Source organism: Borostomias antarcticus (assembly GCF_949987555.1).
Source record: "Borostomias antarcticus genome assembly, chromosome: 4".
Classification (NCBI taxonomy): domain Eukaryota; kingdom Metazoa; phylum Chordata; class Actinopteri; order Stomiiformes; family Stomiidae; genus Borostomias; species Borostomias antarcticus.
Genome location: NC_140237.1, coordinates 5,369,077 through 5,513,255, shown reverse-complemented (window position 1 = coordinate 5,513,255; position 144,179 = coordinate 5,369,077). Strand labels below are relative to the sequence as shown.

General features: G+C 44.2%; 5 protein-coding genes across 6 annotated transcripts in view; 2 read left to right on the top strand and 3 right to left on the bottom strand.

The window, feature by feature from the left end:
* Positions 1-19,032, bottom strand: part of LOC311307928 (C-myc promoter-binding protein-like) — a 115,032-nt gene extending 96,000 nt beyond the window's left edge. The window contains 2 exon segments of the mRNA XM_084436824.1: positions 1,409-1,739; positions 18,892-19,032. Coding sequence (XP_084292950.1) covers positions 1,409-1,716 — 308 coding nt within the window. The 5' untranslated portion in view covers positions 1,717-1,739; positions 18,892-19,032.
* Positions 19,033-49,339: 30,307 nt separating this feature from the next.
* On the bottom strand, positions 49,340-63,578 carry LOC311307779 (calcium and integrin-binding family member 2-like; the record flags this gene model as incomplete). Of its 2 annotated transcripts, XM_084436647.1 has the most annotated exons (6): positions 49,340-49,361; positions 51,161-51,356; positions 51,511-51,658; positions 58,654-58,765; positions 62,707-62,741; positions 63,528-63,578. In XM_084436647.1, 6 exons carry the CDS (start codon positions 63,576-63,578, stop codon positions 49,340-49,342), a joined length of 564 nt encoding a protein of 187 aa, XP_084292773.1. The 2 variants fall into 2 exon arrangements, with proteins under 2 accessions (XP_084292773.1, XP_084292774.1); XM_084436648.1 differs by lacking the exons at positions 58,654-58,765; positions 62,707-62,741.
* A 793-nt stretch (positions 63,579-64,371) lies between these two features.
* LOC311308267 (isocitrate dehydrogenase [NAD] subunit alpha, mitochondrial-like) lies at positions 64,372-68,826 on the top strand. The gene is made up of 11 exons (XM_084437216.1): positions 64,372-64,407; positions 64,730-64,780; positions 64,996-65,079; positions 65,208-65,322; positions 65,559-65,746; positions 66,623-66,756; positions 66,918-67,020; positions 67,102-67,166; positions 67,650-67,734; positions 68,051-68,203; positions 68,382-68,826. Exons 1-11 carry the CDS (start codon positions 64,381-64,383, stop codon positions 68,463-68,465), a joined length of 1,089 nt encoding a protein of 362 aa, XP_084293342.1. The 5' UTR covers positions 64,372-64,380; the 3' UTR covers positions 68,466-68,826.
* A 1,003-nt stretch (positions 68,827-69,829) lies between these two features.
* On the top strand, positions 69,830-109,599 carry rab8b (RAB8B, member RAS oncogene family). The gene is made up of 8 exons (XM_084437150.1): positions 69,830-70,038; positions 98,696-98,756; positions 104,463-104,523; positions 105,455-105,532; positions 108,102-108,191; positions 108,494-108,559; positions 108,675-108,725; positions 108,906-109,599. The coding sequence occupies exons 1-8, from the start codon at positions 69,915-69,917 to the stop codon at positions 108,996-108,998; spliced, it is 624 nt and encodes a 207-aa protein (XP_084293276.1). The 5' UTR covers positions 69,830-69,914; the 3' UTR covers positions 108,999-109,599.
* Positions 109,600-112,334: 2,735 nt separating this feature from the next.
* trpm1a (transient receptor potential cation channel, subfamily M, member 1a) lies at positions 112,335-135,975 on the bottom strand (the record flags this gene model as incomplete). Its single annotated transcript, XM_084437035.1, has 27 exons — positions 112,335-113,592; positions 114,106-114,238; positions 116,068-116,270; positions 116,549-116,693; positions 117,006-117,026; positions 118,098-118,290; positions 118,791-119,042; positions 119,161-119,289; positions 119,423-119,551; positions 119,664-119,795; positions 120,081-120,309; positions 120,464-120,759; positions 120,895-120,924; positions 121,029-121,169; positions 121,481-121,531; positions 122,380-122,514; positions 122,711-122,881; positions 123,125-123,225; positions 123,457-123,529; positions 125,561-125,684; positions 126,878-127,052; positions 127,552-127,723; positions 127,984-128,108; positions 128,296-128,509; positions 128,762-128,960; positions 130,406-130,482; positions 135,880-135,975. 27 exons carry the CDS (start codon positions 135,973-135,975, stop codon positions 112,335-112,337), a joined length of 5,004 nt encoding a protein of 1,667 aa, XP_084293161.1.
* Positions 135,976-144,179: the final 8,204 nt, after the last annotated feature.

Sequence of the window (144,179 nt, the reverse complement as noted above, 5' to 3'; positions counted from 1 at the left end):
TTTCCATTCATAAATTGGATTATTGCAAAAGGCTTTAATCAGCTCACAGCTAATATGGTACAGTAGTCAAAGTCTGCTCCAAGTTGAGGGTTTTGTTCCAGAAAAACAGTCCTGCTTTGGTGCTTAGTAATCCATTCTGCTATTACATTAGTACAAGAGGGAGCATTTCAGTGCAAGAACAATGACCTTTGATACATTATGCAGCTATGTCTAATATTCAACAGCAGGACCTTTCAAAGCTCGGAAAATGAGACCATTTCCCTTCGCCCAGCGGCAACGATGTGAAGAGCCGTATCCATGGTAACCACCCCACGCTGTTGGCTTTAGTGCCACATTTGGGTGTGAGTGGCGCTAATGGTGTGACCAAACTCTCACAGGAGTTTACTCAACTTTGGCCACACATTAGTCAGGGCCCTGGGAAAAACGCCATGCAAATCTGATATAAAAGTGGCTTCAATTGGAAACATGTTCTTTCATTTTTTCCGCACCCACAATAGCAGAAAATAGTGGTGCTACAGTAACAGAATTCCCCCTAAACGCAGACACTAACTGGGAACTAAATAGCTATATCGATGGTATGGCCATGAACGTTGAGAGTATGCTTCTAGTTCTTTTGAGATAAGTCACTGTCACACTGAGGGAACTGGATCAACAAACCTCAGTCTAATGTGTTGATCGCCTGGGGTTGGTGGTGAGTCATCCCAAAAGAATAAGCACACTCCCAAACTTTCTCTTCCACTTCCATCTGACCTAGTTTTGGCACTGGGGAATGACACATGCAACACACATTCTCATTCACACAGGCAAGCGCCAGCTACCAAACATGCTCACACACACACACACACACACACACACACACACACACACACACACACACACACACACACACACACACACACACACACACACACACACACACACACACACACACACACACACACACACACACACACACACAGACACACACACACACACTTCCAATCTGTCTCTAACAAAACACACACACACACACCACTGATTACTACCCCCCATAGTGCTGTCGGAAGCACAGGCTCTCTGGGTAAGCAGCAGATAAAGGCTCTGTGTAAAAGCACCTGATAAGCACTTGACTCTGCGTTGTCAGAGGCCAGCAGCAGCACACTTAGCGCTGTCCACACCTAACTCTCTCAGCCTGAGGTCAGAGGACAGACCAGAGGATGTGCCAGGTCCCAACACTGTTACTAGTCTGCACTGAAAACACACTTGTTCACCCAGGCCTTTGGCAGCTAGATTGGTTGTTCTTGTTGTTGTTGTTGATGTTTGTTCTTGTTGTTGTCTCTTGTCTGTTTATTGCTCTGATGTAAAGCGACCTTGGGTTTCATTAAAAGGCGCTATATAAATTAAAGTTATTATTCTCTCTTTCACTCACCCCAGGTCTGTGAGCGGCGGCTTGTCGAGGCCGCGCCGGTAACACAGGAAGATCTGCGGCGCCATCAGGCTCCCGTTGTTCAGGTCGGCCGACAGGCCGGAGGGGGTGGTGTCCACGCAGGTGTAGCCGGGCGGCACCTCCTCCCCCAGCGAGCGCAGCACCACGGCCACGTCGGTGATGGGCGCCTTGGGCTTGGCCGTCTTGTGGCAGACATCATCGAAGTGGATCTCCTGGTCCAGCGGCGTGGACGCATCTGTCAGGCCCGCCACCACAAAGTAGTCTGCTACGCGAGGGCCTTTGTCCTCCATCCTCTCCCATCCCCACCTGCTCTCTGTGGGGAGAGAGAAAGAGGGGAGGTGGAGAGAAACAGATCCATTATTTCCTCGGTGATCCTTGTCCTGAAATATTCTTTAATGTATAATATTCTTAAATATTATTAAACTTGCTTTTGAGAGCTACAGTAAATAGTCTTCTAACACCAACAGCGTTTGTGGGAATGAACACAGACAAAGGGAGAGAGAGACAACCATGAAAAGAGAGGAACAAAAGTAGAAGGAGAATACTGCAGAGACGGTGAACAACGGCAGACAGGGTCTACATGTGGCTGGCAGACGCTCAGCGCACTGTTGATCACATGGAACAGAGAGTGAGTAGACTACGCTAGGTAGACTGTCAAAGGAAGACTGCGCTTTCCTTCCTCTTGAGCATTCCAGACCAATTATATGCTATGCAGACATAAAGCCTGAAGATTATAAGGCTTGTGACATCTTGCCGCCTCTTAAAAAGCACAGTACATTTCCTCAGTCAAAACACAGAATGAAAAAGGCATGTTCAGGAGCGACGCATCACTGCTGGAATAGTTACAGCAGAGTGTGCAGCAACTGGTACTCAGCCGACTGGGTGTGGTGGAATAGACTCTTATTTCAGTATACATGTCTTTATTTTGCCTGGGTAACCAGATTCACAGCTGAACTCCTTGACACCGGAGCCCAGGGAAAACAGGCCGCCTCAATGGGCCTGAGAGCAGCTCAGGAGTCCTGTCATTCTTTTCTCCTCTCCTGTGCTTTCTACCGGGGTGCACACGGCCAGGGTTCCCTTCACGCATACCTGCTAATCTGACATTTTGATTCAGATTTGGCATGTTTCAAATACATCCCATTACCCTGGAGCAGCTCTAACTTCTGGAGACAGGCATTTTGACAAAAAAGCCATGTTTCTAACCAGACGTGTCCAGAGAATACTGTATCGTTTCTAACCAGACGTGTCCAGAGCAGACTGTATTGTTTCTAACCAGACGTGTCCAGAGCAGACTGTATTTAAGACCTTGTATTTTCAATTCCACACCCTCAGGGAATCTTGTTTTATTGGAAGCAGATTTCTAATCTGGGAGTCTCCGTTTGTCATATCCAAATAATTCAACTGTAAGCAATACAAAGACTGCAATTCCAGGCCAATGAGTTCAGAGGGTGTGGAAATTGCAGCCTAATTATCAGGGCGTGCTACAGTGTAGCTTAATGCGTTGGCTGTGGACTAACTTCAAGGATGGGAAAATTACAAGTCTGCAAAGTGAACTGGAAGAGGCTGCGAGACGAGTGCTAACTTCCCCCGCTAAAGCTCTGCTAACTGTTGTAACCTTCACATTAACTATAGCTGTGTGCCAGCGGGGTCATGGCAGGTCAATGAGTTTGTTTCACCACCTTCAAAACGACCTCCCACACCCATTCATCTCTCTCACTGTCTCTTCCCTCACCCATTCACTTCTCACTCCACTGTTTCTTCCCTCACCCATTCATCTCTCTCATTGTCTCTTCCCTCACCCATTCACTTCTCACTCCAGTCTCTTCCCTCACCCATTCACTTCTCACTCCACTGTCTATTCCCTCACCCATTCATCTCTCTCACTGTCTCTTCCCTCACCCATTCACTTCTCACTCCACTGTCTCTTCCCTCACCCATTCACCTCTCACTCCAGTCTCTTCCCTCACCCATTCACCTCTCACTCCACTGTCTCTTTCCTCGCCCATTCACCTCACTCCACTGTCTCTTCCCTCACCCATTCACCTCTCACTCCACTGTCTCTTCCCTCACCCATTCACCTCTCACTCCACTGTCTCTTCCCTCACCCATTCACTTCTCACCGCACTGTCTCTTCCCTCACCCATTCACCTCTTACTCCACTGTCTCTTCCCTCACCCATTCATCTCTCTCACTGTCTCTTCCCTCACCCATTCACTTCTCACTCCACTGTCTCGTCCCTCACCCATTCACCTCACTCCACTGTCTCTTCCCTCACCCATTCACCTCTCACTCCACTGTCTCTTCCCTCGCCCATTCACCTCACTCCACTGTCTCTTCCCTCACCCATTCACCGCTCACTCCACTGTCTCTTCCCTCACCCATTCACCTCTCACTGCACTGTCTCTTCCCTCACCCATTCACCTCTCACTGCACTGTCTCTTCCAACGGGGGAGAAAATGCTTGTTTACAGTGTACTGGCACTTCTTCCACTCCTATTGCAGATAGATCCTTCATAGTCACCTTCTCACTGTGAGAGTGTTGGTTGAAAGAGTTCATCCTTGGCCTTTTGTTTGAGGGATGAAGACCTATGTTTACAAAATTCCTCAAAATACCTGAGGCAGCTGAAGAAATTCCTACTTCCTGAAGCAGCAGAAGAAATTCGGACTACCAAAGAAAATGATGGTACTCTTCAACACCTCCATCATCTAGCCTATCCTCACCTCCTCCATCACCATCTGGTACTCCTTCGCTACAGCCAAGGACAGGGCCAGACTGCAGCGCGTCATCCCATCTGCCAAAGAGGTGATCAGCTGCAATCTGTCCTCCCTCTTGGCCCTGCACAACTCCAGGACCCTGACGCGGGCCAGGAGGATTGTGGCCGACCCCTCCCAACCCATAATCTCTTGGTGCCCCTCCCCTCAGACTCCCCTCGGTCCATCAGGACCACGCCTGCACACCACGGAGACAGCTTCTTCCCCACGGCCAGCAGGGCATTTCTGCTTCATTAGGATAGGACAGTGTAAGGACAGACAGGAAAGGAGAGAGAGAGAGAGAGAGAGAGAGAGAGAGAGAGAGAGAGAGAGAGAGAGAGGGGAAGACATGCAGAAAAGGGTGTGGGCTGGATTTGAACCCACGCCGCTGCATTAAAGACTAGCCTTTATACGGTACGCGCCCCAACCCATTGAGCAACCGGAGCGCCCGACCATCAGTCTCATCAGCAAGGCTTGTGTCCCCCCCTCTGACTCCCCCCTATGTACTTGCTCTTTGTCCTGTCCTGTCTTTGTCTTGTCTCATCCCTGCACCTTGTCTAATGTCGTCTCATGTTATGCACCACGACCGAATGCAAATTCCTGGTGGAAAACCCACATGACAATAAAACAAATAGTGATTCTGATGTGATGTCCTGAGGTCAAGCTTAATGAGGTGAGGGAAATCACTGTGAGGTAAACGCCTTAAACGTTCCTCTATCCTGCTGAAACAGTCTGCAAGTCTCAGATACAGATTCACCCACTCTACTGCTACATTACCAAGACATTACAAATTATGCCAACATGCAATAGGGACGATAACTCATGACAAATGAGGGCCATAGTATTTTCTGAGCCAGTCATTACTCAGAGTCCTGTTCCTGAAGCCTTTGTTATTGAATCAGCTGTGGGAGCCGAGGCAAGGCGGGATATTTTCCTGTGAGCCATAACTCAAGAGGCTGACATGGTTAGCATGGAAATGAGCTCAGAGACATGAATATGAGCTCAGAGAGCCACACATCTGCAAAACACCAGAGTCCCTAACATCCTCAATCCAGCCCCAAGCCCCCAACAGTCAATTTGTTCAGCTTCCTGTTCAATACAAAAGCTGCTTAGTCCCTGGGACAGGAAACGTCTTTCAGTCGACATGAGGCACATGAATAGATCTACCATGAGAGAAGATGACAGGTGTTCTTTCAGCCGTTGCAGCAGAAGCCAGTATCTAGGTTTTGCTTGCTAAAAGGAAGACAAAAAATGTGCAAAGACACAGGGTAGCTAGCTACAATCGTTATACCCAAAATGAGACACACACTTGAGCGGTAATGTCAAACACCTCTGACCTCAGCGGCTCACTAGCCCTCACCCTGAACTGGCCAGTCCTCTGTATTTGTAAGAGAGACTGGAATGCTTCGTGTGCCGAGTCTGTAGTGGTTTAATCTGGCCCTTAATCTGTTGTCTTTCATGTGCATGAATAAAGGGATTCCAGCCCTGTTCTAGGTGTGTGGATTGATGCCATGGCTGAGATGCCAGGCGATCGTCTGCTTGTGAGGAAACTACAGCAGGCAGCGACGGGGGAGAGGTGTGCTGGTGTTGAACACACACACACACACACACACACACACACACACACACACACACACACACACACACACACACACACAGGGGTTCAGCATTATGTTGAATCATTATTTCAATACTTTCATTTCATGAAATTAATGGCAAACATTATCTGAACATGTATTGGCCCTCTCAGGCAAGTGACTCCCCGGGGTTACATTAGTGCTTCCCACTGCCATCGGACCACCGATGAACCCTGCACACGCACGCACGCACGCACGCACACACACACACACACACACACACACACACACACACACACACACACACACACACACACACACACACACACACACACACACACACACACACACACACACACACACACATACACACATACACACACACTCAAGCATGCCGGCACACACACACACACACACACACACACACACACACACACACACACACACACACACACACACACAAGCATGCACACACACACACACACACTCACTCACACACACAAGCACGCACGCACACACACACTCAAGCATACACACACACACACACTCACTCACACACACAAGCACGCACACGATGTCTTTCATGTATCCCTACACCCCCCCACCCCCACGTGAGTGTGTGTCCCGCTGGAACTAGTGACACACCTTCAGAAACCCGAGAGGGTCCATAGAACAGAATGTTGAAGCGAGAGTACGTGTGTGTGTGTGTGTGTGTGTGTGTGTGCGCGCACAGCTGAGGAAACAACAGCACTGGCCAGCCCCAGGACGCATCCCTGTAGTTCCCAGGCATTAAGATGGGCAGGAGCCACCAAGGGAATCTGCAGTCCAGAGTAGAAAGACATTCAGCACAGCAGTGCAAGGTTATAGCCTACAGTATACAGAGGCCAACTAATAGGTTGATGATAAACGGCTTGCTGCATTTCTCATAGGAATCCTCTGGTGAGAATAGCAGGTGAGCCACAGTATGGCCTATAGATTGGTACTATGGTAATTCCTAGATTTTAATACCTTGTCCCTTATTATGATAATGTTACCTTCCAAGGTGTGTTGTTATGGAAAAAATATGCACTTCGCTGATGTGAGAACATTGTAACGTTGGCTATGTATAAAAATAATGCACTTGATTATTTATCGATAACAGCATTCCTCGTCCTGTATTATCCCTACCTAGTATATTTATCAAACCCATGACTGTTTGCTCGCGTGCTGCAAAAGACAAGCCTACCTTTTTAATGACTGTGAATTATTTTGCATATAGTCAAAATACTTGTCTTAACTTTCATGCAACTCACTAGTCTAGTATGCAAGTCTCTCTACATCTCACTTGCCAGTATGAAGCTTTTCATGCTCAATATGAAGCATGTGAAAACATCTGCAACGCAGATAGATGCAAAGGGGTGGGCCTTGGGCTACTTTAGCTCTCTGCTGGGGCAGGAGAGTAGCCTTGTCTAGGGCCTGGTCCTGTGTGGGGGTAGGGGTCTAGGGCCTGGTCCTGTGTGGGGGTAGGGGTCTAGGGCCTGGTCCTGTGTGGGGGTAGGGGTCTAGGGCCTGGTCCTGTGTGGGGGTAGGGGTCTAGGGGCTGGTCCTGTGTGGGGGCAGGGGAGTAGCCTTGTCTAGGGCGCTGGTCCTGTGTGGGGGTAGGGGTCTAGGGCCTGGTCCTGTGTGGGGGTAGGGGTCTAGGGCCTGGTCCTGTGTGGGGGTAGGGGTCTAGGGCCTGGTCCTGTGTGGGGGTAGGGGTCTAGGGCCTGGTCTTGTGTGGGGGTAGGGGTCTAGGGCCTGGTCCTGTGTGGGGGTAGGGGTCTAGGGCCTGGTCCTGTGTGGGGGTAGGGGTCTAGGGCTGGTCCTGTGTGGGGGTAGGGGTCTAGGGCCTGGTCCTGTGTGGGGGTAGGGGTCTAGGGCCTGGTCCTGTGTGGGGGTAGGGGTCTAGGGGCTGGTCCTGTGGGGGGGCAGGGGAGTAGCCTTGTCTAGGGCGCTGGTCCTGTGTGGACCATACCTCCTCTTTTAGACCTCAGAGACCAGAGCTGGGCCAGAGAATGACACTCATCCTGCTCATGCTGTCAGCCTGCTAAAAATACAGCGCAAAAACCCCACCCGCACTGTGACACACATTACATAAGGATAGGGCACATCCCCCAATCAGTTCCCCCCCTCACGCCGCCGGAACGTAACCCAAGTGTCCCCTACATCTGTAGTGATGTCTCCTGTGGACGTCACCATGGCAACGCTGGAGACAAAAAGAAAAATGCATCGTCAGTTGCTTGGCGAGGAGAGATCAGAGCTTGTACCTCTGATCACACGCTCCAGTGGGCCTACCTGTCCAGGTGGGAGAGAGGCATTTCATGCATCACTAAGGTCTGGAGGAGTGGGGAAAATTCCAATCTTAACATTGTAGGAACTAGTATGATGGCAACCAAAAACATACAAGATATAGGCCTACACTTTGACAAAATATAATATAAGGGAATCGTGTAGCTTAAATTGCATTCTGTCAAAATGCATTATGCATATGGACCAATAACAAGCTACAACTGCATCTAAAGGCCATTATACTGTAATACTCAGAGCAATTTTATGGGCAATGTGGCCAGCAACATTTTAATTTCTTTTTCTGGATACATTTGATTGGCAGAGCAACCAGAGCAATCACAACGCAGATGATGCCCATTAAGTAACCAGGTTTACTCTGGGGGGTGTGGGGGTCCTCCACCTGTATTCTGGTGACTTTTATAGAGTGAAAATAACAAAATAGTGAAATGTACTGAAAAGTATACCGAAACAGCATTTTTATGTTAAATACCCCTTTAGATTTTGAGAATCATATAAAGAGAATGTTTTATTTCATAAAAAATAATGTTTGATGCTCACTGATGCCTAACTGCTCTAAATCATCAGACGGTCGCTCCGTCAGTCAGTCAGTCAGTCAGTCAGTCAGTCAGCCAGTCAGCCAGTCAGCCAGTCAGTCAGTCAGCCAGTCAGTCAGTCAGTCAGTCAGTCAGCCAGTCAGCCAGTCAGTCAGTCAGTCAGTCAGTCAGTCAGCCAGCCAGTCAGTCAGCCAGTCAGTCAGTCAGTCAGTCAGTCAGCCAGTCAGCCAGTCAGCCAGTCAGTCAGTCAGTCAGTCAGTCAGCCAGTCAGTCAGTCAGTCAGTCAGTCAGTCAGTCAGACAGCCAGTCAGCCAGTCAGTGAGTCAGTCAGTCAGTCAGTCAGTCAGTGAGTCAGTCAGTCAGTCAGTCAGTCAGTCAGTCAGTCACAGTCAGTCAGTCAGTCAGTCAGTCAGTCAGTCAGTCAGTCAGTCAGTCAGTCACAGTCTGTCAGCCAGTCACAGTCAGTCAGACAGTCAGCCAGTCAGTCAGTCAGTCAGCCAGTCAGTCAGCCAGTCAGTCAGCCAGTCAGTCAGTCAGTCAGTCAGTCAGTCAGTCAGTCAGTCAGTCAGTCAGTCACAGTCAGTCAGTCAGCCAGTCAGTCAGTCAGTCAGTCAGACAGACAGCCAGTCAGTCAGTCAGTCAGTCAGTCAGTCAGACAGCCAGTCAGTCAGTCAGCCAGTCAGCCAGTCAGCCAGTCAGCCAGTCAGTCAGTCAGTCAGTCAGCCAGTCAGCCAGCCAGTCAGTCAGTCAGTCAGTCAGTCAGGGCAGCGCCTCTGACTAACAGGTTGTACTCGCGCTTGTGTGGGCCATCTCCTTGACAACGCTTGCAGACAGGCAGACAGACAGACAGACAGACAGACAGGCAGACAGCAGCGCGTAGGCTATGTAGCTCAGATGGATGCTCCATTCTTGGCTGCCCTACTTCCTTTTGCCATACCTGGATAAAGTCTCTGTCTATCTTGGGGGATAAAAACACCCTGACTTGGGAGAGTTGTCCTCTCAAATTCCTTCGAAAACGGGCACCTGCAGACAGAGCTAACAATCTGTCTGCCACACACCTTTGATAAGAGCCCAGAAGTCCCACGCAGCAGTCCTGGGGCCTGGGGCACGACAGGGAATATTTATACTGGACTGAATTATTTACCACCTTGGTCTGACAGAGGAGGAGCAGCACTCTCCATGCCCTGAGACAGGGTTTTCCCAATGTATTTGAAGCCCATTGGTTTTAAAACAGCACAGTTACATGACCTGAATATGTATAGTACAGTATGGATAAGCTGGCATACCTCATGATTCATGACTGCTAAATAAAATTCCAGCACCAGAGTAATAATAGGCCAGCAGTGCATAGACTACATTAGATCAGAGCTTGACTATAGGCTTAGAGACTTGGCACAATTTGCTGTGACCAGCCACAATTAACCTACATTGCATGGCTCCAGTCACATACATAGACACTGCTAGCTCATATGGTGGCTATTTAAACCACATGCACACACACTCATGCACACACATGCCCACGCACACACTGTTCTTCTGTGTTGATATGCTGTTGGTGCTACTACTGTTTTTTGCCAGTCCGTCACTCGTTCTGTTCCGTACTGCATTGCATGTCTCTCCAGGTGATTGTTCATTATAGTGGTCCCGATCTGCATTAGTCATGCTAGTGTATGCACCCCCTCAGGCAGGAGGAAGCCCACCCACTTGAGCAGAGCCACCAACACCAAGGCTAAATGATGTTGTTTTAGTAAATGAATACGACATTAATTTGAGTGTTCCTGGCTGAACTAGTTATGACAGAGCAACTGAAAAGGTAGGGGTAACGCACGCACGCACGCACACACGCACACACACACACACACACACAAACACACAAACACTTCTAACTCTTGGCTGCTTTCAGGAACATAGTCTCCAGTTCAAAGGGGTGAAAGGATACTCCCACACATAAAATATATATCGTTTCATTTAATATATATTTCAGTCAGAACCCCTTTTCAAGATGAGCCACTGAACAGTTGGCTGCACTACACTCAACATCCCCCAAACTCCTCCTGCGTGAGGAGCCTGGGTCAGAGTGAGGAGGAGTTCATAATGGGGGCCAGACCCAACAACAGCCCTGCAGTCTATGGCCGGGAGGGGGGGGGTGTTAAGAAAACATGATAAAGCAACATCCTCCAGCTGTCCAACGCCAAGGGCTGCCAAGACTAAGGGAAGCCAACAGAAAGAGCTCTGGCTCCAGCCTCTGAGCACCCCTGATGATAGTCAACAGTGTGGGTGTCCAGCGCCGAGGTGGACACAGCGGGTTCGACGCTGAGGTGTCCAGCGCAGAGAGGGACACAGCGGGGTGGACGCTGAGGTGTGTGTGTCCAGCACAGAGAGGGACACAGGGGGGGACGCTGAGGTGTGGGTGTCCAGCACAGAGAGGGACACAGGGGTGGACGCTGAGGTGTGGGTGTCCAGCACAGAGAGGGACACAGGGGTGGACGCTGAGGTGTGGGTGTCCAGCACAGAGAGGGACACAGGGGTGGACGCTGAGGTGTGGGTGTCCAGCACAGAGAGGGACACAGGGGTGGACACTGAGGCAAGAGCAGAGGGGCTGCAGGAGGAATGAAGAACTGAGGAACATAAACATGAGCTTCCAACACCAAACATCTGCCTTTTGTCCAGCAGGTTGGGCGCCAGGAACAGGCCAGGAACATGCCAGGAACAGGCCAGGCACGTAGCATGCTCTCTGGAGGGAAAGAGGAACCTGGGGGAGAACATTCTCAATTGATAATGTCAGAATTCCATCCCCATTCCTGACTTGGGATAGACGCTGGTCTTCTGACAGGAACTCCACTAGAGTTGCTCCACTTGTTGCAGCAAGCAGCTGTGTAAGCATTCCTGATCTGACTGAGATGGAGGCTAACAACGCTGCCATTGGTCAGAAGACTTAAAAGCCCTAGTTCCTCAACAACATGCAAATTAATCAGAAACGGCGCCTAAAATAGTACATCTCCACCATGGAAGGAATGAAATAAGCCTTAATGATGCTGGGAGTTTTTGCAACTCTTGGAGGGTAAATTGGCACCATCTGGACACATCATCTCCGGTATTGAGGGATCGCTTCTTGTTGTTGTTTCTTAGAGATGTAAGTTCATCCTTCACTGGCTCCATAATAAACAAAACACCGTCCCGGTTGTGACCGTAGTACCTCCTTACCAACTTGTCGTTGCATGTTTGCCAAACATCTCGCGATTGTGACGCAGATTACATGAAGCAGCCGTTCCCCTGAGCATGTACATGTCTGAAGATTTTGAAATGTGTGTAGAACAATTGATTTAACTTACCCCACTCTATCACCACCCACAGTCCATGCCCTGACAATGAACTGCTAGTTGACTTACATCACAAGTCCAAAATGTTGCAAGGGCCCAGCATTTGAACATTTCTGCTGGCTTTTTCACTTCACCCTTTCTTCACTTCGTTAATATTTTTCGGGTTTTTACTATTGTTATTGTCCTTGGTTAAATTAATGTCAATACATAAGGAACAACAAGATAGCTTAGTTTCTGGGGCTCTGAGACAAACACAGCCCCTGAAAATAGCATCTTCCAGAACCTTACGTTGCTCTTTCTTCTAGGCTTTTGTAATTTGGGATTTTTGACTCTGACTATGCTGCTAAGAGACATTGTAAAAGCACACTCGCAACAAAAATATCTCCATAACACAGGCATTTTACAGTATTGCAGAGCTAGAATCAGTCCTGCATGGTAAAAGGATACTTGCTAGCTCCATTCTGAAGCATTCCCTCCCTGTCCACAGCCAGTCAAACTAAGGGAGGGCCCTGCCCTTCCCAGAGGCTGCCCACAGGTTAGGAAGAGCCGCCAGGAAGAAATACATTGGCCAGGCGGTAAATGAAAAGCAGGTTTGCCAGATGTGGCAGTTGGGCAATTCCAGCGTTATGGATGTGACATCCGCACTCAAAATGACAACCAAAATGTCTCAGTAAAACTAAAGTTTTTAGAACATTTACATTTGTAATGCATATTCTCAGACCACACAATGGGGAGAACAGATGGTAAAAAAATAAAAATTCAAAAATATTTTTAAGTCTAAAAAAAATGACAAAAAGGCATGCGTTATGGATGTGACAAAAAAAGACGGTCGTTTTCTGGACACTATACTTTTTTTAAAAACTCTGAACTTTTAAGTCTAATGCAGAAATGTTGATATCCACATGATGAAGGAGTCTTGGCTGAACATGAAAATAGCAGGATTTAAAATATTTAATAATTTATTTAGAATTTTATGAGGAATAAACAGCGTTATGGATGTGACGTTATGCCGTTATGGATGTGCCGCATCTGAAATGCACATAGAAACACTTTGGGAAATCAACCATCAAACTATCACAGCACTTTTATTGACACCTAAAGTGACTCTAAATGTCAGTTTTGACATGAAGAAAACCATTTTAAATGGCTCTGAAGATTTTCAAGATGGCCGCCAAAATAGTAGGCTATTGAGGGGATTGTGTCTAAATGCATTGTTGTGCGTGGCGACGCACCAAAGATAGCAAATGTCCGGTTGTCACTCCCTCCGTCGGGTTCTTGACCTGCAGTTCTGTGTTGCTACCACAAGAGGCAGTGTGTTTTTGTGCATGGCTGTAAGCCAGCACACCTAGAATAGCGTTTGTCTGGTTATCCCTCCCTCCCTCCGGTCAATGTTGACCTGCATTTCTCTGTTGGCACCACAAGAGGCAGTAGTCCCTGCACACCAAAATAAAGAAGGACACCAAAATCAACCTGCCGATCTCCACTGCACAAGTAGAGTAGCGGTGAAAGCATAGGACTCCCACCCGGGAGACGGGGGTTCAAGGCCCTGGTGGGGATGACTTTATGGGACTATACCCCAAACCTCCACACGTTCATCTTTTCACTCCAATCTTTTTATCTCTTACCTTTGTCCAGAAACATAAGTTCAACCAATTGCAGCAAAATAGCTAACGTTACAGGAATCATCAGTGTAACTGCTTTAGCCACTGGCCGCTAGGGCTGTCGCGTTACCACAATATTGCACGACCACGGTACTGTGAAACAAAACGCGCTACTCCTCAGACGACCGCATCAACCGCGGTAACTAACGTTTTTTTCATTTTGTTCTTATGTTTCATGAGGCTTTTCCCATTAGAGCTGTCAAATAAATATCAGGTATGGACTTACTTTTTTCTCACTAAGCCTACCCTAAACAAACACACCATTCCGACAGGCCGTGTCTTCAGCATTACACGGAGTTGAGTCAGATATTCGAAATTTGTTAATCAATTTCCAAAGCATTTATTTCCATTTGTAAATCAATTTCCGAATCATGTATTTACAATCAGGCCTAACACTTGTCAGTAGGCTGTGTAGATAAGTGACAAAATAAATGGGACACGCATATTGTTTTTTTGCCCAATAGACGCAATTTCGCTTCCAATCCATGTTGAGGTATTTATGATTCCGTGCGTAATAATTCTGAACAGATTTAGGTTCATAACGTATTTCAGAAGTCTGATTGTTAATTCCTTTTGTCAATTATGATTTTTATCACCAGTGAATCAAAGGTTAGCCTACTATTTGAAATGTAGTGGTTTTCGCATGCCTTCTATGGCACCTGCAGGTAGGCCTACTACACTTTGGAGTCCATTGCGAGAAGAAGGCTATATGGAAGAAGATCTAGCACGTAGCATAGCTCTGTCATCCAAACAACTCGGAATGAATGAGTTACTTATAAACAGCCAATTTAGAAAGAAATGTCAGGTTTTAATTGGGCTCAGGCCCATAAATGTAAATAATAGTAATAAAAGCGCTTGGAGAGGAAGAGGCACAAGAGGAGCCACCTGCAGCAAAGAGGAGGAGGACACTTGGAGACATGCTGAAGTCACGTGCAACCACCCCTGTGCGCATTCCCAAGAGAGCTTGAGCAGACAAAGAACTCACACATTACCTGCAGGAGGAGCCCATCAACCCCAACGGGGATCCCCCTCGCCTGGTGGCACGAAAACAAAGCTAGATTTCCCCTGCTCTCTAAAGTCGCACGCAAGTATATGTGCATTTGTGCAACAAGCACATCTTCAGAGAGAGTTTTTAGTGCTGCCGGTAACATTGTTACCCCACTCCGATCCTCGCTGAAACCACACAAAGTAAATATGTTGGTGATCCTTCAGTGTAACAAGGACATGAAAACCCCTGTCAGTATAGCCAGTGCCTTCTCATGTAGGCCTACACTCTACCAAACAAGTTAAGTTGTGCTTTAGAGAAGTCTTTCATTGTATTATTGTTAGGCTATTGTTTAATTATAGGCTAAATGGTTAGGATTCTCCTATTTTTTAGAGCCTACTTTAATTTACAGTTTATCTTGTCTTTCTTTGGTAACCATTTCATAAAAGAAGCATATTTGTTTTATAGCCTATATATTTTGCTTTATTATTAAATTTGTATTCTGTGTATTGCCTGTTTGTGTTATAGGGCACCATTGCATTCCTGTAATGAAATTCCGATTGACTGCTACAGTATTTATTTAATGTAGCCGATGTTTTCGTTTGGTAAAAATGTATTGAAACAAATAAGAGGTAGGCTACAGTACACACACTATAAAAATCTCATTTATAAAGCACAGGGGGGAAGAAAAAAAAAAAGCGCAATAATACCGCATAAAAAGCCACCCTTTGAAAGCCACCCTTTTGTATCGCTGGGGAAATTTCTTCACCGTGACAGCCCTACTGACCGCTACCATTAATGTTATGGAAGCTGCTGCTAGTTGTTGCGATTTCATGAGCTTATTGGCTATCCTGCCCTTATTGTGCTGGATTAGCATTGGAAGCATGTGAACTGATGTGTCCAGGCGACAAGACCTATCTTAATTTATCAGACATTATTTCATGTCATTTCAATTCACAGCTATTTCAGTGGCATGACTAGCTTCAGTTCCGTTCGACCAGTCCTGAACAGAAACAAGCCAGCCACGCACATAAGCCAGGCTGGATCTGGCCTGGTTTTAACAATGCAATGGACCTTATAATCGTAGCCATTTCAGGCTCGATTCATTCATTGAATCGTAGCCTTCATTTTGGTAAACGGGAGCTTCTCTAAATGCTTCATGGACATCGCGGTGGGAATTCTTAAATGTAACATTTCTTCTAACAAATGCTATAGACAATGATCTCAAATTTGACATTCACTTGAAATAAATCATAATAATTTACTTAACTGATGTCGAGACTGCATGCCAGCCAGAATGTGTAATAAGCTATAACAGGACTCGACTGCGATTCTAACGGGAAAGCTGCGCTCAGCAATGTTGGGGTTTATGTTCTATTAATACATCCATGGGTTTATGTCACGTCCATAACGGTCACATCCGTAACGCGGAAAATACACATTTAGAAAGAGATTAGAACAACTATATGATGCATATATGACATCAGTGAAAGTTAGCTTTGCACAGAAAGTTTGGGCACTATTGCATGTAAAATGTATTTTTTATAAAGACTTTTGCTGAAAAACGTTACGGACGTGACATTGGCTGTCCTGTAAAAGCGCGTCATCTTGACATGGCTCAAACGTTAAAGGGATGAACTCAAATGACCCAATATTATACATATTGCATTGCAAGCCCCTTATCTCCACATGAGAGGCTGTGGAACCCGTGTGAGTGGAAAAAATAGGCCCTTATGCCCTTTCAACAACTCATACAATTAGGTTAACTGAAAATGTTATTTTTTAATTACTCTGATACCTGTTGTAATGGGTGGAAATATGCAATTTCTTAAATGATCTGGACAGATGAATTCAGTACACCAAAATATAGACCTTGATGATATATTTTAAAGTGATTTTGTTATGTATAGTATAACTTTATTTTTTCATGATGAGGTTGACATTTACATGGAATTGCCCAGTTTCATCCGAGTATCAAGGCAGTGGAGTATGGCAACATAGCATGGCCACTGGCCCTGAGGGAATCACTGCATATCGCCAGGAAACAGCATCCTCAATTCCCTTAAGACCTTTCTTCAGAGAGCTTATGTGTCATCAAGGCAGCCAAATGTCAGCATTCCGTTCCCTGTTTAACCTTTTCATTCCCAGCTCTCTTGCTTGAGAGTGTGTGAGCTTTGATTCTGACATTCAACTGGTCAGCCAATTGTTTTCTCCTAAGCTTCCTTTCAGAGAAACAGAGGTGAACAGAGGGGGGATGATCAGCCGTTTATTAGTAACATGTAGGCTACCTTTTGGGTGTCTGTGACACCATAACTGAATCCACAATTATCTAGACGAATATCTAGTTGTAATACATTTTTAATTACGGGGAATCAAATCAAGGCGCACATAATGATGATGACATAATGATCATGGCCAGTTTCCAGAAATTGGCATGGCTATTTATGCTTCTCTTTTCAGTCTAAACACAGACCAATCACTATGAAGGCAAATCTAGTGACCTTCATTATTTGAATGTTCTGTATCAGGGAGAATTGGATAACCTACACAAAGAAAATAACCACAGAAAGCTAGGCCTGGGCGATAAGATCATGCATTGTGCTTAATACAAAGAACATCTCTGTTTCAGATCTGCTCCTTGCCTAATGGCATCACACCCTCAATTCAGTGGCTAAGTGCTACTACCTCGATCCTGAGACCACAGCCCACCCAAACACAGCTTCCTACACAGAGTGTCTAAATCCAGCCACCCATCCACTAGCAGAAGAGACATCCTGCCCTTTTGTATTCTGTAAATAAACATTCTCAAAACTACAGGTAGCCTAATTGATGTTTTAGGAGATTCAATTCCCCTAAACTATGCAAGCTGTGCCTGCTTAACTCCAACTGATCCACTTTCATCAAGTCTGGTTCAACATTTCCCATCCCACTCCTAAGGTGAGGCCTTTATTATTTGGGTGTGTGCCTTTGAAGACTAGCATTGCTGCCTCTGTGGTGCAATAAGAACTGGATTGGTCTTGGTATTTGGTTGGATGTCATGTCAACCTGCTGGGCCGGGGTGAAGCAGGGCGTATTGGAAGTACCTGGTGTGCTCAATCAGAGCTCAGCAGACACTGTCTGCTTTTTTATCTTTCCTTCACTGCTATAGTAACGCTGCTTCTGACCGGAACACCTGACATGCTGTCCAAAGGCAGGACTAGAGCAGGTTCTTTGTGTTCTGCTCATGTTTGTGTTTTTTTTTCTGTGATCTCTTTAGTCTTTAACATCCCATTGTGGGGAGCACTGGAGGTTCTAGGGGGTGGCAGATGCCAGCTCACCCCAGTTGCCATCTCTTAAGTTCAAAAGTGTATGAACTTGTAAAGTAGCATAGGCCTACTACAGTGTGTAAATAAGTAACAGCCGCATGTGAAGCTTGAGATCATGGAAATAATGTTTGCGTTTCATACAGGCCAGGCTAGATAAAGTAACTACAGTATTGCAGTTTGAAGTGCAAGGAAGGCTTCTTCAGTTTGTTGGTGAAGTCACAGAGAAGATTTTAAAATCACAGGGCTGTCAGTGAATGATATATGATTTGACCAGACTTGCCTGTCCTGCTGTGTCACTCACCACTAAAACACTCCAAAGCTCAGTTCATTCTGTGTCTGTGCTTCACATGTTTCATAGTAGCCTAGTTACTTTAGAATCAAAGTTAGGCTACATATTCGGATGAACAATATAATCTATTCTAGTATATGCTACTGATAACTGTACAAAATGTTAATGCGTTCTGAAAATTGGAGACTGAAATGTGGAGAACTTCAATCAGGCGATTCTTCACTTCGAGGCAATTTCGGCCACCGAGCTGCAGCGTGTTGCGCGAGGACTTCTGACCGGTTTCTATCCACATCTCTGGCGTCACAGCTGCTAGCCTATGTGCTGATTGGTTGTTTGATTGATTAAATGGGTGCTGATTAGTTTAAGTTGCTGATTAATTAGTCAGGTAAACAAAAGTGAGCGATATTCCCTCCGCAAAGAAACTAGACAGAGCAGCGCAGAACATATAGGTCAAACCATATGCCACTATGATCAGCTAGCTAGCCAAGGATAGCACTAAACAACAGTCATTCGTTGATAAATATATTTAGTGCTAATGACAACTTAGTTAACATATAGTATGATATTATAATAACAAAAACTATCTTCCTTTATAAGAATGAACAACGATAACCCTTGCTGTCATCTATGGCTTTTCGAGACAAACGCGAGCACTAAAACTCAGTCCCAGTCAATCTGCAAATCCCAGCGAAATAACGGTTTATCATTCATACTTACACCTCTTGGAAACGTGCTGAGTCGTCGCACAACTTTGGCTGGGGTTCATCAAAAAACACTTTCATTACAATATTGTAAATATTATATCAAGCCGCAGCTGCTTAAAATACAATATTTCTGTCAAGCTCTCCTCATACTGCCGACCCGACACTGTCTTCCGCCATTTTGGCTGTGATGGGGAGTCCGTCCGCGGTACTACATCTCTGATCTCGCGTGGCTGTTTCCAACAGCATCATCATCACCAGCACGACCACCAGCACAGGGTTTTCACCAGCACTACCACCACCACAGGGTTTTCACCAGCACAGGGTTTTCACCAGCACGACCACCACCACAGGGTTTTCACCAGCACAGGGTTTTCACCAGCACGACCACCACCACAGGGTTTTCACCAGCACAGGGTTTTCACCAGCACGACCACCACCACAGGGTTTTCACCAGGCGCGCAGATTGGCTGGGGCAAGGGGGGGCACTGCCCCCCCTGGTGGCCAGATGCGCAAACTGTCTGCAACGCGTCCAAAACATGTATTATAGAGACCGGATCAGAGAAATGCACTGAACGGCTTCTGCTTGCGTGAGAATTGATTGTGCTGATTCCTCATCCAGTTATGGGTGGATGGAAAACTTTCAACTGAATGTTCATATTGTTCTGATAATTTCGGCTATAGCAACATAAGAGTGGCAGCTTTGACAGCAACCCAAACATGAGCTAATCCCATAACTGTAGGCCTACCATTGCTAGCCATGAACGAACTGTTGGATACTGCACATCTGTGCAACGTATCCATTGTCCAGTTGTCAAATTGATTATGCACGCACTATTATTCTTTTGGTGATTATTCTTTGATATAAATGCAGATAGGCTACATGTGAAGAGGCAATTGCTGGATTCTACGCTGTTTATAATGACACATCCCGACATTGAAGCATGAAAGGCGTAGCATACATTCCGTTTTAGTTTTTGGAAGAATTTATTGGAAAATATTGTTTGAAGTAGGCCTAGGCTATATTGAAACGAATTCCAAATGTCTGTGCTAATGGACGGCGCAGCGGAGGCGCAGTTGAACGAAACGTGGATATTGGAAATAATAAGCACTATGTTTTTAAATGTTGTGGGTCAATCATGCAGCTGTAACAGAATATGCGCATTCCAATGTCCGTGCAGGGCTCGTATTTATACCACTATAATCCCTATTTGATGGGGGGGGGGCTGGGACTGACTGCCCCCCCTGATCAAAAAGTCAAACTGCGCGTATGGTTTTCACCAGCACTACCACCACCACAGGGTTTTCACCAGCACGACCACCACCACAGGGTTTTCACCAGCACTACCACCACCACAGGGTTTTCACCAGCACTACCACCACCACAGGGTTTTCACCAGCACGACCACCACCACAGGGTTTTCACCAGCACGACCACCACCACAGGGTTTTCACCAGCACGACCACCACCACAGGGTTTTCACCAGCACTACCACCACCACAGGGTTTTCACCAGCACGACCACCACCACAGGGTTTTCACCAGCACTACCACCACCACAGGGTTTTCACCAGCACTACCACCACCACAGGGTTTTCACCAGCACAGGGTTTTCACCAGCACGACCACCACCACAGGGTTTTCACCAGCACGACCACCACCACAGGGTTTTCACCAGCACTACCACCACCACAGGGTTTTCACCAGCACGACCACCACCACAGGGTTTTCACCAGCACAGGGTTTTCACCAGCACTACCACCACCACAGGGTTTTCACCAGCACTACCACCACCACAGGGTTTTCACCAGCACTACCACCACCACAGGGTTTTCACCAGCACAGGGTTTTCACCAGCACTACCACCACCACAGGGTTTTCACCAGCACTACCACCACCACAGGGTTTTCACCAGCACTACCACCACCACAGGGTTTTCACCAGCACAGGGTTTTCACCAGCACTACCACCACCACAGGGTTTTCACCAGCACTACCACCACCACAGGGTTTTCACCAGCACTACCACCACCACAGGATTTTCACCAGCACTACCACCACCACAGGGTTTTTACCAGCACTACCACCACCACAGGGTTTTCACCAGCACTACCACCACCACAGGGTTTTTACCAGCACTACCACCACCACAGGGTTTTTACCAGCACTACCACCACCACAGGGTTTTCACCTAAGAAGGGTGCGGGTCCATAGCCTAGGCTACTATCCCACTATGACAAGTGCATCACCTTTCACATTTTGTCAGGAATGCCTAAATTCCTAATGTGGTTCAATAGTGTAGCCTATTGAATCCGATGGAATTTATGAATAATGTAGCCTAAAATTTAACTCATACAGAGAATACACACATTATTCTTATTTGCCGTTATCTTTCCTCAAGGCTTTTTCATTTTTATTTTGACTGAAAGTCGGAATAGTTAGAAATGGCTAGGCCTATGACGTTATGTGAAACAGCATTTTTGTGAAATTTGAATATTTTAATGGCATGTAGCCTATATTATAAAAAGCCCACACATATTATGCCAGAAAAGCTCAAATAATTTCATTTCAACTGACTGTGACTCAGTAACTTTTTAGTCTGTGAAAGTGAATAGTCTACATGGACTATTCTGTCATCTAGTGGTTAACAGTTGTATATGCAAGGGTTCACTTACGGAATTTGTAAATTCGCTCCAGATTATTTCAAACCTTGTTTGCATGCAGGTTACTTAACTTACTTTACTTAATTTATCAAAATACTCCTCAGTTCATGAGATAAATTAGACAGTGATCGTATAAAGGGCCATCATATTGCTCCACCCTCACGTGCCCCTAATCCAAGGGACAATAATAATTGGCTATTGTATTTTATTGCATTAATAATAATGGATTTCATTTAAAAAAGAAACTTTTCACAAAACTGAAATGCATAAACTATGGCATGGGTTGCAGCATGCTGGATGATATTTATTTGTATAAGTAGCCTAGGTATAATAGTCCATTAATGTATTGAGATCACTGGAAGACACAATTTCAGATGGAACTAATTTCAAATTTTATAAACCAAATAAACGTATTTGGCGAAAACAGGTTCTACCGAGATTTTATCAAAAACAGGTTCTACCGACATTTTATTGAAAACACAGGTTCTACCGAGATTTGAACTCGGATCGCTGGATTCAGAGTCCAGAGTGCTAACCATTACACCATAGAACCACATGGTATCCCAATGGATGCATTTAGATTATATGAAGATAACATTCTAGGTATTATAGGTTATCTCTATACTGTAATTGTTTTCAGATTCTCGAAACGGACTGGATTTATTTGGCTCAGGCGTGAACGAAAATATAGGTTCTACCGAGATTTGAACTCGGATCGCTGGATTCAGAGTCCAGAGTGCTAACCATTACACCATAGAACCACATGGTGACGTGGGCTACTTCCGTGTATTACAGCAGCCTATTGCATTCAGCAGTTACAGTTAAGATTTTTCCTAAGCAGGAGGTGAACGTGCTCAGAGAAGAAGAGGACCACATCAAATGAAATTCGCGCAGCACTAGTTGACCATGTCTTGAACCACGGATTGACGCAGCCCTTCTCAGTCCTGTTGTCGCATTCCGCTCGCTCATGCCAGGCAACAGTCCTTTCCAGCTCCATTCACTTCGCCGTCAAAATAAATCGGTGTCGGCCTATTTAGGAGAGGCGCTCATATTTACAAGTGTCAGATAAACATGAAACTTCACTAACCTAAGCAAACGGGTCTATTCAAACAAATGCTGGGTTTTGAAGCCTCGGAGCTACTATTACATAACTTATTTAGACGCGTTCTGTCCGAGTGAAATTATTTTTCAGAGGTAGTCTTCTGTGGTTGTGGCGGTCTCTTTGAAGCTTCAAAGGACAAGAGTTCAGCCAAATTTTAGCAGATATAGGTTACAGTGGCATCTGTCATTGGGACATTTCGATGAGAAAACAGGTTTAAAAAAAAATGAATATTTCGACAGTTACAGTAATCAGCAGCTGATCAGCTTATCACCATATCAGCACTTTTGATACCCCTTCCAGTGACATTTTACACTAAGCTAGGTAACATGTATTTTTTTCTAGGCCTACATGATTGAGGGTCGAGAACGACAAGGAAGAAGCGGGGCCCATATTCACGCAAGAACGAAATCATAAACATGGTTTTGGCCAATGAGGCTCAGAGAAATTCAAGCCATTATTGGTGACCATGCCATTTTCAATAATGTTCATCAGGTCCCTCTGTCAACACTGGCACGCATTCTGAAAACACATCAGGTTCGCATGAAACAATGACCCCGTTTACACCTTGCATTAAAATGCGTCTTGTATCGAGAGTGTATCTAGATAATGATTTAGGGTCAGGGTATGATCGGATAATCTGTAATTCATTTGGAAACCACAATCAAAAAACTGAATTTCCGATTTTGTATTTGAAAACAAAAACGGAAAACGGGATTGTTGTCAAAATCAAAATATGAAGAGCAAGATAACCAAATTCAAATAAACAGTCCAATTTCGTTTTTTGCCAATACCTTTTTCATGTTTTCTTTATTAATTGGAAAATGATCGAAGGCATCGTTTTTCGTTTGAAACCACCAAACAAAACGCGGAATACTTGGTCTTTACGATTTTTCATTTGAACTCAAAAGCTGGAAAACTGAACCCTTTTTTCATTTTTGTCGTCAAACTCAAAATACGAAAAACAAGAAAACCAAATTCAAATACACCGTCCAATTTTGTTTTTTTCCAAATACCTTTTTTATGTTTTCTTTTTTAAATGAAAAATTTATGAAGGCAGCTAGATAGGCTACACGGAAGTAAAAGTAGGAATATTTCTAAATAAAAGCCACCCAGAATCTATCTAGAGATCCGTAACGTTAGCTGGATAGTGTGATGGACGGAGTGTACTGGCCCTGCCCTGTGTCAACAGGTTACCTGCCACATCTGCTGAGAGGTGTAGGCTACACCGTGTCTTCAGCCTAGAGACTGATTGAGAGCATATAGCCTACTTTATACATATGTATATACGTGTATGTCTATGACTGATTATAGTTGAACTGATTTAATATCAGTGATAGGGATAGGATATAGGGACTGCACAGTAGGCACATATAGCTCGGGGAAGATTTTAGTTAGGGTGCAGTTTTAGCCCTCGGCCAGGAGTAACAGATCAGTCCCGGGTAGGCCTACCCCCAGTGTTCATTGAGTAGGCCCATAGAGAAGATTAGATAGGCTATAAGAAGTCACACATGTAATGCCCCATCTTTAATACATATTTCATACTTTTTGATTACGTTCGCCTGGACCATGTGTTTGTGCCTACACACTAATACCCCATTTGTAACATTTCGGTAGGCTACAATGTGGAGCTGTGTTGCATCATATCACTGTATCGCACCTTATAGTGGCAAAAAATAATTTATCATAATTATCCAGTCTCTCGCCTAGGCTATAGCCTATTTCATCCACTCAATGGCCGCGGATGTCAACTCAAAAACAATTTGCACCGTACGTCACTCCAACTCCGTCGATTCCATTGTTCTATTAACATGAATTCAGTTATATGAACTGTAGGCACCCGGCAGGGCAGACAGTGGGGAGCACAGTAACTGGAGGTCTGAGCAAGTTGCTAGTCCGCGCTAAAGCGCATTTATTAAGCCAACAACAAAAGTAAAAAATGGCAACAGAAAAACTGGTTGGCTTCTGGCCGCTCGGTCCTCTGGGTCCCTCAGCAGGGCTTCGTGGGGACCGTGACACAGAGCTCGCGCTCCGTTCTGCGGGAGACAGACGAGAACCAGGGTAAGCAAAAGATAGGCTAATTGCTGTGTTAATTTGGCTCACAGGTTGTAGTTTCACCCTGCTTTCTGTCAAGGTGGCTGCTGTGAAAAGGGTCTATTGGAGGTGCCTTTGATTACCCCTAGAGTTGGCACCTCTGGGGCTGTCCAGTCTGTTCCACTGACTGTACTGTGCTTGGTAAAACCACAGCAGGTACCTCAACAATATTTGATCCAAGTGTGCAGTATGTATGTCCAGTATATATAGGACCCAGGTGTGCAGTGTGTGTGTGTGTGCATGCATAAAGTGTACAAACTATATGACATAGGTGTGCTGTCGCTGTGTATGTGTATCACTGTGTGTGTAGTGGATATATTTGGCCCAGGTATACAATCACTGTGTGTGTGTGTGTGTGTGTGTGTGTGTGTGTGTGTGTGTGTGTGTGTGTGTGTGGCCCAAGTGTACAGTCACTGTGTGTGTAGTGTGTATATTTGGCCCAGGTGTGCAGTATGTGTGTGTACAGAATAGTGTGTTTGTATTTGGAGCCATGTACAGAGTTGGATCTGGGGAAGTCGTAGCCACCATTGACCTTCGATCATAGGCCTTCTCTGAGGGAGTGACACCCAAAGCTCCTTCCTGTTGCTAGAGTAAGAACACAGGAGCTCGCCATTACGATTCACAGGCATGAAGTCATCCATGGTCACCTGGGAGGGAACAGACAAGACAGACAGATAAGAGACAGACACAGCAGACATCAGAGATAGAATATTACATATAGACAGAGAGAGACACAGCAGACACCAGAGATAGACTATTAGATATAGACAGAGAGAGACACCAGAGAATAGAGATAGACAGAGAGAGACACAGGAGACACCAGAGATAGATAGGCAGCGAAATACTTCAGAGACAGATCAGACATCAGAGTTACACATTTGGCATAGAGATATCCTACTTCAGTGATCTTACCTATCACTAGTCACTTCCTACAGGCTCCCTGTTACCAGACCAACAAATTAACACAATGACATTGCCCCACTACACAACTCTCCCTAGACAAGGATCGATGGCCTATCTCTCCTGGCTGAAATGCACAATTTGGCAGGTGGGACCTGAATGGTGCTGCTGAATGGACCTTTTTACCAGCAGACATTTTGAAGTGTCATAGCATAGCTAAACACAGGTGTAATTAATAACATTCTGGTCTGTATGGTGGTAAGATGACCCGGTCGTTGCTGAACACATCAGCAATCAATATGTCCTACATTAGTATATAACTAACTAGCTATCCCCCCTCCCCCCATCCATCACGCTACAATTAGGCTAGTCCAACCATAACCAGGTGCGCTTGGTAAAGTCTGCATCACAATCTAGCCCGAACCCTGCATGCCTCAAACCCCAGCCTCTCATCACGGGCAAGGCATATTCAGTACCTCAACAACAAACAGACACATTGTACACTGAAATATAGGCTAAAGCCTAAATTATCTAACCAGATAATTATAGTAAATATGAGTATTCTTTCCACTAATAAGATGTGATACAGTGATAAATATGATGCAACACAGCTCGATAGTATCTATAGCTATGGATCTCTAGCCGACTTCCACCCTCGAGTGGCTTTTATTTAGATATATTTACTTTTACTTCCGTGTATCTGGCTGCCTTTGTTAATTTTTCTTTCTAAAAAGAAAACATGAAAAAGGTATTGGCAAAAAAACAAAATTGGACGGTTTATTTGAATTTGGTTTTCTTGTTTTTCGTATTTTGAGTTTGAAAACAAAAACGAAAAAAGGGTTATTAATTCAGTTTTCCAGCTTTTGGGTTCAAATGACAAATCAGAAAAAGACCAAGTATTTCCGCGTTGTTTGGTGGTTTCAAGCGAAAAACGAATATCTGGCTGCCTTCGATCATTTTCCAATTAATAAAGAAAACATGAAAAAGCTATTGGCAAAAAATGAAATTTGACTGTTTATTTGAATTTGGTTATCTTGCTCTTCATATTTTGATTTAGACAACAACAGCGAAATACAGGTTAGTAATTCAGTTTTTCCACTTCTGGTTTCAAATACAAAATCAGAAATTCTGTTTTTTGATTGTAGTTTCCAAATGAATTACGGATTATCCGATTACACCCTGACCATTTAGCCTGATTACATTTACACCTGGCATTAATATGCGTTTCGAGTATCTTCAACCTGATCCGTTCGAGATCCGATCGACACTGTCCAGCTGACAATCATATCCTGATTGTGCTTGAATATTTTCGTCCGACCAAATTGATAGTAGACTCGTCTGGACTCCAACCTTGACCAGGATCCATTTTAATGCTTTCTTGCTATCACAACATCAGCTTACATAATATTAACTTGGCTAAAAAGCATAACTGCATCATGATGGTCAGCGATGAGACGGCTGATAACCTTCCGTCGCGGGAAGGGTAAGTACATCAGTCGGCTGTGATCCTTAACAGTTGCCTACTGTATGTTATGTCTGAATACAATCAAACGGCTAATTCCCAATAAAGAATCCATCCAGTGCACAAGCATCCATCCATCCTTCTTCATCCGCTTATCCGGGGTCGGGTCGCGGAGGCAGCAGCTCCAGCAGGGGGCCCCAGACATCCCTTTCCCTAGCAGCATCAACCAGCTCTGCCTGGGGAATCTTTAGCCGCTCACAGGCCAGTGTGGAGATGTAGTCCCGCCACCTAGTCCTGGGTCTACCCCGCAGCCTCCTCCCAGCCGGACACGCCTGGAACACCTCCCTAGGGAGGCGCCCAGGAGGCATCCTCACTAGATGCCCGAACCACCTCAACTGGCTCCTTTCGATGCAAAGGAGCAGCGGCTCTACTCCAAGTCTCTCCCGGGTGACTGAACTTCTCACCCGATCTCTCAGGGAGACCGCAGCCACCCTACGGAGAAAACTCATTTTGGCCGCTTGTATCCGTGATCTCATTCTTTCGGTCATGACAGTGCACAAGCAACTTACCCAAATATAATAATGAGAAGCATAAACTGGCAAGTGGAAAAGTTCATGCATAGTTGTGTTTGGCTGAGATATTAATGGGACATCGGACGCAAAACTAGCAATAGCCGATCGGCTACAGCTGTGTCAAACTCAGCTGCTTAAACAGGTGATGCACAATTACTTCGTGAAATTCTCCGATGACCCCGCCGTTTTGGGCTTATAATAGCCTGAGATCAGGACACATCACTTTCCCACGTCAAAAGCTTAGCTTCAGTTAAGATAGTATTCATTCATAAACAATGGTTAGTTGCTGCTTCTTGCTGGTCTGGAACCGGCGCGTGCCAACGGCTACGTATTTCAACCCACGTTGTTGATATGTGGATTAAAAACGCATTCCCGTTTACACTTTTATTAAATGTGGTCGACATGCGTCCCTGACCACGTTCGGAGGTGGTTTGGCCGATCGGATCGCAATCCATCCTCAAAACGTTTTGGGTGCATTTACATCTGTACTTTCATGTGGTTTAGCACGATCAGATTGCAATCTGATCACCAAAAACGCATTTTAATGCAAGGTGTAAACGGGGTAATATGATCTTTAGAAACGAAATAGCTTCCCCACTTGCTCCAGCACGCATGTCTACTCTACGATCGGCTTGTTGGTGCCTGGAATATTGTGTGTAATATGCCTGAATATTTATCAGATTTTGAGGATATAGAAGATGACTTAGAATATGATGGACGCCGATCGTAGCATAGAGAATGTGAGCCGCGAGTGTAGCCTACAGACGTAACGGAGAATAGCCAGTCTGCGCGCTGTGCGCATGCGTGCTGGAGCAAGTGGGGAAGCTATTTCGTTTCTAAAGACGTTTCTAAAGATCATATTACAGAGGCATGTGAAAAACCACAACAAGCCCTCGCTCTATTTAGCACAACTAGCGATTCATAAAGACAGATTGATGAAAACAACCGTTTCGCGGCAGAAAATAGATTTTTTAGAAGCTGCATTCTCAGTGCCCCGTCCGCCGCCATTACATGGATATACTTGGCTCGCACTGGATTTTAAATTTATTCTACAGGCCTCCGAATTACACCAAAGTTATCTCGGTGAGTCAAACGCTTATAATATGCCGCAAATAATGTCCAGGTTGTCAAAAACGAACATTATCCTTTAAGGCGCGCCCTCAAGGCTGAGCTGCATTTAGGCATATATGCTCCAACGATCCAGATCACCCTTAAGGCAAATAGGCTGAGCTGCATTTAAATCCTGATGCAGTGTACCTGAGCTCGCAAGAGCGATGGTACAGATCCTGATCCTGAGTTCCTAGTTCAAGAGAGCTGCATTTAGGCACGCTCCAACGACCTAGAGTGCCCTTAAGGGGAGACGGGGCAGGTGAAAACATCGTTTTTCAACGCCCTGGTCAAATTTGAGATTTTGTGCTATTTTACTTCCATAACATGTCTTCTTTCAGACTACTGGAAATAAAACATCAAAAATACGCATTTAGATGTTTATTTTACTTCATTTAGTCTGTTTGTGTCTGTAGATTCTTCCTAAATTCACCAAAAGTTAGCATTCCTACGCAACATGCCATAGTCCGTTGTCTGGACCATAGCATCCCAGGTATAGTTGAAAAGGTCTCTGGCTGCGTTCCGAATCGCATACTACCCTACTATATAGTCAATCAATCAATCAATCAAAGCTTTATTTGTATAGCGCATTTCATACCCAGAGGCAACACAATGCGCTTTACAGAGAACAAGGGAGGTGGGCATACGACCCACTCTCTACATATTCCAGAGGGAAGCAAAAAAAACAGTAATCACCCGGGGGCCAGATAAGTGAGCTGTAAAAATTCTTCCCTGACCCCTCTCAACAAGGCGATCGAGCAAGCTCCAGGAGTATGTTTGTCTACCGGCTAAGAAAATTTATGAAGCAATACATTGCATTGAATTACATTTCAGAGTGAGAGAGGCTAAAAGCATCATAGGAGAAAGAATATTCTACGGACATGCTACATCATCCACAGTAGACACAGGGGTATCTATCGGACTTCGGGAGGTCTGCTGGTGACAGTGGGGCATCCACTGGACCTGGTTAGAAGATAGGAGGGAGAGAGAGAGGCACTAGGGAGAGGGAAGGCAGAGGGAAGGCAGAGCAGGGTTAGTAGCACATAGAGCCATTCAGACCACACAGATATTGAAACAGGCAACCTGGGGCAGGCTCCTGGAATATATTTGTCTAATGGCTAAGAACATTTAAAGAACAATAAATAATATTAAATTAAGTTTAAATTAAGTTTTCGGAGCAGGAAAGGCTAAGAGCATCAGGTCCAGGCCTAAGCCGGATGTGGACTGATGTGTGTCTTGTGTGTACATGTGTGTGTGTACTAAATACTACGATATCCACAGTCCGCAGCTGACACTGGACCTGGTTAGAGGATAGGAAGGAGAGAGAGAGACACTAGGGGAGACAGAAAACGGTTAGTAGCACACTGAGTCATTGAAGCAACACAACAGTCAGAACAAGCCTGTTTCAGGAAAACCAGCTTCTGTACACTACTTGATATACATACATTGCATAGCAGGACAAATATCAATGTATACACAGGATTCACAGGTAGGTTTGAGGCTGCCTTTCTGTATCTCAAGGTCCTAGCTAGTGATTGAAGGCTAGGTCGAAAAGGTACGTCTTGAGGTCTCGCTTGAAGACCTCCGTTGTTTCAGCCCTTCTTAGGCACTCCGGTAGGGTGTTCCAGAGGTTGGGGGCATAGAAACTAAAAGCTGCCTCTCCATGTTTCTTGGTCCTGGCTTTTGGAACTGTTAAAAGTTCAGTGCCTGATGATCTAAGTGGTCTGTTTGGCATGTACTTAACAAGCATGTCTGAAATATATTCTGGTGAGTGACTGTGGAGAGATTTATAGACTAGTAATAGTATTTTAAAGTCTATTCTAGAGTTGACTGGTAACCAGTGTAGAGATGAAGCTGGTGTGATGTGTGCCCTTCGTCTAGTCTTAGTGAGGACTCTTGCTGCAGCATTCTGTATTATTTGTAGCTTAGATATTGCTTTCTTTGGTAGGCCTGATAGTAGAGCATTGCAGTAGTCCAGCCTGCTTGTGATGAAAGCATGCATTAATCTTTCGGTGTCAGTCTGAGAGAGAAAGGGTTGCACCTTGGCAATGTTCCTTAGGTGGTAAAAGGATGTCTTTGTAATATTCTTGATGTGGTTTTCAAAATTAAGATCTGAGTCAAGTATGACACCTAGGTTTTTAGCCTGGCAATTGGTGTCAATTTCCTGAGTTTTTAGGTGTGCAGCTAGTTTCTCTCTTTCAGCTTTTTCTCCAATGATCAGTACTTCTGTTTTGTCCTGGTTTAGTTGGAGGAAATTATGTGACATCCATACATTTATATCTGTAATACACTTGACAAGGCAGTCAACCAAGCTGTAGTTACTGGGTGTTACGGAAATATAAAGTTGAGTATCATCTGCGTAGCTATGGTAGCTAATATTGTGCCTCCTGATGACACTGCCAAGGGGCAGCATGTACAGGCTGAAGAGTAGAGGTCCTAGGATCGATCCTTGGGGCACCCCACAGGTCATAGGGATCTTTCTTGAGCTATATTCACCGAGGGCAACGAAGAAATCACGACCGGTTAGATAGGTCTTAAGCCAATTTAGGACTGGACCAGAGAGGCCAACCCACTTTTCCAGTCTTTCGATGAGGATTGCATGATCTATAGTATCAAAGGCTGCACTCAGGTCCAGGAGGACAAGAACAGAAAGCTCTTTGGAGTCAGCATTAATTCTGAGGTCATTTACAACTTTGACTAATGCCGTCTCTGTGCTATGGTGGGTATATAGTATACCAAAACAGGATGTAGTATATCCTAGTACTTCAGTGGAGGCTCATCCATTGAGGCAGGAGAGGACAGTCCTCCTCAGTTTTTGGAGAGAAGAGAGGGATTTTAAATATAAATATATGAATTTATTTATTCATAATTAATATTATCTCAGTTTTGTTCATAAAGCAGGTTTTCCCTATGGATAAAAACCCATTATTGAAATTCTAAAACTCCAACAGTGACATATATGACATGCAGCTGGAGGACCCATAGATATCTATGGAAGGGAGGCTAGCCTCCCTTAGGGCGGGTTCTTTTCTCTTAAATCAATGTAATGCCTTTTTTTCTTGCTAATTTGTGATTGCTTACCGCAAGGGAGGACAGTACTCCGGCCCTGTCTGAACAGGATTCAGATATTGACATTTTGTTAGTCCAATCACATTCCAAGCGGCAGTGGCTAGTTGCAAAACTAGAATGGAGAAGTAAGACGCCTCCTTCCCTCCACTAGTCTGGGGGTCCACCTTGGGCAAGTGGTAGTACCCCCTAGCCCCCCTACCTGGGGTTACAGGAAAAAAAACCCTGATGACATTACACCAAAAAGGAAGAGAGACCCGGCCCGGAGGAAGCCCGGGGCCCTCGTCTGGAGCCAGGCCCAGACGGAGGGCCCGCATGCGAGCGCCTGGTGGCCGGGCTTACCACGGAGCCCGGCCGGGCCCAGCCCGAATAAGCAACGTGGAAGCACCATCTCCTCCTCCATCGTCCTGTGGACCCACCACCCGCGGGAGGAATTGTCGGGGTCGGGTGCGCTGCCAACTAGGTGGCGGTGAAGGCGGGGGGGCACCGATGGACCGGACCCGGGCGGCAAAGGCTGGCTCTGGGGACATGGAACGTGACCTCGCTGGGGGGGAAGGAGCCGGAGCTTGTGAGGGAGGTGGAGCGATACCAATTACACCTGGTGGGGCTAACCTCCACGCACAGCACCGGCGCCGGAACCAAACTCCTGGATAGGGGTTGGACCCTGTTCTTCTCCGGAATTGCTCACGGTATGAGGCGTAAGGCAGGTGTGGCTATACTAGCTAGCCCCCAGCTGAGCGCCTCTGTGCTGGAGTTCACCCCAGTGGACGAGAGGGTCGCCTCCCTGCGCCTTAGGACTGTGGGGGGGGGGACTCTGACTGTGGTTTGTGCTTATGCACCGAACAGCAGTTCAGAGTACTCAGCCTTCCTGCAGACCCTGAGTGGAGTCCTTTTGGGGGCTCCTGCAGGGGACTCCAGTGTCCTACTGGGGGACTTCAATGCACACGTAGGCAATGATGGAGAAACTTGGAGGGGCGTGATTGGGAGGCATGGCCACCACGATCTGAACCCGAGTGGTGTTTTGTTGTTGGACTTCTGTGCTAGTCACGGTTTGTCCATAACAAACACCATGTTCGAACACAAGGATGCCCACAAGTACACCTGGCATCAGAACACCTTAGGCCGAAGGTCGATGATCGATTTCGTTATCGTATCATCTGATCTGAGGCCATGCGTTTTGGACACTCGGGTAAAGAGAGGGGCAGAGCTGTCCACTGATCACCATCTGGTGGTGAGCTGGTTTCGATGGCGGGGGAAACTTCTGGACAGACCTGGAAAACCCAAGCGTGTAGTGAGGGTGAACTGGGAACGTCTGGAGGAAGAGCCTGTCCGGAGAGATTTCAATTGCCACCTCCCTGTGGAGGTTGGGGACATCGAGCATTAGTGGTCGGTGTTCAAAGCCTCCATTGCTGAAGCTGCGGCTGGGAGCTGTGGCCTGAGGGCCATAGGTACCTCAAGGGGCGGTAACCCTCGGACACCGTGGTGGACAGCGGTGGTCAGGGAAGCCGTCCGACTGAAGAAGGAGGCCTTCCGGGATATGTTAGCCCGGGAGACCCCAGAAACAGTTGCAGGGTATCGACTGGCCCGGAGGGCTGCGGCTTCGGCCGTGACCAAGGCAAAGCAGCGGGTGTGGGAGGAGTTCGGAGAAACCATGGAGAAGGACTTTCGGTCGGCACCAAAGTGTTTCTGGAAGACCATCAGACACCTCAGGAAGGGAAAGCGGGGGACCATCCAAGCTGTATACAGCAAGGAGGGGACACTGCTGACCTCAACTGAGGAGGTTGTTGAGCGTTGGAAGGAGCACTTTGAGGAACTCCTGAACTCGACTAATCCACCCTCTACGAACGAGGCAGAGCCGGAAGATGATGGGGGGTCGTCAATGTCCTTGGAGGAGGTCACTGAGGTAGTCAAACAACTCCACAGTGGCAGAGCCCCAGGGACTGATGAGATCCGTCCAGAAATGCTGAAGGCGCTGGGTGTAGAGGGGCTGTCTTGGTTGACACGCCTCTGTAACATTGCGTGGAAGTCTGGGTCGGTGCCGAAGGAGTGGCAGACTGGGGTGGTGGTCCCCATATTCAAAAAAGGGGACCAGAGGGTGTGTGCGAATTATAGAGGCATCACATTACTCAGCCTCCCAGGGAAAGTTTACTCCAAGGTGCTGGAAAGGAGGGTCCGGCCGATAGTCGAACCTCAGATCGAAGAGGAACAATGCGGATTTCGTCCTGGTCGTGGAACTACCGACCAGCTCTTCACTCTCGCAAGGATCTTGGAGGGGGCTTGGGAGTTTGCCCAACCTGTCTACATGTGTTTTGTGGACTTGGAGAAGGCTTACGACCGGGTCCCTCGAGAGGTCTTGTGGAGGGTTATGCGGGAGTATGGGGTGAGGGGGTCCCTACTTAGGGCCATCCAATCCCTGTACACCCAGAGCGAGAGCTGTGTCCGGGTCCTCGGCAGTAAGTCGTCTTCCTTTCCGGTGGGTGTTGGCCTCCGCCAGGGCTGCGCTTTGTCACCAATCCTGTTTGTGATTTTCATGGACAGGATATCGAGGCGTAGCCGGGGGGAGGTGGGTTTGCAGTTCGGTGAGCTGGGGATCACGTCACTGCTTTTTGCAGATGATGTGGTCCTGATGGCATCAGCTGCCTGCGACCTCCAGCACTCTCTGGAAAGGTTCGCAACTGAGTGTGAAGCGGCTGGGATGAGAATAAGCACTTCTAAATCTGAGGCCATGGTTCTCAGCAGGAAACCGGTGGCCTGTCCGCTCCGAGTAGGAAATGAGTCCTTACCCCAAGTGAAGGAGTTCAAGTATCTGGGGGTCTTGTTCACGAGTGAGGGAACCATGGAGAGGGAGTTTGGCCGGAGAATTGGAGCAGCTGGTGCGGTTCTGCAGTCGCTTTACCGCACTGTTGTGACGAAAAGAGAGCTGAGCCAAAAGGCAAAGCTCTCGATCTACCGGTCTATCTTCGTCCCCACCCTCACCTATGGTCATGAAGGATGGGTCATGACCGAAAGAACGAGATCACGGATACAAGCGGCCGAAATGAGTTTTCTCCGGAGGGTGGCTGGGGTCTCCCTGAGAGATCGGGTGAGAAGTTCAGTCATCCGGGAGAGACTCGGAGTAGAGCCGCTGCTCCTTTGCGTCGAAAGGAGCCAGTTGAGGTGGTTCGGGCATCTAGTGAGGATGCCTCCTGGGCGCCTCCCTAGGGAGGTGTTCCAGGCGTGTCCGGCTGGGAGGAGGCCGCGGGGTAGACCCAGGACTAGGTGGCGGGACTACATCTCCGCACTGGCCTGTGAGCGGCTAAAGATTCCCCAGGCAGAGCTGGTTGATGCTGCTAGGGAAAGGGATGTCTGGGGCCCCCTGCTGGAGCTGCTGCCTCCGCGACCCGACCCTGGATAAGCGGATGAAGATGATGATGATGATGATCACATTCCAGATTCCAGATTTACCACAGTGAAGGTCGACTGGGTCGGCGTTAATGTCTGTGTTTCTCTTCCCTGTGCCATTGGATATTTTTTGTGTGTTCGTAGCTCCATAATATAATACATCCGAAAGTATTATGGGACATATTATACATCAAACTGTTCGTCTATTTGTCTTGATTCTAGCCACCTAAATATCTAAACTGACATAAATACTTTTTGAGCTAGAGCTGTCTGAACACAACAGTTTCACTGGCTGGCTATAGCCGGTAACGTTAGCTACGAGGTGCACGTCAGGCTACGGCATAGGCAGGCGCGCTGATTGGCTGGAGGCGCAAACTGTCGTCAACTCGTCCAAAACATTTCTAGAGACTGGGTCGCAACACCGGATCGGAGAAATCCACAGCCTGGCTCCTGCTTGCGTGAGAATTGATCGCTTTGCGGTGCTTATTCCTCATCCAGTGGATGGAAAACTTTCAACTGAATGTTCATATTGTTCTGATAATTGTAGGCTATAGCAACATAAGAGTGGTAGCTTTGACAGCAACCCAAATGAGCTAATCCCATAGCTGTACCATTGCTAGCTAGCCATGAGCGAACTGTTGGATACTGCATTTGCTGTGCAACGTAGGCTATTCCATTGTCCAGTTGTCAAATCTATTTGCTAACAAACTGTTTGAGAGCCAGCACACCTCAGTGTCCCCTAATCAAAAACATTTTTCATATATCACCTAACCTTTCCAGCACCTCACCAATATAAATGATTATCTCTCTTTAGAGAAGAGTACAATCCATTACAACAACTATTGCTTACAATGTTTTATAATATTTTATCATGAATATGATAAATAAATGCTGCATGTAGTTAAAGAACGTGTTATTCAGTTTTTCATATGCTAAAATTGACTGTAAATCCACTTTTCAAATAATAACTGACTAAGGGAAAGTGCCCCCCTGCGCCCATGGGTGGTTCGCCTCTCTTCCTCCTCCTCCTCAGTTTTTTGAGTCACCAGCCGCCACTGCAATACATAGTATGCCCCATGCAGTATGGCAAAAACACGAGGACTGCGTTCCGAATTGCATACTTTGCATCCAATTGGGACATACTACCTTGTCAAAACATTGCGCCTTGAAATTTGCCCACATCCGTCGCTGTCCATAACGCGACATTCGTCTACAGCTGTCACGACTCGCACATGTGACGCACATTTCCGCTGCGCACAGGATTGTGGGTCAGAATAGCCAGAAAAGCCTAAAAGCCTGCTGGCTTGCATACTGCAAAATACGACCGGATGTAGTAGGACATCCTGGTATTTTTGCCATACTGCATGTGGCATACTATGTATTGGGACATACTACATCCTGTTTTGGCATACTATATAGTAGGGTAGAATGCGATTCGGAAAGCAGCCCAGGATGTCCTACTACATCCGGTCGTATTTCCCAGTATGCAAGCCGCTTTACAAAGGTGGGTTTGATGCTAAGCGTGAAATCTCATTGGCTGTTGTTGATTTCTGAGAACATGATTGGTTCAGATTTGTCATGTGACACGTTTCCACTTCCTAATCTCAAACCCAGGCTGCGTTCCGAATCGCATACTTCTACTTCTTACTACCAGTACCTACTACAGCTGCCCTTAGAAAGTACGTACTTTGCAAGCAGTAGACATCCAATTGGGACATACTACTCTGTCATAACATTGCGCCCTGAAATCTGACCACATCCGTCGCAGTCCATAAAGCGACATTCGCCCACAGCTGTCCGCAGAGACGCACAAGATTCGAAATGGTTGGCGCAGTAAATCCCTTGCAGATGCACGAGAACGCCATTCGTCAAGCTCGCCAGAGACGCCAATACCGTCGGAGGACAAGTGCTCTCCTGTTGTTCCTTTGCAATGTATGTAGTTTGAACTGAATTGTACATTCTAACCTGATCAAGGTATTTATCCGTGTCAGTAAAATTACATAATGCATTTCAGTCATTGTCATTCTATGTCCTGTCCATGTGAAGCAGCCTCACATTTAACTTTGTAACGTTAGTGTAAACATTCTTGCCAATTCTGTTGTGTAACTTAGTTGACTGAACCTACATTTTACAAACTTTGATATGTGACAGTATATAATCAGATCATTGCAGTCGTAATGTAGTGTCCTTGTATCTCAAACTGGAAATAAACCATTCATGCAATTAAGTTAACTTTTTATTTCTCATTCATTTCACATTCAATCACCATACTCATATTCATAGGATGTCCACCCTACAACATATTGCCAGTTGAACCACAATGCACCCATCCTGCAGCTCTACTTTGATGGCGTGTCCAACCTCCGCCCTGAAATCCGCCTGACAAGAGCATCCATAGCAGCACTCACAGGTGCTCTTACCCTGGAGGCTGAACATGGCTGGGAAAAAGAGCTGAAAGTCCTCATGTTCCTGTACTGGCTTGCCCATGCAGCCTCCTACAGGGTAGTCTCCAGGGCTTTCGGCATCCTCAAGACTACGGTCCACAGGACCATACACAAGGTCAGCTGGGCAGTGGTTGGGCTCCTGAAGAGGATCGTCCGCTTCCCTCAACCAGACCACATTGAGGAAGTGGGTGCTGGCTTTGCCCGGCTAGCGGGCTCTCCAGCATTTTGCGTGGCAGTCGGTGCCATCGACGGCTGCCACATACGAATCAAGCCCCCTGCAGAGGATGCCAACTGCTATTTCAACAGGAAGCTGTTCGCCTCCATCCAGCTCCAGGCCATCTGTGACCATCGTGGCAGGTTCATAGTTGTGTTCTGTGGTTTCCCTGGGTCTGTCCACAATGCCTGTGTGCTGAAGAACAGTCCTGTCTATTCCCAGCAGCTCTACCCACCAGAGGGAAGATGCATCCTGGGTGATGGTGGCTACCCCTGCCTGACTGCCCCCATCCGTCTGATGACGCCCTACCGTGAGCCTGTCCAGAACGCTGTGCAGGCCAGGTACAACAAGAAGCTGTCCAGAGCCAGGGGCATCATAGAGCGCTCTTTTGGAATGATGAAGACCCGTTGGCGTTCCATCTTCTTCTAGTCCCTAGAAGTGAGCTACACTTTTGCACCTGTTGTCGTCACCTGCTGCACCATCCTTCACAACCTCTGCCTAGACAACGGCGACATTATGGAGCCTGAGGAAGATGATGATGAGGCAGGAGAGAACGGCGATGGCCCAGAACCTGGAAACAGGGATGTGGAAGCAGGTAAAGGTGTCAGAGATCTCCTGGCTGCAGCAGTGTCTGCACCACTTGACTGTGTTCCAGCTCTCCAAGAACACGATTACACGATCCAACATTAGGATACACAGCATCACACCTCATTGTTTCTTCACCAAAATCAAGCTTGATGCCTGTTAATTTGTTCTTCATTTTGTATTGTCACCCTCATTTTCCCAAGCTACCACTATGCATTATGTTTTGTTTAACACGTGTGATGTATAAATCCAATGATCAATCATGATAACTACATCTAATGATCAATCATGACTTGTGTACTGTGTAATCCACACATCACTTTGTCCCAGTTTCACCTGTAACTTTGAAGTCATGTCAACAGTTTCAGGGCCACTGTTAGCCCACAGTTGCCCCGTTGTGCAGGACTTCTCAAGGAGAGAAGACTAGAATCCTGGCATTAGAGGGGAATGTTCAAACAGACAAAGAGGAGACAGATATACATGCAGTTAAAATGATGGCCAGACAAGGAAAACGTGTGGATGCTTTGAAAGACCATTTCAAGTCCAGTGGAGGCCAAGCTACCCCTGTCAGTCATCAATTATTCAACACTCAGGATACAGTATATTTGACTGATTGAGCTCTAAGAAAGCACAGGTTAGTTGAATAGACGAATAGACATGTTAGTTGGTAGAAACATTTAATGAGGCATTTTAAGCAAACAAATGAAGCAAATTAAATTTGGCATATAGACATGCTGCAACACAAGACAAACAAAACAAACAAAGATAAATTATTATTTTTCGGTGAGTGCCTCCAGCAGTGCCAAAAAGCGGTCCTCCCGCCTCTCCTCTCTTGACCGAGATTCATCCTCTCTCCTCCTGGCCTCCTCGTCTCTTCTCTCCTCCCTTGTAAGTTTTATTAGTCAGGTGCACATCATACAGGTATACTATGCACTGGAATGCAATTGCTAGCTCCCAAATGTGCATAGTACAGTAAAAAATAGAAGTAATTAAGTAAAAGACACTAAAAATTTTAAATAGAGTAAAAATCCAGCACAATCTTGTTACACTGAGGGAGACTGGAGTAGTCCACACCATCTTGTATTTGTCATACCTTGTTCTGGCTGCCTCCTCTCTCCTCCTGGCCTCCTCTTCTCTCCTCTTGCTCTCCTGGTACCTCTCCTCCTCCCTAGCCCTGGCCACCTCCTCTCTCCTCCTGGCCTCCTCTTCTCTTCTCTCCTCTCTCCTCCTGCTCTCCTGGCACCTCTCTTCCTCCCTAGCCCTGGCTGCCTCCTCTCTCCCCCTGGCCTCCTCATACCTTTGCTCCTCGAGCGCCTGCTGTCTTGCCTCTCTCTTCTCCGTCTCTCTAAGGTAGTCCAGTACCTGGCTACTGGACTGACCTCCCTCCCTCCTTCTCTTTCGCACTCGTACAGCAGGACACTCGTCCTCCACAGGGATGGGATCAGACACAGAGGGAGTTGAGACTTCAACAGCCTCCTGGCTTGCTGATGAAATTAGCAATGGTGGGGTGATGGATGGCTTACTGCCCAATGCAGCATCCATCACCCCATACCATTTCCAGGAGGCTGCTGTTGCCTCCCCTCCCTCTGTGCTGACCCCTGTTTTAGGACAATTCAAATCCTGCAAATTAGATGACAGGAGAAGTTAATGACACTAAAGCATAGTAAATGGCTAATCGAAGGCATACACACAACACTGGTGACTGACTTTGTATTTTTGTTTGAGGTTCTCACATTTCTTTTTAATGGTGGCTGGTGTCACCTTCCCCTCCAAGCCATGCTCGACCACAAACATCCTAAGGGGACAAGGAACATGCCCAGCAATGACAAATGCTCCTTTCATCACATTTCGGAAAATATGGTCAAGTGTTACTCACTCAAACCCCTTTATCGCTGCATTCCTCTTCCCAGTGAACAGCTCCTCCTCCTCCATCCTCCACTGAATGAGTCGCTCAGTATGTTCATCTGTTCCTAACAAATTAATAATGTTTTCCAGTGAGACAAAGCAGTTGACCGACTAATACTTCAACTACCTAGTTAAAGTTAGCTAACTGACGTCCTGGATAGGCTCGTGCATTATCAGCAAACTATTTTCTGGTGAGCTGAATTGGTATGTCGTACGTTCTATTAATACATCCATGGTCGTACCTTACATAGCTAGCTATACTGACTTGGCTTGCATTCTGCTTTTTGGCAAATTTGACAGAAGATTGAGAGGTAATGTTGTTAACTTCAGTGCACCACATAGCTAGCTTGCTAACTAGCTGGCTAGTTGATGTTACAGAAGTAATGTTACGCTAGTAGCTACCACTAGCTAAGCCACTGGCTGAGATTATAGGTTTACGTTTACGCTCATTATATATATATCCACTTAGCTTTGTGCAGCAATTGTATATTTTAATGTTTCAATTATACACACGACACGATTCGCTACAAATATGTAGTGACGTTACTGTACTTACACTTGAATGCGCTGCCGCTGGCGTCCGCCATCATTGCACATCTGTCTGCGCGCCGCAGGATTCATAATAAAGCCTCCAGCGCGACTCGCACGTGACGTCATTTCCACTGCGCACAGGATTGTGGGTCAGAATAGCCAGAAAAGCCTGCTGGCTTGCATACTGCAAAATACGACCGGATGTAGTAGGACATCCTGGTATTTTTGCCATACTGCATGTGGCATACTATGTATTGGGACATACTACATCCTGTTTTGGCATACTATATAGTAGGGTAGAATGCGATTCGGAAAGCAGCCCAGGATGTCCTACTACATCTGGTCTTATTTCGCAGTATGCAAGCTGCTTTACAAAGGCGGGTTTGATGCTAAGCGTGAAATCTCATTGGCTGTTGTTGATTTCTGAGAACGTGATTGGTTCAGATTTGTCATGTGACACGTTTCCACTTCCTGATCTCAAACCCAAACAATGCCATCTGTGAAGCGTTCTAAGCAACAAAGACAACAGTGTTTGCTCGCAAGGTTGAACAGGAAACAAGAGAAACCCAATGGAAAGGATTACATTTATGATACAAAAAGTGCCTCTTTGCGCAAGTTGTCATTAGCCGGTGCTAGCATGTCCAGCGAGCAGCAGGGAGATGAGGCTAACGCTACTCAGCAATGGTTAATCAATCATGTGGCGCGTTTGAATGAGCTGATAACTGGGTTGATTTGTCCTAATTGTGCAGGGACTGGTCTTAAAATTAACATAGATCCTCAGAATAGTGGGTTCTGTAGTACTTTGCTCTTAGAGTGCAGTCTTTGTGAGAGAAATGGCTATCGCAAAAGTGTCTACACATCGACTCGGCTTCATGACACAACTAGGCAAGACAGTGTCAGCAGCTTACCACCTCAACAACAGCGAGGCAAGAAGGGAACTGGAAGTTTTCGTAAACAACAAGCACCTGGAGTGCCAGCAAGCCCCGCGGTACCTCGGTGTACGCCTGGATAGGACACTGTCCTTCAAACAACACCTTGAAGAGGTGACGGCCAAAGTGTCATCAAGGGTCTCACTAATCCGACGTCTCGCTGGAACTAGCTGGGGTGCAACCGCCAAGGTGCTTCGAATCTCCACCCAAGCCCTGGTCTTCTCTGCAGCTGAATACTGTGCCCCAGCCTGGTGCAGAAGCCCTCATGCCAGGAAGGTCGACATTGCGATAAATAACGCTCTGCGGACCATAACTGGCTGCCTGAAGCCCACTCCTGTGTGCCACCTGCCAGTACTAGCAGGAATTGCCCCGGCCGGCCTCCGACGAGAGGCTGCTACCCTCGCCCTAGCAAGGAAAGCCCAAAGACACGACTGGCATATCTTGCACAACACCACCACAACGCCACTGCCCCCCCATAGACTCAAGTCCCGCCACCTGTACAACAAGGCGGCACAAGATCTGCTCAGGTCCATCCCTGAGGACCAGTCTACAGAGGCATGGCTGGCGGCAGCCTGGAAGCAGGAGTGGGAGTCGGCCGGGCCTACACGCATCCACCGTTACATCCAGGACCCGGGAGGCGGTATTCAAGGAGAGGAACTGCCGCGCCGGAAATGGACCCTGCTGAACCGCCTGCGAACTGGGGTCGGACGCTACAGATCAACAATGAGGAAGTGGGGCCTGGCAGACGGAGCAACGTGTGAGTGTGGGGAGCCGGAGCAGACAGCTGAGCACATAATCACCGCCTGTCCCCTGTATAAACCACCCTCGGAGGCTGGCCTCTTTGATGTGGGACCTGAGACAAGGGCGTGGCTATACGCTACTGAGCTGGACATCTGATGATGACACACGAAAGAAGAAGACACAACTAGGAATGATGTTGCATTTGATGTCAATGTGAGGATGGTCCTCTTAGCACACGAGTTAGGGTTGGGGTATGCAGCTCTCCAAAAGATTAGTAAAGTGTTAGGGATCCCAGGGCTTCATCTGAAAACATATCAGAAACATGACAAGAGGGTGACAGGTAGGCTATTGAACCGTGTTTCCTCTTTCTCTCTCTCTCTCTATCTCTCTCTCTCTCTCTCTAGCCAATATCAGAAGCCTATACATATGCACAGTAGTCTCCCTCTCTCTACCTGTGGCATTTCTACATGCATCCATTAAATGTAAAAATAAAATAAAAAAAAAGGTTAATAAATGAATACTAGCCTATAGGCTACATTATAATATGTACAGTAGTCTCCCTCTCTCTCTACCTCAGGCATTTATTTCTACATGTATCCATAAACTGACCAAATAAACTGTTTTAATTTCAGTTGCTGAAATAGAGAGAGGTCTGGAGTCCTTGCACAGAAGCAGAGAGCAGATTAGGCAGGCATATGCAGATGTGGACCAAGAGATAGGTAAGCTGACTGCCAGTGCCAATAATGCAAAATGTTACAAAATTATTACAGTTATTGAGAATTATTACAATAATTCTCAATAACCAGCATTCAGTGGACATCATGAAGGCAGCAATATGGGGTAGTCTGCTTCACTGTATGTCCACTGATGACAACCCCATGCACACCAGGTGCAGCCCCTCCTGGTGTTGGTATAGGAAAGCCGAGGAAAATGGGCAACCACCTGAGAGCCATGAACACCATGCTCGCAGCTTTTTTTTAAAAGAGGTGGGGCAGAAGCTCATCCCAGTGTACCACCGCATGTCGAGCGATAGTCTGCTGCAGCGCATGCAGCACGGAGGCACTCAAAATACAAATGAGTGCCTCAACTCAGTTATATGGGCACGGTGTCCAAAAACAGTCTTTGTAGGGAGAAACAGGGTTGAAGGAGCAGCTAGCATGGCAATTTCGACTTTCAATGAGGGTGCCTCTGGTGGTGATGACCCCCGGCGAAGGTCAGGTGATGGTCTGTTACAGCCCCTTGACCCTGCCCTGGGCTCACGAGGCCAAGGTCGGACTCCGACACCCCCCTCATGAGCACCAGGGGAAGACCCAGGCATGCGGTGGAGGGTGGGATAGGGGTCTGGGGATTGCAATGCTTCATCCCATTCTTTGGTCACCCGTGTTGACAATCTTTAAAGAGGCAAACTGAAACCAGTAGGATTGGAGAGATGCTGCTGGATCCAGGTTCCCTCTTATTTTATTCATCAACATTTTGATCCGTTTCACCAGCTGGACACAAAGGTCAGCTGTGCATATATGCTTTTCATGCCCTCATCAATCAATCCCTCACTGTAGAGCTCTTATCGAAAATCATATTTCTGTGTGTGTGTGTGTGTGTGTGTGTGTATGTGTGTGTGTGTGTCCACAGCACTACCCTTTCTGTCATGTCAGAATTAAATGGAAGCTCATCCATGTAGACACTGCTGAGGTGCACCAGACAAGCCTGAAGGTAAATGTCATGCAGAAATGACTTGACTTTATCATTGCACAGGAAATGTTTAATGACTTTCTCGTCCAAGCACTTTGACCAGGGTGACTAGAATAGTTTCATGGAGAATGTGATCCAGTCTGCCTGACTGAAATGACAATAAAATAAGTCTGACAACGAATTAAACATGACACTGTTCAGGAGAAATGGGTTTGTGTCTGTTGACCTGACATATTTTTTATTTATTTCCAGCAAATACTGTAAACTTGCATTTGAATAACAACATTGTATTGACGTCACTCCTGCCTTCATTGGAAGTGGCAGAGCCGTGTTAGAGCACTATCATGCCTCCACTCGTCCACCAGAATGGAAGTCTAGCATCTACACACCATCATGAATATAACACTGTCCAGATCTCAAGAAGACACAGAGTGCACACACACACACATACACAAGCAAAATACTCTCAATTAAAATCTCAATTACATGATAGAAGCGACAAAAACAGGTTGGTTTAAATGGTCTCCTGTGTGAAGTCTCATTTCCTCCCCCAGCCGTTCAGACCAGGCTCAGTGATATTACCAGAGCCTTCAGACCGAACCCCCGTAAGTCAATTTAGCCATAACTGGCCCTCTGCGCTGGGCTTGGCGTGTGTCCAGCTGTGGCTAGCTCCATAACTCAGGCCTGGCAGCCCCTGGACAGCATGTCCCCCCTGAACACAGCCCGCATGCACAGGTACAAAGAGGCCCAGGAACACTGGAATGAAAACATTAAATTAAAGGTGAAATTTGAAATCAGTCATCCGAGTTACAGCAGCAGTGTCCATCCTGGGTGGTTGGACAGACGCAGGGCCGTACCTCAGGGAGAGCATGGTGTCGGCTGAATGAGGTCAACACAAAAACGTCAACAGTACAAGGGAGAATAACAGAGAAAAGAAAAGTCTTTTTAAAAATGGGCATGCACATAAAGTTGCACCTAAAATGATTTTACGGACTTCTTTTTTACTTTAATTAGTCTTGCATGACTCTAAACTCAGATGCAGCATGTGTGAAAAGAGAAGACACTATCATGGCAGTTTTGAGTTGAGTGACCTTGAAATTAAGGTGAAAAAACTGACCAAACATGATAGGCCTAAATTATTTTGTAATTATGCGTGTAAATATCACCAAGATAGATATACAGTAACAGGCTCTGTTGTTCGGTCGGTCGGTCAGTAGGTCCACAAAAATATAAAGTGTAAAAGTGCAATGCTGCTGTTGTCCACAGGGCGGAGTAGGGAAGGGTGCAACATACAAAAGTCTCATTAAGTTGTGTTGAGCATTATACAATAGGCTACTGTCAGTGATTGCTGTATTCAATTGGCTGGGGAAGGAGGCAATTAGCACAACATACAAAAGTCTCACTAAATTGTTTTGACAATTACATCATATTATATTATATAATAACATGTGGTGCCTAAGAGTGTAGCATTGTTTTTGAGTTTATGTGTGAATGCATGTACATGTGGTCATAGCTGTTGCGAATCCGCGCTTGTTTCAGACAGAGCCAACCAAAATGTAAGCTCCATCGTCCAGTAACCTCCCTGTTCTGGTGAGGAGTGTCAATAAATCACCATGCCAAAGCCATCCACAGATAAATCACCATGCCAAAGCCATCCACAGATAAATCACCATGCCAAAGCCATCCACAGATAAATCACCATGCCAAAGCCATCCGCAGATAAATTGCTGCCGGGTAGATATCCCTGAGATACCCCAGGATTCATGATGTGCACAAAGTTCAGTTGAGCCCTGACACAGATAATAGGGAGGAACAACATGTTCATCATCTGAGGGAGATTATCAAGATGTCAGCCACAACAGGGTCAGTATTTCATGCTTGGGTTTAGAGTATTTATTTCAGGGCCCTGGTCATAAATAAGACTGGGAGGTGGTCGGAGTTGTTAACGGGTGTGTGGCTCAGAGGGTCCATACAGACAGACAGGTAAGACAGTTGTTAACGGGTGTGTGGCTCAGAGGGTCCATACAGACAGACAGGTAAGACAGTTGTTAACGGGTGTGTGGCTCAGAGGGTCCATACAGACAGACGGGTAAGAGTTGTTAACGGGTGTGTGGCACAGAGGGTCCATACAGACAGACGGGTAAGAGTTGTTAACGGGTGTGTGGCACAGAGGGTCCATACAGACAGACGGGTAAGAGTTGTTAACGGGTGTGTGGCACTGAGGGTCCATACAGACAGACGGGTAAGAGTTGTTAACGGGTGTGTGGCACAGAGGGTCCATACAGACAGACAGGTAAGACAGTCATTGCAAGATTGAGGCTGAGAGTATTCTTCTGAGGGGGCTGGCTCTAGGGTGGTGCAGTTTGGGGCTTTGCTCACCCACCCAGTTATTTGAAAATGATCAAGCTTCATTTCAACGTCCACTCAGACAACTCAGACATACTGTACCAACCTCAAACTGGCCCTAAACTCGGCTAGGCTTTTTAACGAGAGGTTGTTGCAGAACATACATATAATTGTAGTTTCTGAGAGCACAGATTATCATGTTTTCTCCTGATAAAGTGGCTTCAATTAGATTATAGTACAAAATGTAACCTCACCACAAGACCGCAGACACACTTTTAGAACAAGGCGCCAGCAGATGGAATATAGATGACATTAATGCAATTGATCTGCATGGAGGTGACACTGGGCAAAGTTGAAACGTGGAGGACAGCACTTCTGGAGGTGTCATTTGACAGTGGTGACCTATTCATGCTGTCTAGGCCTTATGTAACTTAGCGCCACAGTCACCCAAGACAATGAGCCGGACTGCAGCAGAGCGAGGGGGCTGTTGGCTGCAGCTCCGAGGACACAACGTCACCAGACTTGGCCAAGCAGCGTAATGAGAATCAATGTCCTTATGGGCGCTTTAGTGCTTCAGAGATATCACATTCGCTATGGAACTCTGTAACACAGACTGCGTGGTGTTGGAAACTGTAACCAGCAGATGCTGGGTGAGGGAGGGAATTGCCAATTAATAGACCAGCACAATCAGGGTGATCTCCTGCCCTGCCTGCAGGAGCGATAGCCGCTCTCATAAAGGGAGCTGGAGGGGCTGTGATGAGGACTTCAGGGCATATTAAGCAGGGGAGGGGGCTTAACGAGTGCGCCACACCGGAAGAACACTTTCAAATGTGCTCTGCTCTCCAATTTCCTCCTCTTCCTCAAAAACAATTCTCATTGGCTGTTATGTAACTCCCACGGATGATTTGATTAAATTACGTTCAGGAGCTCCAATTTAAAATCGCTTACTGTCTATATTCAAATTACAATCCATTTCCATTGGTTGGCTACAGGGCAATGTATGGGTTTTATGGCTACATGATGTCCCTCTTTGGTTTTTATGGACGGTATAGGTTTCAGCTCAGGGAGATTTACAGGTACATTGCTTGGCAATATCTTATTTCTTAGCCATAATGTTAATGCATACAAAACAGTGAGAGCATGGACAACTCACAGATTTACAATGTACCATTAGCATTATGGCTTCTAATAGCATTGATAGCATCTTATGGGCCTTGCAGAAAATAATGCATTAATGTGCATGCAACAACTGCAGAGTGTATAAAAACAGATACAATAAACACTACTATTCAACTATCATTCTCTGTGCAAAATAAAGTGTCAGGACATTCAAGAATCTAACATTGACAGACATTTTCAGACCACAAAAGGAGTCAATAACAGTAGAGACTGTCCCGACTGTCACAATCAGTTAATATCCAACTGTATACAATATCTCAATCTTAAATCAGAGAAGTTCAATTTCTCATATTGTATCAATTATTGCTGTTGCTTTGAGATTGACATGTCATTTGACAACCAATGAGCTCTGAAAATGTTGGATAAACTAAGTTTATCCAACATTTAATTTTGGAGTGAACTATCCCTTCAGTCTAAAAACCACCCAATTCCAATATCATGTTCAGTCATCTGTTGGAATTAACACTTCAGCCAAGGTAATGTTGCAAGGTTGACAGATACCAGGAAAAGATGAAAGCTTTAACCCCTAAGGGTTAATTGTGCCATTAGCAACAGAAAATTCATTTATTCAAGTCTAGCCAAATGTTCTATTATATTAAATACTCAAAACTGTATTCTTAAATGAGTTTATGCAATAATATCAAGTTTAGAGGCAGGAAAAGGTATCAAAGCAAACATTATGGTGGAATGAAGGAGCCCTTCATCAACTGGAGAACAGTTAGGTATGATTGTCAATATGCTCCAGTTATTTAGACAATACTGGATAAGAAATAAAAAAGCTATTAGCAATTTACATTGCACTCATGCACTTCATGAAGACAGATTGCATAGCTATTTACTGTTCTGTCCTAGGTACTAAAACTGTGCTTTTAATACTGTGTATTGTGTGTATCCTCCCTTCCCTCTCTGTCTTATGCTTCAGAAGAAAAAGCCCTTGTCTGATCCTCTTGCCCATCTTTGTCATTGACCATGGGTACACGAGAAATATCTCCAAGAACAAAACATCTGCAAGAAAGTCGTAGGTCTGCGAGAAAACTCCTCGTACATTGTGTAAGATAAGCACTACTGGTATAAAAGATAATCTTTGTCCACCATCTCCGTTTGTTGTGTTGGATTCAAAGTGTCCACATAACTGTCCATCTTTAAGGAATATGAATTGATTATAGAGAAAACAATCATGCATTATTGATATTCTCTTTCAGAATGTCTACAACGATACTTCCTGTAGAGCATGAATTGGCAAAAGGCCTGTGCTTCCATGAAAAAGACCCCCACGGTACACCATCCTGTATCCAAAACCACTTTGCATCACTAACACCGCATTGGAAATAGACTCCAATGTTCAGAAAGTTCTCCACTCATGTTTGCTAGGACAGGCACTGTGCTGTGAGGAGACTGAGGTCAGGGACTCTTCTGCTGGACATTGACCGCCATCCAAAGAGTCCAAACCAGAGGGGAGTTCTTCAGTGATGACATCATACCTAGGCATGACAGCGTCCTCGTCCACATTGCCACCACGGCATGTCCTGCTCCACCTCGCCCAATCACGACTGACTCCTCAGATTCGTATATGGAAGGTGCTAGAAATGGAGCACAAGGATGATACTGTAGTTAGCAACACAATGCAGTATAATGCATTTCACAAATATGGCATGTGTCTTTTCTAGTCTAGCTCTGCCCAGTGGGAAACAACTGGGACGGGACCTGACCTGACCTGGCTGTACTGAGGAACCCACGCAGCAGATATAGTCAGGGAACACTATTCATGAAAAAGAACCATAAATGGACTGTTACGTATCGTCACATATTAAATGGTTTCTGTAGTGTGTCCTTCTGTCAACTTGTTTAAGTAAGTCCTTAGATATTTCAGCCCACTGAACAGGCCACAAATAGACTTTGATGGAAGTATCACAAGTCATTCTAAAAATCATCCGTTATATCTAACTGTTTCACGGTGTTTCCTCGCCTTTCTGGTTCTAAAGCATCTCCATGTCCCACTCTGGTACACTTTGAGTTAAGATTTACAAAAGCAATTTCTAGAGGGAAAATGAGGCCAAGGAATGGAAGGGATCACAGAACAGGCCTCTAATCCTCCCATTAACCCACAAGTACACCGCTAATAGTGTTCAACTGAAATAGAGGTACTGAACTGCCATTTTACAAGAGTCGGCCAGTGAACTATCATCATTGTCACATTGGACTGCACTGCCTTGGCAGTATCTATCTAACATTTTTGTGCTTGCCAAATGGAGAAATGGTCATCTTTAGCATGGAGCACTTGTACAGGAGATAGAGGACGCTGCGTCATTTAGGGCAGGATAAAAAAGACGGCTGAGCAGAATGACTGTTTTACTGAGGAGTCAGAGGGACTGAGGGGAGACTTCAAATTCATCAACGGCTTTGGGGAGAAACAGCAGTCTCTCAAATGCACCTGTTCGAAGCAGATCATAATGCAGATAAGAGGATTAAATGTTAACTAGAACTTCTGTAATCTCTGCTCTGGTCAATATTGCCATGTCATCTATAAATATTTCATGATGGTGTCCATTTCATCCTTTCACTTGGCTTTGAGATTTGTACCTGTCTATTCATTTTAAAATCAGCGGAATTATTCTCTATTCCCTTTTTAAATGTCAACATAGCAATTGTTGGTTTGATAATAAACGCTAAACATGCATAACCAGGACCTGGCTAGCTGCCCCTGTCCACGAGAGCTAACATGCAGCTATGGCAAGAGTCCAGTAGTCCATCCATGTCTGACCTGGTTGCTGAGGCAACCCAATCCTCTAATAACAACTAAGGAAGACAAGCTCAAGCCAATCTAAATCTGGTCCTGTGTGAGTGACAGATTTACAGGTAATATCATTGCCTAGCTAAATCAACCCTTCAGAAATAGGGCGCTGTTTGTTTACTGGCCAGGACTTTCCGCATGGATTGGAAACCCGAATGAAAACTATTTACAATACCATGATGGATTGGTTAGCAATAAAAAGTCTTTGATCAAGCACTATTGGCTCTCTGTGTTTTATCTCTTTCTGAGAACAACATTATGCAGAGCTGCAGAATACTGGGGTCTACTCCCTCAACCCAGCTCCTCACACACACACACACACACACACACACACACACACACACACACACACACACACACACACACACACAAGACTCCGTTTCTAACTCCTTAAGCAAAAATCGTTCATGCATATATCAACAATTTGAGTAAAAGAAATAACTCATGCAAAGCTTCAAAAGAACAATTTGTGGCCCACAGTGGTCTACTTGACATTCGTCAATAGGGGGTCTTTGTGACAAGTTCACCATCATATTCTTTCTGTCATCATTAATCCCTTCATGGTCTGTGTTGTAAATATCGCCCTACCTTAAGAAATCTGGGGCTTTGGAGATCATGTTCTCAAAGTCAGCGAAGGAGAGCTTGCTGTCTCCGTCCAGGTCTGCCTCCTCGATGGTCTTGTCACACACCAGGCTGACCTCCTCCGGAGGGAGCTCACCTTTCGTCAGCTTGTTCAAAGTCTTCTCCAAGTCCTCCTTACAAATGAAATTATCCACATTGAAATCTGTCAGAGAGGAATGAGAAAAACATTACAAAAAAATTAAAAATGTAGTAATAGTTCAAAAATCACGAATGGGAGTACAGTGCTGATGCTGTGCATTTAGATAGCATACTGTCCAGATCACCTTCGGTCAGATACAGGAAGACACGACGCTCACCATAGATCTTGAAGGCATATATGATCTTGAGCTCTCTGGGTGCCGTTTCACACAGGGCAGAGAACATGTCCACAAAGTCGTTGAACGTGAGGTTGCCTTGGCCATCCTCCGAGAAGGTCTCCACTATACGGTTTCTGAAAGGATTTTCCTTTAAAGGCAAAGAGGAGAAAAAGTGTCATGTAAAAAGTCAAATAGTCAAAAGCTGTTGCGCAAACATGACCAACCTAACCAGGATGCTATAGAGTCATATGAGCAGCTGCATCACCCTGTATGTAGATGCAGCCTCCGATATGTTCACAAAGGATATACAGAGCTCCTTCATCTTGGGCATTGTAAAAAACAAGACTAACAGTCACATATCCAATCATGCTAAGAGCCTGTTTAATCCTATGGACAGCCCATGATCTCACACTCACCACACTGCCTGCCAGGTTCCATTCATTAGCTGGTCATGTCTGGTAGTATAGCGCCTCTCTGGTTACCATCATGTCAGCAGCGCTAGGCTAGGCTAAGCTTAACAAATTAATACCCACAGCTGTGCAGGTGAAAAGCTGATTTATTGTCAATGTCAATGTCATTGTCTACCATTCATACAAATCAATGTAGCACTTAGTGCTTTCCATAAAAAGAGATGGATAAAAAACATAAATAATATAAACACAGTGAGAGCAGATTTAAAAGAAACAATCAAAGTAAAATAATTATTTCTTTTTTTAAATACTGTAAAATATAATAAAAACTATAGTTGAATAAAAACTATGATTTATGACCTGGTGGCCTGATGGAGCATCATTCATGGCTTCAAGGGACTCCAGGTCTATGGGAGCCAGACTGGGAGATTTACAACCAGGGGAACAAGATGATACTCATGAAGTATCTAAGCATGAATAAGCTGCAGATACTCCCTCTTCATTCATAATCTCCTAGGAGAAACTGGCTATAGGCGTCATTAGATCAGGCAACATGACACTTTATATGACATGAAAATTGATGCACTTCACTAACCCTTGAATGGAGTTAAGTCCAATGTATGTGACTGATAGCTTCAATGTAAATGATCTACAAATTCCCCAAATAATATTTTAGGATTTGCATGAAGCCTGTTCTAACCCTACAGTATCTGTGATCCATATATCTGTGATCCATATACTGTATCTGTGATCCATATATCTGTGATCCATATAGGCATCGTATATATAGTGAAGATTGACAGGAGATTTGGGAGAGCGAGAGGGAATGACATGTAGCACCTGTCCCGGGCCAGAACCCAACCCGGGCTACTGCGTGTTAAGGGCTAGCCCTATTGTTCTGTGTGTTAAGGGCTAGCCCTATGGTTCTGTGTGTTAAGGGCTAACCCTATGGTACTGTGTTTTAAGGGCTAGCCCTATTGTTCTGTGTGTTAAGGGCTAGCCCTATGGTTCTGTGTGTTAAGGGCTAACCCTATGGTACTGTGTGTTAAGGGCTAGCCCTATTGTTCTGTGTGTTAAGGGCTGGCCCTATGGTTCTGTGTGTTAAGGGCTAACCCTATGGTACTGTGTGTTAAGGGCTAGCCCTATGGTTCTGTGTGTTAAGGGCTAGCCCTATTGTTCTGTGTGTTAAGGGCTATCCCTATTGTTCTGTGTGTTAAGGGCTAGCCCTATGGTTCTGTGTGTTAAGGGCTAACCCTATGGTTCTGTGTGTTAAGGGCTAGCCCTATTGTTCTGTGTGTTAAGGGCTAGCCCTATGGTTCTGTGTGTTAAGGGCTAACCCTATGGTACTGTGTGTTAAGGGCTAGCCCTATGGTTCTGTGTGTTAAGGGCTAGCCCTATGGTTCTGTGTGTTAAGGGCTAGCCCTATGGTTCTGTGTGTTAAGGGCTAGCCCTATGGTTCTGTGTGTTAAGGGCTAGCCCTATGGTACTGTGTGTTAAGGGCTAGCCCTATGGTTCTATGTGTTAAGGGCTAGCCCTATGGTTCTGTGTGTTAAGGGCTAGCCCTATGGTTCTGTGTGTTAAGGGCTAACCCTATGGTTCTGTGTGTTAAGGGCTAGCCCTATGGTTCTGTGTGTTAAGGGCTAGCCCTATGGTTCTATGTGTTAAGGGCTAGCCCTATGGTTCTGTGTGTTAAGGGCTAGCCCTATGGTTCTGTGTGTTAAGGGCTAGCCCTATGGTATGCGCCTTCATAACCCGATGAGCCCAATATTCCATATGCAGTGGAAGCAATACCACCACACATTCTCTGTAGATGCCGTCTTCTGGTCTATGACTAAGATTCATCTCTGTCTCTGTGCTTCAGTGATCCCGTGTATGGGCTACTCTTGCAGGCTAGGCTAGGTTAGGCTGTGCTGGGCTGGAGGGGGGGCTAGGTTAGGCTGTGCTGGGCCAGGGCTGGAGGGGGGGGGGGGGGGTGGGGGCTAAGTTAGGCTGAGCTGGGCTGGGGGGGGGGTGCTAGGTTAGGCTGAGCTGGGTTGGGCTGGAGGGAGGGTGACATATCGAGGCTGACTAAGCACAGCGAGCGCTGACTAAGCAGAGAGTGAATGGGATGTTTCTCACGGGCAGGTTATCAGAGCAGTAATGACTATAGGCTCCAACACATGAATCCTCCCTGATACCCTGTCGCTACGCTACTAGCCCACATCACCACAGAACCACCTCCTACTTTAGTCCAGTAGTAGGCTGTGTTTACGCAACTTGTGTTTCAAGATCCACTATTACTTGTGTTTTCTGTTTTCTAGTCAAAACAGGTGAGCTTTAGGTAACCTTACTTAGGGGATCAATGTTAATAATAATAATAATAATAATAATAATAATAACTAGAAAGTACATTTCCTGGAGAAAATGTGAGGTGGGCTAGCTGCTGCAGCTGTATGTAACAGCTACTGCTAGAACTACTATGGACCAGGCAATCTCCATGCACCCACCGGCGAAGACCGTGCATCTCTAGCCCACTCAGGGGCTGAGTTGTGGGGTCTGTGGCGTGGACAGTGGCATGGTGGTGAGACTCCGCCCCCTCAGGTCAGAGCTGGTCGAGGACAGTGTACCCCTCTCCGGGCCACCTACCCGCCCGCACCGGTGAAGACCATGTGTCTCTAGCCCAATCAGGGGCTGAGTTGTGGGGCCCGTGGCGTAGATAGTGGCGTGGTGGTGAGACTCCGCCCCCTCAGGTCAGAGCTGGTCGAGGACAGTGTACCCCTCTCCGGGCCACCTACCCGCCCGCACCGGTGAAGACCATGTGTCTCTAGCCCACTCAGGGGCTGAGTTGTGCGGCCGTGGCGTGGATAGTGGCGTGGGGGTGAGACTCTGCCCCCTCAGGTCAGAGCCAGTCAGGGACAGTGTACCCCTCTCCGGGCCACCTACCTGTCAACCGGTGAAGACCGTGTGTCTCTAGCCCACTCAGGGGCTGAGTTGTGGGGCCCGTGGCGAGGATAGTGGCGTGCTGGTTAGGCCCCGCCCCCTTGGGTCACAGCTAGTCGGGACAGTAATGTGACCTCTGGGCAATTTCCATGCATCCACCAATGAAGACTGTGTCTCTAGCCCACTCAGGGGTTGAGTTGTGGGGCCCGTGGTGTGGATAGTGGCGTGGTGGTGAGACTCCACCCCCTCAGGTCAGAGCCAGTCGGGGACAGTGTACCCCTCTCCGGGCCACCTACCTGACTCCACCATGAAGACCTCCGGGCAGTCTCCTTGCACCCACTGGTGAAGACTGTGTGTCTCTAGCTCATTCAGGGGCTGAGTTGTGGGGTCTGTGGCGTGGCGGCGAGACTCCACCCGCTTGGTTCAGAGCCAGGTGTGAACAGTGTAGGCCGCACTGGGCTATCCACCTGCCTTCACCAGTGAAGACCGTGTGTCTCCAGCCCACTCAAGGGCTGAGTTGTGGTGTCCGTAGCATGTTCAGTGGCGTGGTGGCGAGACTCCGCCCCCTTGGGTCAGAGCCGGTGCACACATGCACCCAACCGTGAAAACTGCGTCTTTAGCCAACTCAGGGTCTGAGATGTGGGGACGGTGGCGTGGATAGTGGCGTGGTGGCGAGACTCCGCCCCCTCAGGTCAGAGGTTGTGGGGGGCAGGTCAGTGATTGCCAGGCCATCCCCATGAATCCCCTCATTGGAGACCATGTGTCTATAGCCCACCCCGGGCGGAGCAGTAGCTGTGGAGGTGTTGTATGGAAGTTGAGGTTAGAAGCAGTAGCAGTGAAAAGCAGTAGGTGTTTGTTATAAGTACTGCTAGTACTACACTCAAAAATAGATTAGACCACTCATCATAACTCATAGTTTTATTGAGTTCAATAGCTGAAAGAGGAGAAAAGATATTGATATGAGTTTGCAGCCTGAAAAAGAGTGTCATTCTGAATATTTCTTTGAATATAAGGCAAGAAAGAAAGAAAGAAGTGAGAAAGAAAGATGGATGGATGGATGGATGGATGGATGGATGGATGAAAGAAAGATGGATGGATGGATGAAAGAAAGAAAGAAAGGATGGATAAAAGGATGGATGGAAGAAAAGAAAGAAAGGATGGAAGGATGGAAAGATGGATGGAACAAAGAAAGGATGGATAAAAGAAAGAAAGAAAGATGGATGGATGGATGGATGGATGGATGGATGAAAGAAAGAAAGAAAGAAAGAAAGAAAGAAAGAAAGAAAGAAAGAAAGAAAGAAAGAAAGAAGGAAGGAAGGATGGAAAGAAGGAAGGAAGGAAGGAAGGATGGAAGGAAGGAAGAAAGGAAGGATGGATGGAAGGAAGGAAGGAAGGAAGGAAGGAAGGATGGAAGGAAAGGAAAGGAAAGGAAAGGAAAGGAAAGGAAAGGAAAGGAAGGAAGGATGGATGGAAGGAAGGAAGGAAGGAAGGAAGGAAGGAAGGAAGGAAGGAAGGAAGGAAGGAAGGAAGGAAGGAAAGAAAGAAAGAAGGAAGGAAGGAAGGAAGGAAGGAAGGATGGATGGAAGGAAGGAAGGAAGGAAGGAAGAAAGAAAGAAAGGAAGGAAGGATGGATGGAAGGAAAGAAGGAAGGAAGGATGGATGGAAGAAATGAAGGAAGGAAAGAAGGATGGAAGGATGGATGGAAGGAAGGAAGGAAGGAAAGAAGGAAAGAAGGAAAGAAGGAAGGATGTAAGGAAGGAAGGATGGATGGAAGGAAGGAAGGAAGGAAAGAAGGATGGAAGGATGGATGGATGGAAAGAAGGAAGGAAGGAAAGGAAAGGAAAGGAAAGGAAAGGAAAGGAAAGGAAAGGAAGGAAGGATGGATGGATGGATGGATGGATGGATGGAAGGAAGGAAGGAAAGAAGGAAGGATGGAAGGAAGGAGGATGGAAGGATGGATGGAAGGAAGGAAGGAAGGAAGGAAGGAAGGAAGGAAAGAAAGGAAGGAAAGATGGATGTAAGGAAGGAAGGAAGGAAGGAAAGAAGGATGGAAGGAAGGAAGGATGAAGGAAGGAACGAAGGAATGAAGGATCGATGGAAGGAAGGAAGGAAAGAAGGATGGAAGGATGGATGGAAGGAAGGAAAGGAAAGGAAAGGAAAGGAAAGGAAAGGAAAGGAAAGGAAAGAAGGATGGAAGGAAGGAAGGAAAGAAGGAAGGGAGGATGGAAGGATGGAAGGAAGGAAGGAAGGAAGGAAGGATGGAAGAAAGGAAGGAAGGAAGAAAGAAAGAAAGAAAGAAAGAAAGAAAGAAAGAAAGAAAGAAAGAAAGAAAGAAAGAAAGAAAGAAAGAAAGGAAGGAAGCAAGGAAGGAAAGAAGGAAAGATGGATGGAAGGAAGGAAGGAAGGAATGAATGAATGAATGAATGAATATGAATGCTACCACAGTAGTCAACTGACACTGTGAGCATCCTCTCATTCACTTCAATGGAAAGGCATGTTGGCTTCAGACAGCTCTCTCTCAAAAAGTATAAAGGTCACAGCCTAGATCTTGACACCGTAGGAATCCTGAGAAAATGCTGAACATTTTAGGGCTATGATATGTCTGTGTAGTTTAAAAACTGTAGGCATGGTGACGAGTTAGAAAAAGGGTAAAAATGCAAAATTAGCAGCTCAAAAGGTAGTGTGGGCCCATACGTTTCAATGGAGAACGCAGTTGCCGAACAAATCGTCATACAGCGAAAACTATAAGTCACACGGCTTAGATACTTACATTGTACGAATCAGCTCAGTTATGGGAATGTTTAGATATATAATATCTCTATGAGCTGTTAAAACTGTAGGCATAGTGACAAGTTAGAAAAAGAGTAAAAATGCAAAATTAGCAGCTCAAAAGCTAGAGTGCATTGCCATACGTTTCAATGAGGAGCGCAGTTGCCGAACAAATCGTCATACAGCGAAAACTATAAGTCACACTGCTTAGATACTTACATTGTACGAATCAGCACAGTTGTGTGAACATTTTGATGTATAATATGTGTGTGAGCTTTCAAAACTGTAGGAGTGCCAGCAGTTTACAAAATGTGTGAATATTTTCAAAGCAACTGCTGCCACCACTCTAAAAACATAAAGTTTCTGAACATTCCAAAAGCAGTTTCAAGCAGTTTCAATGGGACAAAAAATAGTTTTAAAATTTAAATTTCTAAAAAACTATAAAAAATATCAAAAATCTGAATGGATCCGTTCAAGAGCTGAACGTCATGAACATTTTAAAGTTTGAATGAAGTTTCTAGCACAAAGTATGAAGAACTAGTTAAGGTTAAAAAAAGTGGGGAGAATAATAATAAGAAAGAAAGAAAGAAAGAAAGAAAGAAAGAAAGAAAGAAAGAAAGAAAGAAAGAAAGAAAGAAAGAAAGAAAGAAAGAAAGAAAGAAAGAAAAATAGTGGGAATATCACAAGTTGGGCTAGCTTCTGCAAGCTAGCCCACCTAATAAAGAAAGAAAGAAAGAAAGAAAGAAAGAAAGAAAGAAAGAAAGAAAGAAAGAAAGAAAGAAAGAAAGAAAGAAATAGTGGGAATATCACAAGTTGGGCTAGCTTCTGCAAGCTAGCCCACCTAATAATAATGTATAATAATACTGTTTCAGTAGCAGTATACTCTTGGAAACTTTAATGACCAACAACCATAGACATCAGACTTGATATGGCCAAAACATCTATTAATCAATACATTAGAGAACAGTACATGACTGTTTTACATGAAAAAAGCCCTAAAGGGAAATACAATACTATCAAAACATAAAGGAAACAAAAAATGTACCTTTAATTCTGGCATGCTGATGATCAGTGCCATGGGGAGTTTGACGTCTGGTTCGTTGGTGTAATCCATTGGAACTAGGTGTGGGGCTAGCTCACGGTATCTGCCATGTAGCCTACAACAAAAGCATGACACAAACAATCAATTATCTTTCTATAACCTCTGCAAATTACGGCACAGCTTTTGTTATATTCACACCTGCTCTGTTGAACACAGCACAATGAATTTGTCACTTTCCCCCCATATTATAGATACAATTGATTGGACGTGGAAGGAGCCTTGAGAACCAATGGCTCTCGAGTCTAGTGGCCCATAGGCCAGGAGCCTATCTCCTGATTTCCTAGCGTGAGGCAGTTTTATGTACAAGCTATATGTCGCAGGGACTTACCCCCAATCCAACCCTTGATACTGAGTGCTAAGAGTCCAACCTCCCAAAGTCAGGGAAGACACTCTAACCACGAGGCCAGTGAGCCGGTGATTGGGCATGGAAGGAACACTAATTAGATTACACCAATTAAGCAATTACCTACTATGTAATCTTAGCCGTGCAGGAAGCTGCTTTTCTATACCGGCATGTCACTGTCAACTTCGGAAGCATCTCTGGATCAGTATTTTAATTTTCCATAAATATAAGTCGGCCTTTACCATGGGTTTAGTGTCGCATGGGTTTTGTACTGCAATATATCGTTTGTATCGATATATCTTGCAGCACTAATCTGGACACACTGGTCAGAGTCTCAGAGTGCTGAACATGTGTACGGGGAGCCTTCCCTTAGTCACTGAGGAGCGCAGCCTAACTTGCAATGGGGCGAGGAAAGTAATGAGATGTTTAACAGACACATATAACAGACAGAATGGCCACGCAAGCCCCTGTTTATTCTTTTTTGTTTGTTTGTTTATTGGTTTATTTGGTAGGGACAATGTACATTAACAAATGTACCAGAATTAGCCAAGAAGGCTAGTTTTCATCTGCAGTCCCAATTTAAATATCCCTGGTCCATGAAGCCTTCCAGTGTTTATCTTGTGTCTTCAGGGCGGCGTGTCCCCACTGGGGATGAGTCTGTATGAAGCCCAGCTTTTGAGCCTTATCAAGTCAGAGGTGTGGTGATTGCTCCTTCATTTCACACAGTGCTGAACCTCCACACAATCTCCACTCAATGATACAGTAAATGGCAATTAAGAAAGGATAATGGCTCACAAACCAGAGTGAAGCCATTAAATACCCACCACGACCATATGAAAAACATATACATTGTGTTTTACGACAAAGATACACTTGACAATTTAGTAAGCGACTGGCAAAGCAATCGTAGCAAAAATAAGCCAATTTACCACTCCCCAAAATAATTTACCGTCTCCACCTCAACAGTGCATAAATTCGTTCCTTGGTCGGAGGATAACTTAAATTTGTTAATTGCATGGCAGCCTCATTCAAAAAGCCCCTTCCCACACAGACCATAAAGTATATCCATTAAAGCCATCATAGCATACAATATCTGCATCCTGCATGGCTGTTAACCAGGACTAATATTACACTATACAGTATACTGCACTGTATTAGGGGTTGTAAATGATGGGGTTGTCCAGGGTAAACACATTTTCTGATTCTAAAACTGAAAGACATGGTCTCCTATAGCGCAGAGCGCTCCTGTCTGTAGGAGATGAAGAGGCATGGGAAGGACCCAGGGGATTCTGGGCGTTGGCAGGATGGTTTTCTGATTCTGATCCATACGATTCATCTTGATAGCAGATGGAACAAAACAATCCGAGCACAAGGATAATTTAGTCCTGAAACTCCTTCCTTCTGGGTATGACATTAATTACAACTAATCCATCTGAACATGGATGGAGATGTCCATCATTTACTGGGTCATGTGGTCATTACTATAAGACTGATTACTTGCCAGATACTGTACCTCTGAAGGAAATTGTGTAATTAACAAAACATGAGTGAAACCTAGAAACCCTAATAGTCTAACCATTGTTTCAGCTCAAGCACACATTGCAATCGATAAAAACAAAGGACAAACCATCAAGCGTATTGCCTTGATGACCTTTCACTGAACTGTGTCCAATTCAGCCATCCAATCCAACCAAGGACAGCAAGAAAAGCACCATTCAGTTGAGTCAGGAAGGGAAACTCACTGTATCCGTACGTTCCTCATGACTTACCTTGATAACCAGCGTTAGCCTAATGAAACGCCTCAATATAAAACATCCATCACAAATAACACCTGAGCTTTATAGCAGGAACAGCTCCACAGCCGGCCCGGCCGGCCTGCAGGACAGCACTACTGACCACTGTTACTGGCTTCCCCCATGACTCACACTATGTCTGGAGGTTTATTGGCTCATTTGTGGCATATCCACCTTAGCACCCGTACGTGTTGTGGGACAGTGTGTACACCGGGCAGCAGGGCCCAGCCTTATCTCTCTTGGAATCCATTACACTCAGGTCTCCTTGCAGAATGTAGCCATGTTTATACAGCAACATACATGTGTGTACAGTATGGAGGGGTGTGAAACGAAACCAAAACCCAGATGTTGTGGACTGTGAAGAGAACGAGTGACGTTTGAAAGGAGAGTAATAGCCACGCATGGAATTTGAAATCCTCTCAAATACATTCATGAGTACTTGAGCCTGTCTGGAGTCATCTGTGTGAGGGATGCGCTACAGGGACGACCGTCCAGGTCCACTGCGCCAGTCAGGCTCAGTCCAGAACGTCCAGGTCCACTGCGCCAGTCAGGCTCAGTCCAGAACGTCCAGGTCCACTGCGCCAGTCAGGCTCAGTCCAGGTCCACTGTGCCAGTTGGGCTCAGTCCAGAATGTCCAGGTCCACTGTGCCAGTCGGGCTCAGTCCAGGTCCACTGCGCCAGTCGGGCTCAGTCCAGGTCCACTGCGCCAGTCGGGCTCAGTCCAGGTGCACTGCGCCAGTCGGGCTCAGTCCAGAACGTCTTAGGTATTTGAAAGGAATTCAAATCATATTTGACCAAGATCTGTTATGAGGTGCATACTGTATAAAAAGTCATGACACTACTAAATTATTTTGTTAGTTGGTGAACTCAGGACTCATGAGGGTCTGAATTCATAACTGTAAACACAAACCCATTAAAGCAATGGGAGGTGAATTGAGGGCGCATTCATTGGACAGAACACACAATGAGTCAACAGCTATCTGCACTGTAATCTACACAACACTGATCCTCTAGAATGCATCATTAAGCAATAAGTGTTAATAGCAATATAAATCTTGAAAGTCCTAATGATATTGACTATGTAGCATTGCGTCTTGAGGGAAGTATTGACATGGCCATGACCTACATTTGAAGAAAACAAATGGTCGCCCTAGGAAAAGAAAACATGTACCCTACAGGGTTTTAATTGCAGCTGGGGTGATTTCATGCCATAAGTCTGTCTGAAAGCGCACTGGCAACATTACAGGAATTTAATTGCTTTAGAATACTGAGGCCAGCGAAAAGGACCGGGAGACAGAGATTCACTGGCTCTGGATGAGCTCCAGCACCGGAGGCAGTGTGGAGTTCAGAGTGAAGGTGGAGGTATCTCTGGATGAGTTCCAGCACCGGAGGCAGTGTGGAGTTCAGAGTGAAGGTGGAGGTATCTCTGGATGAGTTCCAGCACCGGAGGCAGTGTGGAGTTCAGAGTGAAGGTGGAGGCTAGAGGAAGCACTGGTCAGATATCCTCAAGAAATGAACAGTAGCTACAAGATGAATGTGGGTCTCATGATCTATGGTGTGAGTGGAGAATAAGACCATTGGGCTGAGAGGATCCCTGATTTACAATTTCACTGAAAGCTTCTTTGCCCGCAACATCCTGTTATCGGCATAGCAGTTTAATTAGATACCCATAATAAATAGATAAAGACGCAATAACGATGGGACCAATGCCTCAAGTCTGGCTTGATTTACTGGAAAAATAGTTCGACTACAGTATTCTGACTTTGCTAGTACAAACTTGTAGTTGCACTCTGGTGTTACACATGTGTTAGTAAAGCTTCAAACCCATGGCCAAACAGGGGTGGATGAGCCTGGACCTACCGTAGGATCTCTTTCCGTGTGAAGAAAGTGCAGTCCTGCAGGAAGAACAAAATACAATCATGTTAGATTAAATTAGCAGTGGAAACCAGATATGGCCGAGCCCTGGGCCATCAGGCCAGGTCTATTGATAGACACTATTGTGTTGTATGTCCATGAGATGTTGGGCCTGACCACTCTTGGACACAGATTAAACCTAGTCCAAGATTAAACCTAGTCCAAGACAAAGACAAGTTGTTGATAACAATACATATTATATCTACTATCTGGGATAGGAGGAACATAATCACTATTAGAGGACATGGTACTGTATATACCTGCACGGAAAGGGTTTCAATGCAAAATGGGGTGTCAACCATTTCTAAACCACATGTTTCATATCCGTATGACTGTTCTACCACATTCAGTTATTATTTTACACAACTAACCTAGTCATGCTTGGGCATGATTTGAGAATCGTGCTCACATTGAGATTCACCCATATGGCTACTGTACAATAAGCTATACACTACTGTCTAGCACTTGAAAGTGCTGCAAGCTTGGATCCACCAATTCAGCAACACAATGCCTGTGCACAATTAACATTATTTGAGCAATTAGTACCTAGCAGAAACACATTAGGTTTCATAAAGGTGTGTCTCTCTAATGACCCCCTGAAATACATCATGCAGAATGTGTGATGTTGATGAAAACCAGTGTGCCTAATGCACAATATTCTTACACAGAAGTGTTATGCGTTCACATTTAGTGCTATGACTACACAAGCTACAGTAGGCTACATTATACATCTTAAATTACTGTAAAATAAATATTACCCATCTTACCTGATATGCCTCGAACTGTTCATCAGTAAATATCGTTTGTTTATTACCCATCCTAGTCGAGTAATTTTCCCATTACACAGATACATTACATTTGAAGTTCGTGATGCTTTTTCTGTTTTAGTCATTTAGGACGAGGTCATATTCTCTTGCCGAAAATATTGATGCATTCCCAGTGAATATATAATTATTTGTCGGCTTTCGTAGATTATTATTCGGTTTACATACACGATAGACCTCGATAAAGAGATTGTTGTGTCAGGTGCAATCAAAAAGAGAATATTCCTTTTTACGCATTCTTGAAGTAGAGCGTCTCGCGCACTGAGTCCTTGTTGAATGTTTTCATCACTGGATTGTTTCTGGATGTTGCAAATAAAAGCAGATGCAAACTATGAGCCACTAGGTGGCGGCATTTAAGCAGAAGTTGAAACGGCTCTCTGGATGAATGTAGAAAAAAAGAAAAAAGGATGAAAGTGCAACAAGTATTGGATGCAACCATGCAACAATAGCTGGTAAAACTATGAGTTTGTTTTATTTATTTATTTACTTTTTGTCATTGTGACGCTTTTAAAACTGCTGTGCTTAAAACAGTAACGTTAACCTAGACAATGCTTTGAGACAGGATTTGAATTTCAATTGCATAGCTTTGTTGGCACACATGAGTCAAAAAGGCACATTTGAACACTTCTCCCCCCGCATCTTTACAAATAAAGCGTAACTTTAATTCATTAGACCAAACAGGTGCACTTGACGTGGATTATGAAACGTTCTGGCAACCCCGGAGAGAGTGGCTTCACGCATGTGACGACATCCGCGTCTATTCCGGCAGAGCGGTGTTGGACCACATTACACGAGTATGGCTGGGAACGCATGGAGGTCAATGGTAAGAACATTCCGTTAGACAAAATGAATTACGAAAAATGATTCACCAATTTCCCATTGGAACTTGTTGGTGGCTTCTGTTCTGTAATGTAACTTACTGATGTCCATGTGAGGCATTGAGAGTGCGTGCCCTTCAGTGTGTCACGCTATGCGGAGTGTCTTCCAAAAGGATTAAGCTAGCTAACAAATACATATTATTTTATTCCCACATCTTCTCATTTTACTAGGCTTGATACGTGTACTGGGTTTATTGTAACGCAACTGGCCATTTTTCTGCGGTTGTCATTCGGTTCCAATAACCATCCTTCTTGTTCTTGCCCCAGCTATCCCATGTAAAGAGACCGATGCTGTGTTCAAGACCTTTTTCGAGAGGGGTAAGTTAAGTCAGGTGCTTCAAGGCCCCACCTGTCCATTCTTCCACGTGACATGTTGAGCAATGTATTTCCTACCTACTGTATGCGTTTGTTCTACAGATAGAGGGACCACGAATGGTCTGTGTTTTGCATGTGAAAAAGTCGAGCATAATGCATAGTAAAGTAATCCTATACACAGTTTAAACTGGGGAACACGGTGCACCCTCCCTTCACAGATACAAACAGTAACATTAATTCCTGGAGATGGGATAGGTCCAGAAATCTCTACAGCTGTCATGAAGATCTTCGAGGCTGCTAAAGTATGTTTGAATCGTCAGTCGTTTTTTATCTTAACCTGACAGAAAACACACAGGACCAACAAATCCTAGGCTTTCTAGTGGAACATGTCTCTGTGGAGGATACTTCTACAGTCATGTTGTATGTGTAGGCTCCCATTGGATGGGAGGAGAGGAATGTTACTGCCATCAAAGGACCCGGGGGAAAGTGGATGATACCCCCTGATGCCAAGGAATCTATGGACAAGAGCAAGATTGGTTTGAAAGGTACCTGAATGCACATCACAATCCACCCAATGTCATGTCAGACCACTACAAGTTCTAATGAATGGGAGCCATGATACTGTTCCCTTCCTATACTTCCCATAAGAGTGCCTCTCACCATGTCGCCACCTAGCCAGTGCTTATTATGTGCGTCATCCTTTTGTATTTCTTATCAATAAGTGCAATAGCCTAGGGACCAAAATGTGACTTGGCTTTAACGCCTCTTTTTGACTCTGTAGGACCCCTGAAGACCCCCATCGCTGCAGGCCACCCCTCCATGAACCTCCTGCTCAGAAAGACCTTCGACCTGTACGCCAACGTGCGCCCCTGTGTGTCCATCGAGGGGTACAAGACCCCCTACACCAACGTCAACCTGGTCACTATCCGTGAGAACACCGAGGGAGAGTACAGTGGGATTGAGCATGTGGTGAGGACCTGTCATCGGCTTGAGGGAAAAGGAGAAAACGCACACCGTAGTCTTGGAGAGGTGCCGGTAACGGGTGAAATATACTAGAAAAAGAAATGAAACCGCACACTCAAGCTCTCGATGCTGGCTGATTTAATCAAACATACAATGTTTCGGCCTAGCGGCCTTTGTCAAAGTCTGACATCACCTGTGTTTAAAGACTGTAGGTGAAATACAACATGGTTAAGTCCAGTCAATTGAGGGCCTAGTTTGTTACAAAAGGCATTGATATCATGACTGCTATAATCTTAGAATGTGTGGCAGCACCCTTTAGTGACTTCATGTCCATTTATTTGTCACATACACATCATACAGTTATAATATGCAGCTGTTCCTAGGCTGAGGACTATTCATACATGCTTAGTTGTTTTGAATCGTGTTTTTCACACATTTCCAGCTGGTTTTAACAGGGTACACTCCAGTTGTGTCCTAGGTAAGATGGAGGAACACAGCAAAAAAAGAAACCTCTTTTCTTGTTAAAAGTACAGTAGTATTTAAGGTTCCAAGCTGTATGTTCATCAAATTCTCCCTCCAGCTTTCCTTGCTTATTTTGCATACTGTATAAGTGATGGTGCTGTATGTTATTTCTCACTTTATTTTTTAAATCACTCCCCGCATAATCCTATTGTCATCATCAGACTGAGAATACTATTTAAATGTTAAGTGAATCACCCTTATTATATATACGTAGCCATTGTCTTCTCTGTTGCTTCCTATTAGTTGAGATTGATTGGAATTTATTGATGTACCTTTAACATTTCTATAACCTAAGCTAATCTTGTTGCAACAAATTGCCCAGTATCACTTGTTTTGATGCAAATCTCCTCTCTGTTGTAGATTGTGGATGGAGTGGTGCAGAGCATTAAACTCATCACTGAAGATGCTAGCCGGCGTATCGCAGAGTATGCCTTTGAATACGCCAGGAACAACCAGAGAAGCAGCGTCACTGCAGTCCACAAGGCCAACATCATGTGAGTAGGATCTGGGCTGAGGGGGGGAAAAGAGCACCTATTTTACAAAGTGAACATTGAAGAAAAAGTCATGTCCATGATCGATTTGCAGTCAAACAGAGATTAGGGTCCCACACTACTACTGAGGTCATTAAGTAAATTGGTTTCAATCTTTTGACCAGGCGCATGTCCGATGGGCTTTTCCTGCGAAAATGTCGGGAGGTGGCTGAAAACTTCAAAGATATCAAATTCACGGAGATGTACCTGGACACAGTGTGTCTTAATGTAAGACAACCCCAACATTCACATAAAACATTTTGATTTAAATACAATTCTATCTTATGTCTGACGGTCCTACACTTTCAGATGGTGCAAGATCCCACTCAGTTTGATGTGCTTGTGATGCCCAACCTGTATGGGGACATCTTGAGGTCAGTTTGTATTTGCAATTTTGCATGAACGACTATTTTCATTCATGTAAGCTATTAAACACAATCGTTTAGAGCTTTGATCTTTTTAGCATATCCTACTCCTGGGTCCTAAAAGGTGTCACATGCAATTTCATTTTTGGGGGGTGGGGTTCATATCTACATTAACAAACAAAGTTCAAAGTGAAGTGAATATTTTCTTTCTGTATATGTTGGCGATGCATGTTGAGTTTTTCTGGACGATCCACACCGTTTACAAATTGGGCACATCTCCCTGTAATGAGCATGTGCAGCACTCATTTTGTAAAGAGTGTTAGGAAAACCCATCATGCAATATCATCACCGATCACAACATATGCAGTAAGGAAACACTTTGACACGGATTCACTTCACCAACCCTGTAATGTGGTGCCTTTAATTGTTGTGTTTACTGTAAATGTGACTAGGTGTGTGTGTGTGTCATATTTCTGTGTGTGTGTGTTGCAGTGATCTGTGTGCTGGGCTGATTGGAGGTCTAGGTGTCACTCCCAGTGGGAACATTGGAGCCAACGGGGTCGCCATTTTTGAATCGGTTTGTCTCACTGTTTTTGGGCCATTTTAATCTGTTTCTTCTAGATTGACTGCATGGCTTCTTGTCCCATTGTAACTTTCCAAATACTGTCAGTTCCTTTTTCTCCAGTACTGTATAAAGAGCATAGTTCATCTTATATTTACATTGAGCAAGTGAAAGTAATTAATACTCATTGCATTCATGATTCACATTACAGCATCAATCTCCAACAATAAAAAACATGTCATATTTGCTATTAATTAATTAGTGAATTGAAGTTAAAGTCAATGAGGTACTGTTGTGGTTATTGACACTGTGTATTTGTTGTGGCGCCCAGGTTCACGGAACAGCCCCGGACATCGCAGGCCTGGACATGGCCAACCCCACGGCTCTGCTCCTGAGCGCCGTGATGATGCTGCGCCACATGGGGCTCCATGGATATGGAAACAAGATCGAGGCAGCTTGTTTTGACACCATTCGTGACAAGAAGGTGAGTATTTAATGCCTCCCTGTAGTCATATTTGACCTGAGGAAATTGTCAGCAATTATATTCTTCATAGCTAGTGAGATTTTACCATGCCATTCATCAAGAGAGTACCCTTGTATGCAGGTAATGTAATATATTTGACAAAAACTAGTGGTTGATATTTTTCCCCATCCTCTTCTAGGTGCTGACTAAGGACCTTGGTGGGAACTCAAAGTGCTCAGAGTTTACAGCTGAGATCTGCCGGAGGATGCAGGATATGGACTGAGACTGCTGCTGGTTCACTCTGTAGTCCATGGCAGTACGTGGGTGCACCATGGATACAGTTCATTAGTGGATACTAACTCCACAAGATTTTTACAGATGTGAATGACGCAAAGTATATTCACGCACAACTTTACTCGCAAAGTATATTCACGCACAACTTTACTTACATTTCCAAAATGGAGTGCAATCATTTCAGGGGGATAACAATGTACTTAATACCTCCTAAAATACAATAGCACTCCTCTGCATGTGTTGTCTGATATTCTCCTCTGATATTAGCGGTTTTCTTCATGGTACTGTAAGTGTAACAGCTTAAAGCTCCTCTATTTATTCTGTCTGTTGCCATTCCCTGGACCTGACTGTACCACATCTCATACAGCCTTCTTCAGTCTTTCAGTCCCATACATAAACATGTAGATGACTCAAGATATTGCTTCATGTCATTTTTGAAGATCTGAAGAAAAGTTGGATATGTAATTCCAGTGCCTAGGTAAATTAATGTATTTTTGCGAGGAGTGTATTATTTAGTGAATCACTCAATGTTGGAGACTGGTGGTAAAGAATAGAGACAGTAGATAGATAATAACTTTAATAATCCCTGTAGGAGGACATGTGGGCGTTTCAGCAAAGGCGGGAAATGCAGAATAATTAATGAATAAACAAAATAGAACAAGAAATGTATACATTCATACATACAACATGTGTAAAGTATAGAATATATACATACAAACTGTATAGATATGTATTGTCATACATACCCATCTACCCATCCACAACACTCAGGAACGCTCAGACACTTACACGATACCTGTAGTCTGATTTGCACCTGGGTGGGATGAGCCTGTGGCTGAAGGTGCTCCCCATCTGCCACAGCTCGTCATACAGTAGAGAGCTTATTGGATGGTTATTACATCATAAACTAAATCAATAGAGATGTGAGGTAAGAAAAGTGGAATATATCGCGAATGTTGCTGATTGGAATCTCAATAAAAGTAAATTGCCAGGTTTTGATGGGCAGCTAGGCTGATCAACCAAATACGTCAAATAAAATGGACTGCTGCTCTGGTCCGTCCCGGCCTCTCATGAGAGCCAGAGGACTCCGTGTTCGTGATCCATACTAGTGGCTGTATTAATGGAGCTATCTGGCTCGCTATGCGGTTCTATTATGATAGTGTTTAATACTATTTGACTCATGTTGAAGCGTCACACTTCGACATAGGCTAACATACGCGGCAAACGGGTTTTTATGAAACTGCCTCTGGATGTGTATTTATCTCCAATCTGGCAACCCCGATGAAAGGATGCGCCCCGTCGACGTCACTAGACTCATATCTCCGTTTCCTCTTACTGTCTGGTTACAGCAGAGAGGTGCTGCAACTAGATACAAAGTGTCTTGGTTAGCTGCTAGACAGTCTTAGCAAATATTAGAGCAAAAGAAACGAAGGTGGATATGGCGAAGACCTATGATTATCTTTTTAAGCTGTTACTAATTGGAGACAGTGGAGTTGGAAAGACATGTCTGCTGTTTCGATTCAGCGAAGATGCGTTCAACACTACCTTCATATCAACAATAGGTCAGTTTCAATTTCCTGTGTCATATTTTCCCTAGCTTTCGCTAACATTGAGTAGGCTATGTTACTGCAACTTACATGAGGGTTATGAACCATGACATGCTGATAGATGTATCACTAAACATGTGTTTGCCAGCAGAAAAAAACATTGGGTATATAAAGGGCCTTATATATAACATCTCAAATGCGTCTCTAGGTAGAATAAGATCATGATGTCATTCATGTTGTTGCATTTTCTGAAGCGAGGGGTGATGTTTCGTTCCGTCAGTAGTGCCTAACGTTACACCTTCCAGGTTAACCAGGTCGCTCATCCTAACCTTTTGGGTGCACTGATGTAGCTACGCATGGGCTGGCTGACAGAAGCCATCGGATTTAAGATGAGGTATGCAATTTAGATGCTAACTGTCTTATGTAGCCTAGGTCTTTAAAGGGGAACAGAAATAGCCAACTAAGAACTGATCACGTGTTGTTCCTCATATTTAAAGAGAACTAGTAAATTCATTACTCCCCAAAAAACAGATAAAAACCCAAAATAAATCACATTTCCAACATTGATATTTACGTTTCTAGCTGTCTAGTGCCGCCATCTTTAAATTCCACGTCACACTACGTCACTGGTATGGTGAAACCGGCGGCGCGTTTAAAGCAAACAAGAATATAACTAGCTAGCTAGTTGTAAAGTAGCCTAAAAATGAGCGATTCAGACGACCAGGAGAGAGAAATCGTGGTGCCTTTAAACCCCATAACGTATGCGTATGAGCCTGTGCGAGAAACACCAATCGTGCAGTTTGCAGAGGAAGAAGCTGAGGAACAAGTGGTGGTTGTTCGGGGTCAGGAGCGGGTCGGCTAAGACTGGTGCAGCTGTGGGTGTTGCATCCCAATGCCGACCGCGGTGGAGTGTATTTGCTGCCAGGAGGCAAACTTGGGACGATTTTGTGGTTGAAGGCCAGTGCATTACCTTGAAGAGGACTTTCCAGATGTTATGTGGGGAGAGAGATGTACTGGAGGTGGCTATGCTGTCCCTGAAGGACATCAGGGCTGAGACGCTGGAGCGTCCCATAAATAGCAGGTAAGGTTAATGGATTATGGAAGGTAGCTAACGTTAGCCAGCCCAGGTAGCCACGTTGTGTCAGAAACGCACGCTAATCATCATTATAATCGAGACACCCTAGGTGTGCAGGAGCCCCCCTGTTTTATCACGAATATAGTGGATGATTCGTGCTCTTTCAGACTGTAGAAGTTATGTTAGCTAACTTGCAGTAAGTAGGCTAATTCTTCTGAATGTTTCTGACGTTCACAACTCTACTGTAGGCTGCCGTAACGTTAGATTACACGAGTTAATTTAGCGGTGTCAAAGATGGGCTATAACTCAAGGAAAGTTAACAGACCGACCGTCTTTCATCTGTTTGTAGTCTGTTGTATTTGGTTATTTGCATAGTTTTTGGCCATTCATTTAGGCTATTATTACCTAGACCTGGTCCAGGTCTAATTATTACCTAGGCGACTAAACCTTGTTGTAGCCTATCATTACTGTAGGCTAGTTTTTTTTATTTTTAATTCTGGACATCAATGCAAATGCATGAGGCAATTCTCAATGTTCATTCGAGTTTAAATAAAGGTAGCCCAAATAACATTTTGCATACTTTTTTCAGACTCTTCAGGTTGACAGCCTACAGACAGTTCACTCTTTGGACGAGAGGGCATTTGGGGAAAAGATACCGGATTCCAATCCCATCCTGCGCTGCGGCTTTCATCAGGAATTTGTTCCCCTCTCCTGAATACCATGGATTTGAATATGCTTGTGATGAATTTGAAATATAATATGCCATTGCCAACAGTGTCATTGTCTGTTTCAATTCATTTTTTGTCTTTATCTGCTCGTATCCCTGGCTCTCGTCTGCCATGTCGATTGCTGTAGTATATGCTTAGGCTATGCTTTGTTTAGAATATGCTAATAATAATAATAATACGCCTTACACATACATATGATTATGGAAGTATGAATGAGTATGAGTGAATTTTGTACTAGAGTCGTCATGTAGCCTGCTTATATTATCACACTATTTATGATACCTTGCAAATTGAAAACCGGTATGAAAGTAATTTTAAGTAATGCAATTATGTTCCAATACTCAAATAGCCTACCCCGACGTTTTCAGAAAACTGAGTTTGTGTTCCACCTCTAAAAATTATCTCAATTAGCCTACACATAAGCGCCTGCGCAGTCACCCACCCCATCTGCGTGCGTGAGTGTGATACAGTTGGAAAGCGACAGTTGAAAGTGAAGTTTCCTGTTGTGTCCGATGAAACAAATCATTCGACTTGATCGGCGAGATACCATCCAACGTGGTCCGGTGTCGACACGATACAGGATAGCCTATATCAAGTACTATGTAGCCTAGCCTACATCCTCATCTCCTGGTGGTCCCCCCACTCTTAATCCTACCTCCTGTATGAGTTACAGTACCTAAGTATCCTTGATTATGTGTAAATATGTGTAAATTCATAATGTATATCGTTTGTATAATTATGCCTTTACTGTGAGATGTCTGTCTTTGTTGATTGTGTTGTTCATAATGTGCAGGGCCAATGCATTGCAATTACATTCAGTAAATCTCCAGACTTACATTTGGTCCTCTCTGGTGAGAAAAGGTAGGATTGATATTTATGGAATTAAATAGAATATTTTAAAGAAATTTCGAATTATTCATAATGTTGTTTTATGATTACTGTATTGTAAGTGTAACCCACATTTTATCTTGGAACAGCCCAATGCATTAGACTAGGTAAACTGGTTTGATGTTTGAGATTACACCTGGATAAATTAACGATGCCAGTGGTGTATTGGGAGAGGGGTTGCTTGGAAATATGAGTGACTCATACTTGACACCTGAAACCTTTACGTCACAGGGGTCAAGACGGTCGTCTGAAAGAAAAATCTTGGAAAAAACATGTCAATGTTGTAGTTTTTAAAAACGTACATTTTGACGTAGTTTGGGGGGGGGGGCGGGGGTTATTACTATGTAAGTAGGCTATTCATGATTCAACATATTTATTTTTTCGCTGGAAAAAGCCAGGCCAGCCCTAAACGCACGCGCCCTGTCTACGTGTAGACTACGTTGTAGTTTCTGCAAACCGTGCGGGATTAACCATTGTTTGTTTGTTTTTACTATGGGAATAACTCGGACTCGGTAATCTCGGATAAAAGTATAGAAGCAAATCCCCCAAAATATTACTCTCACACTTTGGATTAATTTATTCGAAATTAAGGTAAGACCATATGTTTGCTATCTAGAGCTCTACCTTGTTCCAGAAAATGTGTGATAAACTGTTGTGCCTCGTGTGGCATGGCGTTGTTGTGAAGTAGCCTAATTGTGGTTGTTATTAACGATTAGCCTTGGTGTCCAAGTTATAGCCTAACGTTATGGGTAGCCTAGTTGATCGATTCGGCTTCCATCCATGAAATGTAGGCCATATAAGACCATTATTGAAACTTGTAAAGTGGGGGCCACTAGATAACCCTAATTAACAAGCCAGTCAGTGATTAGGCTATCTAGAGACTGGACCAAAATACCAAGAGAAAGAACGTATTTCGAGTTTAATTGCTATGCAGGCTGGAAACGGTGTGCGTGTCTGGCTGTGTGTGCATTTGCGATGTTGAAACTGGACTGGTAGCCTAACGTTAGATCTCGGCAGCCTGGCTACTTGAAAAGTAGATCTTGGTTCAAAAAAGTTTGAGGCTTGATTAGCTTGTGACTCGTAGGCCCTATTCAGTTTATTTCAGCAAGCTGCAACTGCTAAACCTACCAGTCTGTCCTCTGCCTGACTTGCGCGTTTGAGCGCTCTTTCTCTGCGACTCACGCACGACTGGCCCTGGCTCTGGGTTGGTCTGTCTGTTGTCCCTACGCTGTAGCCCGAAAAATCAAAAATAGTTGGCGTTGCCTCTGGCTTCAGTCGTCTGGTTCTTATTTTCTCAATTTTCCCTGTCTTGTCGAATTGGTAGCTCTACACATAGTCCGTTGGCAAGAAATGATCGCTGCAGACCCTGAATTCCGGCGCAGTTGGCGGGCTAGCTCGTTTCAGAGCTGCTAGCCAGCATTGCAGGACAGCTTTCCTTTTCAAAGGCAATCGGTGTGTCTCCAGACCGGCTGATGTAGTTCTGTAGAACTCGTTACTACAGCCTGGAGCAATACAATAAACTCCCCCCGTAGATCTTTTAGCAGAAGTCGAAGCCATGTCAGTGTGTACAGTAGCTAGCATTACAGTAGGCTAGTGTACAGGAGCTAGCTATAACCATACCAGTGACGTCACGTTCAAAAGGGCTGCGCCCTAGTAACAAAACAACAAACTCGTATCACAGTTTTCTCATTTATAGCTAATTTGGCAGTTTTGAGTATTGGACCATGTATATGACTAATAAAACATCTGTTATGTCGCCTTCACTTCCTATATCATTTCCACTCCTCTTTAAATGTGCGTGTCTCAACATCCTCCGGTGTAATCTGTCTTCGAGGTAAGGTTTTCCCCCGATCAAGTGTTCAAAAGAGTGACTTAAATGTTATAGGGAGACCAAGAAGAGAGAGACCGTGGGAACATATAGTCTAGTACACTATACACTTTACTTTTACAGTCCCTCTTGAAAATACAGCATGTCACTTGCTTTAAAGGAAATAAGACAAAATAACATTACATAATCTCACAATTCAGTTGAAACGTATACTCAATTCATTTCTTATAACTTTTTTTAGTCCTAGCAGACTAAGTTTGTTCAATGGCATTGTTAAACCAAACCTATTCAGTCCCACAGTATAATCCAGGAAAAAGAGTAGGCTACACTGAGATCATTGTTTTGAATAGAATGACAGGAAGGAGTTGGTTACCTTAGACTGTTCTCTGGGTCTCTATTGAACTGAACACCACAAGAACAAAATGTAGCTTCTTAACTGTGGTCAAAACTGCACAGTAAGGTTTCTAGCATGCACCCAAAAGGTTAGGATCGATGAGCATTTTGACTGTATGGATTTAGCTCCTATTCTTGAGCAAAGCTTGTTTTTATTTTTGAGAAAGAATTATTCAGGATACTCATGTCCTTTTCAAACGATTCTCATGATCAAAAGCATTCTCTAACAACCGAGAATCTATCATCAAAGTAGGCAAATTAATTTGTCAATGCTTGTCAGAAATGTCATCCCTGAAGAAGACAAAGTTCACATTGTCCTACCTCCACTGGTTGACTCATACTTTTGTTGAACTGACATCTTAAAAGATACAGCTGGAATCTATCACTTATTTACTACAGTCACGGTAGGGCAGGCCTATTCAACCGGCAGCCTCTGATACATTTGAAACATAGGATCAGCATTCTACCTCAAAAGAAGTTAAGTAACATCCACTTTAGTCCACATTTTCCCTTTCTTTCTTCTTTTTTTTATTTTTAGAATGTGCATTGTTTGTTACCACATGTTTATGAATGATAACAGGTTGTAGGTTGCGGCTGGAGAAGACTCCTAATCTACAAGACCCACTTTAAAAATCAGTTCACGTTTGACCCCCCACCCCTCACCCGCCACCACCATCTAGAATAGCCTCACAATAGAGCCTTTCACACTGACACTGTTCAACTCTCAGGCCTTCTGTCTTTCCTGTGCGTCAGAGTGGACAAGGTTGTTGATTTTTTTGTCGCTAGGTTGCTGCGTTGCTCTTCAGTCTTCCTGACCGAAACAGGAAGTGACTTTTTCTCTCCACAGGATGACGATGTTTAGTGAGGTTAGAGGAGTGCTCTCAACTCTATACTTGTTCCAGCCACAGTAATAGGTCTTAGGTCATGTAGACGCAAACGTGATGTAGTCCACCCCTCTAGATTTCACCTGTATTTGAAGTAACCTAGATAATGATGTAACCTAAGTTTGCACAAAAAAGTCAACTCTTTAAGCTTTGTTTTAGTGGTGATTTGTGCGCTGTGTTATCACCAAATTTTGTGATGCCTAAATTCATTTTCAAACACTTGCACACTCACACAAGTCTCTTGAGTCTAGAGGCTGATGGATTTCTTTATTTTCCCCACTGATAGGATCCTAAAACATGGTTGGCAGAATGTCGTTTGAGTCTTGCTTCTCTGACTAACTTCAGAAGGAGTAAACAGACTGTAAAGGCTTGCCTAGCCTGACACTGCCTGAGGAGATGGGCCGTCTCTCACACTCACATGCACTTTGTCAAGTAGATCCCATTTCCTTTTTAGCAGACCACAGATTGTGCTCAAGGACATTAAACGTCACACAATGTTCCACATTTAAAAGCCAGACTGATAAAGGCCTTTGTGAGGGCCGCCACATCATGATGCTTTTAAATTGAAATAACAAATCAACGTTTTTATTGGTGAGAGAGTGTCTCACCTTTTCTTCTGGGCCGCAATAAAAGTCCCTCATTGAAAGTTGAAGACAAACTATTAGGCTACTGGATAACTGGTAGAAACCCCGCCCCCCTTCTCAAGACCACCTGACCCCCACTGCTCACCCCCACATGGATCCCCACTCCTTCTCTAGTTGGACAAGTCTTGAACAGGACAGCTGCTGTTCAGATCTGTACTGTACAGTATGCGTGTTGGGAACTGCATGACTAAGATGGTGAATTTCTAATGAGCTCCCACTATTCAAGTCTGTCCCACAATGGTCTCTGGTAACAGAAGCTGTACTGTCAGAACTCTCCTTTGAGTCTCGTGAGTATCAGCTGACCAGCTGTTGTATTCAGGGTGGGGCTTGTGTGTGTGTGTGTGTGTGTGTGTGTGTGTGTGTGTGTGTGTGTGTGTGTGTTTGTGTGTGTGTGTGTATTTGTATAGGCTAGGCTACCAGTGTGTGAGAGAGTGTTTAAGAGTGAGAGAGTGTATTTGTGCAGCATCTGTGTGTGTCACTGTGTGCTTATTCCCATTCCGCCTGTTGGGGAGCTAGCAGCTAGTCTGAGTGGAACAGTCAGAGAGGAGAGGTCAGCGACCTCGGGGGCGGCTCTCCAGCAGGCTTCCCTAATGACCACCACCAACCAGGTTCCTCTTCCTGGACAGTGGATGAGGGGGAAGGAAAAGGACAGCTCTGACTGCTAGTAACCCCCCCCCCCCTCTCACACACACACACACACACACACACACACACACACACACACACACACACACACACACACACACACACACACACACACACACCACAGTCAGAAACCACCCACTGATGCTGCAGACTCTGCCTTTCTCCTCAGCGGAATGCACCAGCTGAGCCCCTTCCAAACCAACGGAAATTGAATCACCGCCATTGGAATTCACCCACTGTGGAGTGGTTTGTAAATAGTGAATTAATCCACTGTGGAGTGGTTTGTAAATGGTGAATTCTCCCCATTGTTACGGAGTTGTTGTATTTTTTCCATTCTTGTGGGATTTTTTTTTTGTGGGATCAGGGTTACTGTCCTAAACCTGGTTGAGGAAGACTTCCTGATGATGAAGATATGAGTGGGCATTGTATTGAGGCAAGGGAACTGAAAGGAAACACAGTTAGCTAGGGCCGTATCCTCTTTAGTTCCTGGAATATCGTTTTTTTCTGTGGAGACAGGAAAGGGAGTTTGTGACGTTTTTGGCAAATTAGCTGTGTAGGACATTGAAACAAAGAATGTCTCATTTGCCATATCTGCCGGGCTAAATTATTTAGTAATACAATTACAGTATATTAGTTAGCCTGTGAATATTGTGGATACATGTTTGGGCCTATAATGTAGGCCTACTGTATGTCTTAGCCTATGCCATCACGTATACAATTTCAATACAGCAATACATCACAATCGTTTTTTCTGCAAAATACTGTATACATTTTCCGGGGTACAGTATCGATACGTTAAAAGAAAAATATGTTTTTTGGCACAAGGAAAATATACAGAACAAGACAGGGAATAGATATAGATATGGGTATAGAAAATGAAGTATAGAATTCAATCATACACATTAATCATGTTTTAAATTAGTTTTAAATGTCCTTAATTTACCCCTGCCCATCACCTCCAGGGAGCGGGGGATGGAATTGTATTTTTAAATTTTCAGTAAATGATGTAGAGTATTGCAATTTATAGCAATATGTATTGTATGGTATCACAATGTATGGTAGGGTTGGGCGGTTGCCTGGTATTACAGTGCACCACAGTGCTATTCAATCTGGATGTGTAGTCAGCAAAACCGTCCAAAAAATTATGCTACAGTTTCATAAAATCTATTATTATTATTATTGTTGTTGTCATTGTTGCAATTATTATTATTATTACTATTATTATTATTAATAATAATAATAATAATAATACTGCACTGCTAGATGAGGTGAGGACATCAGCAAAAACAGTTGTGACCGCATGATTTTAGCCTTCTTCTTCATGATTTTAGCCTTCTTCTTCATGATTTTAGCCTTCTTCTTCATGATTTTAGCCTTCTTCTTCATGATTTTTTTCTTTTTCTCAGGCCTTGCCTACATTTCTAAATTAAGCTGATTATTCTATAGCATTCATTAGTAACTAACTAGTAATTCGTTATTCAGCATAAGTTATTCTTTATGGTATTTTATTAGGATATAATTTAGTCTTTTTCATTTTTTTGTGCCAGACTAGACCTATATGATCACATTTTTTCAGGCTGCCTATGTTCATGCAAATGGTTTAAATACATGAAATTGCATGCACTGCCATTATATAATTTAATTTGATCATAAGCATCTTGATTGTGTGACTATAGTAAGCCTAAGTAATAATACAAAAATAATAATAATGAAATGATAGCCTAGCGGGCGATGGGAAATGGGCTGCACATTCAGTTCTATCTGAAGTGAAGAATGTAGCCTAAAGCCTTCACAGTGCATCCGGAAAGCATTCCCAGCACTACACTTTTTACACATTTTGTTATGTTACGGCCTTATTACAAAATTGATTAAAAAATGTTTTTTTCTCATCAATCTACACACAACACCCCATAATGACAAAGTGAAAAAACTATTTTAGGAATCTTTGCAAATGTATTAATAAATAGATAAATGTATTAAAAAAAGAAATAAATAATAATAAATCACATGTACATAAATATTCACTCACTTTCCTATGACACTCAAAATTGAGCTCAAGTGCATCCTGTTTCCAATGATCATCCTTGAGATGTTTTTACAACTTGATTGGAGCCCACCTGTGGTCAATTCAATTGATTTGACATGATTTGGAAAGGCACACACCTGTCTATATAAGGTTCCACAGTTGACAGTGCATGTCAGAGCACAAACCAAGCCATGAAGGAAATTGCCTGTAGACCTCCGAGACAGGATTGTATATAGGCACAGATCTGTGGAAGGGTACAAAATATCTGCAGCAATGAAGGTCCCGAAGAGCACAGTGGTCTCCATCATTCATAAATGGAAGAAGTTTGGAGGTGAGCAAGAACCCGCGGGTCACTCTGACAGGGCTCCAGCTTTCCTCCTGTGGAGATGGGAGAACCTTCCAGAAGGACAACCATCTCTGCTGCACTCCACCAATCAGGCCTTCATGGTAGAGTGGCCAGACCGAAGCCACTCCTCAGTAAAAGACATGACTGATCAAACCAAGATTGAACTCTTTGGCCTGAATGCCAAGCGTCATGTCTGGAGGAAACCAGGCACTGCTCATCACCTGGCTAATACCATCCCTACAGTGAAGCATGGTGGTGGCAGCGTCATACTGTAGGGATGTTTTTCAGCAGCAGGATTTGGGTGACTAGTCCAGATAAAGGGAAAGATGAATGCATCAATGTACAGAGAGATCCTTGATTAAAACCTGCTCCAAAGCACTCTGGATCTGTAAGGTTTTGATCTTAAATGAACAGCAATGAAAACAACATAGGATTAAAACAGATTATTCGTATGTAAGGATCCTCCTACAATCACACCCAGGGCTGTAAAATTATGTTCAGTGTCTAGGTAATTCAAAATTCTCCCATTTCGCCCGTCTATTTTATTAGTGTTATGTATTTTTGTCTAACAAAGTATAAGCTTTGATTGCTCGACCAATATAATCTTCGTCGGATGAGAGAATTTCAATCAAACAATCGACCATCAAGCAATCAAAGTCAGCCCTAGATGCCAGAGTAACAGGCTTGTTCTAGATGAGGATGTTTATGTATTTGACCCCTCGGGGCTGGTCATATGGCAGGGTCATGTATTTGACCCCTCGGGGTCACATGGCACGGTCATGTATTTGACCCCTCGGGGCTGGTCATATGGCAGGGTCATGTATGTAGGCGGTAACGTGACAGTCTGCACATTCTATTCTGTCTTCCCGCTTGAAATCAACTGTCCCCAGTCACTGGATTATCGTCTGTCTCTTTCTCTATTTTAATAATCATTTATGGCTAGACTTCAGTTATGCCAGCGAGTTTTGCGCAAGCATGGGCATTTGGAGTTTCACTGTAGGCTACTTGAACTGGCTGGTAACATTTCGAGAGGGTCCTACTAATCACCATAAAGTACCACAGAGAACCACAAAGTACCACAAACCACCCTAAAGTACCCCAAAGTATACCCCGAAATACCCCAAAGTACCCTAAAAAATAAATACCCCAAATTACCCCAAAATACCCAAAAGTGCCCCCAAATTACCCCAAAGAACCCCAATGTATACCACAAAGTACCATAAAATACCACAAAGTGCCCCATAATACCCCAGATTACCCCAAAGTATACCACAAAATACCACAAAGTACCACAAAATACCACAAAGTGCCTGGAAATATACCCCAAAGTACCACAAAATACCCCAAAGTGCCCCCAAGTATAATCAAGAAATACCACAAAATACCACAAAGTATCTCAAAGTATACCACAAAATACCACATAATACCCCAAAGTGCTTGGAAATATATCCCAAAGTACCCCAAAGTACCCCAAAATGCCCCAAAGTATACCCTAAAATACCACAAAATACCTAAAATGAAAAACATTTCCCGGGAATATTTCTTCTGTTAATCATACCAGCATGGATGCTCAGCAACATTTACCCGAAAGCACACCATTCTATTTTATATATATATATATATATATATATATATATATATATATATTTTTTTTAAAGATGACACAATGTAATGTAATGACAGGGTTAGAATGTCCTGTTATGTTGTCATGTATAGCCTACAGTTTTTTTTCTTTTCTTCCATCATTACTGGAATTTGTTAAAAAATGTTATACTGTTTGTTCATTGTTCATGTTATGTTATGCCATTTGGAGAATATATATTAAAATAAACATTTGTTTTGAAAATATGTTGTACTTTGGGAATGTGAAATGGACTGCACATGTATAGCGCTTTCCTACCTGCACAAAGAGCTTTATAATTGCCTCTCCTTCACAAATTCACACATGCACTCACAGTGCAATGGCAGCCAGATGCCATGCAAGGTGCTAGCCTGCTCATTGGGAGCAATTTGGGCTTCAGTGTCTTGCCCAAGGACACTTCGACATGTGAACAGAAGGAGCTGGGATTCAAACCATTGACCAAACCATTGACCATATGATCATTAGTTAACCTGCTCTACCTCTGAGCCAGTATTTTGTGGTACATTGAGGTATACTTTGGGGAACTTTGAGGTTCTTTTGTGTATTTTGTGATACTTTGTGGCATTTTAGGGTATACTTTGGGGTACTTAGTGGTATTTTCCAGGCACTTTGGGGTATGTTATGGTACTTTGTGGTATTTTGGGGTATACTTTCGGACAATTTGGGGGTATTTTGGGGTACTTTGTGGTATATTTCCAGGCACTTTGTGGTATTTTATGGTACATTGTGGTATTTTGGGGTATACCTTGGGGCATTTTGAGGCACTTTGGGGTATTTTGTGGTACTTTGGGGTCATTTGGGGTATACTTTGGGGTACTTGGTGGTACTTTATGGTTCTTTGTGGTACTTTGGTGTATTTTAGGGTATACTCGAGGGCACTTTGGGTCATTTTGGGGCACTTTGAGGTATTTTGGGGTACTTTGTGGTATATTTCCAGGCACTTTGGGGTATTTTAAGGTACTTTGGGGTATACTTTGGGGCACTTTGGGGTATTTCGGGGTAATTTGGTGTATTATGTGGTACTTTGTGGTATTTTGGAGTACTTTGGTGTATTGTGGGGTATACTTTGAGGTACTTTGTGTTTTTTGTGGTACTTTGTGGTATTTGAGGGTATACTATATATAACCTTTATTTAACCAGGAAGTCATGTTGAGGTATGGACCTCTTTTACAAATGAGACCTGGCCAAGACAGGGGTGGATAGCAGCATAAAAACAAGGTTACACACAGGACTAAACATTGAACACACTACAGTTTGTCAAAACAGTAACAAAATAAAGAAAATGTACAAGACAAGCAGCAAACAGTGGAAACAAGATTCCACACAGGACATACATTAAGCACAGAGCATACCATAAAACAATTTTCAACAAAGCAAGCACAAGGCATCAACAAATTAAACAAAACACAAAACAAGCAGCGAAGGAGAAAAATAATTACGATTCAGTCATTAAAACAAGTGCAAATATTCTGAAACATATCCTTTACTCTATTTTTTTAAAATATGTAAAGAGGTAAGACTCTCAAGTTTAAGAGTGGCCTGTAAATCGTTCCATGACCATGGACCAAAGAAAAAAAGACTAGCCTTGCCGATCTCTTTTTTGACTGGAGGCACTTTGAATTGTATCCATTTAAGGGACCTCAGATTGTGAGTCGTAGACTCAAAAGAAAACTTCAGGCTTAAATAAGTGGGTAATTTACCAATTATGACCTTATAAATAAATAAAAAATACCAAAGAAGTAGCCTTCGTGTAGAAAGTGACGGCCATCCAACTAGATTGTATAGGCTGCAGTGATGGGTCCTGAAGCTCATATTTGTGATGTACTTCAGAGCTGAATGATACAAAGGATCCAGTTTGGACAGGGCGGTTGGAAAAGCAAACTGGTATATAGTGTCCCCATAGTCCAGCTGTGATAGGAAAATGGCATGGACTCAGTGGTGCCCCCAGATATGTTTTATAGGGGTGGTGTAATAGAAATTTAACTGATCTAGTCAAAAAAGGATTTACCAAGATTCGCTCAAAAGGTTAAGTCTGGTTTATTGTGAAAACATACGAGCGCAAGGACTTCCTGAACAACGCAACAGAGTGGTTTATTCAGCGAAGTCCCGATTATGGGTTTTGCTGTGCCTTATATGCAATCAAAACAAAGGTACGGTGCTTCCAGGATGTGATTGGCTACTCCATTGTACGTCATATGAAATGGAAGGGGTGGCCAAGAGTACAGACATGTGACATGAGAAAAAGGCGGCAATTGGGGACAAAGGATGACAAAGGATGGTTATTCTGTTGTAGACAGATGGCCTCCTGGAAGCCATTTTGTGTGTTAGCACAGCTATGTGAATATTTGGGGGAGGTGATGGAATTACAAAAGGAGAGAGAGAGAACAAAGGTTTAAGGTGTTTGGATGTAAATTCCACAACATTCCCCCATTTGTGCCTGAACAGGTACACAAAAATAAAATATAAAATCCAAACACAAAGTGTAAACATTCAGCTATGCTATACATGTGGAAAGGAAATAATCTCTCCACTAGGTGGAGCAAAAAAAAATTTTTTTTATTTTTATTTTATTGTGAAATATTTAACAAAAAAATAGATTATTTTCTTTCCACGTGCAAAATCACGCACCAAAACCCCTTGTTTCAGAAATATGACAGGAAACAAGGTAAAAAAGATGACATGATTATATACTATTTATAGTCTAAAAGTGGACAACCATTCACCAAAAAACCTTGATTTTAAAGTTTGAACAAGGCAAAAAGATGAATGGTTATTAGTGTAAGAAAGGCAAAAAACCTCTTGGTCAAATTAGAGGAAAAACCCAAACTTATTTATCAACTCATGTTCCAACCATTGTAACTCTTGTAAACAAATATGATATTTTTTCAAGATAATTTCAAAGTTCATTCACTCTTGTTGTGAATAATCGCATGTAATTTCCTCTGGATCATAGCTTCCATGTTTGCGTCTCTGAATGTTTAATGTAGGTTCCAGTGTGTGCGGTTAGAGGTGCAGTCATTGCTGTTGAGATTGTCCACGTTGTCATACCACAACCACGAGAAGGAGGTGACCGGCAAGGTCAGTCTCCGATTGCTCATCAGAGGAGAGGACAGTGTGGCGGTGACCGTCAAGGTCACTCTCCGATTGCTCATCAGAGGAGAGGACAGTGTGGCGGTGACCGCTTTGCCCTTGAGATCTCTGGTTCGGCTGCATGGACCGTCCTCTCAGCTACTTTTGAAAGCTATCCCACACAGGCCAGAATGCCCTGGTCCTGATTGTTCCATCTTTGACGGTTAGGTTCACCCCGCAACATCTACTTCTCCTCCATGTTTTCTGGCCTGTTCTCAGGCTGCTCATCTGCTCCTTGGTTTGGGACACAACGGCGTCGAAGTTCTCTCAGCTACTCTAGCAGCCGTCTGCGTGGTGAGTTGAATCTGGTACGGCCCCAGGTCGCGGATCAGCACCCAACGGCCTCGTTGGAGATAAGAAGAAGCCCTCTCTGGCGTCCGGAATGGTCGCCTTCCTTAGTTGGGACTTCATACGGGGAGCAGGCCGGCAATGTCTTTGAGAGACATGGGAGGAGAGACCTGTGAATCCACAGATGAGAGAGACAACAGAGACAAAACAGAAGAGCAAAAGGAGAGTCCTCTGGTCTGGTCTCCCTGTTCCCTTCTTTGAGTCCTCTGGTCTGGTCTCCCTGTTCCCCTCTTTGGTCAGGAACGGTTATCCGCAGTCTGTTGAAGATACTCAGAAACATGGTTAAGTGCAAAGCTCCTGCTTTGGGGAAAAATTGTGTTATTCAGTCAGGAAAACTTAAACAGGGTGTCTGTTCAAGTGTCATTAGAGCCAGTCGGGCTCGTCAGTCTATGTAGTTTGTCAGTGGGGAACTAGCTTTTGTCCATTTACCGAATCGGACAGTAGCAGGGATCTAGGCTCTGCAGTAGCCTACAGTGACATCAGGGGCAGTGTAAGAATGACTTTAACACGCCCAGTCCCCAGTCATGATCAAAGCAATTGGATTTTGCTCTAGAATTTCTCTCACGATTTTATGAAATAAAAATAAAATAAACACATTCTTGTCTCAACAAAATAACACCCCCTAAGGGTGGAAACAAATTCCCTGAAGTCAGGATAAAACAGAGATGGGGGAAAAAAATGCATCACTCAAATAAAATGACACTAAAATGAACTCGCTTCATTTACAATTAACAAAACATAAATTATCAATTAATCAAAAAATCAATCAAAGCTTCATTTGTATAGCTAATTATTAAATATTGTATATCTAAAACTTCCCTCTTCTGCATTTGAGGACAGAGTATTGGGCACGCTTCGGACAAAATGGTCTCTTCCCTATGTCATACTTATCTGTCGCTCACGGTGAGTCGGTGACATGGCGTTGGCCCTGCATCCCACGAACCACAGGTCGCCCATCTGTAGAGAAGCAGGCCGGTAACCTCCATCTCCACCTCCGGTCCTGTGCCCGTCTCCTGGTTCGGCATTCACCCATCACTCCCGGAATGACAGTTGTCTGTAAAAACACTCAGAAAAACACTCAGGCCCGATGAATGTGCCTCAAACTATAAACATGAGATATTTAACATAACCATTTAAAAATATATAATTGGGTTAGGAGATGCTGCATGCATCCTCCTCATTCCTGTCTTCCAGCTGTCTTAACTGAGCAGCTTGTAATCTGGCTGCACCTAGCTTCATTTCTTTCAACTCCCTCTTTTCAATGTGATCACGAAGACGCTCCGCATAGCGGAAATGGTCAACAACTTCTTCGAGAGAAGTCGATTCCCAGGTGTGGCACATCAACCTAACTTGGTCGGACAAAGAGGAGAGAGAGTTATTCATCAATTGTTGTTTCAAAATCTTTTTATAATCGGCGTTCGCTTTGTCCATGCCACTGTGTGCGGCGAAAACTGATTCTAGCCGTTCCCAAAACCTTTGCGCAACAATCTTAGCTGGGCCAGACAGTGAACTAGTATTGGTATTCATAATTAACACAAATACCCTACAGCCTATAATTCAAAACTAACGGTGAAAAGAAAATATAGTTAAAACAGGCGGGAAATAAACAAAGGAATACAATTTCGAAAGAAACAAAGACACATTAAACCGCTAAGTAGGCTAACTCACCCAGCAACTGGTCCTTTGTTCTCCCTCTGGCTCGATGGCGGTTCACGGGAGAGCGGAGTGGTGTTTTCCTGCGTTTCCCAGGCGACCAGCTACTAGATTCTAGCAGTTAGGATTTAACAGTCGAAACAGTGTACAAAATACTTACAATACTTTACCTGGATCAATGGCGCGCTTAACAAACAATACAAGGCAAGAGCCGAAGCTCAAACAGTAAACAACAAAACGAACAACCCCGTGCAGGGACACAGAACACAAAAGACGAACAAAGGGGACGAACACAGGACGAACACAGGCCCACGTTACAACACTCGGCTGACCCCCAGCCCTCTTGGTTGGAAGCTACCCAACCACCCGGGATAAAAGGGACAAACGTTTCTCCAAGAACCGCGGACCGGACACTACCAAGTCACTCCCCGTAGCTACCTTCGTTGAGAAAACATACAACGGCTTTGCGGTTTTAATTCCACCCGCGACCGGCCAAAGGGAAGCCCGTTCTGTGCCAACTTTGGCGTATTAACTCAAAACCGTTCTAAGCTGCAACCGATAAACAACCTTAACTGTACATCAACTGCAGGGGAACAAATCACGAGACCAAACTCACACTTCTTCTGAAAGGCATATACCCTAGTAACGAAACAAGGACGAAGTCAAAGAACAATACAATATAATATATCTACTGTTGTTCACAACTCCTTAGATAGTTACTAAACCCACCCCGGGGGTTTCTGTTTTCAGAACACGCCAGACCAACACAATCCGAAACTAAAACAAGGCAAATACAACTCAGAACCATAAGAGGGTTCGTTTAAACGTACCTGTGAGTTCAAGAAGCCAGTGGAAGAACTGAGGAAATAATCTCGGCGTGCGCTCTGGCGCAAGAGAGAAGATTGACTTTCCAAGCCCACTATTATGGACCGACACGTCTGCCGACAAGTTCATCCACTGGAATCCCGAAGCCACACACAGGTAGTCCTCCCTTTACACTCGCGTCGCCAACTGTAATAGAAATTTAACTGATCTAGTCAAAAAAGGATTTACCAAGATTCCCTCAAAAGGTTAAGTCTGGTTTATTGTGAAAACATACGAGCGCAAGGACTTCCTGAACAACGCAACAGAGTGGTTTATTCAGCGAAGTCCCGATTATGGGTTTTGCTGTGCCTTATATGCAATCAAAACAAAGGTACGGTGCTTCCAGGATGTGATTGGCAACTCCATTGTACGTCATATGAAATGGCAGGCGTGGCCAAGAGTACAGACATGTGACATGAGAAAAAGGCGGCAATTGGGGACAAAGGATGACAAAGGATGGTTATTCTGTTTTAGACAGATGGCCTCCTGGAAGCCATTTTGTGTGTTAGCACAGCTATGTGAATATTTGGGGGAGGTGATGAATTACAAAAGGAGAGAACCATTCACAAAATGGTTACACTTACCAACAACCCTGTTGCGTTGCTTAACAGTCCTGTCCATACAAACACAATAAAAAAGGAGCTTACATTTCAGTACAGATTGATTCACCTGTTGTCATTTTGCAAACACATCCACAAAAGTATACTCTGTCCCCCGCCCCTCCCTCCTCAACTCTGGCTGTTCCAAGCCCTTTCTTGTAGAAGGGATACAAAACAAGAGTGAAAATCAAGTTATATTATTTTTTTAGGCATTATATGCTTTATTTGACAGGGCAGTGAAGCTGGACAGAGAAGGTGGTACAGAGAGAGGGAGGAAGACATGCAGCACCTACACGCCTTAACCTGTGAGCGCCGGGGCCCCATGAATGTTACTTTTACCATCAATTTCACCATCAGAGCACCGTCCTCACCTGTTGGGCCAGTCAGGCTCATTACTACCTGAAGGCCTGGTGTGGTCTGGGTCTTCTGAGGGCTCTCCTGTAGAAGGGATATGAAGCGAGTAAAAATCAGTTATTGCATTGGTTTTAGGCAGGTTATGCTTTAATTGACAGGGTAATGAAGTTAAGACAGAAAAGAAGGGACAGAGGTGGGAAAGACATGCAGCACCTTGACATGGGTCGGATCCAAATTCAGGTCACTGCAGAAAGAGCTCAGCCCATATATGTACTATATATGGGCTGAGCTGTTCCCGCACCTTAACCTATGAGCCACCGGGGCTTTGAAGCTTCAAAGCATCGCCACCACCACAGAAGAACACTACCTCGGAAAAATTATTTCACTCGGACAGAACGCATCTAAATAAGTTATTTAATGGTAGTGCCGAGGCTTCAAAGCCCAGCATTTGTTAAAATAGACCTGTTTGCTTAGGTTAGTGAAGTTTCATGTTTATCTGACACTTGTAAATACAGTATGAGCGCCTCTCCTAAATAGGCCGACACCGATTTATTTTGACGGCGAAGTGAATGGAGCGGGAAAGGACTGTTGTCTGGCATGAGCGAGCGTAATGCGACAACAGGACTGAGAAGGGCTACCTATTCCTGTGCTGCTTTCCTGTGCTCAGACTGTCTTCTTAAAGTAAGAAGAGATATCTGGTGCTTTTCTCTTCATTGTCTGCAAATTGACGTAGCACAGCACAGTGACTAATCCAATCATAACGTTAATGCTATACCAGTCCATAACAGCAGCTGTCTGCAGTTGCCTGTGGCAGTCGGCTTAAGTTATGAAAGTTTGCAAAGTGGTTTGAAAATCATTCTACAAAGCTAGCCTAGCTAAGATAGCTAGATCTAGCTCTAGCCAAAATACTAATACTTAAATGAGTGGCTTGAATTGACTGACGCTAGCCAGCTGGCTAGGTAACTTAACATTAGCTAGATAACGTTACCCTCGGCTACTTCAATAACTTCAATTACTGTACTGGCTAGCTAACGTTACAACAGTAATGTTAAATAACGTTAACCAGCCTAGTATTTTGACCCATCAAAAGCAGTTAGCTGAAAACAATTATTTTAATTGTAAACAGAGGTAATTGTTGTATAATAATTTACTTGCCGATCCTATCCTTTTGTAATGTTGTCCATCCACCGTGAATGCAGCAGTGTGCTCGCTGGCGTGCCTGCGTTGTCTTGCTACATCAAATTGACCGCGCTCAGTAGGAAAGGTGTAGGACCACGCGAAGCATGAGGTGCCCTATGTGTGCGCCTGATAAAATAAAATATTGTTTTATTATTAGTTTTTGAAAGATAATGACATTCATATATTAACAGAGCCTAGTAATACTATATGCATGTTAGTTTCATTCAAAAATTTAGATTTTCGGGAGGGGTAGCCAATGGGGTGGCCAGCTTTTTTATAAGTGTGGCACTGGCCACCCCTTGGGGGCTCCCCTGCATGGACTAAACATTTTCTAGAATCTAAAGAGAAACATGATTTCATTCTATACAAGAAGCTTAGGGTAAATTTAAGTTTCTTGGCAAGATAATCAATATGTTGTTTAAAATGTAGGTTTGAATCCAGCCAAATTCCTAAGTATTTATAATGGTCAACAGACTGGATCAAGGTGTCCTCTAAAGAAGTGATAGGGAGACTAACAGCTGGTGATCGCTCTGAGGAGAAAATCATTAATTTGGTTTTGGTGGAGTTAAGGAGCAATTTTAAGTCAGACAAAGAATGCTGCAGTGTATTAAAGTCTGACTAGATTGAAAAGGCTATCTCTGCGAGGCCCAAGAATAGATTACCGTATCATCAGCATACTTGGGGGCACTTTGGGGTATTTTGGGGTACTTTGTGGTATATTCCCAGGCACTTTGGGGTCTTTTATGGTACTTTGTGGCATTTTGGGGTATACTTTGGGCAGGGCTGTAGCCTACATTACGACATATATGTCGCACGTGCTATGAAAAAAAATGTGATTTTGATTTGCCCTGTACGTGTGCGACAGACAGCGAGCCGCCTGTATGTAACGTTAGCGGTTTGTTTCCGTGTTGAAGCCGGGAGGACGAGTGAGGTGAAATGAAGTGAGAGCAGTCAGGTAGGCGAGCCTATAGCTTCCCCCGGACCAGTAAACTCTGTTCGGGCAAGTGCCTCATGCAGTTGTTTGATCGGACAAGTAAAAATAGCCTGTAGTTGAAGTGTGATAAATATGTAACGTTATCTAAAAAATACAGTGTAGAAAGAAACACGACGTGGAGCTACACCCAGTAGCCTAGCCAATGTTTGAGCCGAAGCGGAGCCTCCATCTACGTAGTTTGTGCGCTGCTGTCTGTCAGTCAGCAAGAGACGGCCCACATGACAAGCGCGAGTACCTACAACATGCGAGTACCTACAACATGCGAGTTCCTACAACATGCGAGTTCCTACAACATGCGAGTACCTACAACATGCGAGTACCTACAACATGCGAGTACCTACAACATGCGAGTTCCTACAACATGCGAGTACCTACAACATGCGAGTTCCTACAACATGCGAGTACCTACAACATGCGAGTTCCTACAACATGCGAGTACCTACAACATGCGAGTTCCTACAACATGCGAGTACCTACAACATGCGAGTACCTACAACATGCGAGTTCCTACAACATGCGAGTTCCTACAACATGCGAATCAGAGGCGCTGCCCCGACTGACTGATTGAGCGACCATCTTTTTGGCTGGCTGAACCAAAAGTTTAACAACGTTAGCTTGCGTTAATGTTCCTCCAGCCACCTAAAAGTGCCAGTCAAAGCAACAGCAAATGCAACGAAATATCAGTTAAGCGTAGCCTAATCTAGCCTATTATTTATGTAAGCTATGTAAAAAAGGCAGTGATTGTGGTAGGAGAAGACAGGACCAGAACAGAGTGGAGGGGCAGGTGAGAGGAGAGGATAGAGGTTGTTGAGAGGAGAGCAGGAGAAGAGAGAGGAGAAGGAAGGGGACAGGGCAGGATGAGAGATTAGAAAGAGTGATGATTTAGAAGGAATGAGTATGCAGTTAAAGGATTAACATGGTAATTCAATATAACACTTTCCAGATATCTTTAGGCAACAACAAAACAAATGTGTTGAACTATTTCAGAATTCATCCATACAAATTCTTTTAAAATATGTTTTTATAGGTCTGAATCTGCCACTCAAAAAGTTCACTCACTCAAAACTGGGCGTGATTCATAACAACTGATTGACAGTTCTCTGAGCAAATGACCAGCTGGAATCATTATGATTGACAGGCGTGTGCCCCGTTACCATAGCTACCACCGCTCCGAGCTAAACAACACAAGAGCTAGATCGCACAACAGCCAGATCAATAGCCATTTTTCTAGCTGCTAACCAGGGGCATTTACAAAGTCCTTAATATTATATTAACCCCCAAACATTATAAAGATACACGCTACCTAACAGGCCGTATCCTCGAATTTGCATTAGGCCTATTTGGGAAAAGTACGATAAAGGTATAACGACGACACGTCTCCCCCGCGACACCGAGGAAAAGCACCCTGCAGCCGGCCACGCAAGCTTGGAGGCTTGGGCTACTAGACTTATAGCTTTCAGCCAGCTACGAACAGTATAGACCTAGTTAGTCAAATAATTGCAACTGTGGGTCTTACCAGAAGACAGATCATTTGCGCTGTGAAACCGACATAAAATCCGCATTGTTCACCAGTCTAACGTTATTTATCTTAGTAGGTGTCCAATAAAGCCAGTTGAACACTGAAACGTTACTGTTCTGGGAACATCTGTCAGTTGTGGTGATATAAAGGAATTGAGTGGAATACCACTGCAATAACTGATTATTAGTCAGATCAATTAAATCATTATAGCTTGTTTCATATACAAAGGCAAAACAATGTGCGCTTTACAGAAAGGGGGAGAGGATGTAGCCTACATGAAGCCTACTTATCCTACCCCGAATTATGTGGGAGACTGCATGCGTTTGGAGAGATAGCGGGCCGTGCACCACGACTCCGTGAGCGCAGCGGTCAAGGGGTATAGCCTACTCCGGAGTCTGGAGACTAACAGGTGATGCAGTCAATAGATCTCGTTTTGAATGTTATTGTAATGCCCTCTGGTTATAATAGAATATATCTACTGGAGCTGTTTAATCCCAAAATGCGCAATGCTTCCTGAAGTTGGGTCGGATCGAGGTGCTGGGATGATCAACATTATGTGGAGCAGATGCCACAGTGATGATTAGGCTTACACAACTTTCAGAATGTTTTGCAGAATTACAATTATTTGGAGTTGTAAATTATGAAAGGAACATAATAACTTGACTTAATATCTTCACCTCCACCCACCCTGAAATGTAGTCATAATTTTAGCACAATAGCCTCTATATGCGCATCACAACGCTGCAATACAAGACCTTAGGACAAACGATTCAGTACACAGCAGGTGTGTTTGATCAAGTTAAGATCTCAATGTTAGAATAAATAAATGACAAAAACCCGCACGGGTACTGTAGGACTACGTCTTTATTTTCCGAGGTAATTGTTGCGCATACAACATGGCATTAAATTAAGACATAGGCTACTTTCTCATAAAACAGGGCGGTGTTGTAACATATTTATAATATCATTAGGTGACATTGGCTGCAACCTGCCCTCCAGGACCTGCACACCTCCAGAGCCCTGAAGCGACCTGGACCTCCCGAGTCCCAACCTGTCCTCCAGGACCTGCACACCTCCAGAGCCCTGAAGAGACCTGGACCTCCCGAGTCCCAGTATTGGAAATGTAGTGATCGGGCTACAAGAAAAGGGGGCAAATTATAAAAGCGATTAGTAATAGCATCGATATTTTGCATATGCAAAACAGCATAAATTACAACAATAGGCTTTTTATCAGTAAGTCTAAATTATATCGAATTAAGTTTGAGCGAGAGATAATCGGGAGATTCTTGTGGAGACAAACTGACTTATATCCAACTTTGACTTCGTAACTTTGCCTATTGTATTGGCCTATACAACAAAGCACGCTCACAACAGTTCTGGTAGGCTATCGCTTCGGAAACCTTACAGCACAGTTTGCACCTGGTGCAAGTAGATTTGATGCCAGGGAAGAGTACAGTATGGTGCGCTGTGTTTCTGCCATTGCACTGGAGGGCTAACTTTACCAAAAGCAAATGCATTGAGAGCTAACGTTAGCATGCTAGGATAATTAACACAGCTAGCTGACATTCCAAACATTAGGCTAGCTAACGTCAACATGCTGGATAAAGACAGATAGCTAGCTGGATCAGACAGCTTTTTAAAAACTGTTGCCAATTACAGCTAACGTTATGGTTCGTTTATCTAACATTAGCTAGGTTGGCTACTAATCAGACACGATCATGGTAAAAACTTCCCAATTTGTATGACAACCACAAATACAATTAGGCCTATAAAATGTACAAATTATATTAAAATAAGAGGTGGTCATCATTGAGACTGCAACTATTCAATTGTTCTCAAGATGAGAAAGGGTTCAGAGCTGCCTTACCATGTTGGATAGATGGTGAAACGGCCCAGACAGCAGGTGCGCGAGCCAGACAGATTTCAGTTGGAGGCGGGTGCAGGGGAGTGGAGGAGGGTTTTTCAAACTTTAGGGTGACGTCAACAAAGGGAAAAACGTCACGAATTCGGAGTATTTTTACCCCGAGTCAAATTGGACTGAAAATGTTACGCTTCCAGTTTCTCAAAAACGACAAAACGGATATATTTAATGTTTTTATTGTGTTTCTTCAATGTCCTATTGTGCAAATAGCACGTTCAAACTCAAAAAAAGTGAAAATGACCATGTTAATCCTTTAAGCATCAATGGAGATCAAACATTACTTTTTTATTAAATAAAACATTCTATCTATTATTCTCACCCCATAACTCAAAATTAAAGAAAGCATATTTCATGTAGGTTAGGCTAAACAAGCTGTTTCAGTATACTTTTCAATTATATATGTCTCACGGTTTTGTTATTTTCATTCTTTAAAAGTCACCAGAATACAGGAAACTAGGTCTATGAAACTTTTTTGGGGGGAGGACGCCCAGACCCCCGCTTTGGTATAGAAATCCTCCTTATTTTAGCTGTCTTCAGCTTGGCACCACCACACCAAGAAATCAATTCCACAGGAAACACTGGTTCCTTGTTCAGATCATAGAGAAAAGAAAAAAAAACGAGCAAAGGAAAAAGATGTTGAAAAAGAAGATACCCAAATCATGAAGACACCACAAAATCAAAAGCCGGGAAAACCTAAAGATGCTTGTCTGAAAACATTTGTTATTATTTCATATTGTATACGTACAGTAACATCCCTTTCCGGGTGGTTTTAAGTGATGAACTGCATAACTTGTGTTCAGTAGAGGTGATAATGGACATTTTATACCTGTGCCACAACTTTCTGGCTCTGCTACAGAACTATCAACCCCTGTAGCACCAGTGCTATGTACTAAAAAAGTTAATGTACAGTTTGGGGTATTTTGGGGTATTTTGTAGTACATTTCCAGGCACTTTAGGGTATTTTATGGTACTTTGTGGTATTTTGGGGTATACGTTGGGGCTCTTTGGGGTATTTTGGGGTACTTTGGGATATTTCTGGGGTACTTTGGGGTATACTTTGGGTACTTTGTGGTTTTGTGGGGATTAGTAGGACCCTTTCGAGAGCACAGTTCAATTTATTGGATTTCTTCAAACCAGTTAGTTCAATCAGACCTAACTGGCAACTGCTAGCCTAGTGCTAGAGAAAGGTAAGCATATTCTGTCTGCTGTGTTTGTGCTCTCTCTTCTTCTTCAAATATTAAGAATCTCTGGGCTATTGAGATCCTTCTTGAGTAATGTTAGCTATGTTGTTTTGAAATTTGTGACAAATGAACAGTGCCCCCTAGCTGAAATGTCCGGCATGTGCATACTCCTTGCATGATAAATAAAAAATACAAATGACAGGCTTTTAAAGGTTTTAAAAAATTGATATTGCCCAACCCTAATGTATCGTGATACAATCCTACAATACCCAGCCCATTATGCTATATAAGCCTAAAGATGCGATTAGCCTACGACATCTTAGTTGACGGTAATCTTTTAAACCTGCTGGGGTGGTGCAGGACACCACTTCCTGTCAGTACAGGCATTGGCCTCCATTTGCAAGAAAGGCCTCAATGCCATTATGTTTTAATATGAACACTTGTTTGACTGATAATTGAAGAGGTTGCCACCACCCTCTCTGGTTACACACTGGTGATGTGCTCTGTACTTCAACAGCTCTATTTAGATGGCAGCTCCTTTTCAGGAGAGGTCACAGAAATGTGCGTGACGTTCTGTCAGGCTGAATGGGACTCATCATGGAAGCCTCAAGCCACAGTGCACTGTTGAATAATCCCTCAGGATGTTTGAGATGTTATTGTGCAGCCTTAGCATGTCATTATTCTCTCTTTCCTTTCTTGCTCACTTTCTCTTTACCTCCCTCTCTCTGTCTCTCAGTCTCTGTCTCTCTGTCTCTCTCTGTCTCTCAGTCTCTCAGTCTCTCTCTGTCTCTCAGTCTCTCTGTCTATCAGTCTCTCTGTCTCTCTCTGTCTCTCCCTCTATCTTGTGTTTTCTCTCCCCATTCTGGTTCCATGGCTCCCCCTCGGATCACTGTGGTTGTTGGAGAGTAGGCCATCTCTGAGGCCCGGGCAGGGCTTTATCTGTCCGTGTCAGTGAGGGGTCAGTGGATGTCAGAAGGGCTGAGGATGCCTGTCTGTCCCGCATGTGTACCCTGTACTGGGGAAATGGGTAGGTCGACCGATTAATCAGCGATAGGACATTTTAAAAACTATCGTTCTTGGCTGATCTGGCTTTGATAGTGGCCTATGGCTGCACAGCCTCCACCCAATGTAAATAGACCTTATTTAAACGATGTCGGCCTGATCCACCAAATCACACTTAGGGATGTTCAGTTGCATTTTTAATAAACTTTAAAAAAAAATCTATTTCTAAAAGGTTTTAGCTATTACCTATATTGAATTGACGAGGATCTGGACCACAGCCAGCAACTAATGGAAAGGAGTAGGCTACTTCAACTTGATTGAAGACAAAAATAAAGACATTTTAAGAGATTATTCTCAGCGAAACACAATCATTCATGGAGGAAATGAATAGTGAAGGAAATATGATGCTCTGTTGGACATGTGGGCCTCACAGGTGACAGAGAGCAGGTGTGTGCAGGTAGTAGAGGTTTAAATGCCTGAATCAAAAAACATGACAGGTAGGCCTGATCCCTCTTGAGTTTTCATTACTCAATTTTTAGACTACTTTGAGTTTGATGATATAGATTTATTTATTTAGGTATTTAATTTATTTGACAGTGACATTTTTATTTTCTTGCTATTGGCCGATTAAGCTTTTTCCTGCTCCAAACTATCGTTATTATACTGGCCTTTAAAAATCCACTCTGGGCTGAGCTCTAGCGGGAGATCATGGCCCTGCCAAAGGTGCTCATCTGAACCCTGGTGGGCTGTATGGCTCTGAGACGGGAGATTAGTTATATATGGGCTGAACAGTGGCCTGTATGTTATTAAGCTTGAATGACGCTGATACCCATACAACCACCAATGGAGGCTATTCCTCCCATTTGCCAATAAAGTGCTGTATGTGTTGGGAACTCATTTTAAAATGTAAGATTTTAGCCAAGGTGTATGTCCGTGAGTGTGTGTGTGCATGCATGTGCGCGCGTGTGTGTGTGTGTGACAGATAGAGTGTGTGTGTGCATGCATGCACACGTGTGTATGTTTGTGTGTGCATGCGTGCGCACGTGTGTGTGTGTGTGTAATGGATCTGTGTTATGTGAGCCTGCACCATAGGCCTCCCTCAGGCACAAATACCTTTTTCCTGACAGCAGACTCCTCTAGTACTGTGTCCTAGCTTGGTCATGACTCATACCTGGTTTGGAACCAGCACTTCTTCACGTATCTTCTGGTTTTGCGGTCAAATTAGTCTTAGATATCTGAGCTATACTGACTCTCATTTGAGTCTCTTCTGAGACGACCGGACTGAGACGACCGGACTGAGACCACCAGACTGAGACCACCAGACTGAGACCAGACTGAGACCAGACTGAGACCAGACTGAGACCAGACTGAGACCACCAGACTGAGACCAGACTGAGACCAGACTGAGACCAGACTGAGACCAGACTGAGACCACCAGACTGAGACCAGACTGAGACCAGACTGAGACCAGACTGAGACCACCAGACTGAGACCAGACTGAGACCACCAGACTGAGACCTCCAGACTGAGACCACCAGACTGAGACCAGACTGAGACCACCAGACTGAGACCACCAGACTGAGACCACCAGACTGAGACCAGACTGAGACCACCAGACTGAGACCAGACTGAGACCACCAGACTGAGACCACCAGACTGAGACCAGACTGAGACCAGACTGAGACCAGACTGAGACCACCAGACTGAGACCACCAGACTGAGACCAGACTGAGACCAGACTGAGACCAGACTGAGACCACCAGACTGAGACCACCAGACTGAGACCAGACTGAGACCAGACTGAGACCAGACTGAGACCACCAGACTGAGACCACCAGACTGAGACCAGACTGAGACCACCAGACTGAGACCAGACTGAGACCAGACTGAGACCACCAGACTGAGACCACCAGACTGAGACCAGACTGAGACCAGACTGAGACCACCAGACTGAGACCACCAGACTGAGACCAGACTGAGACCAGACTGAGACCAGACTGAGACCACCAGACTGAGACCACCAGACTGAGACCACCAGACTGAGACCACCAGACTGAGACCAGACTGAGACCACCAGACTGAGACCAGACTGAGACCAGACTGAGACCACCAGACTGAGACCTTGGTGCGCCACCGCTCATGCTTCTGTACCAAAGTTCACCAAAATGTCCAAACCAATATGATAGAGGTCTATTTGACCTGAGCACCTGGATTATATGGGAAAATACCGTTAGTGAGCTGACTATCTTAAGTTAAAAGGCGTCTGTGAGACGAGGTTTCTGCAACCATGTTTTCTCAGTTCTTGTTGTCAGTTGTGTATCCATCTGTATGTACAGGGGTTACAGTATGGGGGGACAGGGGTTACAGTATGTGGGGACAGGGGTTACAGTATGGGGGGACAGGGGTTACAGTATGTGGGGACAGGGGTTACAGTATGTGGGGACAGGGGTTACAGTATGGGGGGACAGGGGTTACAGTATGGGGGGACAGGGGTTACAGTATGGGGGACAGGGGTTACAGTCCAGGGCGCTGTATGTTTGAAGCACCTTTTGTTTCTTCTTCTGTCTGTAATAGTGCCTTGCACTACTTTTCTTCTTTGTCAGAGTACACCCTCATTTCCAAACAGCGCCTTTGCCCAACATTAGAAACAAGTATTTTAATACTATAAGCTATCTCAAGTGTCTCTGTGGAGACCTTTGACCATGTCTGGGATGTGTTAACTTGATCACCCATGAGCCATGCATGCCATCATTATGCAATCCTTAATGGAAAAGCAATAATTAATTGATTCATATGTTGACGTTCTACATCCTTTTTCATTTCATTTCAGGCATCGACTTCAAAATCAGGACGATAGAGTTGGACGGGAAGAAAATCAAGCTTCAGATATGGTGAGATTTCTGACATGCCTGCATGAAGACGTTGCACATGATGACCGTATATGTGGTTGTTTGTTTAGTGACTCTGATACAGCAGGCACCCATGGCACATGATCAGTTGTACTGTCAGTGTTGAGTGTTGAGTGTTGGCCCAGTGATAGCAAGAGACACTCCACCAGCACTTAGTCAACCTGCCTTCCATCGTGGCCATGTTGTTTTATGGCTCTGAAGGTATAGTTTCATGCGTACTGTAGGTCTCTGCTTTGGGAAAATCCTCCTAAATGGAACCAGATGTTAGCACTGTCCAAAAGATTTTGTCTTGAAGATGATAGTACGGCCTAATGGTCATGCACGGTGCTTCATGTGTTTGGGGCTGGGGTTGACTGGTACTGAGAGGCGAGAGATAGAGGCAACATCGTTCTCCTGAGGTCTTATCTGATGTTCTGCCTGATAAAGGAGAGCACAGGACCTTTAGTCTTGGGAGTACTGTCTTCGTAGCTAAGCTAGACTCTGTGCACGGTCAGTGGAATAAACCTTTAAAAGACCGTTGTTGTTAATTCCACTTTGATTCCTAGACATCACGTTACCTGAATCCATAAAATTCCCAGCAGCTCTTGCAGCATTTTGGTAGTCTGCGCAGTGGGAGGAGCTTAGCTTTGAGAGAACGGCCATTCTACTCCTGCAGCCGCTGGGACTTGAGTGTCTTCACAAGATCTAATCTAAATCTAAATCTAGCATTTCATATCAAACTAGAAAGTACATTTCCTGGAGAAAATGTGAGGTGGGCTAGCTGCTGCAGCTTTATGTAACAGCTACTGCTAGAACTACTACGGACCAGGCAATCTCCATGCACCCACCGATGAAGACCGTGCGTCTCTAGCCCACTCAGGGGCTGAGTTGTGGGGTCTGTGGCGTGGACAGTGGCATGGTGGTGAGACTCCGCCCCCTCAGGTCAGAGCTGGTCGAGGACAGTGTACCTCTCTCCGCGCCACCTACCCGCCTTCACCAGTGAAGACTGTGTGTCTCTAGCCACCTCAGAGGCTGTGTTGTGAGGTCCGTGGCATGGATAGTGGCGTGATGGCGAGACTCCGCCCCCTCCGGTCAGAGCAGGTCGGGGGCAGTGCACTGACATCCGGGCAATCTCCATGCACCCAACAGTGAAGACCGTGTGTCTGTAGCTCACTCAGGGGCTGAGATGTGGGGACAGTGGCGTGGATAGTGGCGTTGTGACGAGACTCCGCCCCCTCGGGTCAGAGCCTGTCTAGGACAGGGTACTGCTCCCCGGACCACCCACATGCACCCAACCGTGAAAACTGCGTCTTTAGCCAACCCAGGGTCTGAGATGTGGGGACGGTGGCGTGGATAGTGGCGTGGTGGCGAGACTCCGCCCCCTCAGGTCAGAGGTTGTGGGGGGCAGGTCAGTGATTGCCAGGCCATCCCCATGCACCCCTCATTGGAGACCATGTGTCTATAGCCCACCCCGGGCGGAGCAGTAGCTGTGGAGGTGTTGCAGTAGGTGTTTGTTTAAAGGGTTCCACATATGCTAAACTCAATCGAAAATGTATTTTTCACCCTCATTTCGGTTTTTGAGAGTCTTACTGATATGCCAAGTCCCAATTCCTAACACTTGCTGCTCTCTCTGTATTGCCCGTGAGCGCTTTCCCCCCCTCCCCCCTCCTTTCAATTGCTTCATTTTCCGGAAGTGGGTGCCCTGAAGTCACGTTTTTTGAGAATTTGCATACTTCGCCCCTGATTAGCATATTTAGATTGTTGCGTACGCCACCTTATCATTTACCTAGCCTTGCGTCTCCAGTCTCTCCTACGAGGATGGACATTAAATTTGGTAAACGGTGCCATGTCCTTGGCTGTTCTCTAACAAACAAGCCTCTCCACTCCCTCCCACGCGATGAAAGAAAGGATAAGTGGTTGAATTTTATTTATACTAAAATAGCCCTGATAAATAAATACATGTTTATTCAGACCAAAGGACATTATAGAACACATTTTCGGGACCAAAGGTAGAGATAGAAAGTAGGTTAAATTAGCATATGTGGAACCCTTTAATGTACTGCTAGTACTACACTCAAAAATAGATTAGACCACTCATCATAACTCATAGTTTTATTGAGTTCAATTGCTGAAAGAGGAGAACATATATTAATATGAGTTTGCAGCCTGAAAAAGAGTGTCATTCTGAATATTTCTTTGAATATAAGAAAGAAAGAAAGAAAGAAAGAAAGAAAGAAAGAAAGAAAGAAGGAAAGGATGGAAGGAAAGAAAGAAGGAAGGATGGAAGGAAGGGAAGGAAGGAAGGAAGGATGGAAGGAAGGAAGGATGGAAGGAAGGAAAGGAAGGAAGGAAGGAAGGAAAGAAGGAAGGAAGGATGGAAGGAAGTGAAAGAAGGATGGAAGGAAGGAAGGAAGGATGGAAGGAAGGAAGGAAGGAATGAAAGGATGGAAGGAAGAAAGGAAAGGAAGGAAGGATGGAAGGAAGGAAAGGAAAGGAAGGAAGGAAGGAAGGAAGGAAAGGAAGGATGGAAGGATGGAAGGATGGAAGGAAGGGAAGGAAGGATGGATGGAAGGAAGGATGGAAGGAAGGAAGGATGGGAGGAAGGATGGAAAGGAAGGATGGTAGGAAGGAAAGAAAGAAGGAAGGAAAGGAAAGGAAGGAAGGAAGGAAGGATGGAAGGGAAGGATGGAAGGAAAGAAAGATGGATGGAAGGAAGGGATGGATGGATGGAAGGAAGGAAGGAAGGAAGGAAGGATGGAAGGAAGGAAGGAAGGAAGGAAGGAAGGAAGGAAGGAAGGAAGGATGGAAGGAAGGATGGAAGGAAGGAAAGAGAAAGGAGGAAGGAAGGATGGATGGAAGGAAGGATGGAAGGAAGGAAAGAAGGATGGATGGATGGATGGAAAGAAAGAAGGATGGAAGGAAGGAAGGAAGGTAAGGATGGAAGGAAGGAAAGAAAGAAAGAAAGAAAGAAAGAAAGAAGGAAGGAAGGAAGGAAAGAAGGAAGGAAGGAAGGAAGGAAGGAATGAAGGAAGGAAGGAAGGAAGGAAAGAAGGAAGGAAGGAAAGGAAGGAAGGAAGGAAGGAACGGAAGGATGGAAGGAAAGAAAGAAGGAAGGAAGGATGGAAGGAAGTGAAAGAAGGATGGAAGGAAGGATGGAAGGAAGGAATGAAGGAAGGAATGAAAGGAAGGATGGAAGGAAGAAAGGAAAGGAAAGGAAGGAAGGAAGGAAGGATGGAAGGAAGGAAGGAAGGAAGGAAGGATGGAAGGAAGGAAAGAAAGAAAGAAAGAAAGAAAGAAAGAAGGAAGGATGGAAGGAAGGCAAGGAAGGATGGATGGAAGGAAGGATGGAAGGAAGGAAGGATGGAAGGAAGGATGGAAGGAAGGATGGAAAGGAAGGATGGAAGGAAGGAAAGAAAGAAAGAAGGAAGGAAAGGAAGGAAGGATGGAAGGCGGGAAAGGAAGGAAGGATGGAATGAAAGAAAGAAAGATGGATGGAAGGAATGGATGGAAGGAAGGAAGGATGGAAGGAAGTCAGGAAGGAAGGATGGAAGGAAGGATGGAAGGAAGAATGGAAGGATGGAAGGAAGGAAGGATGGAAGGAAGGAAGGAAGGAAGGAAGGAAGGAAGGAAGGAAGGAAGGAAGGATGGAAGGAAGGAAGGAAGGAAGGATGGAAGGATGGAAGGAAGAATGGAAGGATGGAAGGAAGGAAGGATGGAAGGAAGGAAAGAAAGGAGGAAGGAAGGAAGGAAGGATGGAAGGAAGGAAGGAAGGATGGAAGGAAGGAAGGAAGGAAGGAAAGAAAGAAAGAAAGAAAGAAAGAAAGAAAGAAAGAAAGAAAGAAAGAAAGGAGGAAGGAAGGAAGGATGCAAGGAAGGATGGAAGGAAGGAAAGAAGGATGGAAAGAAATAAAGAAGGATGGAAGGAAGGAAGGGAAGGATGGAAGGAAGGAAGGAAGGAAAGAAAGAAAGGAGGAAGGAAGGATGGAAGGAAGGAAGTCAGGAAGGAAGGATGGAAGGAAGGATGGAAGGAAGAATGGAAGGAAGGAAGGAAGGAAGGAAGGAAAGAAAGAAAGAAAGAAAGAAAGAAAGAAAGAAAGGAGGAAGGAAGGAAGGATGGAAGGAAGGAAAGAAGGATGGAAAGAAAGAAAGAAGGAAGGATGGAAGGAAGGAAGGAAGGAAGGGAAGGATGGAAGGAAGGAAGGAAAGAAAGAAAGAAAGAAAGAAGGAAGGAAAGAAAGAAAGCAAGAAGGAAGGAAGGAATGGAAGGAAGGAAGGATGGAAGGATGGAAGGAAGGAAGGAAGGAAGGAAGGATGGAAGGAAGGAAGGAAGGAAGGAAGGAAGGAAGGAAAGAAGGAAGGAAGGAAGGAAGGAAGGAAGGAAGGAAGGGAAGGAAAGGAAGGATGGATGGAATGATGGATGGAGGATGGAAGGAAGGAAGGAAGGAATATGAATGCTACCACAGTAGTCATAAAAGGGTGCCTGTACAGAGAGCCTGCACATGTCCCCAAATTCAAATCCCAACTGACACTGTGAGCATCCTCTCATTCACGTCAATGGAAAGGCATGTGGGCTTCAGACAGCTCAAAAAGTATGAAGGTCACAGCCTAGATATTGACACCGTAGGAATCCTGAGAAAATGCTGAACATTTTAGGCTATGATATGTCCGTGTAGCTTAAAAACTGTAGGCATGGCGACGAGTTAGAAAAAGAGTAAAAATGCTAAATTAGCAGCTCAAAAGGTAGAGTGTGGGCCCATACGTTTCAATGGAGAGTGCAGTTGCCGAACAAATCGTCATACAGCGAAAACTATGTCACACGGCTTAGATACTTACATTGTACGAATCAGCACAGTTATGGGAACGTTTCGATATATAATATGTGTATGAGCTGTTAAAACTGTAGGCATAGCGACAAGTTAGAAAAAGAGTAAAAATGCTAAATTAGCAGCTCAAAAGCTAGAGTGCAGCGCCATACGTTTCAATGGGGAGCGCAGTTGCCGAACAAATCATCATACAGCGAAAAGTATAAGTCACACAGCTTAGATACTTACATTGTACGAATCAGCACAGTTGTGTATGATAATTTATTGATGTATAATAAGTGTGTGAGCTTTCAAAACTGTAGGAGTACCAGGAGTTTACAAAATGTGTAAATATTTTCAAAGCAACAGCTGCCACCACTCTAAAAACATAATGATACTGAACATTCCACCAGCAGTTTCAATGGCACAAAAATTACTATTAAAAGTTAAATTACTAAAAAAAACTATAAAAAAAATCTGAATACATCCGTTAAAGAGCTAAACATCGTGAACATTTTAAAGTTTGAATTAAGTTTCTAGCACAAAGTATGAAGAAGTTATAAAGGAGACAAAAAACAGGGAGAATAATAAGAAAGAAAGAAAGAAACACTTTTACAAGCTAGCCCACCTAATAAAATCAAATATCTATATGGTGAGGGGGAGAAATTATTTGAATTAAAACAGAGATCACCCGCTCAGTTATTCAATTATAATACCAACATGAGATCACCTCATTTCCTGTCTGCATGAATGCAGCCAAGCTGACCAGGCAGAAGCCTACGTTGACAGGATGTGTGTTCCTCTGGACATGACTTCCTTGTTTGCAGGACTGTGTTTAATGGTCTTAATGCGCTTGTGCTGTATGTGATCAATCCTGACCCTTTACCCGTGTTCTGCTCTCTCATAGGGACACTGCAGGCCAGGAGAGATTCAGGACCATCACCACCGCCTACTACAGAGGGGCCATGGTGAGAACACCCCCCCGCTCCTCTCTGGTTGGACTAGCATTGTGTGACTCGTAGGATATTACTGATCACCCCCTATGTCACAGTTGACCTGTATAACCTGCCTTTCAAACAGTTTCCACTTGTTCCATAGTTTTAACCCTAATATAGGGCTAGATGCAATACTGTATGTTTATTTGGAGGAAAGTAGATACTCATATAAACATTTAACATTGTAACATTTTACCCAGAACATGCAGAGGAGTGAACTCCAGCACAGGGACTGCTCACAGGCTAGCCAAGGTTAGAAAGCCAACACCCCTCCGTTTCACTAGGCCTCATTATGTTACCTTGGTATCGCATGTTTACAGTCCTGACCCATTTCTTGGGGAACACTGAGGGAATAGCAGATATGGGTTCTACCCTTTGGCCTCTACCCCCCACGGTTTCTAGTGTTGTTCTTATGGAGGAGTGTGTGTATTGTTTCTGTGACCCTAGCTGGTTGTAGTGTTGTTCTTCTGGAGAAGCGTGTGTATTGTTTCTGTGAGCCTAGCTGGTCACACCCTGGCTGTTCTGTGGGGTTTGACCTCCCTCCACTCGGTCTCCCAGCTGTGGTCTGTCTGTAAGTTTACCCTGTAACGTTAGTCAGCTTAAATACCATTGGGCTTCACACACAGGAAACAAAAATATTTTGTTCGACCTGAATGGTTCTGAAATGCCGCTTTATTCTTGTATCTATTGTAGGTGTATTGGGAGTGTTAGACAACATTTTTGGATGGTCTCATACTGTAGGTGCCATAGTATTTGCTATATGGTTTCAATCAATGTCAAACATTAAGTGTTAAAGGTGATATAGATAAGGTTTAAATTTGTTTAAATGCCGCTAGTGGGGGTGTTCCAGGTCTGTCACAATGTGTGTCACTTCGTATTTCATTTCCTTCCCTTTGTCTTTCAGGGAATCATGCTGGTGTATGACATCACAAATGAGAAGTCCTTTGAAAACATCAAGAATTGGATCCGGAACATAGAGGAGGTTAGTTAAATTAGGACTCTTTTTGAAGGGACTTACCCCAATCCAACCGTTGATGCCCTTGAGTGCTTAGCAGGGAGGCATCGGGTACCATTTTTATGGTCTTTGGTATGACTCAGCCAGGGATCGAACTCACAACCTCTCAGTCTCAGGGCGGACACTCTAACGGCAAAGCCGCTGAGCTGCTAGCATACTAGCGTCATGTCCAGGGGGTGGACTTGTACTGTACATCAAGCTGCCTCAGGCTACAGAAACAGGAGACCGGCTCCTGCCCTATGGGCCATGAGGCCCGAGAAACATTGGTTCTCAAAAGTATTACTTACTTTACTCTGCGCCTTTTCAGCGTTCTCTACGCGAGTGTTCTGTAACCTTAACAACGGGAATCATAGCCTACTTGCTAGCCAACATTGACACAACTGTTATCAAAATCATCCTTAACGTCAACTAAATTAGTAATATTACATAGGGCCGAGCCTATTATAAATTAATAGCCATCAGCTAAAATTATAGCAAATTATGGCAAATGAATTAGTACTCGCATTGGCTTTGGCGTTTGAGGGGGAGGAGGAGGGTAGGCTACTGTACCTGACCAGCGTTGGTGGGTACATGATATCATCCGTGGCCAACAGCAGTACGGGGCATATCACAACCTCGTAAATGGATCGTTTGTGACTCATATAACTGTGTAGTGTGAAATGGCAATCACAAGTGGCTCAACCGGTTGGCTACTTAATCCATCTTCTTTTGGGGGCACTGGTAACTAAGTTAGGGATGGGGACGGGTAGGGTCTGTGTAACGCTTGTCATTTTAAATTTTGTTTCTTAATTCACAATGAAGAGTTGGAAAGTGGGTACAATATGCTAACTTTAAAAATCTTTGCTCTCGGAAAAAATAGGAACATGTAAATACAACAAGAAATACAACAGTGGGAGTGGGGTTATTTGTACATGCTATAGATAAATAAATAAAAATCCGGGGGTGAGATATACATTTGTATTTACATATGTGGCAGATATGTACAATAGACACGGTGACACTGTATCCACTAGCTAGGGTCATTCAGCTGCCGAGGGATGTAGCCCACCACAACCGGCAGATGTGACAGATGTACGCTACCACAACATCTGTAAGAAAGACACATCCTCCGCGGTTATGCTAGCTAGCCCCGGATCATTTGGCTATAGCTTTGGTAGGACGAGCGTTCACTATGTGATCTACAGCTTATCAATTATGTTTTATTGTAGACTGCTGTATTATTTTTGAGGCACAATTGATCAAAAAGCTGCCACAAAGTTTGGAGCCGCGTAGCCTACCAATTTTCCTCATCCTGATTGGTCAGCTGTCAGAAAGGCACTTGACATCACACAGTGCTTTTCTGAAAAGTTAAACAAAATTCATCTGAAAAGGCGGTGGCAGCTGCACTTTTTAAGGGGAGACATTACAGTCAAAATTGTGTTTTTTCTTCCCAACTTCGATTTTCAGATTTTTCTATATTATTCTACTATAACATGTATACTATCACTACATTAACAGAGAAATGGCTAGACTTGATTAAAACTGCTATTTTTCAAATTGTTATACCTGTGAAATGAACATCTGAATTCATAATGCTTTTAATTTCTTAAAATTATGTTTGTTCAGTACTGTACCTGACATCACTCGGTACCTGCTATCTCAACTTCCAGGGCAGGTGCATTCACTAAACTTTACATACTGATTCTCAGATGTATTCTGCAAATATGTAGAGCAGGAATTGTGAATATCTTGTTGTCTTTTCATTTTAGGTTGCATTTCCCGTCTAAAAATACGCCAACAATTTATTTGTAATGGGTGTATGCAGTATTTTATCAATATCTTTTGAAAATAGGCTTGTATTCACAAACCCCACTGTAAATATTAAAGTTTTTAGTATATTGTCAGAACAAAAGTAAAACTTTAAGCCAGAATTCATCCATTGTTTAGATAGTAGGTACCGAAATATATGCTAATTCACGCATATTTAATGAATTATTGCCTAATTTGCATACCTTTTTTTTTTTAGAGAGAAAGTGTAATACAAAAAATATTTCTCTTGATGTGAAGATTAAACTGGTAAAAATTCATGAGGATATATTTAAAGGAAAAAAAATCCTATTCAACTGTAGTGTCTCCCCTTTTGCCTTTTCCCATAGGGTTGCATGTAAAAAAAGGCACTGGCTGTCTAGTGTGTCTATTTATTTTATTTTATTTTATTGGTTTATTTGGTGAGGACAGTTAATGAACACATTCAAATACATGACTGTGTAGCTAGTCATTTAGTCTAGTGTGAACACGGCCTTACTTAGCAAGGCTTCCTGACATCATTGAGGTGGACCCACTAATAAACACAGACTGAACTTTCTATATACAATGCTGCCATCTTGTGACAAATGTATGTATTATATCTTATGACAAAAAAGGCACTGTTGATCCGTTCTAGGATTCAAATTAACAAAAGATCTTGGGCTGTCATCTAGCCTTCAGAATGCTCAGGAAGATGTATTTAGGAGAGGGACTGGAACCTGTTCTGATGTCTCCTCTGTGCTCCTCATAGCACGCCTCCTCAGATGTGGAGAGAATGATCCTGGGGAACAAATGTGACATGAATGACAAGAGACAGGTGTCCAGAGAGAGAGGAGAGAAGGTACGGATGCACTAAGCAAGGCTCTTTAGTAAGCATGTATTTGTGCTTGTGCTGCATGTCTGGAATGCAGGCCTACATTAAATGTCAAAATACACCACTTTTTCATTGTTAGCAACATTTTGTTTTAAATCATTTTTCAGCATTGTAAATATGTTCATATACATGACTGTTTCAGATTTACAGTGATGACGCTTATATATATATATATATATATATATTTATTTATTTATTTATTTATTTATTTATTTATTTATTTATTTATTTATTTATTTATTTATATATTTTTTTTTTTTACACGTCAGTTGGCAATCGACTATGGGATCAAGTTCTTAGAAACCAGTGCAAAATCCAGCATAAATGTGGAAGAGGTGAGTTGGGATACTCATTTGATCCTCTTTTAGTTCTGTTTCTAATGGGAAGTACAATAAACAGTATGTTTTGCAAAACCACTCACCCGTAAAGCATTTGTGTTACTTTGAACAGGCGTTTTTCACACTGGGCAGAGACATCATGACAAGACTCAACAGGAAACTGGTGAGCGCTCTTCATTATTCTGCATTAGCTGACAGACAGTTCACTTCCCCAATGACAGTGAGTTCTTCTTTGACCAATGACAGTTGAGTTCTTCTTTGACCAAAGCTCATCCTGTGTGTATGATGGGAGTTATACAGCATGTGTCCTAATGTCTGCTTCTCGTCTCTCTCTCTCTCTCAGAACGAGACCAACCCCTCAGGCGGTGGAGGTCCTGTCAAGATCACAGAGAACCGCTCCAAGAAGAGCAGCTTCTTCAGGTGTTCGCTGCTCTAGTGGGATCCTCCGCATTGACTGACCTCCTCTGTTCTTGTCCCTGCATACACACACACATACACACACACACACACCCCTGGCGCCAGGGCAGGGCCACTCTGCCGCTGCTGCTCCTGAGGAGCTGGGTGTTCTGTAGGGGCCTCCGGAAGAGGACAGGGGTCTCTTTTTGAAAGAATTAGAACCAAAAGAACCAAAATAAAAAATGAAATGAAGGAATTCTCCCAGTGCTGGTTTTACCTGAAGCTCCTTCCTGAAGGGAGTCTCTTCCCCAGACCCCCGTGTGTGTCCCCCTCCTCCAGCTATGACTGCTGACACCCTCACTAGGTTCTCCAAGACCCCCGGGAACTCTGCCATTTGCTCGCTTTTGATTTAGCTAAAGCTGCCTCCCTAACCTAACCTTTTGCAAAGTGAACCTTTTTTCATTTTTCTGCCAACATCTTTTTGCAAAGAGATTTGCCCTCGAAGGATGGAAAGAGATGCTTTGCGTGGAAGTATATCACGGGCCAGTCTCTGGAGAAGAAGAAGACAAGTCATGACAGGAAAACGCCTGTGAAAATGCAACATGACAGCATGAACTGGGCATGCTGATCATTAGGAAGAAAAAGTCACTTCTGTTTAATTTTTTTACCAAAGCCGATTGCATCATCATGGTGTGTTTCACTTTTTGTTCTGGCAAGCACTGTACATTTGTCATCATTTTTTATTTAGTCATGTGAGCACTGGAGATTTAACTGATATTTCATCGATTGAATTTATTGATCTGCTTTGTCAACAAATGTAAAGGTGGAATGTGGCGATGGAGTGCGCGTTGTCCAGGACAACTTAAGGTCCAGCCATTTCTGACAATAGTGAGGCTTCCAGGAGGCTCACTGCTACTGTAGCACTTTCACTGACAACGGCCAGTCTTAGAACTCAATAGGACTTCTCATTATCTCATGTCATTCTCAGATAGTAAGAATTGATGAAGAGCAAGGATTCATTTAGATTTGTTTTCCATTTTAGGAACATATTGGTCTTTATTTCAAGTTTTCTCCCACTCACTGCACTGTATTAGAACAGGAACTATATTACACTGTAGAACAGATGTTTCTTCTATAGCGTGCAATACTACATAGCAAGTAAAGGTATTCAGGCCTCTGCCCTGCATATTGAAGACTGATTAGATTTAAAACCACTGACCAAAGCCAATGTCTACTTAACATTTGGGATTTGAGTTGGAGGGGATCCCTCATACTGCTTTAAGTGTCTTTTTAAAGCCTTGAATGTTTTTTTGTAGGACTTCAGACTTTCTTGCATTCCATTCACTGAAAATGGCCTTGCCCTCAGCACTGTTTTGACTCAACAGTCCTTCCTGAAACAAAAACCAACAACCTTTGTAGCAGATACTCATACAAGTGCTTATTGAAGCAGCAGCAAGCGAAAACATCCGTGTACTGTCATGTGTTTAATGCAAATTTTATTATGGTTAACGGTATTATATTTTTGTATTACTCCATACAACATTGGACTCATTACTCTGAAAGTGCTTGTGAAACCATAGGAGAACCACTTAATGCATGCTTATATTTGCTCTTAGATCGCAGAAATAAGTTGACTAATTTTATTACCATTCATATTATGATTCTATATAGTCATTGTTTTCTATTCCTTTTACAAATGTTAAACAATTGTGTTTACAAAACTACTGCAGCAGTATTACTCTTCTCCAGCTGCACTTTATTCTCTCTCTCTGTGTGTGTGTGTGTGTGTGTGTGTGTGTGTGTGTGTGTGTGTGTGTGTGCGCGCACGTGTGCGCGTGCGTGCGTGTGTCAGATTGTCAGTGTGGATGAATTTTCGGAAACAAGGTGCTTTTTACGAATACAGATTTGATCTTGTCATTGTCAGTTCAATTGTCAATGATAGTTGAAGGTAAAACTAATGTATGTCTGTACCACTCCTTCATTTAAAGAAATTACATAAGAAAGCACTCATTTAATTTTCAACCCAGAATTGTGACGTAAAGATCATGATTGTATTATTATTGTATGTTGCATTTTCAAATAATCCAAGTATTGAAGACCCATTTACTTTTAAAAATGAACAATGGACAATTCATATTGCTATAAATACATTTTAATAATTCCCTTTTTTTAATTACACGTATGCCTCAGATATCGACTGAGGATTTTACATCCTTTATTTTACACATATCAATATTTTACAAAAGCTTAAATCAGTTTGGGTAAAAGATAGTCAAGTTATTTCATACTTGTGGATGTTGTACCGTAACCTGTGTTCTGATTATGCTACAGAGACAACTTGTTCCACTTGTTCCACTGAAAGTTATGTGATTGCTTGAGTTACATTTACTTAATGTGTTTGATAGACTTGTTCTTTCCTTGCAGTAGTGATCAATAACATTCATGGAACCATCATGAAGCATGTATGTATATATATATATATATATATATATATATATATACACCAATATCATAGAATAATTTCTATCACAGAGTAACAATGAAAGTGGTCCATTGCTTTGACATTCTGACTCAAATCTGAAAGACATCTATCGAGCTTTTCCGGCATACTTTGTAAGGAACTTGTTAATTTGTCTTCCCTGACTTTTTTGTCCACATAACATATCAATCTAATTACAGTGTGAACTGATATTGTATAAAGAATAAATAACTTTTGTTTTTTATTCATTGTAAGTTCTCTATCTTTGTACTTTGTATATTGCTGCAAATGTGGGCATTTTCATTTATACAGATAAATTAACGTAATTTTCATTGGTTTATTTGCTGAATATACAGTACTCTTTATTTCAGAATGAAACCTCTATCTGCTTTACACAGAGGTAGTTATCATTTCCCTTTGTTCCCATTTAAACATGTCAGCAAAATGTCAAAAAAAGATGTCTCCAAAAACAAAAAAAATATTTTACGATTAATACAATGACTTTCTTGCTTGATAATTTGCCATGAGACACACATTAACAATACTGATACAAATGTAAAGATTCAAGAGAAATTCTGTATTCAAAGCATGTCCCCCATTTACACAGAGCTGTCTAAACAAGAACTTTGGTGTGACGAATCCCTCTATAGACTTTCAATGGTTTGACTGAAAAAAATTCACAGATGTACTAGTATAATGAAATATCACATACCCTGATAGATTAGTGAATGTACACAGCTTTCTGACACATTTCTTGGATCAGATTGCAGTTGCCATCATGTACCAAAAACATCAGCATCACCATATCAGTCCCTGAATGAATGGATCATGTATATTTTCCCTTTAACAGTTAACACAATAATCTGTTACACCCACCACAAGTTACCCCAGCCAGCATCAGTACTCTCTGCATGGCGTGGGGTCCTTGGATCCAGCTCTTTTCTCTCTGTCTTGTTTGTCCCCAGACCCAGCGAATGCTGCCACCAAGTCTTTGACGCTGCTTGCTGCCCTGGGTGTCTGCAGACACTCCCCGCTAGCCTTTGCCTTCCTGGGGTTTGTGTTCAAGCTCTTTGACCTCAGCGATGGATACGTCCTGTCCTCAGCCACTAACAGATGATCGCTGTCCTTGGCGTCTTCGGCCATCTTAGCCTCATTGCTCTCCTTGGCTTCCCTCTTCTGCCCCCCATCTTGCTGGCCCACAGCCTTCCCTGGCTCTTGTTCACTACATGACATGTTTTCCTTCACCTCTACCTCCTCTGTAGTTTGGCTGGAGGTGGGTGAAGTCCCAGTGGCCCTCTCCATCGATACTTTGGGTGAGTGGCCAAACGGACACGGATGGACTTTGTACTCAAACCGGGATGCCCAGTGACCCATGATAGGAGACCTGTTCCCCTGCTCTGTTAGGGAGCTGTTCGTGGCCCAAACTGCTATATCTGGAGCCTCTACAGGGTTGTAAACCATGCTACTCATGGATCTCCGGCTGAAGGAGGGGGAGTGACTGGGGGTCTCAGAGGGGCGGTATTGGAGTGTCTTGGACCTCTCCAGGGGGTATGAAATGGCCGCTTCCAGTTTGATCTTCTCCATGGCCACCCCCGCCTTCTCCAGAGCAGCATCCATCACTTCTGGACCGGGCTTCGGTGGCCGTCCTTCAGGAGCGGCAGCTGGACGTTCCTGTTTCCCCGCCTCGCAAGGAGAGATGAGGATGTCGACGGTGGAGTTGGAGCGAGACCTCACCCGGGGTCTCACCACGTCCAGCGTGGCCCCGTACTCCTTGACCGCGGGGCTGCCGCCGGTCACGGGGCTGCTCCCGGTCAGGCTGCCCTTCCTCTCCGGACTCAGCCTGGTCTCTTTGTCCCCGTGCTCAGAATGGCGCTCGTCATTGATGTCCAGGTGGTAGCGGTAGAGGCTGTACCCGTCGGCGCTGTTGATGCTGCTGTGGCGAAGCAGGGAGGCGGGCTCGCCCATGTACGAGCTGCCGGAGCGGGTCCGGACCAGGTCCGCGTGGTCCACCCCGGCCAGCTTCTCCAGGGCATTCATCATGCGTCCGGAGAACTCCTCCAGCTGGGCCAGACGAAGGTCCACCGTCTGCAAGGAGGCCTTCATGGAGTGCTCCCGCTCGTTCACCTCCTCCAGGCGCATAAACATGTTCTCCACCCTGAGGGCACCAATCAACACTGTTAGTGATAACCTTCTGATATGCAGAACACGTGTTTCTTCTCAGCACACTAGCACCATATACTAGACCTGTGGCAAACATTAAAGTAGTTGTAAGTACATAAGGTGCCTTTGATTTACGTTATTTTGATTTCCCTCAGAGTAACGTTTGGTCTGGTCCATTGGCATGGTTGTATTGAGTAAACTAAACCTAATGCACTACACATTTTACATCCATCCATCTTCCATGACATATCTGCCAAATGAGCATGGCATGTGTTTTTAGTGATGGAGCTTCATAGATACAGTACCAGGGCTGTGACCATACCTCTCAGATGTGACCAGGGCTGTGACCATACCTCTCAGATGTGACCAGGGCTGTGACCATACTTCTCAGATGTGACCAGGGCTGTGACCATACCTCTCAGATGTGACCAGGGCTGTGACCATACTTCTCAGATGTGACCAGGGCTGTGACCATACCTCTCAGATGTGACCAGGGCTGTGACCATACCTCTCAGATGTGACTCGAATGCGCTCATTGTTGGAGGATTGTTCCTCATCCTCTTTCTCACGGAAGTATTCCTCCACACACTGCTCCTCAAACTCATACAGATTCTTCAGCTCCTCTGCATTCAGAACAAGTTCTGTTAAAAACACAAAGAAATATTACCAATTGGAGCTGGGTAAGTGATTGGGAGGTAATGATCATTTATTAGGGCCCGAGCACTGGCGGTGCGAGGCCCTATTGAAACTCGAAGGATTATTATTCTCCTTCTCCTTCTCCTTCTTCTTCTCCCCAAACAAATGCCTTTTTGGCGGTCTAAACATCGATGAAAACGGATGAAACTTTGCAGATACATCAGTCCCGGTGTAAATCGGATATTTCATGGGTGACGGAAATGGGCGTGGCAAAACGGCTCAAGAGCGCCCCCTGGAAAGTTTAAAATGGCGAGCCCCACCTTTCAGTTTGATGTAGGCGAACGAAATTCGGTGGGCATATGTATTTCATCGAGCCACACTAAAATGTCTCTTGGAGCTATACCCAACATGCAACAGGAAGTCCGCCATTTTGCTTTTAATGTGCCATTTTGTCCTTGTTTTGACCATTTCCATGCCTCGTACTTCGACGAACTCCTCCTAGAGATTTCATCCCATCAACTTCATATCGGGTCGGCTTCATCTTAAGACCTTTGTGATCAAAAGTTATCAAAAAAATTGAGTTTTCACCACACACCCTTGCCGTGGCGCCCCGCTAAAGTTTGACATTTCGCCATAAAACACGAAGTCCTCATAACTCCTCCATACATTATCCAATTTGTCCGATATATCTCACGCTTCATGACGGTCCTGTCCTGAACACATCTATGTGTCAGTATTGCGTCATACTTATAGCGCCACCTATTGGTGAAACAGGAAGTCCTCATAACTCCTCCATACATTATCCAATTTGTCCGATATATCTCACGCTTCATGACGGTTCTGTCCTGAACACATCTATGTGTCAGTATTGCGTCATACTTATAGCGCCACCTATTGGTGAAACAGGAAGTCCTCATAACTCCTCCATACATTATCCAATTTGTCCGATATATCTCACGCTTCATGACGGTTCTGTCCTGAACACATCTATGTGTCAGTATTGCGTCATACTTATAGCGCCACCTATTGGTGAAACAGGAAGTCCTCATAACTCCTCCATACATTATCCAATTTGTCCGATATATCTCACGCTTCATGACGGTTCTGTCCTGAACACATCTATGTGTCAGTATTGCGTCATACTTATAGCGCCACCTATTGGTGAAACAGGAAGTCCTCATAACTCCTCCATACATTATCCAATTTGTCCGATATATCTCACGCTTCATGACGGTTCTGTCCTGAACACATCTATGTGTCAGTATTGCGTCATACTTATAGCGCCACCTATTGGTGAAACAGGAAGTCCTCATAACTCCTGCATACATTATCCAATTTGTCCGATATATCTCACGCTTCATGACGGTTCTGTCCTGAACACATCTATGTGTCAGTATTGCATCATACTTATAGCACCACCTATCGGTGAAACAGGAAGTCCTCATAACTCCTACATACGTTATCCAATTTACTCAACATTTCTCACGCTTCATCAAGGTACCGTCCTGAACACATCTATGCTTCGGTATTGAGTCACGCTTAGAGCGCCACCTACTGGTGACAGAAAGTTTCTCTCAGTACTGCACACCGAAATAGCACACCCTTTAACGGCGCCACACCCCGACACGCATGGGGTGCGAGGGCCCGCTCACTGCTGCTCGCAGCCCTAGTTTATTTTGTTTTGTCTTGATGTTTTGATGGCAGGTATTGTATTCACTGTAATGCGATCTGAGTTTGAGGACAAAGCGCATTGCTTCCATTGCTGTTCAGGCTTCCAAAGTGTTGGTACCCTGTAGCTGTTCCAACTCTAGTGTTTGATGAAGCAGTCACTCACGGAGGCCTCTGTCGGTGTCGTCCTGCTCGCCCTCTGGTCTCCTCTTGCAGCGGCAGCAGAGGCGCTTGAGGACGATGTAGATGTGGCTGAAGATGATGAGGGGAGGAGGAAGGATCGGCCGGTCATGGAAAGTCATGATCAGCTGATAGCGCTGGAATTTCCACACCTGGTTGGAGATGGACTTGACCTCGAAGAAGGTGTTGCTGTCAGAGGCAGGGTAAGTTAAGAGTCAGCGGTTTGCTGTGTCTTAAAACTTGTGAATTATTATTTGAGCATTTGAATGCAACAATTATAGAACACGTGTTGCTGATGACCAAACACATTTTGTAAGGTTGAAAACTAACCTCATGACACTTTGTGGTACTGTAGATACCGCAAGTGTGTTTGAACAAGTAAGACTGGTAGTTGTTGAAAAAATACAATCAAAGACTTGGTATTGTCCTTTTGGTGCAGTACTGCATGTGTCGTAGTCATGACTTACTTGAAGACAGCGATGAGCAGGTTCACCAGCAGGATGTTGGCCACCAGAAGGTAACAGGCCATGAGAGCAGGAGTGAGCCAGGCGCCAGGGATGCAAGGGGGCAGTTTCTTCCCATCCTCATCATACAAGTTATCACCACATGGTGCTGGGAATCATGGGTTGAAAGTAGTATTTTGTATTAATTTAGTTAACTGAACCTCTAATTGTTCATATAATTAATATAATCAATTATTGCTCAATATTTTACCCATTACTAAGTAAGTAGGGAAGTAAGTACCATTCCAGTTGTTAGCATAATGACCTGATTATATTGGACTTCAAAACAAACAACAAATACATGTATCTTTCTTACATCGGTTGAAGTAAATAAGTAAATATGTAACTGAGCATTGTTTTGGGGTACTAGATAATGTACTGTAAGAGTGTGCTTGAATAAGAGGATTATACAGATACTTACGATTGATTTCCATAGCATAGACTATCAATCAACGATGAAAGGGAGGTAAAAAAAAAAGAAGAAGAAAAAGAGAAGAAAAAAAAGAGAGAAAAGAGAACAGTGGAACAACAACAACAACAACAACAACCAGGCAACAATCAACCAGTCATCCAAAACCCTTTTGCTTGGAGGACTGTGCATCTGTGTTTGATATTTGCTTCAAATTAATTTAAAATAATGCCTTACTTGTGTCAAATTCATGTGCAGCAATACAAATCCAAATGCTCATTATTACATCCACCGTTTGGATCAGTAGTTAAATAGATTTTCTCTGGTGCTTTACTTTGAATTGCAAAGTGATTAATCGTCCATGCTGTCTTCCTCCAGGCAAAAATCCCCAAAAAGAATATCACTTCATGATAATATTTCTAGCAGGCAGATGATCATCATTAAAGGGCAATATATTTTACATAATGAAAGAAATTATTTTGGTTAACGGATTCATGTTGATGTTAATTCAGTCATTATTCAATAAGCTACACAGAAACATTGTGGATTCGTTAGTTCTGATTATTGATTATTAGTCATTTTTTGCTTTAGTTCAACTGCCATATGACCAGTTATGTATTTTTAAATGAACATGACCTGACCCCTTTCCTCTCTAAACTGGCACAAAGACACATTACATTCACCTGTAGCACTCTTAATCTCCTTTAAAATCTTGATTGCATGTTAATGTGACTGTATTAAGCGTCAAAAGGAATGTAACCAATTTTAACAGGGGGAAAGCCTCTTTTACTGTATTCCTATTTGTTATATTCCTAAGGAACTGTGTGAATGTACCAGCAGAGGGAGCAAAGGAACAAAAAAAAACACGTGTACACAAACACACACACGCGCGCGAACACACACATACACGTACACACACACACACACACACACGCACACACACACACACACAGTGTAATCACAGTAATATTAAAGGAGTGGGAGTAGTCAAATGTGGGGAAAGGCACAGAGATTAAGAGCAGAGGTTGCACTGGGTGACAGCACGGTCATGAGGATTAGAATAGAACGGATCATCCGCCCATGAAACAGGAAACAGAATCTTACTATGAATTCTAGTCTTACGGTCTATCGAGTCCGCAAACACTTCTCCATAGATCATCCAGTAGGGCATGTAGAAGATGTTCCTGGCCAGGCGCCAGGTGGGCTCCTCGTCCGGGTGCAGGATGGCCTGCCGCGCCACGCCGAAGCTCATCAGCACCACCAGCATGATCACCACAAAGTACAGCATGTCAATCATCTGAAACACAGGGAGGGGACACCCAGGATGTCAATCATCTGAAACACAGGGAGGGGACACCCAGCATGTCAATCATCTGAAACACAGGGAGGGGACACCCAGCATGTCAATCATCTGAAACACAGGGAGGGGACACCCAGGATGTCAATCATCTGAAACACAGGGAGGGGACACCCAGGATGTCAATCATCTGAAACACAGGGAGGGGACACCCATGATGTCAGGCATCGAAGCTGAGAATAAGCATGTTGTGTCATCCTTGACACTCCTGATATGAAACTTGAATTAGGCTACTGATGACACTGTAACTATACAGATGAAATCTACATGTATATTCAAAACAGACTTGCAACATAGCACCTGAGTACTATGGACTCATAGCCATATATGGCTAGGCTTACTGTATCACTTTTTAAAAATCTTGCATTGAATATTGATTAGGCCATACCTATGGCCAATAAAATACCAAACATTTGACATCCAACTCAAGCGAATCTCACCATTTTCCCGATCATCATGACGTAGGGTCCCAGGTACTTGTTGACCCCGAAGATGTCCAGCACGCGGATGTACCAGAAGATGATGTCGATGCAGTAGATGACCCGGCCCCAGCCCATGTAGGGCTCGTTCTGCAGGCGCAGCATCAGCCCCAGCAGGAACACGGAGATGGCCACCAGGTCCGTGATGTTCCAGTACTCCTCCAGCCACACGTTGATCTTCTGCTTCAGCTTCCCCGGCTCTGACATCAGGATCTGGGGCGAGAGAGAGAGAGGGGTTGGAGGAACAATGGCACAGTTATCCTCGATACACATTTACAATAGACTAAAAATACATGCCCTCAGAATCCATTTAAGTCTTTCTTCACTTTACCTGTCTGACTTTTTCCAGTCCCAGAGTGATGATGTAAGAGATGACGATACCCTCTTGTAAGGAGGGCCAGCGCTCCATCTTCACCAAGATGATGTAGTTATATAACATAAGGTATGCAAAGTAGGTGATCTGAATAGCAAATAACACAGTCATTCATGGATATGGGGAACCCCATGATGTTGAAGGTTAATTGTCTAACGTTGGCAGAAAGATGAAAGAAATGTGTCTGCATATTTAGGATGTTTATCATAAATCTGCTTACAGTGTTGAACCAGAACTTGGTGAAAGGGGTGTTGTAGAATTCATATATCTTCTTTCCGATTGGAACTCTCCTCTGTTTCTTGTGGCTGTCCTCTTCATCCCCCTTTTTGGACACTGCGTCAGTGCTGTCCTGAAAGCACGGTCAGTGTCTATTGGTCAGGAATTCACATTACATATCTGATTCCAGAACTATTTAGAATATGCATGAATCACTGGTGTGGTGGATGGTCATCTGTGGATACCTTGCTGGATTTGTTGTCATCCTCTTTCTCCTTCATTTCTTCATTGTCAGCTGAGGCTTGGTAGTTCACTTCTTCTCCAAGCCGAAAATCCAGCAGCAGAATCGAAGGAGGAAAAACAATGCCCAGAATCACCTAGAAATCAAAGAAATTAGGACACTTTTAAGTAAAACTGGTCAAGACTATATATTACAATGCAAAATCCATAGAACCTTACTTAATAACACGTATAATACTGGGTTGTGTACAACACTTCTAAACTCCAAGTCAGCCATAACAGGTGATGTTTCCATTGCCCAATGTCTCTTGGGACTGTATCTACAGCCCAGCTGATGAATCAGTGACAGCGTTTTATGTGAGCAATCCCATGGAGGGAAAAATACCTGATGACAGTTAATACTAGAATACTATTGGACCCACTCTCAAGCCGTTGCTCTTGCCCATGCGCAGGCAGCCCATCCACATGTCGGTCAGCAGCAGCTGGCTGCAGGTGTGGGCGATGAAGTCTCTGTGCTTCGCAGCCACCGCCAGCTTCAGACAGGTGGAGTTGCTCCAGTTCTTCAGTTCATAAGTCAGCAGCTTCATGGCCACCTGCTCATCGTGCTTATAGGACTGGTCCAGAAGCTCATAGGCTAGCTGACCAAACTCTCTGGGAAAGGATGACAAACACAGTTTTCATTTATTAGAAATTCTAGTCCTACAGCAATGGTAACCAGCTGGTCCAGAGGCTGATGCTTGTTGTGTTAGTGTGGGGCTAGAAAAAGAGCTGGCAAGTTCTCAAGTACAGATTCAAGAGAACTTACTTGGAGTTGTTTTCCAGATCCTGGAAGATGTCTTCCACCAGTTCACTCTGTGAAGACTCGTGGGCCATGGCCTTGTAGAGCTTACAGGCCACCAAGGCCTTCGCCATGGCTTCCTCCCCTCTCTGCCACAAGAAGAGTGCCATCTTCTGGCGTTTCATCAGTACTGCCCACACCATCAGTTCGTGGAAAGGGTACTGGAAGCGGCTGACCTCAGGGTCATCCACATCGATGTCCAGCTCCTCCTCTTTCCTCTTCTTGTTTTTCTTCCCCTTGCCCTTTGGCCGTGGGTCATCATCCTAGTTTGGACAAATGGAGACGTCAAATGTTATGTTTCGACTGACATATGTTGAGATATATGTTGAGATTCAATTGATGGTTGTGTACATACATTGTGGAAGCAGTACACATCAATAGACAGACAATAGACAAACCTCCATTCCCAGCAGTTTTAGAGCTTTGGGCTGTGAAAAAATAAAAGTCGGGAAGACAGCTATTTATGAAAGTCAAGTAACAGTAGGTATTGATTGATATGAATAGTATTGATTGAATGTGAATAGTTCCATACTCTTTTTAAGCCATAGAGGTTGTTGTAAAGGGTGCGGAAGCTCTTCCTGGTGTATTTACAGCGATAAGCTCCGCCCATGAGGAACTCCAGAACCAGACCAATGTCAATTAAGGTTATCTGGTAATCGGGTGGAAGATTTCCCTGAAACATCACATAATCATCATTAGCCTACTGTAATGTGAATCAGTTCAGGCTTTCCCTGATCTTTATAAAATGCTTTAAAGATAATTTTCTGGACTTAGATGATATTCACCCCTTTTTATTTTTATTGAAGGATGGCATATATTTTGAATATCCAATGAGCTTACTGTAATCACAAAGGATTGATAAAATGTCTGTGGTGCTATTTTCCCCAATATAGTCCATTCCATTCTGTTTTGTTTGCTCTTTGAATGTGAACTATCAATTTTGGAAATTAGCAGACTCACACATTTAATATTATTGTCAATTACCTTTTTTACATCCCTGACAACAAAGTGCAGTGTATTTGTAGGTCCCAGCCTCTGAAAAGGACAGAAACATTTATAGTTTAAAATAATTTTATGACACATAGTCATTTTTAAGACATAGAAATACTAAATACATTGACACATGACACATGACAACCACCTGCTCTGGCTCATAAAAGCAATAAAATGTTGACCCGACCTGACATCTACTTTTACAATGGCTTGCATGCTTTGTGTCTCTTTACTTAAGTGCATTTGGCTGAGGCAGATTAAGATTAAGACCACAAATCTACATGCAGAAGTTAAGCTATATGGTAATGATATGGCAACTGGGGGATTTAACATTTTTAAACATTGCTGACAAAAGTCATAGGCAAAGAGAAACCATTGGTCACTGATGTGATATTTTCTGTCTTTGTTCCATTCCAGATGTTCCATTCTATGGTCAACCTTTTCATTCATACAGTACCATGCCGACTACTCTTCTCATTATTCAAATTCCAAATCAGGAGATTACACACAACAAAATGAAACATTAGGTTATCATCACCTACTGTATAATTGGTCAGATTTTATTGTGCAAGTAACTCAACCCACGCTCAACAATACAGTGTTCTTAGAAATCTGATACTTCAAATATTTCAACATTTTCAAGGGGATATAGATGCTTTTGAGATGTGAGTAACCAGGTAGGGTGTAACCAGGTGGGTGTAACCAGGTGGGTGTAACCATGTGGGTGTAACCAGGTAGGGTGTAACCAGGTGGGTGTAACCAGGTGGGTGTAACCAGGTAGGGTGTAACCAGGTGGGTGTAACCAGGTGGGTGTAACCAGGTGGGGTGTAACCAGGTGGGTGTAACCAGGTGGGGTGTAACCAGGTGGGTGTAACCAGATGGGGCGTCACCGTGTTGTATAGCTCCTCCAGGCGAGGAATGGTGAGGAAGTGGTGGATGTTGACCCCGTTCTCAATCAGCAGCTTGACAAAGTCCACCCTGTCCAGCACCAGAGCATCCATCATGGCCTGCTCTAGAGAGTTCACCTGTGGGATGAACAAAAACATGGATGGATGATCCGTTCAGCAACCTCTGGCAACATTCTACCCCATCCCCCTCCTCCACAGGTTTCATATCGGACTCACCAGACATGCTTGATTATATAGTAGAGAGGTGTGTGGCTTGAATGGCTTTCATCATGTTTTATCAAATGTATTGGTCATTGCCTATGAAGTCATTTACCCAGTTGAGCAACTCCAGCTTCCTGGGGTCAGTCTCTTCAGGGGGTTCAGGCTTGGCCTTGCCACCTTTGCCCTTCTTGCCCCGGGCTTTCCCTTTTCCCCCGCGGGGGGCAGCAGCGGGACTCTTGGGGCGTTCCTGAGACGGGGTATTGGCGGGAAGGGCACTCACAGGCTATGAGAGGGGAAGAGGAATACCCAGTTTTCAAGATGGCATCACATGTTGATATTGCTCGAGCGCTCGTAGTCAGACTTTCCAGGTTTTAGTGGACGTTTACACTTCATCTATAGATGCTCAACTAACTATCAACTAACTATTGACAAACATTCAACTAACCACACACTTTACTGTGTAAGACAAGTATGGTGATTTTTTGAGGGGACAAGGGCATATGAGGCTGCTGGTTGTGAAACTCACAGGCCAGTGGTGTCCGTAAACAAAGATCTGACTGCGGGCGATGTCCACTCGGTTCCAAGCCAGGGCCAGGCTCAGCTGGTCTGGGGCGGAAGCGTTGGTTCCTAAAATCAAATATACATGCTGTTTCACCTTCACTTTTCTAAAGTATTGACAGCTATGGTGCAAATTATTTAACCTCTGTCAATATTGTTCCAAAGTAAAGATGTTGTTACTGTAGATTAAATACAAGTGTTGCTTTTAGCTATCTATATGTTAATGTTACCTGTATGATCAGTCTATTACAAACGTTTTATTACCCTACAGTATGTACTGTATTATATGCTCCAATTTACCTTTTAGTAAAGCAGTCAATATTGCCATCTCAATGTCCTGCTGTCCTTCCGAGCCCATACGAAACACTGTGATCTGCACAACAATAGACTTGAACGGGTCAACTGCTGTCATAACCTTCGGTGGATACTTTTCAGTCTGTACCATTGGATGCCTCATTAAAACACTCATGGATACCATTGAAAGCGCTTTATGTTACATCATGAATACATCTCACTTTTTACAGTAAGTCATATGGCACAAATAATCATGCTGATGGGAATTAACGTGTTTATGAGTTCATGAGCATCTGCATCTCAGCCTCATTGGACATTCGTTCTTCGTTAACCACATAACTGCTTATGTGTCATAGGTCAGGCAAATCACTAGCCAGTAATCAGTAGAATCAGTATGGAGGTAAGTGGAATCAGCCCTTCATTGTGTTGGTGGTCTGAATAACAGAACCGACCCTTGTCAACCATAGACACACCCTGCAGCACGGAACAAAATGGGCCAGGATTAGCTAATGTCCCTCTAACTCGAAAAGAGTGTCCTCCTTGTTGTTGCCAGAATGTTCTTAATTCAATAAGACTGCAGGGGTGTCACATGATTGGGTCTGCAATACAGCTGGAAGAATGCAGCTATGTTTGCTGGTGGTACACAAGGCTCTGTATCATATATTTCTTAGTCCGAGAGTGGGCTAATAATGAGCTAACTTGTGCATCTCCGGCCCTGGACTCGTGAAGTTACAATTCTTTCTTGTGGACCAATACATTCGACCTCTCAATGTTTTCTGGGCCCTATAAAAGGGTCTGATTCACAATACCTCACTTGCATGTTGATCTATGTATGATTCAGTCTGAGGTTGATTATTAGTTGACTTTGTCTATGGATGTAAAGCTGTGTACTACAGTAGCACTTGCAGCATCCAGCTGTTAATAATAAGCTGTTAAATAAATAGCTGTTAAGAGCAAGATGCAGTGGATTGTGGGATAAAGAGAAATGCAGAGCTATGAACAGTAGTAGTAGTAGTAGTAGTATGCTCTTAGTCACTTGTTTTAGAAAGAAGATGCACTTGTGAGTTCTGGCAAGTAGTAGTACATTGGCTCTTCCTACGTTAAATGCAATTATTGTTAGTCGCTTTGGATAAAAGCGTCTGCTAAATGTCTGTAATGTAATGTAAATGTAATGTAGTAGCAGTAGCAGTAGCAATAGTAGTAGTAGTAGTAGCAGTAGTAGTAGTAGTGGTAGTAGTAGTAGTGGTAGTGGTAGTGGTAGTGGTAGTGGTAGTGGTAGTGGTAGTGGTAGTAGCAGTAGCTGTAGCAGTAGCAGTAGTAGTAGTAGTTGTAGTAGTAGTAGTAGTAGTAGTAGTGGTAGTGGTAGTAGTAGTAGTAGTAGTAGTAGTAGTGGTAGTAGTAGTAGTAGTAGTAGTAGTAGTAGTAGTAGTAGTAGTGGTAGTAGTAGTAGTAGTAGTAGTAGTAGTAGTAGTAGTGGTAGTAGTAGTAGTAGTAGTAGTAGTAGTAGAGGTAGTAGTAGTAGTAGTAGTATTAGTGGTAGTAGTAGTAGTAGTAGTAGTAGTAGTAGTAGTAGTAGTAGTAGAAGTAGTGGTAGTAGTAGTAGTAGTAGTAGTAGTAGTGGTAGTAGTAGTAGTAGTAGTAGTAGTAGTAGTAGTAGTGGTAGTAGTAGTAGTAGTAGTAGTAGTAGTAGTAAGGTTTGTTTATTCTTGTGTGATCTAAACATTTGTATATATGGGTGGTCCAAATTCATGAACACCCTTCATTCATTGTAAAACATAGGGGCACCTCTGCACTATATTTTGATATTGTCATGTATTTTGATGATTCTATTTAGAATATGAAAAGAAGGATGAAAGGATGAGATCAAAGGGATGTGTGTAATAGATGGACAATGACACATGAATGACAATGCAAGATGATGTGAATGAGCAACACAATTTTATTGATGGACAATATTTTCTCCTTGAATTCCAACGTCACATATAATTATCTAAACTCACATAAGAAATCATATCTTTAGCATAGAAAACCATTTTTTTCTTTTGCCAAGACCATCTGAAATTGCTACAAAAATATACAGAAAGGAATAAATAGTTTTACTCATACTTACCAATTCCCTTTTCTTCATGCACTCTATGACCATGAGGAAGATCTGCTGGGCCTGACCGCGGTTATAGTTGAACGTCTTCTGAATGGTCACCAGAAGCTGGTCTCTCACGTTCTCACTCACCAGCCTGCGAAAGAACCGTTACATCACATTCACCGTTCCATAAACAAGAACAGGGCTGTGTATTAATACTCTTTAGATTAATACTCTTTAGAGTATTAATACTCTAAAGAGCCCAGACCTAGCAAAGCCAAGACCTAGACCTAGCCCAGACCTAAAGACCCCAGACCTAGCCCAGACCTAAAGAGCCCAGACCTAGCCCAGACCTAAAGAGCCCAGACCTAGCAAAGCCACACACAACAAAAGCATGTTACAGTATGTGATTGTTGTGTTCCTTCCCAACAACCAAAGTATTTCAAAGCCTCCTACTGGACCAGGTAGGGTGGCTGCCATTTGAGATAAACCACACCTCAAGGAGACGTAGATATGGCTTTTGAATTCAGTGAGGAAGGTAGAACAGTTCAGGACATGCCTGTGGTACAGTAGAACAGTTCAGGACATGCCTGTGGTGGAACAGTTCAGGACATGCCTGTGGTGGAACAGTTCAGGACATGCCTGTGGTACAGTAGAACAGTTCAGGACATGCCTGTGGTAGAAAAGTTCAGGACATGCCTGTGGTAGAACAGTTCAGGACAACGCTGTGGTACAGTAGAACAGTTCAGGACATGTCTGTGGTAGAACAGTTCAGGACAACGCTGTGGTACAGTAGAACAGTTCAGGACATGCCTGTGGTGGAACAGTTCAGGACATGCCTGTGGTAGAACAGTTCAGGACAATGCTGTGGTACAGTAGAACAGTTCAGGACATGCCTGTGGTAGAACAGTTCAGGACATGCCTGTGGTACAGTAGAACAGTTCAGGACATGCCTGTGGTACAGTAGAACAGTTCAGGACATGCCTGTGGTACAGTAGAACAGGACATGTCTGTGGTAGAACAGTTCATGACATGCCTGTGGTAGAACAGTTCAGGACATGCCTGTGGTGGAACAGTTCAGGACATGCCTGTGGTACAGTAGAACAGTTCAGGACATGCCTGTGGTAGAACAGTTCAGGACATGCCTGTGGTAGAACAGTTCAGGACATGCCTGTGGTACAGTAGAACAGTTCAGGACATGCCTGTGGTACAGTAGAACAGTTCAGGACATGCCTGTGGTACAGTAGAACAGTTCAGGACATGCCTGTGGTACAGTAGAACAGTTCAGGACATGCCTGTGGTAGAACAGTTCAGGACATGCCTGTGGTGGTAAAAAACTTTTCTCACCCATCCTCCTCAGAGTATCTGTGGGCGAAGGAGATGATGTCCGAGGCCCTCCCACTGCCGTCACACACCACAACGGGGACCGGGGGGTTCTCCCTCAGGCTCTCCAGCACGATAGAGATCACGTTGGGACCGCCTTCCAGAATCAAACACACCAGAGGCACCCCTTGGCCCAGACCTAGTGAAGCCACACACAACAAAAGCATGTTATGTGATTTACTTAAACAGGTTAGTCAGTGTGATATGTATTGCATTGCATTGCTTCAGCAGATCCTGAAGAAGAACAGTAGAACAGGGTGATTGAAGTCAGTGGTGACAGCTGAGCATCCCTTTGCAGTCCCTGCCTTATCACAAGCTCCAGGCATAGGATGACAAAGGGAAACCCACAGGTCACAGGAGGGTCATGGAGGCTCAGGGATAGTCACTGTCCTTCACATTACAACAGTCACTCTGCTGGATACACACTTACTCAGGATGACTATACCGTGAAACAGCAAAATGTTTGTTTTTACCATAGCTGCAGCAGTTACATAGAACTCTTTCTGCTTACAACAATGCAAGCTTTTTGCTAATCTAAGACAGTGCCAAGGTTACCCAGAACAGACACAACATGATACCCAGGCTAGCTCTTGACAGGTTTTGATTGGTTGAAACCTAAATCCAGTGGGTAGGCTTACGTGTGTTGATCTTCTGCAGCGAGATGTGCTTCTCCAGCTGGCGCCGGAGACGGACCTCAGCTCCATACTTCCCACAAGTCCCGTTGTCGGCCAGGATGAAGTGTGAGTGGCTGCTGTTCAGGACCGACAGCTTGCTGAGCGGGTTGGACATGGTCTGGTAGGGCCTGGTCACCTGGGTACAGCATGGAGAACATGCTTCACTTTCCACAATAAAGACAAAACCTGCACAATGTTGAAAATAAAGACTCCCCCATCATTCTAAGATGTATTACTTTCTACAATGTCTCTACTGTGTTGCCAAGCTCCTATGTCTACGCTCATGTGTAACATTGAGCCTTCAAAGCTTTCCAGTGTTATCAAACCAGTCCTGCCTCAGGAATGATCATGCGCAAGTACTGTTTTTTGTTCGTGCCAGGTTCCCTCATGACTCACATCTCTGCCAATGAGATCCTCTTTGTTCTCCACGATGCCCCATGGCGCGATCCCGATGGCACAAACTTTCCCTCTGGACTTTGACGAGTGGTCTTTCAACGCATCTCCAACATGGCGGATCACTCCTAGGATGTAAATAGACTCTTTTGTAGCACAGAACAATAGTCGCACTAGTAGGTCCTTCTGGTCAAGGGGCCATACTTGTGACTAATTTATATATATATAAAGAAGTCAGTGCAATAACTATAGATACCTCTTCTGTTTATTAACTGTAAGAAATCGTTAGCATTGTTAGCATATTTAGCTACGCACCAGTGCTAACTCCACCAGTGAAGATCCAGGCTCCTGTGGTGACGGCTGCTTTGATGAGGCCTTTCCCAAACACCTGCTTGAGTTTTGGCTGCAGGTCGAAGTTCTGCAGGCCCCCGTGGACAGAGATCAGAAGGGTGGGCAGCTCCAGCTGCCAGTCCTTTACCATCAAGTGGAGCAAGTTGTCAGGTTTGGAGTCATAGGCTACTCGGATGTACTGTGGGAAAAGAATATGAAGAACTGATTGATAACTGGGCCTGGAAATATTCAAAAGGGAACTGATTAGAACCTTTGAGCTTAATATTCAACCCTGTTAATGACATCAGAATAAACAATTGATTGGTTGAGGAACATTTGTTAGACCAAGGAAAATACATTCAAAATATTGTAAGTTCCCTGGTTGTAGGCAACAGATAATTAGGTAAGAATAAATATAGAGTTAAGTAAAATGAAAGGGTGTTTCTTTTACCATGGCCTTGTTGGCATGGCCACCCCCCTGGAACTCAATGATGCCGTAGGCGTCTGTGGGGGTGGCCTGAGTGTACTTAAGAACCGACCAGCGCTCCTGAGGAACCTCCACCTGCACTATCTGGTTCTCTTCTGAGGTCTTGTTAGCTGCTCCAGAGATGATGGCTACATGCTGGTTCATCATCTGACCACAGCTGCATCTAGGGACAGAGAAACAACACCATGTGAAGAGATGTGAAAGAATGCAGGAGTGAAATATGAAAGAAACAAAGTGAAATGTGAAATGACGCAAATTTCACATTTCAATTAAGTCACACGAGTGCTGCTTATACTAAGTCAAAAATTACATTCAATGAAAATGCTATAACTGTATGTATATATATAAATTAAATGTATGGAGTAAATGTCATTGAAGCTAAGCTTCTAAGCTAAGATGTATACCATCTGTGGAAATCTATCTATATATCTATCTATCTCCAGTATGTGTACAAGAGAGATCATAACTGTAAATGTACTGTATTGCTTTCACAATGCAGTATTGAGCCTCCACGCTACAATTATGTATTTCTGTTTTGGGCGAGGGTTTAGTCCCATGAAAGGGACCATTTTGAGGGATTTCATCCATTATAATGTGTTGTTCATACAGTTTGTTTCTGGAGAGCATTTATGAGAGGGCGCTTCATTGGGATCTCTAGCCCTTAAAACCAGGGAGACCTAACGGACCGGGTCAAACCAGGGAGACCTAACGGACCGGGTCAGTGGAACCAGGGAGAGCTAACGGACCGGGTCAGACCTAACGGACCGGGTCAAACCAGGGAGACCTAACGGACCGGGTCAGTGGAACCAGGGAGAGCTAACGGACCGGGTCAGACCTAACGGACCGGGTCAAACCAGGGAGACCTAACGGACCGGGTCAGTGGAACCAGGGAGAGCTAACGGACCGGGTCAAACCAGGGAGACCTAACGGACCGGGTCAGTGGAACCAGGGAGAGCTAACGGACCGGGTCAGTGGAACCAGGGAGACCTAACGGACCGGGTCAAACCTGGGAGACCTAACGGACCGGGTCAGTGGAACCAGGGAGAGCTAACGGACCGGGTCAGTGGTACCAGGGAGACCTAACGGACCGGGTCAAACCTGGGAGACCTAACGGACCGGGTCAGTGGAACCAGGGAGACCTAACGGGCCGGGTCAAACCTGGGAGACCTAACGGACCGGGTCAGTGGAACAAGGGAGAGCTAACGGACCGGGTCAGTGGAACCAGGGAGACCTAACGGACCGGGTCAGTGGAACAAGGGAGAGCTAACGGACCGGGTCAGACCTAACGGACCGGGTCAAACCAGGGAGACCTAACGGACCGGGTCAGTGGAACCAGGGAGACCTAACGGACCGGGTCAGTGGAACAAGGGAGAGCTAACGGACCGGGTCAGTGGAACCAGGGAGAGCTAACGGACCGGGTCAAACCAGGGAGACCTAACGGACCGGGTCAGTGGGACAAGGGAGAGCTAACGGACCGGGTCAGACCTAACGGACCGGGTCAGTGAAAGCACTATTTCGCCTCGCCAAATGATCCAGCACCTCTAATGGATTCAAAAGCAAGTGAGAGGTGCAAGTGTTGTGAAAAAAATAAATGCACACTGTAAATACCTGTTTGGCTCTTTGCTGGGAATGATTTGGATGCATTCTCTTTTCTGGAAAGTTCTCTCTATCCACGCTTTTTGGGCCTGAGGAAAAAAAGGAAAACAGATTGATACTGTAGGTTAGGAGTCAATTCCCATGATTGAGAGAAGTGAACTGAAGCAGAGAGGATCCAAATACTTAACATAGACTACTAGTTTTCCCATGCGATATATTACACTGTCCATATGTGAGATTACAGAGGAGAAATCCACAGTGCATCTCTCCTATCTTACTAAACAATGGCCTTTTTATTATTATGTGGAGCCTACCTCTAATCCTGCCTAAATGCTGTAGCAAAGACCAGGGACCTATGCTAGTGCAATCTTGTGTGTGTGTGTGTGTGTGTGTGTGTGTGTGTGTGTGTGTGTGTGTGTGTGTGTGTGTGTGTATGTGCGTGTGTGTATGAATGTGTGTGTGTGTGTGCGCACGCATACACTCATGTGTGAGTGAGTGTCTGTGAAGCCATATAGTTTTAATGACCTTGTATTATTGTAATCTAGTGATTAATGGTGCACTCTGCAGCATAGAAGCACTGGCCAGTGTTCAGAGTTTCACAGCACTTGGATATATTCACTCCGGATAATGGTGGATTAAACTCAAGTCCCAACCAATACTAGCCACATGCGCAGTTTGTTTTGTATATCATCACTGAGTATACATAGTTAATGGCAACTAAAGCATGGTTTTCTTTTGCATTTTGAATTTTCAGTACAGGCAGCCTGTATTGCGAATAGTTAAAGAAAGGGAAATGTGTGGGAAATGCTCCATTCATCTGTTGTGGATATCAAAGTAATCTTGCAGTAGCATCAGCTCAATAGTGTGTTGGATTCGACTACTGTATCTGTCACTATCTCTCTCCACTGTCTCTCCCTTATTCAATTCCAAGAACTTTCCAGGAAAACAAATCCAACAAAAGCATAATTAACAGCCAATGTATTACAACTCAGAGAAATGTTGCTTTGACCTTGTTCCATGGTGGTCAAAAAAGCTTCCATTCTAAGCATCATCCAAATGGCCTTTTGTGTTCATTTCAACACCAATTAAGATGGAAGCATCAGCAAATTTCTCAAAGAAAAATGAAGAACAAAGAAAACAAAGGAGTGCACAAGGGAAAGCTGGCCAAAGGTCCCAAGCTGCCTTTCACTCCCATCTGGCCCTACCTGGAAGTCACACAAGTGGAGATATTCACTCCCAACACTGAATGTTAAAACATTCAATTCAAACCTCAATACGACCAATTATTAGGTCACATTTTCAAGATTTTAATGTTGGGGTGGTGACTATAATTATATAGAAAATGTTTGATTTTGTTACAATTTGAATCATATTAAAGTGGATCTCTGTACTGTCTATGGTAAGGTGGAAAAACCACATTACAATCCTTTTCCTCTAAGTTTAATCCAAGCCTAATTTTTAGTTTAATTCATGAAATATCCATAAATGTACTTTTAAACTGCCATATTAAAATGGAGGCAGATACAACGCCGATATATGAAGACATTACAGTATGTAACAGAGAGACTACTGAACATAACTTACCTTCCACCAAAGTACCCAGCAGAAACACCAAGAGGAACTCAGCAAGTTTGACCAGCATTAGATAGAACTGCTCTTAGTGACTTAACACAGCTAGCTGCTCCCACCAGACCTCCAAGCCCAATGAAGTCCACAAGACATGAACCTTCATCACTTTATGGAGCGGGGTTCATATGATGAGCATGTGAGCTGGCTCTTTGTTCAGACAAGTCTTGTGACTCCAGTTCAAGGTAATCCTTTTGGGAGTCCCATGACCTCCTTGCACACTGGGTATTTTCATCCTTGGCTGGAACGAGGCACAACAAATCTACTTTGAGAACCAACTTTCCTTTTCTAATCTCTCAACTCCGACAGGCTCTCTTCTCACCATCTCTCCTTTCTGGAGTTGCAATTCAAAACTCTTTAGATGTGAAAGTTTGAGAGGGAGAGGGAGAGGAAGCATAGACAAAGAGGGAAAAATGAAAAAGTAGGATAAAAGCCCCGTACGTTTTTTTCTGGAATGTCATACGCTATTGCTCTTCTTGAACTCTATTTGCATAATTGAGAGAATTGGACACTGGGGTGTTTTGAAGGGTTTCTCGTTAAGAAAGGAACAGTCTTTGGAGGCAACATCAGCAATTGATGATTGTAACCATATACTTTATTTTAGTTACTTTGTGGTGACAAAGCTTTGGTCTATAATGTCTGGTTAAAACATTATCTACAGGTTGTACACTTTTTGCAACATATTATCCTTGAAATATGTTCTATTCTGAGTTCTACTCAGGACTCCCTCCTTGCACTGCATCCCTTTAATAGACAAACTACTGTATTTAATCAACATGAGTGATGAAAATATCAGCAGGATTAAAATGAGGCTGCTCACTTAATTACATCTGACTAAATGCTCACATGATGTGTGTCAGAATAGGATATTTTCCTTCTGATAACGGGCTGACTTTTACACTTAAGGGGTAGTGCATACTACATACTACTGGGACACATAATACTACTAATACTTTCATGGTGTTCGTAGTTGATTCCCCCGGCATGCCTCGTTAACACAGTGAAATGTCTTAGAGTTATGAAAAACTATTATTTCATACCACTGCATGCATCTCAAATAAAGCAGTGGGTGTCGGGATGAAAGCCATGTGCTCCTCAGCTTGTAACAGCACAGCCATGAGTAATATTCCATACAGGAGCTAGAGCTCACCTGAACTCTGGAGCAGATTAAAACTAACATGCTACATTGTGAGCCTTTGGAATCAGATTAGCTTTTGTCTTAAGTAAGTGAACATAATCAGCAAAACAAAAACAATTCACAACAGTTGTTAGGGAAACATGTTTTCAGCATTTTAGCCAAGTGATTATTGAGTACAAGAGTACAATAGACAAAGGTAACTACTATGATCAGAATGAAATAGGATTTGAGCTCTGGGATTTAAGCTTTGGCTAGAGATTATTAGCGCTTATAAGAGAACAACTTGTTTTTCATAATTAACTATAACATTTCTGAATGCAAATGTGAAATTATGGTGACCTGTGAATTACTAGATAAAAGCTTTAATGTAAGAAGACATTGATGAAAATGGCAAGAGACAGAAGAAGGTTTGTGAAGTCCATAGGTTGAATGTGACCGCACTGGAATAAAAGATGAAATGTCTCACTAATTAAATCTGCTCTTATTCCATTTAAGAATACATTCAACTGTGAAAGTAGATATCAACCTACTGTTGAAGCAAACCTGCTGTTTGCATGTCTCTAAATGTAGCCTACTGAGTAGGGAGCTTAACATGTCACTGCACATCAGACTTGTCTGAATGGAGTATGTGATGAACAAAGCTGACTTAAACTGTATTATAGTCAGTGTGAAATATCATGGGTGTGTCTCAGATGCTATTGGTGGAATCTGAAATATTGTCCTCAGTTTGTGATTTCACAGCTGTGTGTTTTCCAAGCCTAGATAAAGCCACCGATTGTCCACTTAAGGGCGGAAAAAGCAGTCAGTCACATGAGGCCATCACGCAGTTGATTAGCCCTGAAGTGATGTCAGGTGGTCTTTAAGACCAAACGTCTGGAACATGGGATCTGGATGTGTGAGGAATGTTGTGGTGGGTTATGGGATATTCCTCTTTAGACTTCTCTCAACCTCAACGTAGGCCTCCTGTTTCCAAATGTAGGTCATTTTACTACAAAAACTTCACTACTAACTGCACAAATGCATCTACATGTAATTTTTTGCATGTGTATGTGTGAATTTAGACTTTGCAAAGGGAACTAGAATGTACATTTCCTGAAGAAAATGTATAGGGGCTGCCCTAGCAGAGGTCTATAATGTAATGAAATAAGATGCAAGTAGCCTACTGTGTAATGAATTGGGCGACTTCATTTTTCAGCAGGAAGTCGTTTTTCGGCACAACACCGTCCGAAACGGGACTCTATTAATACATCCATGGGGACTCCCTAAAAACAAAGTGTTTCACACGGATGGGCGTGGTTTTGCAGGGCGTGGTTTTGCAGGGCGTGGTTTTGCAGGACGTAGAAGTGGCAGTGCTCGCTTCATCAAGCCCCATGGTCACCTAAGCCAGTGCTCTGAGTGCACGTTCATGTTTGCCACGGTGGAGGGTGAGTCAAGCTAGCTAGCTAGTTTTGTATAAATAATGACGGCTAACATACTTTTAATTTGCATTGTCCTGTCATGTTTGAACATTAGAACCCAACATTAGAATGTCATAACATGTGCCCCCATCATGTGCTGTGAAAATAGTTGAAGCATTAACGTTAACATCAGGACCCCCTGGAAAACGAGCTGGTGTTGTTGTCTGCTTGCTGTGTATTCTGGGATCAGGGACAAACTAGGCCCATATCCTGTGCAACAGGCAGACAGAGATACAGTGATAGTTTATGTAAGGTATAGGAATTCATGAAAGGTGAATTGAATCAAACAAAAAAAGAAGGAAACTGAACAGATGACAGATTTATTCAGACAACCCAGTGTTTCTCTGCCCCTTGGCTCTTTAGTCTTCTATTCCACTTTACTAGACCGTTGCACATCATATTTGTTGTAGCATTGTCCCAGAGTATACATTTAGCTGTGTATTAATCACAGCGATGCACATTAGAAAGAATAAAAGGCTTAATCTGGGGCAGATTGTGGGACATTTACCAGCCCTTTCTCCCAGATTAACAGGCAATACTCAAATCACATCCTCACATGCTAGGCTAGCGCCTGACTCCAGCCCCAGAGGTGTGGGGGAGGAGAGCCTACTACAGCCCGTCACCTGGTCAATGAGGGCATTATACTCACTAGACAGTCACTCCACGATGCCAGGGAGTTCAACACCATGCTGCACATTTCAGCTATCAATTTCAATATAATTGTGAAATTCAGTTTGGTTAAATTCAGTTCTGGTGAAATTGAAGTTTTGATTGGCCTTTGGTATTATAATTATAGCCATAAAATATACTGCTATTGCTTTCAAGAGAATCTGACTTCCCCATAATGAATTGGTGAATTTAATAATTATTTTCTAATTTTCCAGTGTGATAAAACAAAGATGCAAGGTCTCAGCCAAAGTCTTGTGAAAGGATTGTAAGACATTAGATTTGATCCAATGTTAATTCCTACATCACTAATTCACCACATCACAAACAATATTCCATCATCATTATAACCCCAACACAGGTAAGCGTCAAATAACTAAATGGCTAAGAAATGTATTCATCTGCATTCTTTTAAACATTCGGAAATCCACCTCTTCCGAGAAAGAAAGAAAGAAAGAAAGAAAGAAAGAAAGAAAGAAAGAAAGAAACGACCAGGCAAAGCTACACATAGCTCTCTTACAGCCTCCCTGTCCATTATCACCTGTTGATCACTTTATATAACCACTGTCCCACTCCAGGGATGGGGGGTCTTTTCTTACCTTCAAAGAGCCGGTACTGGAGGAGTTGCGCTTGATGGAGGCCCGTTTGACGGACCCTCCGGCCCCTCTCTTGCCCCCAAAGCCTCTGTTCTCCATGCGTGCTCCTGCTGGCTCTCACACAACCTCATCTACACAGGTTCCCTCAGAGTCCTCCAGCCTGTCACCCGCGCTCCACATCCCAACCACAGCCGATGCTCACGCTGAGAGAGACGCTAACCCTAGCTAGGCAGGGGAGCCAGCTCTGAACAGCCTGGAGGTCAGTCCCAGTCAAAGTCCCCAGGTCCTTATCTTTCAACAAACAGCTTTGGAGTGTATAAGAGAGTAGTTGATGCCAAGCTAAACAGCAGTGGCTTGACATATAGACCCTCTCAGTGGCTTGACATATAGACCCTCTTCTCTGCTCCTCTCCTTTTCTCTCTATATAATCGTGCTTAATGGACACGGCTCCAACAGGCAGCAGTGCACTTTAATGGATGGAGATTTAATAAATGATGATTGAATGTAAATCTGCTTTCAGACAACTGTGGCCCAAAAAGGCTTAAGAGCACGCTGAATGGGAAACACAGGGAGAATATTGTAGGAATGGTTTTGGGTCATAATCCGTAGATATACAGATGTTGAGGAATATTATTTTGCTTAAATGGATTAGGAAAGTGAAGAGCGCTCCTAGGGACAACATGACAAGCAGAGGCAAGCCTGAGTCTGAATAGAGCTCGCTTCTCAGTTTGAAATAAACTCTTCAGCCTTAGGACTTTTTATACCCCAACAAGCTTGATGACTTTTCTGGTGTTTTGAACAAAGCGACTACTGTAGGTAGTAATGTGGGGCAACCTCAGAAAGTGATAAGTGAAGCTTAATTCTAGCACTCCTGTGTTGTGTCACACTAACATTGGAGAGGAACGTCAAGCCAGCCAAAGCTGTGATCTAGCCAAAAGTCTTAGTGCTTTGGACCAAAACATCATTACTTGAACAATATAATTGAAAGAAATTGTTGTACAATTTCTCATTCAATATGGGTTAAGAAGCATTCTCCAAGTTGTCAGCCAAACGTATGGCAAACGCAGGTTTGATTATTTGTGGGTAGTTAGGGTCAGAAAAATTATTTATAATTTGTTTATTGACCTAATCTAATGTTTCAATCTACAGTATAACGTCTAATATCTAATATATCAAGTCCTTGATGCTGGCGTACAGTGCTCACTTATATTTATAGATTATTATTATTTTTATTTTCCATGAAAATCTTTTTGATGAATATTGAGCTGCTTAATCTATGACAAAATACATTTGTTTCTATTTTGGTTCAGTCTTTGATAGGATTCGACAAATCCAAAATTAAGTAATTTTTGCATACTTCCGGATTATAATTTAGCATCAAGTTAATCCATGGGTGGATCTATTTTTATGTTGGCCACATCATTTTACACAGGTTGATTAAAGCTTGCATAATCACACATATGAAATACCCACGGCCAAATACGTTTCACCTACAGTATTATTGTGTACTGACAAATGCCAAGCTATCAAATTAACCATGCAACAAAGATGTGTATTAATTTGAAATAGATTTGTTGAAGGGGTCATTGTTAGCAAGGAGGGCATATGATGATGGATAATAATGCCTCCAGGAATACAATCTTGAGGCAATATTATTGCCATAAAGGCACTTCACTGAACTGCAAATGTACTTGACTTTATGTATTATCTTGCTGGATGATATTTGAATCAGTTCAATGTGGAAAGAGGAGCCAGAAAAAGAGGTAGTGGCCTGCATATTGACCATCTCTTAGAGGGCTGCACAAACAAGCCCTCGTGACAGGAGAGGCACAGGGTCACAGTGAATGCATCCTACAGAAGGTTTAGTAGCCCCATCTGCTGGTGGAAACCATCTCTGCCCACCATCTAGAATTCGATTTTTGATGCTGTTTGTGTGGGATTGTAGCATTGACTAGATCCTACCTTACAATATACATATAAAACTGCAAAACCTGCAAAAGGTGCATTAAACAATGAACAGCGTATGAGTACAATAGATCACTCGCTAGTATATTTATTGATGATTGATTAAAAACCTTTATTGTCCCCACTGGGGAAATGTTGTTGTCAAACAGCTTAAGAACAGATAAAAGAGAACAGACAGAAACAATTCAATAAAATAAATAAACAGTGTAAGCTCAATAAATAAGCACAGTACAAGCTGAGATGCAAGCTAAAGTGCAAGTGCAAACTAAAGTGCTCAAGTTCATGTGCAGTCAAAGTCTGAGTAGCAGGGCTCTTCAACAGCCTATCAGCTCTGACTCCAGGGCTCCCCCACCCTGCAGGGCCTGGTTGTGGAGTAGGAGTGCAGCTGGAATGAAGGACTGTCCGAATCTTTTTGTACTCTGACAGGGGAGAACAAATTTGTGGCTGAATTTGCTCCTCATCCCCATCAGCTCACGATACAGCGGATGGGAGGGATTGGCCAACATGGCCGCCAACTTTTTCCTCATCCTCTGTTCTGCCACCACCTCTAGGCTGTCCAACCCGGTCCCCACCACAGAGCTGGCCTTCTTCACCAGCTTGTTCAGCTTTGTAGCATCCCTCACACAGATGTTGCTACCCCAGCAGGCCACGGCGAAGAACAGGACGCTGGCGACCACCTACTGGTAGAACATTTGCAGCAGCGTGTTGCAGACGTTGAATGACCTCAGCCTTCTCAGGAAAAACAGTCTGCTCTGCCCCTTCCTGAAAAGAGCCTCAGTGTTGTCGGTCCATTCCAGTTTGTTCTTGATTTGGACTTCCAGGTTCTTATAGGAGTCCACACTCTCAACTTCGGCCCACTTGATGGTGATGGGGGCTGGGGTCCCACTCTTCCTCCTAAAATCCACCACCAACTCCTTTGTTTTGCTGATGTTAAGCAGAAGGTGGTTGGTGTCACACCACTGCACAAAGCTCTCCACCAGGGCCCTGTACTCCTCGTCCCTGTCGTCTGTGATGTAACCAACGATAGAAGAGTCATCAGAGAACTTCTGCAGGTGGCACTCATCTGAGCTGAACTGGAAGTCGGAGGTATAGAGGGTGAAGAGAAAGGATGCCAGGACAGTTCCCTGGGGGGCGCCGGTATTACACACCACCACATATTTACATATCTCCTGTACATTCTGTAATACACATGATAATATACATACCATACATTTTATACACTGGGGATTGGCTAGTATTAGTGCAAACTAGAAAAGAGAAGTAAGACGCCTCCTTAACCCTCGGACAACGTTGTGGACACCAGTGGTCAGGGAAGCCATCCGACTGAAGAAGGAGGCCTTCCGGGACATGTTAGCCTGGGAGACCCCAGAAGCAGTTGCAGGGTATCGACGGGCCCGGAGGACTGCGGCCTCGGCCGTGACCAAGGCAAAGCAGCGGGTGTGGGAGGAGTTCAGAGAAACCATGGAGAAGGACTTTCGGTCAGCACCAAGGTGTTTCTGGAAGACCATCTGACACCTCAGGAAGGGAAAGCGGGGGACCATCCAAGCTGTATACAGCAAGGATGGGACACTACTGACCTCAACTGAGGAGGTCATTGAGCATTGGAAGGAGCACTTTGAGGAACTCCTGAACCCGACTAACCCACCCTCTACGATCGAGGCAGAGCCGGAAGATGAAGGGGGGTCATCGTCAGTTTCCCTGGAGGAGGTCACTGAGGTAGTCAAACAACTCCACAGTGGCAAAGCCCCAGGGACTGATGAGATCCATCCAGAAATGCTGAAGGCGCTGGGTGTTGAGGGGCTGTCTTGGTTGACACGCCTCTTTAACATTGCGTGGAAGTCCGGGTAAGTGCCAAAGGAGTGACAGACTGGGGTGGTGGTCCCAATATTTAAAAAAGGGGACCAGAGGGTGTGTGCCAATTACAGAGGCATCACATTACTCAGCCTCCCAGGGAAAGTATACTCTAAGGTGCTGGAAAGGAGGGTCCGGCCGATAGTCAAACCTCAGATTGAAGAGGAACAATGCGGATTCTGTCCTGGTTGTGGAAGCACTGACCAGCTCTTCACTCTCGCAAGGATCTTGGAGGGGGCTTGGGAGTTTGCCCAACCTGTTAACATGTGTTTTGTGGATTTGGAGAAGGCTTATGACCGGGTCCCTCGAGAGATCTTGTGGAGGGTTATGCAGGAGTATGTGGTGATTTTCATGGACAGGATATCGAGGCGTAGCCATGGGGAGGTGGGTCTGCAGTTCGGTGAGCTGATGATCGCGTCGCTGTTGTTTGCAGATGATGTGGTCCTGATGGCATCATCGGTCTGCGACCTCCAGCACTCTCTGGATCAGTTCGCAACTGAGTGTGAAGCGGCTGGGATGAGAATCAGCACCTCTAAATCTGATGCCATGGTTCTCAGCAGGAAACGGGTGGTTTGTCCGCTCCGAGTAGGAAATGAGTCCTTACCCCCAGTGAAGGAGTTCAAGTATCTGGGGGTCTTGTTCACGAGTGAGGGAACCATGAAGAGGGAGATTGGCTGGAGAATCGGAGCAGCTGGTATGGTTCTGCAGTCGCTTTACTGCACTGTTTTGATGAAAAGAGAGCTGAGCCAAAAGGAAAAGCTCTCGATCTACCAGTCTATCTTTGTCCCCACCCTCACCTATGGTCATGAAGGATGGGTCATGACCGAAAGAACGAGATCAGGGAAACAAGTGGCCGAAATGTGTTTTCTCAGGAGGGTGGCTGGGGTCTCCCTGAGAGATCGAGTGAGAAGTTCAGTCATCCGGGAGAGACTCGGAGTAGAGCCACTGCTCCTTTGCGTCGAAAGGAGCCAGTTGAGGTGGTTCGGGCATCTAGTGAGGATGCCTCCTGGGTGCCTCCCTAGGGAGGTGTTCCAGGCATGTCCGGCTGGGAGGAGGCCACGGGGTAGATCCAGGACCAGGTGGCGGGACTGCATCTCCACACTGGCCTGTGAGCGGCTAAAGATTCCCCATGCAGAGCTGGTTGATGCTGCTAGGGAAAGGGATATCTGGGGCCCCCTGCTGGAACTGCCTCCTCCGCGACCCGACCCCGTATAAGCGGATGGCGATGGATGGATGGACATTTTATACATAGACATACCTATATCTAGTTATTTAACCCAACTGTAAATGCAACCATGCATAGATTCAACCCATTCAGAAGCAGAAAGAAGTTTATTGCCAGGTATGGTTGCAGTCAAAAGGAGACTTAAGCAATAAACCACTCGAGGCCTGTGTGTTATAGTGATTTTATAACAGCTAGGGGGCTGTTATAAAATCACTATAACACATGGCCTCGAGTGGTTTATTGCTTTTATACAACGGTTACTACAACTATTAGTGTAAAATAAACACACAGCAATGTAAAATATTAACATTTATTCAAAACGAAGCATCATTCCCTCAATTCCGCCGAGCAAAATAGTTCCCCTAACAAAAGGGTTGCCAAGCAACAACAACAGCTACAATGCATGGGATCAAATGGGAGGCGCATTAATACTGAAAATGGAATGATATGCGGTCCCAGGTGTGTGTTACAAAGTATCTTAACACGGCTTCCAGCCAATCAGAATCAAGAACCAGAACTAACCATTGTATAATAAAGGTTAAAGGTTAACCTAAAGGTTTTGGTCATGTTGGACCGCAGCCTTCTGCCAGAGGGGAGTGGTTGAAAGAGTTTGTGTCCAGGGTGAGAGGGGTTGGCCCTGGAGGCATGCAGTTCTGACCTGGTGGGATGTCAGGTACAGCCAATCACCCTGTCAGCATTATTACCTCCACCCCAGCGACAGCGCAGGGCGTGAGGTCAGGTTTTTGGTGACGTGTGTGCATTTGTGTGTTTGTCTGTTAGCAGGATTACATAAAAACTACTGGACCGATCTTCACGAGACTCGGTGGAAGGGTGTAGCATGGTCCAACTTGGAACCCATTACATTCTGGAGTGGCTCTTAATCACGGGGCAGGCCCAAGAGCCACCCAAATACATCCGGGCCAGCCATTCACCTCCATTCGTTTTTTGGACTAGGATTGCACAAAAACTACCAGACAGCTTTTCATGAAAGTCAGTGGAGGGGTGTAGCATGGCCCAATTTAGAACTCATTCAATTTTGGTGTGCACAGAGCCACGAAATGCATTCAGGGGTGGAGGTCTGTGCTCTCTGAGCACCATTTCTAGTTTGTTTATTTGTTGCCCATTGATTTTTGGAGCGAATCAGATGCGAGGAAGGCGCCACACAGCAGCACAAACAAGGCTGCCCATTCACCTCCATTCATTTTTTGGACTTGGGCTCAGGAGCAGTGAAACTGTCATATCTTGCCATGGGAAGGTCACAGTGACACAGGGTTTAGACTGGCATAATGCTCTTGGACTAACCCTGCTCGCATGCACATGTGCGCGCACAGAGCCACGAAATGCATTCATGGGTGGAGTCTCTGTGCACCATTTCCTCCATCAGCGCTTCCAGTCATCCCGGTCCTCCTGTGCGCATGCGTGCTGGAGCAAGTGAGGAAGCTATTTCGTTTCTAAAGACGTTTCTAAAGATCATATTACAGAAGCATGTGAAAAACCACAACAGGCCTACGCTCTATGTAAGCACAACTAGTGATTCATAAAGACAGATTGATGAAAACAACCGTTTCGCGGCAGAAAATAGATTTTTTAGAAGCTGCATTCTCAGTGCCCCGTCCGCCGCCATTACATGGATATACTTGGCTCGCGCTGGATTTTAAATTTCTTCTACAGGCCTCCGAATTACACCAAAGTTATCTCGGTGAGTCAAACGTCTTATAATATGCCGTAAATAAGGTCCAGGTTGTCAAAAACGAGCATTGTCCTTTAAACAAGAACAAGAGTATGCACTAGTGGAGTTTCTCGGTGGAAAAGACGTTTTTGCCGTTCTTCCAAATGGATTTGGCAAAAGTTTGCTGAACGCTGATTGGCTGAAGGTGTTTGTCTGTCAAGGCAAGTACCCCCGCCCACATAATCGCTCTCTATGGGGCGAAGGCCAGACCGATATTGCGGAGCGAAGCAGTGAGCTCGCTAGATCGGTATGGTCATACCAGGCTAGAGGTCCTGGGGATGAGCTCCTGCTGGGGATGAGGTCCTGGGGATGAGTTACTGTGAGATTTCTATGAAGACTGGAAGCGTTTGATGTACAAATGGTTCAAATGAAGTTAATGTAAAGTGCAGTGTATCCAGTAGGGGGGGGTGTTGTTTAGTTTGTGAGTCCAGCCCTTGTCATAGCCAGGAACATGAAGAGGTGGGAATGTGTGAACACTCACTATAATGTTTGCTTTCCCCTGGCCCCATAAAATACTCAGCTGCATTGGTAAAAAGACACATGGAGGCCATTAAATGCATTAATTGTCAATGTGTACTATTTGGTATGATGTGAACATTGACACAAGACGAACACCTATGGTGGGGTTAATTAATTCCATACTGTATTCCATTCCAGGCCACATTTAAAGAGAACATCTCTGTAGCTGGCCAGCTGTGCACGTTGTTGCCTTATTAAATACTCAACATTTGCTGAGAAAATCTGATTATCTTATTTTCATGACACATGAACACGATGCTGTGCATTTACTGTGGTAGGCCTCAAAGGTACCCTAGACTTCAAAGCTAGTGGGGACATACAAGACTTTAGATGTGTAATCTTAGCCTGCAGGAGAAACCAATATGCGCCACCTTATCTTTTGGTTTGATCATTCCAGCTACCGACCCACAGATTCTGCCTGAAATTAGTTTGTTATCGGATCAATCATTGTATAAATCATTTTGATATACGTAACATATTAGTCTCTGGAAAAACAGTGATTAGCGTTAAGGATATATTAATGATGCGGGTGCATTGTATTGTGGCTTTCCTATGGGTCATTGGACATAAGTGGTGTCTGGCTGCATGCCTTTGTTTGCACAGTATGTCTGTGAGGGAGAAAGTAGTAAGTGTGTGTGTGTGTGAGAGAGAGAGAGAGAGAGAGAGAGAGAGAGAGAGAGAGAGAGAGGCTGCTTCCAGTTTGTCACTCTGGTCTGGTTGGAGGCATGTTGGGACATGTATGGCTGCAATTCTTTCAGGGAATGTCTTCCTTTGGTTGGTCTGGAGAGATGAGAGGAACTGGCCCAGATTCACGATTATAAACAAAAGTTTGAAATGACATTTTCAAGGGTACACCCAAAATAAATTAGGTCAAATATCTAAACTTCTCATAACCCCAAAATTAAGAAACTCATAACCACTGTTTATGTTGCTTGTCATTCGAGACATTTGAACATACACTGTTATGGTTAACTTTATGCTATATAATACAATACAACTTGACAAGTTGTCAAC

Excerpts from the sequence above, each read along its gene's own strand:
- rab8b (XM_084437150.1), top strand. The coding sequence starts at position 69,915 with ATGGCGAAGACCTATGATTATCTTTTTAAGCTGTTACTAATTGGAGAC. Across the intron at positions 98,757-104,462 it reads AAAATCAAGCTTCAGATATG|GGACACTGCAGGCCAGGAGA; the intron begins GTGAGATTTCTG and ends GCTCTCTCATAG. Across the intron at positions 108,560-108,674 it reads CCAGCATAAATGTGGAAGAG|GCGTTTTTCACACTGGGCAG; the intron begins GTGAGTTGGGAT and ends TACTTTGAACAG.
- LOC311308267 (XM_084437216.1), top strand. The coding sequence starts at position 64,381 with ATGGCTGGGAACGCATGGAGGTCAATG. Across the intron at positions 64,781-64,995 it reads CAAGACCTTTTTCGAGAGGG|ATACAAACAGTAACATTAAT; the intron begins GTAAGTTAAGTC and ends CTCCCTTCACAG. Across the intron at positions 65,080-65,207 it reads AGATCTTCGAGGCTGCTAAA|GCTCCCATTGGATGGGAGGA; the intron begins GTATGTTTGAAT and ends TTGTATGTGTAG.